The sequence below is a fragment of the Bacillus rossius genome, chromosome 3, assembly GCF_032445375.1.
Source record: "Bacillus rossius redtenbacheri isolate Brsri chromosome 3, Brsri_v3, whole genome shotgun sequence".
Taxonomy (NCBI): domain Eukaryota; kingdom Metazoa; phylum Arthropoda; class Insecta; order Phasmatodea; family Bacillidae; genus Bacillus; species Bacillus rossius.
In genome coordinates this window covers 51,543,004-51,675,002 of record NC_086332.1, presented here as the reverse complement: position 1 = coordinate 51,675,002, position 131,999 = coordinate 51,543,004, and the positions used below count along the sequence as shown (strand labels likewise).

General features: G+C 40.7%; 3 protein-coding genes and 1 long non-coding RNA gene across 16 annotated transcripts; 2 read left to right on the top strand and 2 right to left on the bottom strand.

The window, feature by feature from the left end:
* The first annotated feature begins 11,336 nt into the window (after positions 1 to 11,336).
* LOC134530684 (uncharacterized) lies at positions 11,337 to 17,348 on the top strand. The gene is made up of 2 exons (XR_010074855.1): positions 11,337 to 11,576; positions 15,454 to 17,348. It is a non-coding gene; the product is annotated as an uncharacterized LOC134530684 (long non-coding RNA).
* A 7,943-nt stretch (positions 17,349 to 25,291) lies between these two features.
* On the bottom strand, positions 25,292 to 48,020 carry LOC134530683 (DNA oxidative demethylase ALKBH2-like). 12 transcript variants are annotated; one of them, XM_063365749.1, is made up of 5 exons: positions 47,868 to 48,020; positions 40,855 to 41,080; positions 40,164 to 40,306; positions 32,611 to 32,774; positions 25,292 to 25,575 (listed from the first exon to the last, which is right to left on the bottom strand). In XM_063365749.1, the coding sequence occupies exons 2-5, from the start codon at positions 41,047 to 41,049 to the stop codon at positions 25,433 to 25,435; spliced, it is 645 nt and encodes a 214-aa protein (XP_063221819.1). In that variant the 5' UTR covers positions 41,050 to 41,080; positions 47,868 to 48,020; the 3' UTR covers positions 25,292 to 25,432. The 12 variants fall into 12 exon arrangements, with proteins under 12 accessions (XP_063221819.1, XP_063221810.1, XP_063221814.1 ...); XM_063365740.1 differs by having other exon boundaries at positions 40,164 to 40,274; positions 40,772 to 41,080; positions 47,868 to 47,986; XM_063365744.1 differs by lacking the exon at positions 47,868 to 48,020 and adding an exon at positions 47,438 to 47,725 and having other exon boundaries at positions 40,164 to 40,274; positions 40,772 to 41,080.
* Positions 48,021 to 54,484: 6,464 nt separating this feature from the next.
* On the top strand, positions 54,485 to 67,511 carry LOC134530681 (large ribosomal subunit protein mL40). The gene is made up of 5 exons (XM_063365736.1): positions 54,485 to 54,679; positions 60,187 to 60,267; positions 60,989 to 61,159; positions 64,240 to 64,438; positions 64,878 to 67,511. Exons 1-5 carry the CDS (start codon positions 54,648 to 54,650, stop codon positions 64,989 to 64,991), a joined length of 597 nt encoding a protein of 198 aa, XP_063221806.1. The 5' UTR covers positions 54,485 to 54,647; the 3' UTR covers positions 64,992 to 67,511.
* A 6,782-nt stretch (positions 67,512 to 74,293) lies between these two features.
* LOC134530680 (intraflagellar transport protein 70A) lies at positions 74,294 to 110,492 on the bottom strand. Of its 2 annotated transcripts, XM_063365734.1 has the most exons (13): positions 110,248 to 110,492; positions 109,270 to 109,335; positions 104,407 to 104,616; positions 103,274 to 103,399; positions 99,719 to 99,854; positions 97,602 to 97,766; positions 96,190 to 96,458; positions 94,338 to 94,534; positions 85,517 to 85,727; positions 82,813 to 82,988; positions 81,681 to 81,776; positions 77,382 to 77,494; positions 74,294 to 74,726 (listed from the first exon to the last, which is right to left on the bottom strand). In XM_063365734.1, the coding sequence occupies exons 1-13, from the start codon at positions 110,305 to 110,307 to the stop codon at positions 74,596 to 74,598; spliced, it is 1,956 nt and encodes a 651-aa protein (XP_063221804.1). In that variant the 5' UTR covers positions 110,308 to 110,492; the 3' UTR covers positions 74,294 to 74,595. The 2 variants fall into 2 exon arrangements, with proteins under 2 accessions (XP_063221804.1, XP_063221805.1); XM_063365735.1 differs by lacking the exons at positions 74,294 to 74,726; positions 77,382 to 77,494 and adding an exon at positions 80,293 to 80,441 and having other exon boundaries at positions 110,248 to 110,460.
* Positions 110,493 to 131,999: the final 21,507 nt, after the last annotated feature.

Below are 131,999 nucleotides of genomic sequence, written 5' to 3'. Positions count from 1 at the left end.
AAGGGCATATTCGGCTTTTTGCAGACGACTGCGTGGTTTACATGGATGCGGAGAGAAATGGGTTAGAGGATGATCTGGAAAGGCTGGAAGAGTGGGTGGAAAATAATGGCATGAAAATAAATGTGGGAAAGACGAAAGTGGTTAGGTTTACCAGGAAGAGGAAGATTATCAGGAGGGAATATCGCTGGAGGGGAGACGTGATAAGTGAAGCCGACAGCTATAAATATCTAGGGTTGGTGCTGCAGGGTAACCTGTGGTGGGGGGAGCATGTAGACAAGGTGGTCAAGAAGAACAGACAGGCCCTGGGCATGCTGGGACGAGTGCTCAGGGGGGGAAGCAGCAGCATACGTGACAAGGCCTATAAAACTATGGTCCGCCCCATGCTGGAGTATGCCGCAGCAGTGTGGGACCCATATACGGCAGTATTTGAGAGGGAGCTGGAGGGGGTTCAGAGGAGAGCAGCTAGATGGGTGAAGGGCAAGTGGAAGAGAACGGACAGAGAAGGGAAGGGGGTGTGCAGTACCACAGAGATGATGATAGGAATGAGATGGGAGAGCTTAACGGATAGAAGACAGAAGGAGAGATTGGTCAAGATGTACCAGGTGGTGAGTGGAGTGGGAGGATAGGGAGAGATGGGGGGAAAATTCAAAATGGGAATGCCTAGAAGTAGGAAGGAAAATACTAGGAAGGTTTTCAAAGAGAGGAGGAGAACAGAAAGGGGGGAAAATGCGATGGTCGTGAGGACAGTAGGGGAATGGAATAGGCTGGAGGAGGAGTGTGTGTCGGCTGGGAGTGTGGACCAGTTCAGAAGGAGAGTGCGGGGAAAGTAGGGAGAATGCTTGCCACTGGGCACTTTGTACCCTATTGCAGCTATATATAAAATAAAATAAAATTAATGGTTAATACTTTATAGTTTCACATTATTTGTTTGTGAACATTGGTTCGCACCACCCGCAACAGTTAGCAGCCTTATCGTTGTTACTCGTTTCCTCACGAAATTTCTCACACCAAATGCCATAAACCAAGAGCTAAGATGTGACGCCGTCCCCACTACCCCTGATTACTTAGACGTGATTTTGTTCAGTTCGTGATCTCAGGGAAGGTTCGGCCTTGTGGCTAGAGGTAGGGGTCAACGCAGTAGGGCCCCCCGAGCTGTTGAGGCCACTCGGGACGCCTGAATAATAACACAAAACTTCTTCAGATAGTTGGTGAATTTAATACAGCACAGCCCAATACATGGTGCTGCCCGTTCTGGCCGTAACGGTTTGCCCGACGCGACTAGTCACACGCGCAGCTCACTTCCTCAGTGGCGGCTCACGATTCTTATGCGCGTGAGGGGCAGACTCGTTTACGTGATGCGAAAGTTACAAAAGACACTCTGACATGGCACACGATATTTTGAAGCACAATACACTACACTAATACCTAGTTCTGGATTAAGTTTGGTGGCGCACTGCCGTACGACGGTGTTACATAAGCCCTGACATGACGAATTACACTTAGGCGAAAAACTATTCCACTAATACATTACATTTGATAAACTGGGCTAGCAGCACGTAGGCCCGTGTCTCCGGCGACTCTACGTGGTGTCTAGGTGTGTCCCAGGGACTGAATCGTTATTAAGTCTGATAGCACGTGTCGCCTGCTGGCTGCCCCGTGCGGGCCAAAACTAAATAGCCGGTAGGCTAGGTTGGGCGTGAAGCGCCGACGTAAAACCACATAATCTCCCCACAGTACTTACGTATGACGTGGAACACTCATCTTGAGCACTGATTGAATTAAGTTAAGTACCTCATGGTAAATTTAGGCCGACCGCGGAACTGTACGTAAAAGGTTGAAAAGAAATTACACTATGGAATACTACATGTTGGTGAATGCAAAGGTTGAAGGTTCCGCGTTGCGCGCAGGCTGCCGGCCTGGGTGAGCTCTCGAAGGACACTGCCTGTGTCGCCGCGCGCGACCCCCCTCCCCCGCCAGCCCTCCCGCGGAAACGTGTGAATTTCGCGGGAAACTGAACCGGCCAGGTTCGGGACAAATCGCACAGTGAAACATGGTTTTGCAAAGACTGAATTATTAATTAATAAAAAATAATGTTTAATAAAATCCTGTGGAAAAACATAATTATAACAATTTGTTGTAGTGCGGCGGAAGGATATGCCACACCCGGCCGGATCCTTGCGCCGGTGTAGCACTCGTTGTATGGCGTTCGCCTCGTCGCACGAACTGCACTTTGCTGCGCGCACGGGCGCGTTCGGTGCACACGCTTTTGCGAGACGTTGATGAGGCATAGCGGTCTATGCGACAGAGGAGCATTGGCGGTCGGCGTCAAATGCCCCCCCTTCTCTGAGACCGCTATGTGCATCAACGCCTCGCTTCACACGCTGAGCACTTCACTGACGTTCGCCGCACTGCAGCCCTACACTACGCGGCGGAGTGGATGGTGTGTTGTGATGTAAACATTCTGCCCTGAATACCTCTCCCACTCAATGAATGCTAAGGGATTATGCCCTGACCCGTGTCCTTTCCCCCCCTGGGACTGGGCAGCGACGTGCGCCTCTTCTAGCTCAATATAGTGACACGTGGGTGGGGGGGTCAGCGTGGTCGGGGTGTGGCAGGGTGGTGGAATGGATGACGTGGGCGGGGGGAATGATAGGGGTCCGGCCACGAGTGTTGGCACCCCTGGATCGCCCCTTACAGGCCGCGCCCGGGTGGAGTAGCTCGACGGGGACCTGGACTACTCGTAATCCGCCAGGTAGGCCGGGGGTCGGCGGGCCCTCTGTGGTCGTGTGGTGGGGACTGTGCTGGTAGGGGTCTCCACTGGGCAGAGTGGTGTAGGTTCCCTCGTGTCCGGTTGGGTGGTCGGGCAGCTCGCCTCCACGGCGGGGACAGGTGCGAACTCTACCGGCTCGCTGTCGTCCGCGCAGCACGTCCTGACCGGGGCCCGACGTCTGCGGGTGGGGCGCCTATCCCTACTGTCCGGCTCCTCCCCATCCTCGGGCTCGTCCACGGACACCTGGAACGTCGTGTCCGCCAGGCTGAGGTCCAGCGGCCACAGTGGCTCGTCGTCCTCCTCCTCACAGACCTCCTCCCCCTCCTCGTCAGGAAACCAGACCAACGGATTCCCCACCTCCTCGGGGACGTGCGGAACTGTGGCCAGCGGCACCGGGGACCTGCTCGGGGTGTCCCGGAGGTCGGGTTGGGTGCACTCATGTGCCTGATCATGGCTACCCACGTCTGTGTCGCCCGTGTGCATGTCCCCCCGGGTGGTGGGTTCAGGTGCTGCTCCTTCCCGCGGCGTATCTGTAGCTTCCTGGAGTGTGGGGGATGGTGAAGAGGGGGTCGTTGGGCCAAATCTGACCCCGTGCGCGACTACGCGCAGGTCATCCCGGTGCACTTTAGCGGGCCGCCGCCTTGGCGTCCGGACCGCATAGGATGAGGGGCCCGTCCTCCACAGCACCTCCCGCGGCTCCGACCATCGGGGCGCCAACCCCGCACAAAAGTTACGCGCCCCGGAAGACAAGTGGTGCTGCCTGAAATATACCAGCTGACCTGGCTGGATGGGGGGTGGGGGGTGACTACTCATGGGCGTGTGGGCCGCCAGGAATTGGGCCTGCCGTTGTCTGGCGTGCTCCCTCCCCTCCTCATGATTGGGGCGCGCCACCGTGCCCATGGCGACATCGGCCACCCTGCTTTCCCCGGGCAACGCCAAGTTCTTCCCGTACAGGAGCTCGGCAGGGGAATGACCGGTGACAGCGTTGGTGCGGCGCCGGAGGCAATACAACAGCTTCGGCAGGTGGACGTCCCATTTGGAGTGGTCGTCCCCCAACCTCAGCCGCAGCTGCGCCTTGACCTCCTGGTTCCGCCTCTCAGTGGGGTTGGCCTGGGGATGGTAAATGGGGGTGGTGTGGTGATCAAGACCCCAACGGCGACAGTCAGCTCTCCAGCGCCTCCCGCTGAACTGACAGCCGTTGTCCGTCAACAGCACGCGCGCGAAACCATACCGCGGGAATATCTCGTGGTCCAGCAGGGCGGCTATGGTTCCGGCGCGCACGCTGGACACCGGGAAGGCCTCGACCCACCGGGTGAAAATGTCTGTGATGACGACCAAGTCCCTCCTTCCCCGGGTGGTCCGCGGGTAGGGCCCCATTATGTCCAGGGTCAGGGTGTGAAACGGGTCGCGGGGCCGGCGGGGACGCTGCTGCTCCACCCCGTCAGACCGCCTCGTCTTCCTCTGCTGGCACTGCTGACAGCGCCGCACCAGGTCCCGTACGTCCCGCGTCACCCCCGGCCAATGGAAGGTCTTACGGATGTCTAACTGTGTTTGGTGCGCACCCGGGTGTCCCGCCAGCTCGTGCGTGTGGTGGAAGCCCATGACCTGCTCGCGGGCACCGAGCGGCACATGAAGGCGCCAGGCGTCCATGTCCCCTGGTACCCGGGTCTCCAACACCCCGTCCACGCACCTGTGGTAGGGGTGAGCCTGCTCCCCACATGATCGCACTCGGCCTGTGTGGGGTCGTCTGTCCGCTGAGACTGTTTCACGAATTCCACTAATTCACTCAGGGTCTCCACAGGCAAGACGGCGGGATGATCGGGGGCCCTTGGGATGTGAAATAAAGATGCGGGCGCCTTCCCCGGAGTGACCGGCGGCGCGGCTCCCTCTGGCCTCCTCCCAGTCCTGGTCATCCTGAAACGTGTTGTGTGAGTCGGGATGGCGCGACAACTCGTCGGCGAACTGGTTGTCCCGTCCAGGGACGTGCTCGACCGCGAAGTCGAAGTTCTGGAGCATCAGCGCCCACCTCGTGAACTTCGACTTGCGGCCCTGGGCGTAGTCCAGCCAGCGGAGACACTGGCTGTCCGTCCGCAGCGTGAACCGGCAGCCCTCCAGGTGGTGGCGGTAGCGGCGCATAGCCCAAACTACGGCCATGCACTCCTGCTCGTTCACATGGTACCGCCGTTCGGGCTGGCCGAACATGGCGCTGGCGTACTCCACCACCCGGCGCACGCCTTTGTCCCCCACCTGGTATAGGACGGCCCCCATCCCCTCCTGACTGGCGTCTGTCTGAAGGAACAGGGGAAGGTCAGGCTGCAGACGGGCGAGCTGGTGGCACTCGCGGAACTGCCGTTTCACCGCATCCAGGGCGGCGTCCACTTCGCTGGTCCACTGAAACCGGAGCTTGGGTGACAGCAAGTCCGTCATTGGGGCTGTGATGCTGGCAAAATGTGGAATGAACGAGCGCAGCCAGTTGAGAAGGCCCATCAACTTCTGCAGCTGCTTGCGGGTTCGTGGGGCGTGTTTGGACTCAATAAGGTTCAGATGCTTTGGCAGAGGGCGGCAACCCTCCGCGTCCACCATGTGCCCTAGGTACTCCAGTTCAGCCGCCCCCACGTGGCATTTCTGGGGGGCGCACGTGAGGCCGTGTCTGGCCAGCCGCTCAAGGACCAGGCCGAGGTGCCGGGCGTGGTCCTCCCACGACCGTGACCAGATGATGACTTCATCCAAGTACGCGGCGGCGAACTCGCCCGCGTACCTGTCTAACACACGCACCATCATGGCCTGGAAGGTCGCGGGGGCGTCCATCAGCCCGAACGGCATGGCACAGAACTGGAAACGCCGGCCATCAGGGGCAGTGAACGCGGTCTTCGGGCGGTCCTCTGGACGTACGGGCACCTGCCAGTACCCGGACTTGAGGTCCAGGGACGTGAAGATGCGGGCGTCGCCCAGCCCTGCCAAAGCGTCTGTTATGTTGATGAGCGGTGGTGGGGCGGGTGTGGTTACTGAATTGACTGGTTTGAAATTCACACAAAAACGCATGGAGCCATCTTTCTTGTTCGCCATGACAATCTGGCAGTTGTATGGCGACTCACTGGGTTCGATGACTCCATCGCGTAACATTTCCGTAATCTGGGTCTGGATGACGTGCCTTTCAGTGGGTCCGAACCCGTATGGTTTTACGAACTGGGGTTGGTGAGGTCGGGTGGGGATGGTGTGTTCCGTGGTTGTGGTACGGCGGAGCATATCTGTGGCCGCAAACACCTGTGGCTGTTGAGACAAGACATTGTTTATGAGCTCTACATGGGAAGCGGGCACACCATTCCTCAAGTCCGCGAGCGTGATGGGTTTCCCCTGTTCAGCGGGTGGCCGATAGCCCAGGCTGTAAACTGTGCGCCGCTCGTGGTGGCCAACGTGCAACCTCCCCTCCCTGACCTCCACAGTGGCGTCCTCCTGCTCCAGCCAAGGCAGTCCTAGGATCAGCGTCTCCCGTAATCCCTCTACTACCAGTGCTGTTGTGTGACTAACATGGTCCCTGATAGAAATGGTGATGTTCGCGCGACCGACAACACGCGCTGTCGCCCCCTGCGTCGCTAACTGTACCTCCTCCGCACCTGAGTCAAAGTCCCGTACGCTCGAGCACTGAGCCGACACATACATGTGGCTGGCGGCCGTGTCGACAAGAGCATGCACCGGCTTTCTATCCATCCTGACGGGAATCCGGAGTAAATGCCCTGCCTTAGGTCCCAACTGCCCTAATTGGAACGACTCACCACACTGCTCCCGGGGCGCTGCCGCTGCCGTCAGGCGGTCCGCAGGTGCTGCCGGTGTCGCCGGGGCCACCTGGTGTCCGGTGCTGCTCGCCGACGACCCGGTGCGGGCCGCTGACGAGACGGGTGCGCCGCGCCCGTCCGTCCTGACGGGGCGTGCCGGTGTGTCAGCGGACACCGCAGGTGCTGCCGGTGTTGCCGGGGCCACCTGGTGTCCGGTGCGGCTCGCCAACGACCTGGTTCAGGCCGCTGACGAGTCGGGTGCGCCGCGCCCGTTCGTCCTGACGGGGCGTGCCGGTGTGTCAGCGGACACCGCAGGTGCTGCCGGTGTCGACGGGGACACCTGGTGTCCGGTGCGGCTCGCCGACGACCCGGTGCAGGCCGCTGACGAGTCGGGTGCGCCGCGCCCGTCCGTCCTGACGGGGCGTGCCGGTGTCGCTGGTGCCACCTGGTGTCCGGTGCAGCTCGCCGACGACCCGGTGCAGGCCGCTGACGAGTCGGGTGCGCCGCGACCGTCCGTCCTGACGGGGCGTGCCGGTGTGTCAGCGGACACCGCAGGTTCTGCCGGTGTCGCCGGGGCCACCTGGTGTCCGGTGCGGCTCGCCGACGATCCGGTGCAGGCCGCTGACGAGTCGGGTGCACGGCGCCCGTCCGTCCTGACGGGGCGTGCCGGTGTGTCAGCGGACACCGCAGGTGCTGCCGGTGTCGCCGGGGCCACCTGGTGTCCGGTGCGGCTCGCCGACGACCCGGTGCAGGCCGCTGACGAGTCGGGTGCGCCGCGCCCGTCCATCCTGACGGGGCGTGCCGGTGTGTCAGCGGACACCGCAGGTGCTGCCAGTGTCGCCGGGGCCACCTGGTGTCTGGTGCGGCTCGCCGACGACCTGGTGCAGGCCGCTGACGAGTCGGGTGCGCCGCGCCCGTCCGTCCTGACGGGGCGTGCCGGGGTGTCAGCGGACACCGCAGGTGCTGCCGGTGTCGCCGGGGCCACCTGGTGTCCGGTGCGGCTCGCCGACGACCCGGTGCAGGCCGCTGACGAGTCGGGTGCGCCGCGCCCGTCCGTCCTGACGGGGCGTGCCGGTGTGTCAGCGGACACCGCAGGTGCTGCCGGTGTCGCCGGAGCCACCTGAAGTCCGGTGCGGCTCGCCGACGACCCGGTGCAGGCCGCTGACGAGTCGGGTGCGCCGCGCCCGTCCGTCCTGACGGGGCGTGCCGGTGTGTCAGCGGACACCGCAGGTGCTGCCGGTGTCGCCAGGGCCACCTGGTGTCCGGTGTGGCTCTCCGACGACCCGGTGCGGCTCGCCGACGACCCGGTGCAGGCCGCTGACGAGGCGGGTGCGCGGCGCCCGTCCGTCCTGACGGGGCGCGCCGGGGTGACAGTGGAGGCCGGGCTAGGGTTCCGGGGACAGTGGCCAGCCATGGCACTACCCCCTAGCGGGCGTTTCCCCACGTGGGGCCGCCCGCCCCACGGGCTTGCCAGACAGCTGCCCGCGTGGGACAGACGTCGTGCCAGTGGTACCGCTCCTCACGGCAGTACTTGCAGCGCGGAGCCCCCTGGTTTGGTGCCCCGGTGTTTTCCCTGGGTGCGGCACGTCGGGGCGGCTGCTCCCCCTGTTGCCTCGGCACTGGCTCCACGTACGGTACCAGAGCCCTGGAGTCCCCGGGGGCCGCTAACATCGGTGGTGACGCTCCTGGCCGTTGGGTGGACGGCTCGCGGCTGCGGCGGACAACTTGCACGTCGCGCTCCACCTCGTTCGCCAACCGCACGAACGTCTCCAGTCCCCTGTCGGTGGCGGCCCTAAGGAATGGCCGCAGTTCGGGCAGCATCAGCTGGACGACTACCCCTAGCATGCTGCTGTCGTCCTCTCCTTCCACCAGCCGTCGGTGGAGCCGCGCCTTAGACCTGATGTAGGCCTCCGCGCTTTCTTCCGCCTCCTGAGGCCGGCAGAACAGTGACTGTTGACACCGGGCCCGGGCCCGGGCGTCGTTGAAACGCTCCTCCAGTCCATTGGCGAAGTCGCCCCACTCCATGCCGTATTCTCCGGCTGTGGTCCACCAGTCAAGGGCACACCCCCTCAGCTGATTGCACGCCTTCTCCGTCCACTCATCTGTAGGAACCGCGTATCGTGCCTGCCTGTCTCGGCATATCCGCAGGAACTTTGCGGGGTCCTCGTGCTCCTGCCCTCCGAACTCCGGCAGTTTGAGGGTGCCGCCGGGGCGCGGTGCGACAGGGGCCGCCGGCATCGCTGACGGTCTGTCCAGCGCGAGCTCGCACGCGCGGCACATGAACAGCCCATTCCGGAAGTTGAGGAACTCCCGGGCCTCGGTGCACGAGCGGTGCCTCACGGTGCCGCACTGGTGGCAGAACGCCACCTCATCGGGCCGCCGATGACATCCCCTCGCGCCGCACTTAATTGTCGACGTCGGCCCTGGTTTTCTGTCGTCAAACTCTGTTTTGTGCTTCCTCTCTGTGTCGCAGGTACAGGTGGCGAAAATCCCTGCCGCAGCATGATTTATTGGCAACCCTGGCAGGAGGCATGCGTGGCATACCCCTTCCATGTCTATGCTTATCGCTCCGTCACGGCTCATGTTCGTGCTCATGTTCGGCGCGTAGCAGCTGCGCAGCTGCGCCACCTGATCCGTGTGTGAGGCGCGCGGACTTTCGCTCCCACAGCCATTATCTCGCCTGGCGCGTAACTTGATGCGCGTCTGGCGTGTAACTTGACGCGCGCCTATCGCCAGGTGCCCGCTTCTTTGGCTGTCTGCGCGTCGCGTCCGTTTCCGCGCGATTTCCGACTTCCTACGCGAGCCCTTACTGGTACACTAATTTGAAGTATAAAATTTGAAAAATTTGAGAAAAAATTTGAAAAATTTGAAACAAATTTGGAAATTAATTTTTAGAAAATGAAAGCCACACTAGTCGGGCGCCAATTTGACGCCGTCCCCACTACCCCTGATTACTTAGACGTGATTTTGTTCAGTTCGTGTTCTCAGGGAAGGTTCGGCCTTGTGGCTAGAGGTAGGGGTCAACGCAGTAGGGCCCCCCGAGCTGTTGAGGCCACTCGGGACGCCTGAATAATAACACAAAACTTCTTCAGATAGTTGGTGAATTTAATACAGCACAGCCCAATACATGGTGCTGCCCGTTCTGGCCGTAACGGTTTGCCCGACGCGACTAGTCACACACGCAGCTCACTTCCTCAGTGGCGGCTCACGATTCTTATGCGCGTGAGGGGCAGACTCGTTTACGTGATGCGAAAGTTACAAAAGACACTCTGACATGGCACACAATATTTTGAAGCACAATACACTACACTAATACCTAGCTCTGGATTAAGTTTGGTGGCGCACTGCCGTACGACGGTGTTACATAAGCCCTGACATGACGAATTACACTTAGGCGAACAACTATTCTACTAATACATTACACTTGATAAACTGGGCTAGCGGCACGTAGGCCCGTGTCTCCGGCGACTCTACGTGGTGTCTAGGTGTGTCCCAGGGACTGAATCGTTATTAAGTCTGATAGCACGTGTCGCCTGCTGGCTGCCCCGTGCGGGCCAAAACTAAATAGCCGGTAGGCTAGGTTGGGCGTGAAGCGCCGACGTAAAACCACATAATCTCCCCACAGTACTTACGTATGACGTGGAACACTCATCTTGAGCACTGATTGAATTAAGTTAAGTACCTCATGGTAAATTTAGGCCGACCGCGGAACTGTACGTAAAAGGTTGAAAAGAAATTACACTATGGAATACTACATGTTGGTGAATGCAAAGGTTGAAGGTTCCGCGTTGCGCGCAGGCTGCCGGCCTGGGTGAGCTCTCGAAGGACACTGCCTGTGTCGCCGCGCGCGACCCCCCTCCCCCGCCAGCCCTCCCGCGGAAACGTGTGAATTTCGCGGGAAACTGAACTGGCCAGGTTCGGGACAAATCGCACAGTGAAACATGGATTTGCAAAGACTGAATTATTAATTAATAAAAAATAATGTTTAATAAAATCCTGTGGAAAAACATAATTATAACAATTTGTTGTAGTGCGGCGGAAGGATATGCCACACCCGGCCGGATCCTTGCGCCGGTGTAGCACTCGTTGTATGGCGTTCGCCTCGTCGCACGAACTGCACTTTGCTGCGCGCACGGGCGCGTTCGGTGCACACGCTTTTGCGAGACGTTGATGAGGCATAGCGGTCTATGCGACAGAGGAGCATTGGCGGTCGGCGTCAGATGTTACACATCAAAAATACATTTTATGAAAAGTACAAGACGCAAAATATAGTGAAGTGACTCGCGTCCCCGTCTGGCCTCAGAGTTTGGCCCCCTTTTTATATGGTTGGCCCAGATCAGCCCGAAAGCAATGACTCCTTTTATTACTTTGGAGTGCTTGGAATAGGAAGTGACAACATATCCTTTCACATTAAAAAAAAAAAATCTCCAGTTATTCTTGCTGTCGTTTGCAAAAACGTAATATATCATAGTTACTTACGCCATCCACCTTCCTTAACGTATTAAACATGAACAAATCTACACAATACACCATTAACACATTACATTTGACATTGGCGTTGTTTCCGGCGGTCGCTGTCCTGTAGATCGGCTGTGGTGGACAGTACAAACAGGGCAGAGACTGGAGCATTGTTTAATGGTGAAAGAGCCTTGACGTTAATTTTATTTGTTTATTTTGTTAAATCAATTAGTTGCTGTCAACTTTATATTTTAATTTTAATTATGTGAATATTAGGGAATTTTATTTAAGGTGTAATGTGTTTATTTATGTTGGTCCTATGAAATGAATGATGCATTGTGGGTTGATAGAAGATACTGGTAGAAGACGCTGATCGCGAACCAATCACAACGGTAGAAGAGGTTTTGCATTTGCGGCAAGAAGACGTGAAGTGAACTATTTTCGGAATAGGCGGTGAATTAATTGTTGGTGTTTTCTGAAAATATTTTCGCTATATTTTCTGGCAAGGGGAGGTTTTAATACTCACTCACACGTTTTTTGATAAATTTCTTCAGTGTATTATATTGATTTGTGAGGTAAGTGATAGAAACCAGACATTAGAAATTTGTCTAGTTTTAATTTTTGAAATGGCTTTTTTTTTGGGAAAAGAACTTTTTATAATATAATTCTGATATGTAATGCTTATGTTAAAGAATAAATAAATTTTTGTATGATTTAGCCAAAGGTTTGGCCGCGAGTCAGAGAGTTGCGGCGCAAGCCCGGCAAATTGCCGCAGTATCCCTGTTAAATACTATGCTGCATTTGAATGCCCGCTCGATAGAACCCTATTATTATTATTAGGTTACAACGTATAATACTTAAGTGTAATGTATATTGATGCGTTGTAATTCATTCAATAATATACAACAGCCAGAATTTTGCTAAGATATGGCCGGTAATGTAAATTTAATGGAGCTGTAGTATTTTGTATTTAAATTAGGCCATTTAGGAATTGCAAAATCTTTAGAAATAATTATTACGCTTACCGGATTATTTGCGAGAAATTTCAGAATTTGTAAAGCCCTTGTCTTCCATAACTATCTAGTATTTTCATATTACTTAATTACTATTAATGTATTTGTTAGTCAATTTCGTACATAATGTAAGAAAGCTTGATATTTAAAATTCAGTTACAGCTTTTTACATTATACATTCATGTATAATGTAATAATGTAATCAATCATTGTGTGCTGCTAGTAAGCTCCTGTATTGCAATTTGAGTGTACCTACTTTTATGAAGAAAGCAGTTTTGTCATGCCCTCTGATGGCTCCCATGGTGATATAATGATCAGTTTAGTTCCTGTTTTTTTTTAAAGTTTTGTATCATTTATCAAGTTTATCCCATGATACTGTACATTTTGATCCTGTGTTTTAATTTAGGACGTTGATCCTGCACAAAAACCTGTGATATAACAATAAATTATGATTTTAAGTGGAATAAAAAGGAAAAAATATTTTGTTTTAAACTTATGATAATTATTTATTGTTATATGACAGATTTTTATGTGCAGGATCTTTCAATATACTTAATCTAAACAGCAAGCATCAAGTACCACAGATTCAATATTTACAGGATCATTCCATTACGATCAAGGGATGAACCTTTGATATATATCTAACAATTACCCTCAGGATTAATATTTGCATGATCATGCCATCATGATCAAAGGATAAAATTTAATTCGTGATGCAGAATATTTCAAGGGATAAAATTTAATTCGTGATACAGAATATTTGCCCACACTCACACACACATTTTTTTAAAATTATGTGGAGACGTGTTTTAATTTTGTGTTTAGTGAGATTTCATTAACTTCATTAGTAACTGACCATTTTACATTCACTTGTGCAATAATGTGGGAGCTGTCATGCTCAAGTCCTTGTAAATTTTGAATACTAGTACTTTCCAGCTATACACGTATGGAATTTTTGGGTTAAGGGTTTGTGTAAAAGGTAATTTTCTCAGGTTTTGGCTTTTTCGTAATTAAATTAAAAGTCCGAGAATACTTTTTGGAACACCTAAGATGTTCCTCTATTTACTCTGCAAACAGTGTGTTTTAATTCCTACTGTTTATTGAGAAATTACTGTTTCCAGTTCACATTTGAATTGGATGTTGTAATGCAATCTAATGTAAATAATAACTTATAAAATTACGCGAGTCCCTAAATTGTCTACATTACTACTGAGTCTGCAGGCAACAAAATATTGTTTATTTATATGTGGAATTTATGCTCTTTAAATGCTGTGCATGTTGCAGCCCACATTGCCATCACACTGTACAGATTCAGAAAATTGTACTGAGGACTTCTAATGTTAGTGTGAGTTTAAGGTTTGAAATATTTTATAACTTTTACACAGGATGTGTACAGGACATGTCAAAGTAACTAAACTAAGGTCCGGTAGTTGCACATTAAATATATTTAGTAGTTGGAGACTGCCCACTTAAAAATTTTGGGAATTACATCAAAAACGTTTCATCTTCCTAACAAAAATCTTGCCAGTTCCTCCTAATATGTTATTTATTTTGTATTTTTGAATATTATACATAAAAATTGACCCTCTGATACATGAAAAGGTCAAAATTGGTTCACCAAGTATTTAAGACACTCTTATTGTAAATCATTAATTGTATTTCTTAATGTATGTTTTAATTTTTTGAGTCCACAATTATCAATTATTTCTTTCTATTTTTTCATTTGAAGATTTGGTAAGATTTTCATGGCTCTGATTTTATCTGAAAGTGTTAATATGTACACAGGTAATGCCGAACATTGCATAGTAAATCTTTAAAATGTAACTTTGTGTGTCTTTTGATATTTTGCATAACATTTGGGTGTGTGTGTGAGGGGGGGGGGGGGGAATTAAGTTAGGTAAATCATAAATTATAAAAAAAAATTATTTGTTATGAAAAATGTGTTTTTTGTATTTTTCTTTGTTCTGGTAAATTTGTTAGATGTGAAGGTTGTATTTTTTAATTGGTGAAAATTATGTTGCCTGATCTATTGAGAAGTATAGGCCTATGCCAAATCATTTAAATTGCTGTAAATAGTTCTTTGGCAATTTTAATACTTTTTGCATTTATATTTTCTCAATTCTAATAATTTTTACCCTACAATTTTCTTGTACTTTATAGACCACCTCTATATAAATTTTTGTAGTAATCTCGGAGAAAAAAAAGTTTTTTCTGATAATGCGACAACATTAGTAGCATATAATGTCATCTGTTTTTTAAACTAACTCCTGTCTATCGTCATAAAAAGCAGAAATTAATTATATCTGATCAGCAATTAAATAGTTTTAAGGGGCATTTTTGCAACCTCTAATTGGTGTGCCACAATAGTAATACAAAAGTCAGAATTTAACAAACAACTGCTGCCACAGAATGTCAAGCATATTTTTATATGTGTGATTTATTTAGAGTTTTCAAACTGGGCAGCTGCTAATGATTGATGATCCTGTTTCACTGATAAAAGAAATGTGTTTGTTTGCTGCTTAAAATTTTCAGAGGGAAGGCTTTCCTGGTATGTGTGCTTTATATAGTCAAATATGAATCAGATCTGCTAACAAGATATATGAAGTTTATTTAATATAAATTTCCTTTTAACTATAGACTGGCACCTTAAAAAATAAAGTAATTTTGTATCTTCTTTATTTCTGTAACTCTTGTACAAAGCCACGAAAAAATAACTTTTTAAATTACTATGTTGTTAGAAAAACCAAATTTCCAACAAGAAACAATAAGGAAGTAATGATCATCCAAAGTTTTGTTTTATCCCCCCTCTAAATACAGGATAAAAAAATTTGCAGGAAAAACTTGTAAATTAATTTTATTAAATTTTTTCTTACGTGTCAGTTGCCAGCTTTATTAGTGAATAACTGCAAATATTGGAAGATGCTTGAAGAGAAGTTGAAATAATAGTTTGAAGTTGAAACGAGAAGATGCACTTTCATTAGCTTGTGATACCGTCAGTTGGGGTAACATTGGCCCTTTGAGGGTAACTTTGGCCCAAGACAAAAAACATGTTAAACCATGTTACAACTCTTCAAAATATTTATTAGATGTGATGATACATATGTAAAATATGTATCATCACATATAATAAATATTTTGGAGAGTTGTAACATGGTTTAACATGTTTTTTGTCTTGGGCCAAAGTTACCCTCAAAGGGCCAAAGTTACCCCAACTGACGGTACATGTGCATGAGCTAGGCATAAAATTTATCAGGAAATTTAAGTTTAAATTGGCAACTCCCTAGCTTTTTCTTCTCGTTACTCAATTGTAATTGACTTGCATGCAAGTTACGTTGTTTAATGATTGGCATTCCAGTGTCCATTGCTCTAGTGTCATGTAGTGTCATTTGACAGTTAGTTCAGTTCATAAGGACCTAGATGGGATGCCTACTTGTTCCAGACAGTCCAGGATGTCTGACCGTAAGGCAGTGATCAAGAATGCAGACATGTCTGAAGAAATGCAGCAGGAGGCGGTGGACTGTGCAACCCAGGCCCTTGAGAAGTACAACATAGAGAAAGACATTGCAGCGTTCATCAAGAAGGAGTTTGACAAGAAGTTTAACCCCACATGGCATTGCATTGTAGGGCGCAACTTTGGGAGCTATGTCACCCATGAAACAAGGCATTTTATTTATTTCTACTTGGGCCAGGTAGCCATTTTGCTCTTCAAAAGTGGGTAACTTGTCATGAAAGAGAGAAGCGAACTGCTCACTTATGGCTTTAATCTTTCATTACTGACTGTGCTATGAAAATTTGGTATAATTTATCTCTAAAACATCTGTCTACAATCAGAAAATGGAAGTGTTAATTGTTATATATATAAAATGAGTTTAAATATAGGTCTCCATTATGCCTGTTTGTGTTGGTAGGATTTAAAAATTTTAATAAATCTCACAATGGGACATACTGTCTTGTAGACAATTGTTATTTTTTTCTTCAGAGGACACTTGTTATTTCTGTTGTTTTGTTTGCCCAAAACATCATGGGGCCTGCATTATGAACTTTCTGGCACAAAATTATTTTGTGTTTTCAGATTGGTTACCACTAAAATTTTAATGTGCAACATCTCTGTGGAAGTAATTTTGTTTTACATAGTTTTGGGTAAGATTAAGGCCATATCATTAAATTGTGTAAATGTCCTCGAGTTTTATTGCTTTAAAATTTGTTAGCAGCAACTTGGTGTATGATTCTATGTTTCTGTGCTTTCCTGGAAACCAGGTTAAATGTGTTCTGAACAAAAAATCATAACTCATTTTTATAGTGTAAATTATGTTAATTTATGAGGAGGGGCTTCTTTGAGTTTGGGCAAAAGTGATGGAAATAATGGCAGCTTTATTTTTAGCAAATTAAAGAATGTTATTTTATTGTTGTAATTTTTTGTATAGTGAATCAAAATGGTATGATTTAGTGTGGTGTCTTGTTCTCGGCACTTGTAAGTGCTCATGATAAACCTCAGTATCACTTAAATTAGCACAGGGTGTAGTTATGTAACGCACAGACACAAATTGTAAAATGTAGTGTGTTGGCTACTTCAGTTACAATCCGGGTAACGAGAACATGACATTGAGGCTGTGATTGTAAAGCAGTTACGTATTTTGGAAATTTTGTAATGCAGGCTCTTAAGAAAGAAACTTGGCACAGCTGTCATGTAAAAGCAAACTCCTTCGTGACTGATATTGATGTGGATTGTTCTCTATGTACTCTAGAAGTTCAGTCACATTGCTGGTACGTGCTTACATAATGATAAAGCTATGTGATGCTGTGCAGGAATCCTAGATTGACTGCTGTATGCAACAAATTCATATCTAAAGGAAGTTGTGTTAGTATGCATTTCAGTTTTACCTCTTCATCTTCACTTTCTGCAGCAGATATTGAAGTTGGGTGCACAAAGACTATTTGAGGTTGTCTGCACGTATTGCAGAGAAACATTCCAATTGACATGTAATTTTTGTCTACACTTGCTATCTGTACATCATTTATATTAGTCTACATTTGACAGAGATGTAAGTTAAAATGTATTCTACCGTCTCATTCCTTTTTTGTTTGATTGGTATTTACATTGCCCAAGTGTTGTAATACTTTAATTACATGTCATAAAATCGTAGTGTGAGTCTCATTCTACCCTATACACCTTGTGAATATTTGTAATATTTAATGTGCATCTAATAATGTACTCCTGTTCTGAATACTTTTAATACGAGGGTCTGAGTTACTGGCGGTGTGCCTGTATCTTAAACTCCCCTGCGCAGACCTTTAAAATAAGTAAAAATAAAAAAAAAAACATTCTTAAACGTCTTCAGAGTGCATGACAGTGCATTTTTTGACATTTTATTTTATATTTTCCTTTGGTAAGTTAAATTAATTAATATGTATTTTACATCTGCATTTAAATACTGGCTGGAAAAAAGTTTGGAAAAGTTGGAAATTATTAAAATGGCAAAGGTTTGGGCACCTAAATACTGGTAAGTGCACAATATCATTAAATTTGGCTGATAATTGTTTTTACAAAATGAGCCTTGGTATTGTCCTAAACAAGCAGCTTTACAAGAATGGATAACTGTTCAGTGGGTTTACATACAGGTTTGATAGATTCAGAAATTTGGAATTAACTGTAGATAACTAAAAGCTGAAATTTAGTTACTTGAATTTATCTAGTTAAAATTTTCTTCCTTGGTGTAAATGTATTGCTAAGAGACATATTACCTTCAATATAATCTTGATTTAAATTATTTTTGTAGCTTTTATTATTACATTGATAGAGCTTACATTGGCTGTACTTTAGTAAGGTGGATTCAAGTGATCTGTGCAAATGACGAAAGGCCTGTGCGGATGTCAATTTTTTTTTAGTTCGAATACAAATATTAAATTATTTGTGAATACAAATATTTAATTCAAATTGAATGAGAATTAGATTCCTACTAAAAAAAATAATCATTAACAACTTTTGGAAAATTAGACATATGATACCTAAGTGTAAGGTAGGTTAAGTTGTCAGCTACAGTGATTATATGGAAAATGTTTATTAAAATAGTTGAATTAAGAATTTTTTTTATTGTGCTGCTAACTGACCTATTTCATTTGTTATTAGTATTATTTTCCACAACCTGCTAATATACCTACATTTTGTTACAGAAATTTTTTGCAAACTGTGAAATCCATTATAATCTATTTTATGTAAAATGTGAATCTTTTAGTGATTGAATGAGCTCCTATTTTAATTTTTTAACCCTAGTTATTTGTGTTGTTGCAAGTAAATTTATTTAGTTAGGCAATACGTATTATAAACACAATTTTTTTCTAATTTTGTGTAGAATCCTAGATCATTATTTACATTTATTTATATATTTTTGGAGTCGTGTCATTCTTGTCATTCATATATATATATGAATGACATATATATATATATGAATGACATATATATATATATATATATATATATATATATATATATATAGAGCATGAAAGTTGCTATTGAATGACAAGGTGTTAAGATTATCACAATCAATTTGTGTGTTTGAAATTGAGACTATCCTTTTAATGCCTGATCTCAATGGAGTGTCTGTTTAGTGGTGGTGTGAACCACAGTTGAAGTTTTTTTTTTTTTTTTTTTCCCCACTTCTGCTGTGTGTCGAAAATAATACAAATATTTTGTTTTCAAGTTTGAAATAAATGTGCAGTTTTTTAATTGTTTCCGCTACTGTTAACAAGACTAAAGAAGGGGAAAAAACTGAATACTGTTGCATATTTAAGACTTCACTTATCGTTTGTGATTTAGATTATGAAATCCCATTTAAAATTGAAAAAAGCGCGATCTATATCACACATGACACACTCAGCAGTGAAAGTTGGTATATGACAGTGCTAGGTCAAGTGTTTGTAAGCAAACTAATATTCGAATATTCGCACAGGCCTAATCAGGCATTCCTTGATTTGGCATGTTCTGTAATCTGTCATGGATTGCAATTCTCTCATTCAGATTATTGTGATTAAATTGGGTGATCCGGTTGCCTTAGTTGCCACTGGGCTGTTGTAATGCTCATGTGTTTCCCTTGCTATAGAGCAGCTTGTAGCAACGTAAGAGTATCGAACTTTAATTTTTTTTTCTGTTAAAACTATTGATGTCCGATAACCAAGTAAAATTGCTGATAACAGTGTAGCTGTGATCTCAGGAAATGCACAATTCCAAAAATTGTGTGTACTTACTAAAAAAAAAATTATAAGAAGAATAGCTTTCTTTAGATTCCAAAAAGATTTCAATTTTTCTGAATTTTTATTGCATCAAACTTTCTGTAATAGTTTGCCTTGTTCACCATTAAGAGTATTTTGATGTGACACTTGCAGACAGTAAACTTAAAAACTAAACCATCAGTGTTTTTGTATGGTCAAAACTAAGCTAATGCCAATAAAGTTAAACAATTAGGCTAACACACAGAAAGCTGCTAATTTACTCAACATGAAAATTAAGTTCTTGAGTTTAAAAATGTTTTTGAAAACTATGATTTCATGGCTCACCAAAATGTTAATTCCATTCATTGCACAGCTAATGTGCACAATAACTACGACAAACTTTGTGTCTCTTAAAATTCAGCAGAAACATTGTAAGTCGTAAATTTTATCTCAATGGCATTGTCATTTTATGATACACATTTCAAATGCTGTTTCTATGATATTTAAGAAATCAGTGTTGTGTGTAATGAACAAAAATTATGTGTAATCTTTTTAAAGAAAACATCGCTTAAAGCAGCAGTGCTTGTCTTTAATTGAAGAGAGTGTTTATATAGTTTTCCTATTTATCTGAGTTGGCAGGTATTTATTTATTTTGTTATATCTGATGACTGGTTAATGTGTTCCTACAGCTCTTCTATTCAAGTGATGTTTGTTGATGGTGAAACCAATTTACTGAAGCAGTCCCATCACACCCCGACATAATGGGTAACTGGATTCTGAATATAACCAAATTATAAATATTTCAATGATTTTGAAGTTTACACATGCATGTGGTGAATTTAACTCTTGTCATTAGTTTATTTTGAAACCTGGAATTAGATCGGAAATGTGTATTTTTAATAATGGTCATACTTGTCATTTATCTGAGTATAATTTTTTTTTTTTTTTTAAATTTTGAATAATTTCTTACAAGTAATGATAAAAACAGTTCCCAGTTCTAGCCAAACTGGCACACCCTACCGTGCTCCCATTGACTGTTGTGCCATGTGTGTCTAACAGACCTCTCCCCCTAGTGCACTGTGCTGTACATTGTATGTTATTGAAAATCAATAGGTTTGTAAATATGGTAGTCAATCTAATGCACATGAGCTACTGTTATTTTTCAAATCAACCATTTTGTGTGTAATGTTCCTAAAGAAGCAGTAATCCGCAAGTAATTTATCATATTGAGAATGTGATCAATTGACTAGTTAAAACTATCAGTGCATGTATTTTTAGTTGCAGAATGTCTCACAAGTCAGTCTAATGCTGCAAGGATGGTAAAGACTAATCCTTTCACAGAAAAGGTTTGCATAAAAGAACCAAGATCATTTTCTCTGCAGCATCCAGATCCTCGTGGGCGAAGTACAGTACGTCCACAAAAGTGTGTCCCTTTTATAAATTTTAATAGTATCAACTATAAGCTTTGTTGAGTGTTGGTTCATCACAAATAGTAACTATTTTAGATTAGCACAAATACAAGCACCGCTTTGTTTTCTCGTTTGCTGCACCACCTACGTAAAAGGGTGACTACTGAGCGTAATTAGAGGGTGCATCAGTAAATTAAATTTGCCAAAGGATGGGGCCCCTCCCCATTGGAATCTCTTTGTACGAGAGTGGTTGAATGTCAAAGTCTCTAACCACTGATATGTCAAGACAAATCTTTTTTGCTGGTGTCCATGTATACACCACATGCCATGCAATTTTTTTCCTTTGGGGCTTTATAAAATACATTCCATTGCTACCTATGTGTTAAGTGTTTAAACACAAAATTGAAGGGTCTATTGCTTCCATTACTCTGGACTTGTTAACCAAAGAGTGGGAAGAATTGGACTTGAGGTTGGATGTGTGCTGTATAACTAAAGGTGCACATGTTAAAACTTTTGTAAGATAAACTAGGTAAGTTCCCCTTCAATTTTATGAATGATTTGTTGTAAATAGTCTACATTAAACTGTTATATAATTGAAACTACGACATTCTGTACAATCGTGATACACATTAATTATTATTCTGTAGTTTTCCTTGCCCCCTGTTGACTGACAGCCTTTAAAAGCACTCGTAAAAAATCATTTCAGGCCAATGCTTCACGTGTAAAGCTGGAATATTAAATAGCTCAAAATAGGCCGAAGAAAATTTTGACATTAAATTTCTTTATTCTTCCAAGTACAATTGTTAATTTTACCCTATCGGGCTAGTTTGCTAAGATGAGAGTTCCTAATTATTTTCTTCTTCATAGTACCCAATGTGTAAGGTGGCATGGAAACTCAATGCAATTCCTACAAAACTTGTGGTTAACAGGAATCTACCAAGCATGTGCTCAATTTTAGCAAAGCGGTAGAGAGCAGCAGTGATGCTTCCTACGGAAGGAAGGCAACTGGGACAAGGATGTTGCCAGATGTGCCCACGGGTGCTGGTTAAGGTAAGCAAGAGACAGCAGCTCTTGATTAAAATAACACAAGATAGCTAAAGATTAAGGATGGCACTGTCAGACTGTCACTAGTAAAAAAAATTAGGCATTAATTAACAAGATATTTATTATTAAATGTTTTATTGGTATCAATTTTCACATGAAATTGAAGTAGGTTCTGTTTTCAGATTAGAAGTTAATTTGTTATTTTAGAAAATTAACTTAATTTGAATAATAAGTAATTTAGTTTTTTAAGTTTCCTTGGATCAACCCCTTCTTAGGATATAAGCAGTGGCGTCTCGTCAGGGCAAGCAAGGCAAGCAGTGCTTGCCCAGGCAGTTTCCAGACATTGTATTTTTTAAATAAATATTTTATTCAGAATAGTATTTTACTTTGGCTCGTGCCGTGAGGTGTATGCATTTTTTACACTATCTTCTTGTGCCCCAGTACTGTGCGCTGTGCGCTATAAGAAAAGAACTCGTTGACACACAAAACATGCTGTTTTAGAAGCGTTGGTAGGACCGCTTTCAGCAGGAAGGCTGCCGCAGTAGTTTCCTTTCGGAAGGGGGGGTGGCATGGTACAAAGGTTCAGGGAGGGGATTGGCTGTAAAAACATGTGGTAGAAGCTACAAAGGTAGCGCTTTCTTGCCGAACTGAAGCGAACCTGGCCGAAGCAGACGGTGGAATTCTTCCGCCGACTGCTTCGGCTATGTCCGCTAGAGTTTGACAGGGCAGGTGGCGAGGTCGCGTTTCAGTCGGCGGTCGTCTCTCGAGGCGCGCGCGCATCTCTCTCGCGGGCTGTTGGCTGGCAGTGCGTGGGGGATTTGTGGGCGTACGGGAGGCGGCCTAGCAGTGCCAACTGCTACCGACCGCGTCCCGCGGGTGGCGGATACGGGATCCCAGCTCGAGAGTTGCAATCTCTCTGGGGTGACTGTGAATAACCAATAGCAGTCCGCGGACCAATGGCCAGCCTGTGGAGTCGTTATTACGGCTATTGGGGTGAAAGGTAGCCTGAATGCAGTTCCGTCGGCGAAGGCATCGCAGGGGAGCTCGATGTGCCCTGGATGCGAAGTGTAGATGAACTGCGGGCTGGAACTTGCGGAGCTGTGAACTGCCGCGCGCGCAACGGAACTGAACAGCATCGTAACTCTGAAGGAAGAGATGGCGGCGCCTTTAAGTTGGGGCCCTGTTGGAGCCAGTGGTAGCCTGGGCGGCGGGACCTTCAACCGTCCCGGGATTTTGGAGGACAAGAGGGTCCGACTCGCAAGATACTTAATTCGCCTGAACGACTTACCCCCACCCTGGCTTGAAAGGTTGTTGACTGGAAGATGAAGATGGCGCAATGTCAGGCTGCCTTTCGCCCCGTGTGCCCGCAGTTCGAGCTGGTTTACTGGCTCGTCTGCCCACATCTGGTTTAACTGTGGCTGCCTGGGCAGCTGGGCTGGGCTGGGCTGACGAATGAAGTCGCCTGCCCCTGGGGGCGCATGCGCCCCTGGTTAATAATAACCCAGGAGTTCCCAACCTTTAAATGCGGGTCGCAAGGCCGAAGCACCCAACTCCAGCATGGTTGATTTTTCAGCCCCTCCAACTCTTCTTAACTGGACCCTTCTTCCCTCTTGTCCAGTAGTTACCTGCTTGCTTAATGCATGTTAATTGATCCCCGCATGGTAGTGTGTATAGGCTTCGGCCTGAGACACACTTAGGTCCTCATCTAACCTGGACCCTCCCCTTACACACTTAGAATAATTTAGGCTTGGAAAAAAAATCGTGGCGTTTCAGGAATGATTGACGTGCCAGTTTCTTGGTACACGTACCAGTTATCAGAGTTTCTGATCACATATGAAGATAATTTCTTTTGTGTTGGTACGAAAAATACCAAGATTTAATTTTTACTATTCTAGTACATTTTTATGAGGTTCTTCTCTTTATTTTAAGTACTTACTTTGCCATGTGTTGTCTGTTTATATATTTTGTACCAGATATCGATGATACTACACTCCCACTTAGTATATGAGTAATGTAGAGTAGGTATTTTACTATCAGAATAATGTAAGTCAAACATTATTTTTTTTTAAAATAATTTATTTTTAAAAAAATGTCAATATTTCTACCTGTGGAATAGTCAATGTTCAGTTAAGAAAACTACTTAAATAGCACCATTTTGTACCTTGAAATCCATCATTTTCCAGGGGAGGGCCCCCGGACACCCCCCCCCCCCCCCCCCATCTAGTTTTGATGTAAACGGAGTTGTTGCTTCCCTTCATGTAAAACTTACGCCTCGCCACTGGATATAAGCTGAACATGTTCACGGGACCATTTTGTGTTGAATCTTGTTTTTTTTAATTGCAGGCGATCTAGAAATACATCAATGTAGACACATTCACAACTAAATTGCAAGTTACTTAAGTACGAGTTGTGAGGAGTGTGCACATGCACATCCACAGACATTGAACATTCAGCTGGGACTAGTATACTAGGAGTGATCCAAAAATATAGTGAATAATTTAATTGTGAACTTAATAATCTCACATCAAATTTGAATTAATCTCATTCTAAATAGTCTCCTTGGCTAGCAAAGTGCACTTATCCCAGTGTAGATTCCAGGATTGGATGGGCCTTTAGCTGCTCCATCATGGCCCTTTTCCTTTCAGCACAGTTTTTATTTTTTGGGAAGAGCCAGTTGCGTGGTATTAAATCCAGAGAGTTAAGGCAGATGTTGACAGACAGGAACTTTTTGTTCTGCCAAAAACTCAAGGATCAGAAGCGAGGTGTGTTACAGTGCATTGTTATGAATGAAGAAGCCATTGGCTTGTGTTTCTAGTATCTTTCTCTGAACATAGTTTCCCAAACGTTACGTCCTTGTGATAATTTAATTTTACAGCTATTCCCCTTGCAATGGACTCTGATCACACTGTGCCCTCACTATCGGGAAAAAAGAAAAGAAAAAAAGCATGTCCTTGGCGTGTGACTGATGAGCCTTCCTAGGGTGAGGACAGCCACTAGTTTTTCCCATTAGGAACTCTATAGTTTTGTCTGAGGATCATAGCCATACTCCCAGCTTTCATCTCTAGTTCTAATTTTGGTCTGGATATGCATCAATACAATCCTTTAATTTCAAGCAAACTCCTGTTTGTCACTCATCTCATTTCAAATATATGTTAAGATTGCTTTGCATGGACCCGTACGGGATGTTCAATTTTTTGGTAAGCTCTCGCATAGTTAATCACCTTGAACATTTTTGTCTGTTTTTGACATCCAGACCATGGCTTGTCCTCAACCTATTCCTACTTTTACAACTATCATTATTTCACTTGTAAACAGTCTTTAGAATCAATGTTAATGTATTTTTCGAAATCCATAATGCGTCAGAAATGGTTATCTTGACCTCACTTTCTTTTAACATTTAAATGATTGTAATTTTATTCTTTTAATGTGTATGCAGTACTGCACCTCAATAATAACAATCTACTTCTCAACCAATTACCTGGATTTCCAATTATAAAATTACGTAAATCCCCAACTAAGCCAGCATTGTAAAATTAGTTTACTGTACTTTAAAATTCGAAAACATTTACAGATAGATAACTGAAGGGCTTGAGAAAATAATAAAAAAAAGCAGAAGAGTTGTTTGTTTTAAAATTTTAAATGAGATTTTTACATCATCAATTATACAAAGTTTATTTTTAATATAATTACAAAATATATTTCCTATCTTTGAGATGAGATTACATTTTCAACACAATTATCTTGATTTTCTTACACTTGTTAAGGGTTTTTGATGATACGCCTAAATGTAAGGTTGACTCTAACACCAGGGCAGTTCTTCCGACGAGGCAGTGAATGGTACCAATACTGATTTGTTGGTGGATTCATCATCAGAAGGCTTCCATGTTCTAATGTGATTTTTACTGAAAGAAAAAAAAATATATATATTGAATTACTGGCAGTGGTGTTTCAAGTCACAAATTTTCTGAATAAAGTTCAGACTTTTAGGTACCTATACAAATTATACATAAGTTGCAGAAATATTAAATATCTTGAAAAGTCAACTTGCCTCAACTGAGCATTAAACACAGCATTGTACTGGAAACTATCAGTATGATGATAGTTACTTATTGCTGGTTTTTTATTCTATATTTCTGTTATGTATAGGAATTGAATTAAAAAAAAATTAAAAGCATAAATAACAACCATCCATGCATAATGAGTGCAGACATGCAAACTGGATCATAAAGCATTTACATGAGGTAATCAGCACTCGACCTAATAAAAACTAGATATGTACTGAAGAACCAATGTCTTTTATTCAGTCATTTTAGCATTTAACATTCACAATAAGTTTCTTTATATATAATATGTACATGTATTGTAATGTCAAAACAGTATGGAATAGTAGTCACTTAAGAGTCACACTTGTAATTAGACCCATGTTTTCAGGGCCGCAACCAAGGGGGGGGGGGGGGGGGGGGGGGGGGGCAAGCGAGGCATTCGCCCCGGGCGCAAAGCTGTGGGGGCGCCGAAATCGCTTGCATTGTAATTTTAAAGAAAAAAAGAATAAAATGTTTGACGAATGCTGCGAAGATGAAATTTCCAACTTATCAGAGCACAATCTCTTTAGAAAAGCTTTGTTAGAGATCATTGATGGAATAGTGAATGCCTTAAAATCCCGGTTTCAGGCTCTTCAAGCAATTAATGACAAGTTTTGCTTTTTAAATGATAATAACATCTACAAAATGGAAGTTAAAGATTTGAAGACTGTAGCCAAATGGTTGTCTGAAACATACAAAGATGACATCAATGGAGAAGAAATAGTTCAAGAAATGAAATGTTTTAAACATCATGCCTTGGCAGTTGATGACACTATGAAAACAGCATCTGCAGCAACCCTCTTGAAGCTCATTCACGAACACAGACTTGAAGAAGGATATCCAAACCTGACCACAGCCCTTAAGATATTTCTTACTCTTCCTGTAACAGTTTCTTCAGGCGAAAGAAGTTTCAGCAAATTGAAAATTGTAAAAAATTATTTAAGAAATAGTATGAGGCAAGACAGACTGTCGAATTTGAGCATTATTTCCATAGAACACAAGAGAGCATCCTCTATTTGCTATGATGATGATATCAAAATCTTTGATAAGAAAAGGTCTCGCAAGTTGAATTTGAATCTTTAAAAAACATTTATGATGACAATTTAATGAACGTTCATGCATGGAAGTTATAGTAGCACAGAAACTGTTACATGTAGGTATGTAAAATGCTTAAATAGCACCATTTTTCCGTGAGAGGGCCCCTGGACCCCCCCGCTTTATTGGTGTGGTATGTGGAAAAAAAAAGAGGGGGGGGGGGGGGCGCATGAATACATTCATGCCCCGGGTGCCAGAGACTCTAGTTGCGGCCCTGCATGTTTTACAAAGTACTAACATACGAAAAATGTAGAAATTTTTTTCACATGCTACAGCTTTAGTACAGGTACTGACATTGCCAGTGTAAGGTACTCCTTAAAAAAAAACTAGATTCCTCGGTTTCATTCTCTTAGAAAGACCTGGTTATTCTTACATGGCTCTATAACAACCCACATGCCTTGCACCAGATACGTACTCCCAAATGGTTGAACATTAACGTGAGTAGAACACACATCTTTAATGCTTGCACTACATCCCTACATTTGACCTCCTGCACGATAATGGTTAAAAATGCCCTACGACACTGAATCGGTTTAAGATGAAGTCCATGTGGTTGGACAGAAGTTCGCTTTAAGTGATAGAAGTTCCAGCGCACTAAATAAAATAAGTTACATAATCAACCTTGGAGTTGTTGTATCAGTTAGTCTATGGCGAGTGTGTAAGGAGGAGGTTGTCTTGTACTGAATGTAAACAAGTTGAAATACAAGATTATACAGAAGAATGTACGGCTGTATTAAATAGCAATTAGTTTAGACGAACCCACACAACATGGTGTCAGAAGTGGGATCTCGCGTGTTCGCCGGTAGAAGATTGTGATGGAAAAAAAAACCTGAAGTGTAACTTGCGCCCGAGATGATAAACGTCAACATGGCAGACGGCGGCGAGGAAAAAAAAAGTTGCGAATCATCACTAGTAATTGGGAAACAGCTTAAACCACCGGGGCCTCTGGATTTTACTGACCCTAACGCCTGGTTCAAGTGGAAAGTCCGATTCGATCGTTATCTAAATCTCAGTGGTCAGAACAAATGCAAGGATGAAGAGAAGATCGACTTATTAATGTATGTGTTAGGGGAGAAAGCGGATGAAGTGATAGTCACGTTCGAGAAACCAACGAGTGGGTGGACTTACAAAGAATTAGTGCAGGCCTTTGATAGACACTTCAAGCCTCGAGTAAATATAATTTTTGAAAGATTCAAGTTCAACTCGCGAATTCAACAAAAAGGGGAAACTGCGGAACAGTTCATTACGGCCCTGCATAACCTCGCCGATCACTGTGATTACGGCCCCTTGAAAGACGAGCTTATTCGCGACAGAATAGTGGTCGGGATGCAAGACGTCTCGCTAAGTGAAAAAATGCAGCTCCAGTGTACCCTGACCTTGCAAGATGCCATTAATATGTGCCGCCAGGGAGAGTTGCAAACATCACAGTCACAGCAGTTGCGTGGAAATCAAGAGCAGATAAATTACATACAGAAGAAGGGACCTTCCAGTAAATCAGACACAGGTCAGAATCGTAGGTTCAGTGCCCGTTTTGAGTCAAAAAATCTACGTCGAAGCTTCGATTCCGGGGAACATCAGGGAAGTGGTCAATCATCTATGCAGAACACTGGAAGTTGTGGGAAGTGTGGACGGACGCACAGCAGAAATAACTGTCCTGCCCAGAACATTACATGCTACACGTGTGAACGCCAAGGGCATTTTGCTAGGATGTGCAGGACCAAGAAAAATCTTCATCACATCTGTGAACTCTCGGATCCAGATGGAGAACCAGACTATGTGATAGGAGTTATAAGGGACACTCAACAATCTAACCCATTTAAAGTACACCTACAAGTGGTGGAGCTGGAAAGATCGGTGGAATTTTTGATTGATACGGGAGCCGATGTCACCTGCATGCCAAGCGAGATGATGGACCCAAAAGACTTACAACAAGGAACCAACATTAGTAATGTATGCGGGCCAGATGGGCGTAGTCTGGATGTAGTCGGTTACAGGAATCTCACATTGCAGTATCGAGGGCGTAGGCAATTAGTTAAAGTGTATTTTATTGGAAAATTGCTCCATCCGTTATTGGGTAAACATGCCATTCAAGCATTAGACGTGGTTCAAGTGGTTCACCGAGTGAATGTAGAAGCAGAGTTTCCAAATCTATTCTCTGGTCTAGGTAAATGGGAAAGTGACATGAAAATTCACCTTCAACCAGAAGCTAAACCGTACGCATTGACAAGTCCAAGAATGGTGCCCCTGCCGTTGTTAAAGAAAGTGAAACAGGAACTAGAGAGGATGGTCCGACTGGACGTTATCACACCAGTGGAGGTTCCGACCGAGTACTGCGCTCCTATGGTGGTAACCGCCAAAGGCGATGGAGTAAGGATTTGTGGTGACTTCACTAAACTAAACAGGTACGTCCACCGACCAGTGTTCCCTATTCCAAAGATCCACTATACCTTGGCACAACTGAAAGCAAATTGGATGCTAACTCTGGATTTTACCAGGTGCCCCTGAGTAAGGAAAGTCAACCCTTAACAACATTCATCACACCATTTGGGCGGTTTATGTATAAAAGGCTCCCATTTGGGTTGAACTGTGCACCTGAGTATTTCAGTTCAAAAATAGCACAAGTACTTGAAGGTATCCCTAATGTGGTATATCACGTTGATGATGTACTGGTGTTCGGGGACACGGTTGAAGACCATGACAGAACATTGCGCCAGGTATTGGAAAGGTACAGTGCAACGGGCATTACTATAAACACAGAAAAAAGTGTGTTTGGAGTGAGTAAAGTTACCTTTTTAGGTCATGAAATATCAGCTGAAGGTATTAGGGTGGAGCCCAGTAAAATACAAGCCATTGAAAAATTTGCAGCACCTGAGGGTAAGCAAGCACTGTTGCGGTTTTTGGGAATGGTCAACTTTGTGGGTAGGTTCATCCCAAATCGTTCCGAAGTATTGCAACCACTGACCGATCTGCTGAAGGAGGGTCAGCCATTTGTTTGGGGTAGGGATCAACAGGCAGCGTTCATGAAAGCAAAAGACCTTATTACTCAATCACCTTGCTTATCACACTTTGACGCGGAGAAGGAGCTTATTGTGAGTGCTGACAGCTCATCATTTGGGCTAGGATTTGCACTGTTCCAGCAAAACACAGACGGAACACGAGATACTGTCTGTTATGGCTCGAGAGTTTTATCTAAAGTTGAATGTCGGTATGCTCAAATTGAGAAAGAGGCACTAGCGCTGACGTGGGCATGTGAAAAACTACAAGAATACATACTAGGCCAGCAAAATGTTACCCTAGAGACAGATCATAAACCACTCATACAGATTTTGATGTCCAAAAGTATTGATGAGCTTTCTCCACGACTTCAACGGTTTAGAATAAGACTCATGAAATACAACTATGTGGTTGTGTATACACCAGGGAAGCAGTTAGTAGTAGCGGACTGCCTGTCCAGAAGTCCGTGGCAGGAGGTGAACGTTGAGGACGAGTTGTTGACAGACACGCAGGCACAGATCAATATGATTATTAATCACCTGTCAGTGGCTCAGACTATAATGGACCAGATAAAACAAAACCAACAACAGGACTCAGTGTGCATCAAGTTAAGACAGTATACAAAAGGCCAGTGGCCAAGGAAAAATCAAGTTCCGGTTGAGCTCCAACCATACTATCAGTATCGATGGGATATATCAGTGGGTAAAGGTTTTCTGTTGAAGGGTAGTAGATTAATTATTCCAGAGAAACTGCAAACTTATGTTTTACAGCAACTACACAAAGGTCATCTAGGTATAACACGATGTAGGGCCCGAGCTCAGGAATCAGTCTGGTGGTTGGGGCTAAGCACGCAGTTACAAAATCTCATCCAGACATGCCCAGTTTGTGTGGAAAACCGGGCTAATGGAGTAGAGCCTTTTGTGGCAGAAAAGGTTCCTGACTACCCTTGGCAAAAAGTAGGGGTCGATTTGCTGAAATGTCAAGGGAAGTGGTACCTGGTGGTTGCAGACTATTATTCAAAGTACTTTGAGCTAACCGAGTTGAACAAGTTAACTGAAGCAGTTGTTGTGCAGGAGTGCAAAAACATCTTTTCTCGATTCGGCATCCCAGAGATAGTGAGGACTGACAATGGTCCTCAATTCAAAAGTGCATTTTTGCAGTTTGGTCAGTCATATGGTTTTCAGCACGTCACCAGTAGTCCCCTGTACAGCCAATCTAATGGGTGTGCGGAGGCAGCAGTAAAGACTGCAAAAAGACTTCTGACGAAAGGAGGGGACATTTACGAGGCCTTACTAGCTCATCGCAGCACACCTTTGGCTGGGGGCATGTCGCCCCTGGAAATTATGCTAGGGCGAAAGGTCCGAACATCAGTACCGTCGTTGAACTTACACAATGATACAGTCTTCAAGGGAGTGAAGAACCACTTACAAAAAGAAAAGGAATACCAACGGCAATGGTACAACCGGCGACACAGGACACGGGACCTGGCCCCCTTACAAAATAAGGACAGGGTATGGGTAATAGACAAAAAAAAATATGGAGTGGTGGTGAGCACACCCGCAGAGCTACGAGTTCCCAGAGCATACGTCGTGGAAGCAGAAGGAGGCAGGTACAGACGTAACAGATGTCATCTGGTTCCCGCCCCTCTGAAGTGGCCACGAGACAGACCAGGGTGCCAAAGTAGCGACTACGAAGAAACTGTATCAGGAGGAGATAGTCTAGGAACCAGTGAAGTTGTCAGTGGACCTAATAGTAGGCATGGGCAAATGGGAAAAGAAGTGGCAACAGATAGTGTCCAGGCAGGAGAGCCAGCCGTGAGCCAGGAATCGGGGGGACTGGAGTCTGACGATGAACCGGAATGGTTGGGCTGGGACAATCGATCCCAGCAGAATGTCGGGGTAAATGTACCGAATTCGAGAAAATCTAGTAGAGTAAAGACCACTCCCGGGTGGATGAAAGACTATTACTAAACTGGGGGGAAACCAGAACAGTACAATGGTGAATGCAATAATGTAGCAGGTATTAGACGAACATAGGTTATATTGTGAAAGGAAGAACTGGGGACTCTCAGCTGTGGGGTGTACATAGTAGTGTGAACTTGACTAGTACGTTAGCATGTAGCAGTGATAGGAATGTATAGTAGTAGGTGAAAGGTAACTGGTGTTTCTGTATAAGGGTTACCTAGTCAAGAGTATTAGTAGACTGTGAAACTTAACAAAAAGGGAAAGATGTTGTATCAGTTAGTCTATGGCGAGTGTGTAAGGAGGAGGTTGTCTTGTACTGAATGTAAACAAGTTGAAATACAAGATTATACAGAAGAATGTACGGCTGTATTAAATAGCAATTAGTTTAGACGAACCCACACAACAGGAGGTAGGTCACTGAGCTTCGATCACAAGTGCTCACAGCCAGAAGAGTAGTCCTCTGAAGCCTGCCAAATTCAATTTTGAATGATACTATTCACGCTTGTAACTTTGCAGGGTTTCATTGTTCCTTAAAAAAATTGGGAATTTTTGGCATCCCTGCCACCCATTAAATTTATGCCCTGCAGTTTGTGAACATCTGTATGTAAACACACATTTCTTCTACTGTGCTATGTTATGTTGCATTAACAGTACTATACTAACTTGCACAATATTAAACAAAAACCAAACAAATGTATATAAAAAAATACCCAGGATTATTAGGTGATAAAACTAGGGTATGAGGTCATACTTTTGAAACATTTAAATGTGAGGATAATCTCAGACAAAATATAAATTTTACCTGGTGAAATATTCCTTCTGTCTGGACCTTTCTTCCTAGCATCTTTGTGTCTGAGCACAAACTGACGAGATTGCCCCAAGGACACAGAAGCAATTGGAGCAGAGGGATCCAGTTCACTTTCATCATCTCTGTGTTCCCCCATGTGGTCATCACCATTACGGTATCTGCAAAGGCACTTCTAAATACACCAAACACTCCAAAACCACACTATTCTAACCAGCCAAACTATTGCAGATGGCACACCCGGTCATGATATATTTAACTCATAAAATTGCATGTAAAATAATTCTGATCAGATGTATTGCTCACTACTTATCTTTTCACATACTTGCACAGTACTATTATTTATGAATTGGTTTTGTTATTAACTAATTTTGAAAAAGGTAAGTTAAAAGGTTTCCTCAACCATCTGTATTGTGATTCATATTTTTCTTGGCACAGAATGTTGTAAAATGGATACCAAGAAATATAATTGTGCTGTGAACAACAGAGTTTAGGATCCTATCTTATTTGAATAAAAATGAGTAAGGATAAGAGATACAAATTAATGTAAATATCAATAGTGAAATGATTTATTTTCACATTAACAAACTTTTCCAAACATTTATTGAACATTCCACAGTAATAATTAACTGAGGTTTTTATGAATTTTTGTATTAAGAATGTGCATATTAGCACTGATGAGATATAATTTTACTGAAGTCCTTTAAAGGTTAAACTGTTATAGGTAATTAGATTAACATAGTATTTTCATAGGTACAGTAAAAATAGTACAAATCATCACAGTACATTTAGGGTAAATTCCAAAGAAAGACTACCTATTGCAGGTGTTACCAAACTGCAACTTTCGAAAAATATTTAGTATGTGCAAGTTGTGAGGTATAAATTTAATGGTGGCAGGAAAAGCTGAATCATGCTTGTCAAGCAAAATGTGTCTGGAAATGAAACCCTGCAAAGTTACACGCGTGAACTGTTGTACATCTGCCTTGCTCGTGATGGTTGGCATCACTGATAACAGGTGAATGTCAGTTCCGGTTATGGCGCCTGTATATGTACCACGGTGAACGGACAATAAAGAATATTAAGTGCTAACTATATGTACTTGCTTATCTACAACTTAAAACCTATGATCTCAAGTAAAACATGGCGCAGTCGTGTGGAATTGTGTTCATATTTCAGTTCGTCCATGTTCGTTGGATTTGTGTGCTATAGGTGATATAACCTGTAGGTGTGCGTTTGTTTGTCGACACGTGTTTGTCGGACGTCGGTGGTTAATAGTGAATATTGAACAATGTTGTTGACAGACTGAATCGTATAGTTTTTTTCTGTTTGTGCCATGGCAGGCCTCAATCTTGTAAAGCTCCCTGACTCTGTCGACTTGGAGAGTCCCACGGCCCGAAAAGACTGGGAAGTGTTTGAAGGAGATTTTGAAAATTATTTAATCGCAACGGGCCAGGATGAGGGCCCAGATAAGGTTAAGATCGCCCTACTCAAAAACATGTTAGGCTCCCAAGGACGAGCCCTTTTCGAAACTTTCGACATCCCACCGGAGGACAAGCTTGTGTATTCTAAAGTAAAGGAAGCGTATCGCGTGTTCGTGGCACCAAAAACAAATCCTTTGTATGAACGGTTTGTTTTTAACCAGCGTGTGCAACTTGAGGGTGAGACTTTTGATCATTTCTTGACTGATTGCCGCCGCCTGATTAAAACATGTGGCTATGAGCGCCCAGTTTTGCAGGAAGAGAATATGCTGGTTGACCGCATCGTCCAGGGCATCAGAGATTCGTCCGTTCGGGAGTCTCTGCTGAGGTTAGACAATGCTACTCTTACTAAAGTTGCTGCACACTGCCGTCTGATGGAACAAAGTCAACAACAAGCAAAGGAGATTCAAGCTCGGAGTTCTACTCACGATAGTGTAAGTTGTGACTTTGTGTCCACTAAGGATAGGAAGTCGTCACGCCCAAGACAAAACAGCAAGTTTGGTGATAACGGTGAGTACAACTGCTCAAGGTGCCAGACACAGCACAAGGCCAGACAATGCCCAGCATATGGAAAAAAATGTGCCAAATGTGGCATTATGAATCACTTTGCTGCCTCGTGCAGAGTTCGGAAAGTTCGGGAGGTAAAAGCAAAGCATTCTTCTAGTGAGAGTCTATACTGTGATGCGGTGACAGTCAATTCTGTGTATCCTAGAGGGACTAGAACAACCCACATCAATGAGTGGAGGGAGCATATACTGATTGAGGACAAAGCAGTGAACATAAAATTGGATCCCGGTTCTGAAATAAATATTTTGCCACTCAGTTTGTTCAGGATGGTTGACAAACAGTTCAAGGTCAGGCCAACATCCCTAAAAATTGAGGTTTGGGGTGGGACCATTCTTGCAGCAAAAGGAGTAGTTAATTTGTGTTGTTCTATCAAAGGCCAAGAGTCTTATGTTGAATTTGTTATAGTTGACTCTGACAGCACTCCTTTGTTAGGGCTACAGTCTTGTGTTGACTTCAATCTTGTGAAAAGGGTTCACTCAGCTTGCCACGAGGCAAAGGACAGATTCATTAAAGAACACAATGAAGTATTCACTGGTTTTGGTTATTTCCCCCAAGTATGTAGAATTAACATTCGCGACCATAGCAACCCTGTTTGTAAGCCTCCAAGAAGGGTCCCTAGAGCAATCAGACCTGCGTTAAAACAAGAACTGGACAGACTCGAACAGAAAGGCATTATATGTAAAGTTGACAAGCTCAGTGCTAGCGCTTGGGTGAGCAACCTAGTTGTTGTGGAAAAGTCAAGTGGGAAGTTGAGGTTATGTCTTGATCCGACTGACCTCAATAAGGTGGTGATTCGAGACTACCATGAAATACCGACATTGGAAGAAATGTCCGAGAAGCTCACAGGAAAAAAATTTTATTCAGTGTTTGATCTTAAGGAAGGGTTCCACCAAGTGCAACTAGATGAAGACTCGTCTCACAAGTGCTGCTTCTCGACACCATTTGGGTGCTATCGCTATCTACGCATGCCATACGGCATTGCCAATGCCCCAGAAAATTTCCAGAAGTTTATCGAAGAGAACTTTGCCTCTATTCCTGGAGTGGTGACGTTCTTCGATGACATCCTCTGCACAGGCGAAACAGAAGGTGACCATGATACGTGTGCTCAGCAAGTGGTGGAGCGTGCAGCCAGCCTTGGCATCAAGTTCAACCCAGATAAGCTTCAATATAAGGTTTCCGAAGTAAGGTATGTGGGCCAGATCTTCTCCGCCGCAGGCATGTCACCTGATCCTGAGCGAATCCGAGCTCTGACTAGTCTACAAGCTCCCAGCAATCGCAAAGAACTTCAACGTACTTTGGGGATGTTCAATTTTGTTCGCTGTTATATTCCAGGTATGTCTAGTGTGTGTTCCCCATTGTATGAACTTCTTAAAGCAGATGTAGACTGGTTGTGGCTCCCGTGTCATGAAGAGGCTTTTTGTAAACTCAAGTCGCTCATCACTAGTGCCCCTGTTCTGGCAACTTTTGATCCCACAAACCAACTTGTTATACAGTGTGATGCATCACAGAGTGGGCTTGGTGCTACTTTGTTTCAGGAGGGCCCAAAGGGTCTCCACCCTGTGCACATTGCCTCCAGGTCCCTTACAGCAGCAGAAAAGAGCTACTCCCAGATTGAGAAGGAGCTCTTAGCAGTTTCTTTTGCCTCAGCTAAATTTCACTACTATATTTATGGTAAGCAGGTCCTAGTGCAATCTGATCATAAGCCACTTGTGAATGTTATGGTCAAACCAGTTCATCATATAGGCTCAGCACGCCTTCAGAGGTTACGTCTTAAACTGTTGAAGTATGACCTAAACGTTACTTACCTACCTGGTAAACTCATGTATTTCGCAGACCACCTGTCGCGGTCATATCTTACAGACAAGGTATTCGACGATCCTGCAATGGTTGAGGTAGTACATTCCGTCAGTAAGCACTTGCCTATGTCAAACAAACGCTTGCTTCAGTTCCAGTTGGAAACAACTAAGGACGCGGCTCTCTGTCAAGTGTCCCAATTTTGTCAGTCAGATTGGCCCCCCTACAGTAGAGTTCCTCAAGTATGCAAACCTTATTACAAAATGCGGGATGACTAGTGTGCTGAAAGTGGTTTAGTCTTCCTCGGCGATAAGGTTGTTGTTCCTGAGGCTCTAAGACCATATGTTCTACAGCTGCTTCATGAAGGCCACTGTGGAGAAAGGACTCAAAGTAACCATGAGTATAATACACGACTACACCAATCCCTCACTTAGCACAACTAATGCATTTCTAAAAACGTTCGTGTTATTCAAAATTGTGCATTCTGAAGTGTTAGTTTCCATAAATAGCAAGGCTAATTTACTTAATGTGTTCCAAAATTTGTACGTAATATAGATGCGTAGAATAACTCAATGATAAATATGTCACACAATTTATCTCTATAAGTCTACCACCATAGAATACTGAGAATGACACCGCTTAATGGGAGATAGGTAGTTTTGTACTTATCGTCAGTCTGCTGGTTGGCTTATCCACCTGGGCGTGACCTTCAACTTGCATCGTGTATCTTTCCACGTACTTTCCAAACCATCCTTTACTGACAGTGAAACATAAATGACTGTTCGGATTTTTACATTTTAATTTTTCAAAAATTAAAGTGCTTATTCGCGTATCACTGATTGCTTCACACCAATCCTGTCAGGCCCATGATTTTATTTTTTATTGCACAATTCATTTAACAACTTTTTCCATGTGAATCATCTGTGAATTTCTGTTTCGGTATCTAATGTCCAATATATTCCTGCTAGTACAACCAACAACGTTTGATAGAGCCCTTGTTTCATACGATTGTGTGCACAGTTGACTTGCTTACAACTAATGTGCGACCAGGGTTAAGTGTGGCCTTCATGACATTCTGCACGCCATAATACTTCTAGTTTTGTCTCAAATACTTGAACACGATGCATTATGCTCTCACTTGGAAGCCATGATTCCAATATGGATTCCCACTGCAGTTGCTTGCGCACGTACAGTTATTGGCAGACGTTGCTTTGTGTTTGTGCATGAGAGTTTCCTCTTCCAAAGGCTAGACTGAAGTTCATCATGGCCCTGTCTGTGGCCGGGCAACAACGGCATGGCCTGGCAGCATACGCGCGGACATAAACACATTTGGTCCTTTACACTCCGTAGCCACAACTGAAGTTTGCCGATAGCATAAACAGACCTGCGGAAGCATCTCTTCCCCCCTTTGAATAGCTAACTGTATGCCACGGCACATAAGTTGTTTACCGAATTGAAGCAGACTTCATGGCATCATACCCGACTTTTATTTTTGCCTGTGGCGATTTCGTACTAACTGAAATTTACAGACATGCTTTTCAAGACTGGGGCAGTAGAATTAACATCGCTCTAAATGAATTCACACAATTTGAAGATGTGCTAAGTAAGGGATAGGTGTATTGGTATTTTTACTATTTTATGATCAATTGAAAAATCCTATCTTTCTTCTAAACTCTTATTTGCTGGGCCAGCTTCCATATCGTAACACTAATCCTCTAAATTATTTTTCTCACACCAAAAAAATATTGACCATCTACTTGACACAAATATTGCATCCGTTTGAAGTAACTATTTATACCTCCTTAAGTAGTGTAGTACCTACCATAATCTTTTGTTCAAAAGATTTTTTGATAACACGAACCATTAACTCAAGGAGTTTATGGACAAAAATTCATACCTTTCTTAGTAGGCACGGTATCAAATCCGTTCAAAATTATTTAAAACCTAAATACAGCCTACTCTCATTAATTTGGCATCTTCAGATTGGCACATTCTGTAGTCGGATGCAGATGGAACTACTCATTCTAATTTTTTTTTTGGTGGATGTGGGTGTTTGATGAGAATATGATATTGGAGACTTATTTTAAGGGTCCCGCCTAGTTGGTGAGGCAGGATGATGAGTGCGATGCTCACTTAACCCTGGTCGCACATTAGTTGTAAGCATTGGGAAACTGAAAACTGAGCTGTAACCGTTACATTACATGGCGTAGAAATGAAGATAAAGGTGTAATGCAAGTTCCTCAACTGCTTTCAAGAATCTGTATTGGATGTTTCATGCCTAAAAATTATTCCAAAAACAAGCCATTTTCACTCTTCTAAAATTACAGTTTAAAAATTAAATGGGGAATTAAAACTACTCATCCGCCCCCAGCGTATTCTTAAATGCTTTTCACAAACAGACCCTCTCAGACATATTGAGCAGTTTCAAAATGCATGGTTTTTATCTGAAACTCTGCACACTGTATGTGTGCGGATAGTCGGAGGCCTGAAACAGTAATGGTCATGTGTAATTTTTCTCCCCAAAGAGTAGCTCATTACAACTTGTTTTCAACATCATTAAGCTCTACATTCTTTTTTTTTCTGTATTTCCATTAAAACTATGACAACATTCGATAATACAGCAAAATCTGTTATCCGGCATGACCGTGATTTCGAACATGCCAGATTTTATAGCCTTTGGTCACAATATCAAGCCCTTTCTAAATTACTTTAAATACTCCAAATATTTGTTAGCTGCAGAAACATTTTTCCTAACGTAACTCTTATTAAAAAAGGCAAAAAAAAATTTTAGTGCTTAACTTACGGAAGTAAATTGGTATGTTATTTTCATAGCTGCACAGAGCAAGCAGACCCTCCTGTAGGATCCACATGCCAAATTTCATAGCTCTACGTCTCACCATCTTTGAGCTATGCAAACTACGGACAGACACTCTCAGTATTATTATTACTACCATTCTATCTATATTAATTAAGGATAATGTTTGTCTGTCTGTAGTTCGCATAGCGTGGAAACGGTGAGGCCTTGTGCTGTGAAATTTGGTACATGTTTTCTCCAGCAAGGTTTGTTTGCACCTAGAGATTTTTTTCCAAAATTCACCTTAGTTTTTTAATTAGATATGGTCATTGCATTGTTGATGCTTTCTTCATTCTTTTTGGCAATAGCAATTACATTGTTTATGCTCATTCACTTTCCGATCATAATCCAGTCTTTCTGTAATCATAGTCTTTGCCATCATATTGATGCAGTATTAGTTAAATAAATGTGAGCTCGAAGGCTCTCGAAAACTGTTGAATACAAGATGGCATCTTTGGTTTTTTGTTGCTTCCAGTTTATCTTAAATCTAACAATTTTATTTTATAAATTGATATTCAAAGTTATATTTTGATCCTTTTTTTTTTTTTTTTGTTAAAGGCACTTTGGTGGCGTACCCACGAGGGGGCATGTCTAATGAGACTGTAGCCTGCCATAGTGAGGCACGGGTGCATTAGCTAATAACTATATAAAATAAATAACCTATAAAAAATGGGGAAAAAAGGTCTTTATATAATATAAATAAATGTTTTACTAAAATCTGTATTAGTAAAACAGTATAAATACATAGTCTGCACACGAGATCACTAGCGTAAACTGGTGATCCTTCGGTAAAGTCAAGCAACACATTTCAGTGTGACTGCACCTAGCAAAATTGTTTTTAAAAATTGCACACACACCTGTTGACAAGCACAAAGTTGTAGAACTCGCCCGTGACCTTGTACAGATGGTCTCTCAGCTCTCTCACGACACACGGCCATTCGCCCGCAAATATTGTATTCCCAGAAAACCTGTACATCAAGCCTGCATCTCCAAAAGCCACCTGAACACAAACAGGAGTGCATTTTTGTACTGATAGGACCTTCAAAACAACTGCTTGAGATTTTAACGTTTTAAGGAAATTTATAAATATGTTGGCTTTGCAAAAGATTAGTTCTTGGCGACCGATAAGGAAAATTATTTTAAATAGGACATAAAACAACTTGTTTTATTTGTACCAAATGTCAGACTACTGCCTGCTCTAAACTACTTCCAGCAAACATTTTATGGACTGATATCAATAGCAATAATTTAGCACATATATTAAACCTACCAACTGCATGAACATTCAGAGCACTACTTAAATATTTTAAAATTTTCAACTTATTTGAAAATTAAATAAGTAAAACAAGTGTCTATTATAGCTATTAAAATTTTTTAAATAATAATTACTTTAAAATGTACTTAAGTGATATACCACAGAAATAACAGGATATTGAAATGCAATAAGTGTACAGATTACAACCACCTGAACATATGAATATGGACGGTGCACAGAAGAGAGTGTGAAGGTGTGGTTGAAGAACGGTAGACATGCGAAATGAGGATTACTTGTTGCCGTGGAATAGGGTGCCATCGACCAAACACTCTGACCCTGGCAACCTCCGGGGGCAGGTAAGTCACCACCCGCTCCAGCTGCTGCAACAGATGCGAGGCCGCATCACGTGGCAGAAGCACCGCGTAGTCCAGGTCCAGTCCCTCTTCAGAAAATTTTTGCCATTTCAGAACTTTTTCCTCCATTGTCATCTTTCATGGGTTGGTTACACCATATTTTTTGCTGTGGGAAAGAATATATATATATATAATAACTGTTATGGCTGGTCATACATTAAACCATTTTAGAGCTGGTTATGTGAAGGTATCAACAGATCCTTAAAAAAATTATTACAAAGAACTCTTGAAGTCCAGATTAAGTGGAGAAGAAGCTCTACTATATATAACAACAGTCAATACTATGCAATCAACAACCTACTCATTTAAATAGTAACAGCAACAGATTTTAAACATGATTGGCAAAATTGATTCTGCGTGGGGACTGTGTTGATACTCTACAACAGCCCTCATGAGATATAATAATAAATTTTACACATCTGGTTCACAAAAATTATACATACCTATCACTAACAATTCTCACATAACATGAGTCAGCCTAATAATGAAGCATATCATTTCACCTCAGTAAAAATAATAATAATAATTATTTTTAACAGTTAGAAAATGTATATAACACAACATTTCTGAGATTATGTATTTATAATAATCTAAACTGGAATAATTACATAATCATGATTAGTAAAAATATCAGTGGGGTGTTTTGTTTTCCATAAGTACATTAAGAGACTTGACAAAGTAAATAATTTAAACAATACTATATTATTCTTTTTCCCCCTTAATTATTCAATCATATGAACTGGCATGATGTCTTGAAGATGATCTACTTACAAACAAGATTTTCATTCAACAAAAATATTCTACCAGTGCATCCTTTATAAGTTTTAAAAATATACTTTATTCATGAAAATAGGTTATTTTCCAAAAACACGTACCGTACGACCATTATTATAATACCGAAGAAAAAATTATATAAAATTCATGAGCATAAACTTAAAAAAAAAAAAACACCAATGAGCATTACTGTTATGGTAGGAAATACCTACCTAACGAGAATCCCCTAAAAGGCAGGACAACAGCAATACACGGGAGTCTAAGAGGTTGCACAACTCCTAGGCCCCAGGAAACCCGGGATTCACAGGCAGAGGTGACCCGAGGCTCACAGGCGACCGAGCCCTTAGCAACAACGCAGTGAGCGCTGATTGGCTCTAGATGATGTCACTTCGGGTCTGTGCTGATTGGCTCTTGATGATGTCACTTGGGGCTCGCCGGATATAAATACGGGTTTGTTAGCAAGCAGCAAGCAGAAGGTGCCTGGCTACTAGCCAGAGGCTTCGGCTTACACCACCGCTCCGAAGAAGACTACAAATCATCAAGCTGCCGCCATCGCCCACGACATCCGATACTTCGCTGCACCACGACGGTGTCGACTTAGAAAAATCCGCACCCGGGGCAGAAGGGATCGCTGCTCCGCGACGAGAGACAGTCACTCTGCATCCAGAGGTCCCACCCGGACTCTGCCTGCGGCGGCCGCGCCATCACCTCCAGAGTCCATCACCTCCGTCCGAAGCCGAGGTGGGACTTAGCCGAATTCCTACAAGGCCGTAAGTGGAACTTTAACTTTTTTCACTCTGGATCAGGACTTAGCCACAGACGACATACCACGAAGAAACAGACTTAGCCTCAGACGCCACGACACACAAAAAAACTCGCCACCAATACTCGCCAGGAGCGAGTAGGAACTCGCTCGGCGAGTAATTTTGAGGAAAGCTGCTAATCGAATTTGACGTCCTCAGGGGTGGGCGAATACCCCCTGAAGGTAAAGGGTGAGGGGAGCAAACTTTTGATTAGGGACACTCGCTCAGCGAGTGGCGAAGGAGCGAGTCGGCGCAACGAGAGTGGAGGTCGACATCTACGTCGTCCGCATACGGCGACGAGGGTTTATAGGCAGCGTTGGCGAACTTACCCGGAATTGACTTTGTACATAGAGTAGTTAACTAATAGAGACCGGACTGAGACGCCGGAAAGCCGGAACTAGGAATAAAAGACTATGAGTTGGTCGCACCTCAATAGAGTGTAGTCGAAAACGCCACTAGGGGTCTGATTTAAATGGAGGGCGGACCCAAACTTGCGGCGTAGGTTAATAGTATAAGTCTAAGTCAAGTGTATATTCTGAATTGTGTGTAAGATAAAGTTCTTGTAATTTTGCGTAATGTTATAAGTCTAAGTCCAGTTAATAATTTGAATTGTGTAAATTTAATTTAATTTGGCAACATAGTTTTTGGAAGTATCAGTAAAATAATTCAAAGAATATTTTAATACAAAAGTTACATTGTTTGTTCCCATTGCTACCATAATCTCTAAACGTATCTGTCAGGGTTATTATTCTTTCTGTGTTGGTACTCGTTGCATGGAATTAAAAGTGTGTAATTTGTGTTCACAGACACCGTCAGCCATTTGATGTTAACCGATTTCTGCTGCAAACGGCGACGTATAAATATCAAGTTTGCATGTTTCTCGTGTGTTATGTTATAACGAATAAAAGCGTCTTGTACACAAAACTGTTTTAAGTTTTTTTCGCAAGATGAAAACCCACCCTATCTCCCTTGGCAACTCATTTCGAGTCGCTGCAGGAGATAACATTACAAATAATAAAAAGACACTGTTCAAGAAAACTTTTTACATAGTATTGCAAGAACACATATTTTAAGTATAAATTAGTTCAATGTATTTTTTAATGTATACAAAAAAAAAAAAATTCTATTAACACTTTACAAAAAGTAAATCTACTAATACTACATAGGAAACCTTACACCTTACACCTTTGAGATCACTTCCATGCCGAATCAGTGATTTTTGCGGAGTATTGAATGTCAATATAGTTGTAACGGGAGTCCAATGAAAAGTAAATATATAGTACATTAGTACCTATTTAAAAGTTATCATAAGCTTTTCTATAGAAAGAAAAAATAAAGATGACTGATAATGTTAAAAAAAAATTTGAGCAGAGGAATTTGTGCTTGAAAGGTAAGTAGGAAAAAAGGGGTGATTCTCCCTACCATTGGAGGGACGTAAGGTTTTTGAAGAGAAAGTGCAGGAGGCTGCATACATGGGACAGGAATGCAGGATGGGGGGATAAGAGCAGAGATGAAGGAGCTAGGTAAGGAACTGGAGAGGAAAACAAGGGAGGCAATGGATGCTTACGTGGAAAGGCTAATGGGTGGAGGGGGAAACGGAAAACGGTTGAATGTTTACAGCTATATACAAAGATTTAAGGGAGAGGAGGGAAAAGTGGTGCTCAGGAGAAGAGAGGGGCATGAATGAGGAGGGGACCAGAAGAAGGCAAATTTGTAACAGGATCAGTACCTATCAGTATTGTAAGAGGAGAGGTATGGGAAGGTAAGAAAGAAGCAGAGACTGTGAAAGGAGTTTAGGGGTTTGAAGGGGAGGAAGACAGCTGGGCTTGATGGGATAAAGAACAGCCACCTCAAGTTGCAGATACCTAACAGTGGTATTCAAGCAATCCTTGGAAGAAAGTGGTATTGGAACCGATTTACAATGGCGATAGGAATAAGGCAAATCTGGTTAAGGCCAGTTAGTCTGACTACAGTTGACGCCGCCGTCAGTGCTCCCTCTGAGAGCACAGGCCGTTATGTGTCCTCAACACCTGATCAGTGCCGCGCCTCGAACGCGCCCGTGTGTGCAACGTAGTGCAGTGCCCCGAACGGCGTGACAGTCACAGCCCCCTACGTGTGCAAAGCGCCCGGCCGGGTGTGGCACTGCGCAACTAAATAATTTGTTCATGCATTCGATAAAACAAACAAAAACTAATACTTGTGAAATAACTAATAATTAATATTAATTCAATAATCATTTTGTAAACTGGTATCATTCACAAAACTGGCCGAAATCATCTTCCCGCGCTCCGCAGTTTCCCGCGGAAATTCCCCCCTCCCTGGCCCCGGTGGCCAGGGAGGTTAGTGAGTCGTCATCGGTGACTCGCCAGGGCCGGCAGCCCCGCGCACGGGAAGCACTCACCTTTCGCGCCAATTCATCATTAACTACAATAGGTAATTATAGTCAAACCGTTTCAACAGCTTCCCGGTCGGCCCTAACTGGCCGTATGAAATTTCGTACGGTCTTTAAATATAATGTGTGGCTCGCCACCGAGCCTTTCTTGTGATAAGTAAGTTAAATAGGCGGCCCGCTGTGGCGCCTGCGCCTCACGCTATCAAAACCCCCACGGGGAATTAGTTCATCGCCCATGCGGGGCGGCACTGTGCCAAACGCGAGAATAAGTTTACGGACGATTCATCAACTGGGACGTGTGACGGTCACGGACGTGATATCCCGCCGGATTCCGCCATGCCCGTACCCAGTATAACGTGGCCCTCGCCACCACGCGGAGTAGCCGCCATTGTGTGACCACCTGAGTGGGACACCCGGACCTGGTCCGAACCCGGGACTAGCCCTGGTGACTTTAGTGTATTGTTTCTGTGTTAGTAACTTTGTGTAACCCGCCGTAAGCGTACTTCATATCACGCCCCGCCCAGACTCTCTCGGGCGCAGAACCAGGCTTGCTGCTCACCTGAGCATTCATCTCGCCTCTCGCCGGGTAACTACCCCTCTTAATGTACTAGCCGCCGGGCCACTGAGCGGCCGTAACGAGTACCGCCAAGAGAGGGTGGTGTAGGTGGAGCATAGGTCGACGATGAAGCGGCCAGTCGCGTGAGCGTGTCAAGTGTAACGTGTGTGACGGAATAAACCAGTTAAAAGTACGTGTGTGTTTTTACTAATACGGCGTCCTGGGAGGCCATAACAGCCCGGGGAGCCCTTTGCCGACGCGTCCCTGCCTGCAGCCACGAGGCCAGGAACCCCGCCCTTGAGATCAAAATTAATCAAAACATTTCTAATTCACGTAAATTCAAATCAGGCAGCGGGGATGGCGTCACAGTGTAGGGTAATAAGGAAAGATATAGAGAAGCTGGTGTAAAGGTATGTATTGGGAAAAATGTATGACTTATGAGGGAGAGGGGGGGGGGGGGGTGACAATAGAAAGCATGGTTTCAGGAAAGGCTTTTTGTGTGAAATGTAGATGGCAAGGTTACTGGAAAATTTGGTGGGAGTGGTGTTTGAGAAGGGGGGGGGGGGGGGGAACAAACACACGCAATATTCATCAATTTTGAAATGGCCTTTGACAAAGTACCGCACAAGAGTCTAATGAAGAAGCTAGAGTTATTGATAAAGGTTGAAAGGGTGGTAAATTGGGTAGGAGCCTTCATCAGGAAAGAAGACAGAGGGTGAGAGTGAGAAAAGAAAGATCTGAAGAGGGGAAATGACGTGTAGGAGTGCCACAAGGAAGTGTGTTGGGGCCCATTTTTCATGATAATGATGAACGATATAGGAGATGAAATAGAGGTGAGGATTAATGTTTGCAGATGATTGTGTGGTGTATGAGGTGATGGGATAAGGGTACACCTGCAGGGGGACATATTAGGCTAAAACAACGTACAAAGGATAACGGGATGTTGCTGAATGTTGGAAAGACAAAGATGGCTAGATTCATGAGGAAGAGAAAGGTAACGAGGGAAGTGTACAGCTGGAAGCGGCAGGTGATAAAGGAGGCAGAAGAGTATAAGTACCCAGCGTGTGACCCTGCAAAATAAACTGGGATGAACCAAACAGGTTCAGTGGGTAAAGTAAGGGGAGGAGAGTGCTGGGCTAACATGGCAGGACTCTACATGGAGCAGTGAGGTCAAGGGTAAGGGAAAAAGCATACCCCACATTGGTTGGACCATAGATGAAGTATGCGTCTGTGATCCCTACATATTAACAGAGACAAGGAAGCTGGAAAAGGTGCAGCGTATAGCAGTGTGGTGGGTGAGAGGTATGTGGAGGAAAAGAGGAATGGTAAGAGAGTGAAATGCCTAGTCAATCTGAGATGATTAAGGATTTTGGGTGGGAAGCATTACCGGGGTGGCGGAGGGTGGAAAGGTTAATCAGCTAGTTTTAGGTGATAAAGGTTGAGGGAGACTGTGGACAGATAGGAACTAGGGTGCATAGAGGTGGGTATAGAGGGCGGAAGCTCCTAGGCAACGAAGGCGGACAGAAAGTGGGGGGACAAACCTTCCTAATGAAGGCAGGAAGGTGGTGGAATGGGATGGAGAAAAGAATACTGGAAGGGAGGGATGAAAGAAACCTGAAGGTATGACTAATAGTATGGTGGTGGGAGGGGGAAAGTGAGAAAAGGGGAGGAATCCTTTCTACCAGCTAAAGGTCAAATTGTGAGTGTTTTAATTTCAGCCATAAAAGAAATTTAATCTCTCATGATTTAAAAAAAAACCTCCTAAACGGATGATTCTAATTTTACTTGAGCAGTAACATCCCAGAAATCCTATATCTCTGCATTGGTACACAGACTCTATAAAAAGTAAGAAGACTTCAATTTGTAGAACAGTAAAGAATAAAACTTTAGTTTTAACTAATAACACTTTGAAGAAAAAAACACGAAATATGACATTACCGAGCAACCATACACTACTCGAAACACCATTCAAAACCTATATTTACTCTATGTTAAAACCTAGAGAAGCCTACAAGTACATCAAATTCTATCCCTGTCCGAACACGCCCGAATATTCACCTTCGCCAAACCTCGGGATTGGTTTTATTTTTGCGCAGGAAAATTAATTCAAATATTAAAAGTATTCGGTTACGTTAGCTACATTAAAACACTTTAAAACACTATAGACGGTTAGTTAGGTTAGTATAGCTACATTAAAATAGAGAAATATAAATAAATATATATATATATATATATATATATATATATATATATATATATATATATATACATATATATAAATAAACCCGAGGTTAGCCGAATATTCGATAATGTTCGGGCAGGGACAAAACTTGATTTACATCTTAGGCTTCCCTTAAAACTATATTACCTTATATTCCCACACTTTTTTTTTAATTTGCTGTATGGCTAACAGCTTGCAGCAACGGGCAGTGATCAATGTTTCCTTATTCGAACTACATTATCAAATCAAACATCTCCAATAAAATTTTACGCTCATGCCTTACACAGACCACCTCGCACTGTAAGCCAGTGTACGTCCGCCTCGGAGATTAGGGAAGTCCATTCCTAATGTCAATTTTATTTTTTTATTAATTTTTTGGTGATTTAGAGGCAACAGATTTTGGTATCCTATCCATTGTCGTTCTGTTGCCCGAATTCAGCACATGTGCATAGCTCGCTTTTTCATTGATTTCCCAGTTAGCGGACTTGTATATATAGTCATTTTTTCGATCATTGGGTAATGTACCAAGTGTGTTGCTGTACCAAATGAAACTTTACCAAAGCGAATCTATCCTGAAATGCATTCTGTTGTGGTCGTCCGGGGACTAGTCCCTAATTTTATAACGGTGTTGCCGGCTCCTCAGGGGTTCAATAGAGGGCGTTCGTGCCGCGTGGCCGAGGGATCTAATCTCACCAGAAATAAGAAGTCCAAATAAAGTTTCCGGGTCCTTTATACACATCAATGTATACACTTCACATGGGGCTACCGCAGACCCGCCTGTGGCAATCTCGATTAGGGCGTTGCCCGGTTCCACGCACTTCTGCTTTGTTGAATACGGGACGTCCCGCCCGTGCCGATATAGTCCCTTTCTTACTAGAAGCGACGCTAAACACGGCTGATGTAGCCTAATGAAAATTTGTTGCGGAAACGTCACAAGATCCGTATGTCCCTATTACGGTAATTACGCCACTGACATAGTCTCTAGGATTAAACAAAGAAGCAATAACTTATGTACAATGACTCACGTCCAACCCGATGGCTGACAAACTATACGAAACAGAGACTGGGGAGACACGTATGAAAACTATGCTAGTGATGGCTAGCTTCCAGCTCAATAGTTCGCGACTCATAGGACTTGCATTGAAACTTGACATCGTCCGGCTGAAGGCCACCCCGAAGCCCGACCTGCAACCACCAGTATCCGACCCCGCTAACGGAATGCACCCCTAGCCATGGCCCACCCGAGTCAGGCGAGCCCGTGACGACCAGGTAGAACCAAGGGCCATGCATAATTAATCAAACACCTAGACCCCAATTCATTAAAATTCAGATATAATTTAATAGTAACGACACTTTTTATTAAAACCCCCGTCAAAGGAAAGTGCGACGCAGGAGTGCCAGAGGCACTCACATGTGAATTTATGTTAATACGTTTGTGAGTGTCTCTGTTGCGGCCTTTAGCCTGAATTAATTATAGTGTTGTGTAACGTAAATATTATCTCCCTGTTTTTTATGTGTACCTAGCCACTGGAGCAGTCAACAAGTGCCGAACAGTCTCTGGTGTGACTCTTATTATTTAAACTTAATTTACGTAAATTTGTTAACTATAATTCTTAAAGAATATCTGTCAATTAGATTAATCATTTGCCATTGTCCGGGGTCTCGGGCTCGAGTCCTGGTGCGGTTCCTAGCGGGAGTGGCTGTTGCAAATGTAATGAGTCCGGGTGGGCGCCAGACTAGTTCTGGTGCTAGTCGGTAGTTGGGTCGTGGGGTCGATTGCCCTGCGTGGCCCACTAGGACCGTCGGCGGTGTTGCGTGGGTTCGAGAGGTTCCCTACTCGACGGTGGTTGGGAATAGCAGGTTTAAAGAAGTGTACGCTGAAGTGAGTTAATAAATGACGTGCGTCATTTATTCAGTCGACAGTGGCTCTGGTGTAACGTTGTTGGCTACACGCCACGTCGTACAATAGGTGCCGTTACAAGATACAAATTACACAATTACACGCAACTGAGTCTGAGAGTTACTGAATTACCGTAGCACAAGCTTACAAAAGGAATGTTACACGAGGTTGCGTTATACAAATTTACGAATGTTACGTGGAGAGATGCGTCGCACAAGTTTACAAAAGAAATGTTACACGAGGTTGCGTTGCACAAGTTTACAAAAGAAAATGTTACACGAGGGTGCGTTGCACAAGGTTACAAAGAAATGTTACAAAGTCACTAATTATTCCGTATTATCGTGTCCCTAGGCGTTTCTGAGCCTGGCTGCTCAACGAGGGATGAGGGTGATTGGAGGCGGCCAATCCCGTAAATCTGCGTATTGAGGCGGTGCTCGCGTCCACGGCAGTGGAGCGCGGACCGCAGCTAAATTCGCTCAAGAGTTCCCTTACGGGGAGTGTCAGCGCCGGAGCGACTGAGATTAACAAAAGTTCTGTCCTCGGGAGTCGGCCCGTACCGGATAATGCACCTACCCCGCGGACCAAGTGTGGTGCAGGGGGGGGTGTGATATTTATGCGGCCGGATTAGGTCCTGGACCGAAAAAGCTGGACCGGGTACACACGGAGAGATTATTAAAAAGGTTTTGAAGAATGACTATAGTTACCAGAAGTGAACTCGGTGTGGACAAAGGATGATGTCTCTCCGTGGGACGTGCATCCGCCCCGGTCCACGAGTCGCGCTGTACTGGCGTCATGTCATGGCGTCCGGCCGAGGCTCGGTGGCCCTCGCGCCAGGGTTGACCTCATTACGTTAATTTCTGATCTGATAAGTTAATAAGAGAATTTAATGATGTTAAATTCTTATATAAATTATAAAGGCTGAATTAAGGTCATTTGTCCCTTCTAGGAATTGAAAGTTATTATATTTAAGAATTATTGTGTTTGAATTTTTACGTCACACCAGCGACTGTTCATTTCTTGTCAGATTGTTCTGGTGTGGTTAATGACGCAACACAAGGTTTGAATAATTATGTCATAAGGTCTGATTGATTGATTCAGGCAGAAGGCCGCCAGGGGAACACTCATACGCGTATTTATGTAGTTACACAAGTGAGTGCCCGGGCACTCCTACGTCGCACTTTCGTTGACCAACTTCAATTAAATACGTAATATTGTTTAATAATTAGTGTTTGTTTTTTAACGTGGCTGGTTTTAATGACGGTCTGTTTATTTTGGGGGGGGGGGGGCCGGATTCTACCTTGATTGCTGGTGGCTCGCCTGACTCGGGTGGGCCATGGCTAGGGGCGCGTTCCGTTAGCGGGGTGAATACTGACGGTTGCAGGTCGGGCTTTAGGGTGGCCTTCGGTCGGACGACGTCACATTAATAATTAATGTGTGAATTTAGAGCTGCTCTCAGCTTCTTGCTATTAAAATAATTTTCGAATAACGGAACTTTAGCAATTTTGACGTGAGAGAACGCTGAGACCTTCCCTCACGCCAAGGCCAGATGCGAGTACCGAGCGACTCGCGACTGGGGCAGACGTTCGTTCCACGGTGAGTCATCACCCTTTGTCTCCACTGAACATTATTGCTGGTAACTATAGTTATTTAAACCAAATCTTTTTCGTTGCATAAACTACCTGTGCATCCCTGGTTCCTTTTACGGAGAAGGGCCTAACCCAGCCGCTTAATTATAAACTCCCCGCACGAGACATTACGCGGGGAAGTTCACCATACGGCACGGGCCGACTCCCGCTACAAGTGAATTTTTGTTAAACGTCGAGTGCATAGGCACCGACGACAACTACGCATAGAACTTGCATCTAATTTAACTGCGGACTGCGGTACACACAGGTGAACGCGGGCGCCACCCCACTAACAATTTTCGGGATTGGCCATCTCCAATCAACCTTCCCCCTTAACCTCGACTGGCATGAGGGTTTAAATCAGTGACAGTGCGTCAGAGCACTCAGTGTTAATTCAATGTAATTTCGTAGGGCAATTCAATGTACATCGTGTAAGTGTAAACTGTAATTGTAACTGTTCGACCAATTAAACGTCCACTCCGCACACTCCATGCGCGACGTGTCACCGACAGTACAAAGTTCGAATTCGTGTCTATTATTGTTTTGAGTCTCCCTATCCCAGCTAGGAATCAGTATGTTATGCTGCACAGGGCCTGTGACGTGTTAACAGCCAGGAATCCCTCCAAATGCAAACATCGCCGACGGTCCTAGTGGGCCACACAGGGCAACGCACCCACAGAACCCAAATTTGGTTAGACGCAGAGCTAGCCTGGCGCCCTCCCGGACACATTTTCACTAAGAGCCAGTTTTCCTGCTAGGACACACGCCCGGTCTCGAACACGAGAACCTGGACAACGGCAAACTTGAACGATAAATGTTTGTTACTAAAACGCGACTCAAACTATGTTTAACTCCTGCACGGCACTGCTCACGACTACCAGTGACGTCGCGCATGGTTTAGTCCTCTCTCAGCTAGATCTCTCTCTCCACCAGCACGTAGCGACACTTCTCCAGAGACCGCTGCCTCTCGTGCCAGGTTGACGACTGACTCTCCCACCCCGCCCGACATGCCCGAGCGCCCGCATCTCCCCCCTCCTCCGCGAGCCCGTGGAACACTCGGATTGGCCACAGGCGGAAATCACGGCCTTGGCACCCGGTGAACAATACAATTATAAAAATTAAGTAAAAATTTAAATGAAAATTATTTACAATTAATTACAAAAAATATATACAACAAAATAAAAGTCAGAATCCCTGAAAGAATATTATACACGCCGCACTGCACCATACTTATGTGGCACCATTAAGCAAGAGATGGCGCTGACGAGGCATAACGGCTTGAAGGAGCCGGGGAGACACTTGTGTCGAAGTTACTGTTACTTTCATATTCTTAACGACTAATAGTCACAACTTTAAAAGTACTTGAGAACATTGAAATTATGCTATTTATTTTACGCGATAGTAATGCTATGTTTTTGTCTTTTAGCATAAAAACTGAACCGATAGTTGCCAAAGTCCCCTAGAGTTCATTGAAATCAGTTTCTACATTTCTAGCCTTGTGCAGGGCACATTTTATTAAAAAGGTACCATTTTAGTTAGCTAACAGGAATTGAGTTAGGACTCATCCTGGAATAGGGCTTATGATTTAGGTTACTGTTTTATCCCATCGACGTCGACCCAAGTGTCTGCCCAGCTCTCACAGCCTGTTATGCCATGCCAACGTCTTCTCCTGCCCTGTGTCGTGTGTCCGCCAAATAGTGCAGTATAGCTGGGCATGGTGCGGTTGGGGTGGGTCGTTGGGGGGGGGGGGGGGGGGGCGAGGGAGATTCGCGCGCCAGGAGAATCAAAGGTAAAAGACAAACTTCCTTGAAAGAATGGACACTGTATTTACAGCAGGACAAGTATTGTAAATATTTTATTAACATTATTTTATTGTAATTATTTTATTGTAATTATTGAATTTTATCGCTTGAAGTTTTTATGTTTTGTTTTTATCATTGTTCACTGGGCGACTACGTTACACTAGGGTGACCAAATCATAAACTTGAAAAAACGGGACACATCCAAGGAGGGTTTGGGGGCGATACCCTCCAGCTAAAGGGGGGTCCGAGGGGCCTCCATCGAGACGTAATCATTGAAACATGCTCTTTTTTTGCTAATTTGAGACCTATAATTATTTTTCAATTTACCTATGAATATGTAATTTAATTTAAATTGTGATGCGTATAATAAATAAAAACAATAATTTTGAAGTGAATACTTATTTATTATAAGTATGTCTGACATACTTAAAAATATAATTAAACAAGGTACATAACTAAAATGGGTGAGTTCAACTGGCGTGAAGAGGGGAAGACGGCCCGAGGAGAGGCGCGACAAAAGTGTATCATCAACCCAACGTAAATACGGGACATTTAGGCGTCCCGGGAGACTTTTTTGGGACCCCGTGTACGATTGTTTAAAAAACTGGACAATCCCGTTTTTACGGGACGTTTGGTCACCCTACGTTACACTCGTCTGCGACATGTCAGGGTCAGCACGGGACGCGGGGAGGGGGATGGAATGAGCCGCCGCGCGTAGCGCCGGAGCGCGGAGGGGAGTTAGTCGTTGCCAGGCGGGCACGAGAAACGGTCGCGTCACGAGAGGAGTCGTGCCTCGAGACGGTCGCTGAGCCTTGAGCCAACCAGCAGTAAGTGGACGTCGGCGTCGCGACGCAGGCATAGCGGCAGCTTAGAGTCAGTATCCGAATCTCAACTTGTTCATATTTATGCGGCGAGTATTAGGAGCATCTGCATTGTACATAGTATCTTTCGGGGCATTTAGGTCTGTATATAATAACATGTAGCTTAGTGTGTCGGTGTTGCGCCATATTTCCGGGTGTCTCCGAACTATCGGACATAGTACGGTGCAGATTCGCCTGAACGTAATGCCGAGTATCCGGTCAGGAGAATAATGCTCGTGTCGCCGTGCGCGAAACTAGACTGTCGGAGGCGGGGCTGGGACAGCCCCATGTACAGGGTCCTGTATTAATAAATCGGGTGTTCGTCACAGACTGGTGGTGAATAATTATACTTCTTAGCTTGACCCTCCTTGGCCACATTGGCCGAACCCCACTCTACCTAGTACAACTGAGCAACCGGGCGTCGAACAACTAGGGAGGGTTAGCGGGACGACGACACCATGAAGGTATTGTTTAACAGCTACCATACCAGAATGTCTTGGAAAAACGGCCCTAGTACGTTTTGTACTCTATGAGTTCAAATATGATTCTCGTTCGCTTGAGGGAGCTAGTACTCTTTATTGTTATTGTTTAGAGCGACCTGTTTCACTTTTATTTATATTTTCTACTTTCTATGGAAATTTTGTAATTATATTTCCGAAGTAATACCATAGACTTAGCTTTCTTTTAATGTTGAATGATGTATGTTTGAAAAATAACTGATAGTTTTAATTAAAAATAAGATGAACTTTCGACTTATTTCATCTGTAACAAGGTAGGTAATTGTTGAGAAAACAGGAATTTAGGTTAGGTTATATATTTTTGGTGAAGTTTTGAATGCAATGACTTTAGTTTTCAGTACATTGCTTCATAAAATATTTATGAACGAAAATGTAAAAATATAAACATGTGGAAATTCGCACATGAAGGCTTGTTAGAAAACGTACACCTATCAATATATATCCTTGTGGCAAGGAGTATTACCCCATAATTTATTTTCTCATGTCGTAGATAGTCCGTAAATATATCTCCCACCCCTCACAGTTAATATCTCCCCCAAGCTTATTCCACTCTTGCCCTGTCATCACAAGGAATGAGTGCTTTCCTCTTTCTGTTCATCTACATTCCCTTTTAGATCTTCAATGCATGATCTCTCTTTGTACACCTCTCTCTACATTCTTGCTTAGAGTTTTCCTCAGTCCCTCTCCCTTCTTTTCCCATTTCACTGATGGCTGATGGCTTATAGTTTCTCCCCATTCCCCTTACCTTATTCTCACAAACTCATAATGTATCTCACTACCCTGCATTGTACCTTATCCAGCTCTTTTACCGCCCTTACCAGGTTCAGGTCCCAAATGGCTGCTGCATAAGCCATCATTGGCCTCACCAATATGGAACACACCTTTTCTTTCACTTTCTTCTGGTTCCCTTTTAAGTTCCTGCCAATCAGACCCAGCCCCTCTCTTTCCCTTCTATACGACCTGCTGTACCTGCTTTCCACATCCAATGTTGCTCTGTAGGGTTACGTCCACTCAGTTTAGTCCTCTGCCTCCTGTATCTCCTGCTTCTTCCAAAAATGTACCTTTCGGTAAATATGTAGAGTAGCGGTATATGCGAAAAAAAAATTGCTAAAAATCCGAAAATACTTTTATTCTATGCTCTTTCACTTCCTCTTTTCAAATCAATTGGCGGAGGTAAGAAATTCCAAATACTTTAGGCGATATTGAATTTTTTAATTTAGCAATACAACACCTGTACAACCATCCGAACAACGCCATTTTTGTTATTTTGCAGTGTGTTCGTGAAACGTGAATGCGTAATAAATAAAATGGTCGATTAGGTCAGGTCAGTTACATTATTAATACTTTCAAACTAAGCGGACATAAAAAATAATGTGAATTAATTTTAATGGCTGTTTAGTTTTAAAATATTTATAATGTAACTAACCTGACCAAACAAACCGGGACAAAGGATAAACAGTAGGAACTAAAATGGTTGATTTGGTCAGGTCAGTTACATTATGAATACTTTCAAACTAAGCGTACATTAAAAATAATATGATTTAATTTCAATGGTTCTTTAGTTTTAAAGTATTTATAATGTAACTGACTTGACCTAACAAACCCGGACAAATGATGAACATTAACAACTCACGTAAAAAATTTTTGTTGCTTATTACTTGCGCAACAATATCCAAAAAAAAAAAAAAAATTTAAAATTAGAAACGTTAAAAGCCCACCTAAGTTGGAGGCAGGTACATTTCCTTTGCCATTAGAAGGAAATGATGTAGTCGTTCTCCTACGTCGCGATACCTCCGACGGAACATTAATAAATAAATAAATAATCACGTATTGGTTCATTTGAATACTGGCCAATCACGGAACTGTCACGTGACACAATTGTCCAATAAGAAACATAATAGATACACGTAAACAAGAAACAATGGTAATCGCAGCATGAATACGCAGGTATTGTGATGAAAATTAAAAAATTCGATATATCCTAAAGTATTTGGAATTTCTAATCTCCGCCGGTTGATTTGAAAAGAGGAAGTGAAAGAGCATAGAATAGAAGTATTTTCGGATTTTTAGCATTTTTTTTCGCTTATACCACGACTCTACATATTTACCTACCTTTTTTAAGACTTTTTTTTCTCCTCCTAAACTTAACCACCCTTGTCTTATTTATGTTTACCTTCATTCAAATTTTCCCTCAACGAGTCTTATAAGTTTACCAGATATCCTGCAGGTGTGCCCCTTCTCCCATGTTTTCATACAGCACGCATGAATATTCTTAAACTACTTCTCATTCCCCTTCCAATTTCATTCATCGTGATAGTGAATAGAAGTGGCCCCGTAGAACTCCTGATGTTACGTCCCTCTCTGTCGACCTTTCCTTTCTCACCCTCACCCGCTGTTTCCTATCTCTAAGGAAGTCTCCTGTCCAGTTGACCACCTTTCCGTCAGTTATCAACCTATCCACCTTCACCCACTTGTGCAAAACCCTGTTAAAAGCCTTTTGAAAATCAATAAAGATCTACCTATTCACCACCATCCACCACCTCCACCAAGTCTTCCAGTAGTCCATCCATCTGCGTCTCGCAGGAGAAACTCCTCTTAAACTATGCTGCCTTTCGTTTATCCAACCAAACTCTTCTATCTTTTCCACCATGTACCTGACTATCCTCCATCGCCTTTGATACACTGTCAGACTGACTGGTTTATAGCTTGCTGGGTGTACCTTGTCCCCTCCTCCCTTGAAAATGGCTACCATTGCTGCATCCTTCCATTTCCTTGGCAGCTGTCCCTCCTCCAGCAACTGCACAAATAGCAACTATAGATAGATACCTACTGACCACCTTGCCTTCTACCACCAGGCCCAGCCACCGTACACCAATTAAGCCTAATCACCTCCCTATCACTTCCTCTTTATTTATAGCCCACCCCCTTCCTTTGGTTTCTCTCCTTTAGCCGCATATCATACTTCACCAGCCACAAAAACAGATAGAACACAGTTTTGGATTGAACCTCGTGGTGGCTGTGACATTGTTTTGCTAATTTCCAGCTGAAACACAATATTGAGAGGCTTGCCAAAGCAATTAGAGTAGGCAGTTTAATAATTTATGCCGGTCAGTACCAAAATGGTGGTGAAGCAAGTGGTTTCAGATCACATTATAAGTTGAGATTTCGGGACTTATTTTATATAATGTATCACAGTGTGTGTTGTTGTTACAATCCAGTGTTAAAAAAAATTGTATTTGTGTACTAAATATAACCACACATTTATTGATTAGTTACATCATCAAGATTGCTGCGCTTATATCAACACCACCCCCTACTTTCTTATGGAACTAACACAGGAAAGTGGAGGTTTTACGCAGGGAATTAAAATATTTTGTTATTACCTAGTTATATTAATTTTACAAAAAATTCACAATATTTGTACCTATGTTGGTAACAATTCCCAGTTATTTGTATCTGTGTTTTGAACGATAAGATAACACATCAGTGGTTGGGATTCTAATGTATTTTATGATAACCATTTTATCTGGCATCATATTTTACATCTACCTCAGTTTATCTTTTGATATTGAAATTAATTTATTTTTATATTTTAATGTATACTTAATATACTAATGTACTTTAGGGCACTGAAATAAATTACTGTAATAAGCTTGAAATCCAACCATTGTAGTGTAAATAGACTATATTTGAACACAAAGAAAAAAAAAATTTTTGTATCATTAATTATACTACAGACGTTACCATTGTAGGTATTCAGCAATACATAGTTCATTGTTTACTAATGTATTTTTTTTTGTGTTTATGTACATAAATTTTCCTGCACGTAACCATTATTTTTGCTGCTTGTCTAGTAAGAATTAGATACCATGTACATTATACATTCCACCATGTAATAAAATTTTCATTGGTTCATTTTTTGTGATTCCTGTTTTATTTTCCACTGTTTTCTTCAACAGTTACATTCCCTTCAATTTTTTTTTCCCTCTACAATACTTAAATTATTAAAATATCATTTAATACCAGAAGCATATGCAGAATTTAATTTGTGTTTTTTTTTGGAGGGGGGGGGGGGGAAGAGATGGTAAACCACTTTGCCTGCTTATGCTTTCAAATTCTTTCTTGTAGTTGGTGGGAATGATCAATTATTTTTATAGATTTATAGTATTTGGGGAGGGGGGAGGGAGATATATCCCCTCTATCCGCTTTCCTCACCCTCTGTATAAACCCCAGTTAAAAACATAATTTTATTACATGTGGATTTAGTAGCATTTATTTACTCTCATTTATGCGATTATGTATTTATTTTCACTTATATTTTTTTGTATTATTTGTATGGAGAAAATTGGTGCAGTGGTAAGATCCTAGACTCACATTCCATAGGACAAGTGTTGGGGTTCCGGTCCAGCCGTTCTAAACTTAGTTTTCCGTAATTTCCGTGAAGTCACTCCTGGGAAATTCTGGGATGGCTCCTTCTCTGGGCCTGGGTTCTTGAGGTTACTTACCTCTCATGACCTCACTGCCAATGAGATGTTTGCCCAATAATAATAAATAAAAAAAATTTTCTTCTGTTTATTTATTTATGCTAATTATGAACTTATTATTTTTTTACTCGTCATCACTTTTTGGTGGATGCAACTTGGACACTGCTTTCATATAACAAAAAAACATACTACCATTAACACGTTTTCTCCACACACATTTGTTTAAATGACTAAGAAATCCAACTATCCTTTTTTCCCCCTCGCCCTACATGATGTTTGATGCACGACCAATACCCCTCTATTGTGTTAGTGCAACAGCCCATTTTATGCCAAATATTTATATTCAATTTTGTTATGAACAGTGAAATAACAAAAAATTCTTCCTCAAGAACCCTGTACCTACCGTTCCACATATCAGAATTACATGAGACTACATAATAATGTATTTATGGCTCTTTTACCTATGATCCTTACATCAATCCCCTGCATCCTGTTTCCTGTTCCAAAGTTTCAATCTCGCTCTCATTTTCTACTTCACTTTCACAGAAAATAAGTCTCATTGCCATTCAATATCACCCCATTTACCAGTATTTCCCTTTCCCTTTCATTCATTCACTACATACGTCACTATAAAAACTATATCAGCCTACAGCTATCTTGTTACTATGACTCTTGCATTCATACTGGTAGCAAGTGCCGCCAGACCCTCATATAAATAATGAGAACAGTTTCTTACAACAAGCTGTCTCTGGTTCACTTTTCATAAGACTTCCAAATATTTCATTTCTTGCCCACATTTCTTACAAATATACCTCTTCGTCACCAGTCAAGATTTCTCATACAAAATCTATCAGCTTTTCAATTTTATTACAGAGCTATACCAAAAATGGCAAATCCAGCCAAACTTCAGCCACTGTTTTTACCACTGCCTCATTACTGCTTACACTCAAGGGTACTTGAAAGACTTTCATGGTGACTACTGCTTAGATCCTTGACCCCACTAGTGCCTGACAGCGACATTGTAAACTTGCCTTATAAGAAATCAGCAAGAAGGGATTTCTTATCTGGTTAATTACGTTCTTTTGTTCTTCCCTCCATATCCTGCCATATTTGAGTGACTCAACCAGTACAGAAAGATACACATTAGCAAAAAATCTTTACTTACAGAACTCAATAATAATGCATAATGAATATATGTATACAAGCCTACAGTAATATTCAGTTCCATATTTAGTATCAATTATACTATGCATGTGATGAAACATTTTCTGTTCTAGATTACATGTCAGCTCATTATTACCGAGGAATTTTATGACAAATTCAAGTCCATTGTTCTTCAAAACTACAGAGTGTATGTTGTAAGTATAAAGTGGTATAGAATTTTTTAACAGTTTCATAATAAGTTAGGTATTTGGTTGGTTTTCGTGCCTGCAGATACTTTTCTTTCACCCTCTCTCATGATAATGTTCCGATGTAGGTAGTGAATCATTGTTAGCATTAGGTACTAGGACTATAAAAATAAAATTATTGATTGGACTTTCAAGGTTTACAGATCATGCTTTATTTTTTTCTAAAATTACAAAAAAAGAATAGTAGCTGAAGTTGTGTTGTTAATAGATACTTACCTATAATTTATTCCATCTGAGTAACATTTTTGAAAACTTGAACAATTGGTTAGTTTTATGCACTATCGTAACCCTTTTTTTTTTCAACTAATAGGTTCTTTGATTTCATTTTATGGTTGAATGTTTAATTTTTAATGAATAATGTGAAATAAAATTTTTCAAAACTATCGACATGATTATGTATGATGTCATACGGGAGATGTATGAAACACCAAAAGAGGTAAAGTTTATTAATTGTTATGGGGAAAAAAAGCATTATTTTTAGAAAGTATAAAAAGAGAATAATGTAAGGTTTTGGGTTGGAAGATATTGAGTGATTGATTACCTGCAAGGATTCACTTAATATTCATAAAATTAAATGGCTGAATGGAAAGTTCAATACAAATTATTTATGATGTAAATTTTGCTTCCTTGATTTTTTTTATTACTTTAATATGAATTGTTTTTTTCGTAGTGCTGAACCACTCAAGAAGAAGAAAAGACTTGATCCAGCAATAATAAAGCACAGAGAGGAGCGAAAGCGTAAGAAGTTAGAAAAGCAGATACGACGGCTCGAGAGAAACGCAAGGCAGTTGAAGCCTATCGATGAATTGGAAGTGCCTCTGAAACTCATAGACCAGAAGGAGTAAGTAAGCATAATGATAGCCTAAATATGCAAGTTAACCAAGTTTATTTACCTTTTTTTTACCTTACCTTAATAATTGACTGAAAATGTAAAGTGTTAGAAAATTTAGATCCTTAAATTAAAGTACAATACATTATGTAAGGTGTGTCAAGTACAAATATTTATTGCTTATTGCTTCAGATTAAAGCTCTTTCTTTAATTTTGATTCTCATTTCCAAGAGTTTAACATTCTTATTTAAAAACAAATTTATTTTAAAGAATGTACCTATTAACAGAATCTAAAGTTTACTGTGAATTTTTGGTTATTGGCTGTCCCTGTTAATAATAACAAGCATCCTGACAAAATAAATGTTTACACTGTCTTTTTTAATCACATATAAATTCAATGTTTGTTTAAAAAATTCATAAATTAGTATGATTTTGCCATGTCACCCAACCAAACAAACCAGTGGAAAACTTTCAATTTTGAAATGTTTTCACGACAAGACCAAAAATATAATCTCTTCTCATGTATATTTGTTGTGCCTACTCAAAAGTCTTGTACTGTTGGTAGGCATTAAAGAAATTAAATAAATATATAAAATATTAACTAGCCCTAAGATTATTTTCATAGCATGTGCACATTAATCTCCAGCCACAGTGTATTTACGCACTACACCTGTTTGTATGTTTTTCTTTTTGAAATAATTGCTAGTGCAGAAACAGAAACGTGGTGTTTGTGTTATTATAAATCAGATCAGCCCGGTTAAAAGATGGCCTGATGAACATTCACTGAAACACTTCAAAAATAACTTTTAAAAATGTTTGTAGATATTTTAATTTCATTGTTTGTTTAAATTTAAAATGTGTCCACATTCTAGTAAGTCAAGGAAAATCCCTAAAGATGATAATTTGAAGAGGAAAAAAATCATGCTTCAGTCTGCATTCACCCAGACTGAAAGTATTTTTTTTTTCAGATGGAGGCTGGATTTATTTATTTTTCGTTCAAAAAATAGCAAAATAAATAAATAATTTAAAAAAAAATTAGGGAAATTTGTTATTTTGGTTATGGAAAGTCAGGGACATTTGATTACATATTTAATGGACATTCTGATTTAGGTACTATGTTATTATTAGTAAGGAAAAGGTTTGGTAAAACTTTCTTGTAGATTTATTTTTAGTTCTCCCAGAAGAAAAAAAAATCATTGTCAGTCATTACATGATACAAGGTACAATCAGTTCCACACAATTTCCAAAACAATACCTGGAAAATTGAATGTTGGTTAGCATTTTCAAATTCTTTGAAACCTTTACAGGGAAAACATTAGAAAGTGAAATAGGTACAAGCAAATTCTTTCATGTCAGTTTTTGGGAATGAATAGAACAATTTCGCATCTTTTGCACTGTGTAATTATTACAGTTGTGAATAGCACATATGCCGGTTGGGCAGTGTATCTGATCCATTATCAGTTTATCCCAAATGATTTCAATACTGATTAACATCACAGTACACGGTGCTAGAGCACACATTTGAAAACAGGCGAAATTTTCACACATTATTTTTCATTTTGCAATCATTGATGGTTTATCTAGACTCATTGGAACAATAACAATAGTTCTTTATATACATTTACAATATATACTCTAATTGTTTTAATATTAATCAAGATTCTTAATCATAACAAATCTCCTTCAATCCTGTGTACGTAAAACCCTCACTAGGATCACTGAACGCAGTGTTTCCACGATTTCCAGAGTGTCTGTTATTGAGTTCTATAGTATTTGATATTGTCAAGGAGCATGGAGTTTTGTTGTTTGGAGTATAATAATCAACTTTATTAGCACTCTTTCTATTGAGTACTCTGTTTTTCACAAGCATCATTAGAATCTAAGAATCGAATTGAACCATCCCAAATTATTTGTATATTAGTATCTCCACTAGACTAAACCAACAGTAGTTTTTCTTTTACACTTGTAATTAAGATTATATTAAAAAGTTTTGCATTCTTTCCAAGTATTTAATATTTGAGTTTCTTTTTCATCTTTCTAGGGATGCATAGGACTATAATTCAGCTCACTTGTAATTTTTATATATTAGTATGGATAAGTTGTGTTCCCCCCCCCCCCTCCCTCAAGTCGAGTTTACACTATGGGTAGTAATTTAAGTGGTCCAGTTAAGTTTACGTTCCTTAATGTAAAACAGTATTAAGTTTAGCAAGCAGTATAGAAAGAACATGTTTTATAAAAAAATCGAGTTCTTTATTAAATAAAATATAAATGTGAGAGAGTATGTGAATTCAAAGTATAAAACCCCTTTCTCTATAACTTGTGAAATTTTAACAGTTTTGTGTGAAGTGAATGAATTGTGTAATACAAAGTATTAATGTCAGGTGGCAAAAAAAGGCTAGGTTTTCTTTCATTTGTTAGGCTTGGCCAGGTATCATGAAATGGATTTCAGTTATACTTTTGTGTGCAGACATTTTTACTTAGGTAAATTTAACAGTTCCAATAGACAAGTTGCTGAATGTTTCTTTGCAACCATTTTATTTTTTCACTGTTCATTCATGAAAATCATTGCAAAATGGAAACATTTTACATGTGTTATGGACAATCAAAATTATTTTTGCTATTATAATTTTTTTGTGTGTAAGAAGTACTTTTCCAAGTTCAAGATAAAATGATGACTGTCGATTAATAATTTGAAACTGTAAATAGACTGACAGAGATAAAAATGAGCACACTACCTGCAATTTTCAATATTGGTGCTACCTTTTACAAAACTTATTTTGGGTATGGCACGCTTTCATGCAGTTAGTAAAAATGCCCCAGTGTAGTTATAAAGAGCTTTCAGCATGTTTGTACTGAGTAGATATATTTGTTTGCAATTGTTGTAATTTTTTTTTTCAATAATTGCAGTTTCATGTACAGTAAGTAATTAAGGTTAAGTCTGTCATATTGACTCTTGATGTTATTGTCTACGTGTGCATTGTTAATATGTATTAGTTCTCAATTATTTTAATGATTTTACTTGTGTTATCGAGTGCAGCAGAAGATGAATTTGGGCGTTATCCAGGCTGACGTGGCGTGTGCTTGGTGTGCAGGCAACGCACCAGAGTGCTCCCCCCGCTGTCGGACTCGGAGCTGGAGGAGAGGGTGCTGCTGGAGAAGGAGTGGTGTCGGTACAAGCTGTCGCAGCGCTTGAAGGACCTGCAGATAATAGACAGGCTCCTGTTCAGTCAACAGAAGGCTTTGAGTGAGCTGCGCAGGGAATCTGAAGAGCTGTATCAGGCAGCAATCCAGGTAATGTGATGGCACCCTGTTCAAAGTCTTTCTGTCAACTACTAAATATCTTTTGTACTTGGATATAGGCAAGTGCAGATAAGAAGCGAATTAGAAAAAGAAAGGGGGGGGGGGGGGGGGGGAAATTGGTAAATGTTATTAATAAAGGTGAAAGAGAATAAAAATACAGAAAATAATTCTTAGAGGAAGTTAAAGAGCATTGAATATAAGTATTTTCGGAATTTAAAATTTTTTTTTAACAAATATCGCCCGACTATCTCCGCCGGGTTTTAATGAAAAGAGAAAGTGAAAGAGCATATAAGAAAAGTATTTTCGGATTGTTAACGTTTTTTTTTCTCGCAAATACCGCTACTCTACATTTTTACCCAAGAGTTCAAAATGTTGATTTCAAAATTAATTAGCTAATTTTTTTGATACACTATTTTCTCTCTTCTTTCAGATCGACCCAAGTTTGATTCCATTCAAGGCGAAGGGTCCAGTGAGAACTCCTCCTATCAAAGGATATGACAGCCCAGATGGAGAATATGTTGATGTGTCAAAGAAATGGGAATAATATTTCTTGATCAGTTACACCAAATAATATTTAGTTTGACTTTTTTATCCCCCCCACCCCCACCCCTCCTGCACTAGTGGATTTCTATTATGTTATGTGTTTATTTCAAAGGACATACGAGTATAAACCCTTCAAAATTCGTTGCTAGGAAATCCTGGAGAGTACTTTGCTGTTGCTTCATCATTCCCAGCAGTAAGTAGTACATTCCAAGATGCAGTTGTTACCAAATGAGTCTTTGGAGTACTACTAGCATTTATGTATTCTAATTTTAATATTTGTAGCATAGAAAATAACCATATTGTAAGCTTAGAATGAAAACCTTATATTGCAGAAATCACAAACTGCACAGATTTTCCTGGTTTTTTTCACTCAACATCGTTAGCATGTTTTCCTTTTTACCACTCCAGAGCATAACACATACATTATTATTGTTCTTTTGGCTGACAAGTAGTTGAGATACAAAATTTTCTACCTAATTATTTGAATATATGAGATAAGAAGTATACATTCTAAGCCGATGATATAAACGAGTGATTACAGAACACCAACACATGGAGGATAGAAGTGTGAATAGAAGGGTTAATAAGAGGCTCAAGTTAGTAAATTCATCCTCAAAAAGCTCTTATCATGCATAGTAAAAAGCATGTAACTGCCAGGTATCCAAAAGTGACAGCTTTAAGATTGTTAAACTTTCATGAAATTCATGAAATTCTCATCTTATTCCCCCCCCCCCCCCCTTTTTTTTTTATCAATACATGTTATGTCTTGAATAATGAATATATTGAGTTGGATTGGTTTAAATATCAGTTAATTGACTCAAAATGTGCCATAAAAAAAAAGTTTGTACTTTTCAATCTTGTCATTCAGTTTGTGTATAGCCCGTCCCACTCTTAGATTGCAGTACACGGCTTATGGCGCGCGCTGTTGCCAAATCTCTAACACATTACGAATTTCAGGAGATGCGTGTCTTTGTAATTTGGATCGAACAAGAAGCATTTTAAGAAATCATATCGTAATTTATAATATTTTATACTATTACACATATAAATTTGTAATAATGCCACTTTTATGTAAATTTCAAATAAAAACTACCTATTGTAGACGAAATTTTCTTATAGTTTTCTTTTCTGTTCTAAAAATCCCATATATATATATATATCACATTTTCATGGGCCCGATAAATGCCGTATTTTTGGACAAGTCATGTCCAAAATGATAAATAAAATACGGTAATGGAAATTCTCGGTCGAGTAAGTAATGGGAAAAATCCGAACAATTGGTTCGAAATGGGGAAGATTATTTGAAAAACAGAAAAATCGCAACAACTCCCATAATATGAATAATATTGAATCCATTTTAACGTATGATAACTCGGATTACCTAATGCCGAAAAATGTTTTCTAAATACATTTTTGATACGACCAGCCATAACTGCATGGGTTCGAAAAAAATTTTCACCGGACAAAAAAACGTAACTGCCTTAGTAGACACCTTATCAAATCTGTTTAAATTGTTTGTAATAATATCATAATTATTTTCCAAAACTTTGTCTAAAACAATGTTTGATAAGATGCTTGGTGAGAAGGATAGAAAAATAATTCAAAATTTTGTACCATGATCGCTATTAAATTCCTTCGTATTTATTTCATACATTTTAAATATTATGTTCAAGAATCGATTATAATATTTTTTGTTGACTAAGGAAGCCATGTATTTGAAATTGCTTGTAGGACAGAACCCCACTTATCTAAACACACGACCCTGTTTCCTCTTACGACGGCAGCACGCGCTATTGTACTGATAAGACACATCTTTAACAGCTATTTCCACGGAAACTGTAGAAGCAATTGAGATGGAGCTGCTTTTAAAAACTAATTCAATTCATTGTGAACATTTTTCTCGCTTTCGTCCCCCATCTATCTTTAATAGAAAAATTTTTTTCCGCGGGTCAACTTTTTTATGTGTCAGTTTGTGAGAAAATGCATTTCAATATATTAAAAAAATTATTTAAGTGAAACCTGTACAGTTTTTGTCTTAACAGTTGTTCGGTGGCGTCCTAAGGCATTAATTTACTAATAAAAAAAATCTGAATGAAATACACAGGTAGGTTTTCTTTTTTTGATGTGAAACATATCGGAATACTTCAAAACAGTTTGCAGCGAATAAGTTATGTTTTTTAATTTTTTCGGACACTTAAAATGTTGTTAAGTATTCAAAATAAGCATTGCCTGATGCGTATTTTGATTCTATACAATATGAAAAAAAGCTTGATCCAAAAATTAAAATATTAAATATCGTTTGATATTTGGCAACAACGCACGAAGAAACAAGGACAGTGCTAACGGCAATCAGCGTGTGTTAGAGAGAGAGAGAGAGAGAGAATGCGCCCATTTACTTCCATACTGCAATCTAAGAGTGGGATGCTCTATAGTACGTCACAGCTTTTGTGTTTGAGCTACCTATTTTGTGTTTTACTACTTAAGACAAGAGTACCAAAATAAAGTAGTGTTTTGAAATGCAGGGACTGTCTGGTGATTATAGTTTGTGACTAGTGGGCTTAGAAAGATGACATTAAATCACATGGTGTAGGGTAACTAATTGTCGCCTACTGATTGCCTCGGGGTTAATGAGAGAGATTTGTGTAACGGTTTGTGTGAGATGATAGTGTTACTGACGAGGAAAATATTTCCGGGCACCAGTTAACCTAGTGATAGTGATGATGATGCACCTGTCTGAATTCATGGTAGACCTGATACTTAGGGTGGTATTTATATTCACGTCTTGAGCAATTCCTTTGTCAAGAAATTCTTATATGCATTCTTATTTAAACATTTGTGTGTCATAGAGGTTGCTTGAGATGATCTCAAGTGATCTCAAACAAGACAATCTTGATGAAGACCATCTTATGATAGTCCCATATTTCTTATTTATGAGAGGGCATTCTCCTGTCTCATAGTCGTTGCTTGAGAACACCATCGTAGAAGCATGTTTCATAGTCGCTGAGACCATGCCTAAGAACACGAATAAGATCGTCTTTGCCAAGACCACTGCAGGCATGTCTCAAGCAATTGCTTGTTCTGATCGCAATGTAGAAAATGGCGGATTCTCGTGAACTTCGTATTTTTAAAGTTAAATAAATCGTGTATGAAGTGCTGAAGCAATTTTATATGTATTTTAAATGAGTTTAGTGTTTGTTTGTGACCAGTGGTTACATTTTCAAGTGCTAAACAGACACTTTTATTTACATATTGTAGGGGTGGTCGGGTACCCGAAATTTCGGGTCACGTTTCGGGTACTACAAATACCCGACGTACCGGTCGGGTATCGTTTTTGCCCGAAAAATCGGGCAAAATTTGTGTTTAAGATCAATTGTTCAGAAATTGGTAACGAAATTGTTAAAAACTGCAAAATAAATAGCTTCATGCGTTTACTTAAATATATTTTGAACTTTATATAAGTTTTAAATAACCGTGAATTATTTACTAACCTTAAAACATTATACATCGTAAATTAAAAAAAAGCCTCTAAATAAATTGTAACTTACCTAAAAGGTTACGCTAAGTTAAATACCGTACATTTTGTTAAAACTCTACGGCGTTACAATAGATTGGCTAAAAAACTAAGTTCGCAATCGTAAAATGAGATATAAATTATTGGTAATTGTTTTATTTGAATGGCCATGTTGGTTGTGATTGTAGACACCATGGCACCAAAGACAACACAGTACAAAAGATATGCGCGTGCCCGAGCGATTGTGACTTTTTTTTTCGTTGGACGAAGACGGTGACTTTAAGTTGACAGTTCAAATCAAAAGTGCAATATTGCTTTTTGTCCGTATAATGTTTAAGGATGACATAAAATTAAAAACAACAGTTTTTTTGAACCAGTTGGCGCATTTGAAAAAAACGTTTTACCGTTTTCACCTATTATCTAACCCAAGTGTTTACTATTACACACGGTAAAATGACTGGCCGTGTGGCTGAGCCGCTGGCCATGAAGTAAAACCAACAAACAATGATAACTGCTGGAACAATGGAAGTACTGTTTGTATACATTTGAAACGAGATATTCTTCAAGCGTATCATTGCATTGGCCATATTTTCGGAAAAAGTAAACTGGTTGAAATTATTAAGTGTTTGGCCAAAACTGATTAATATTTGATATTGTCTTGGCAGTTCTCAGGAATTTAAGTGCACTTGTTAATGGCTCCATTAATACAAAAACTTAAGTAATAATTAATAAGTTTTCCTACCTCATCATGAGTATAAATAATTGTGAGGGCCAAGCAAGCAGCTCAACCCACACCAGTGAAGGCATACAAGACCACATACTTTCTAATAGTGACTCTCAACTAATCTTGAAAACACAAATTTGGAAGTTTTTTACCCGTGTGGATAAAGACAATGCTAAATGCACACACTGTGACGGCGTTATTAAAACACTTTACGGCAACACAACAAGCATGCAAAGGCACTTGAAAAAACATCCTAATCTTGAAAAACAGTTCATGGAGTTGCAAACTATGAAGAAAGAAGCAAGTGTGAAAAAAACGATGAAAGACAAAGAAGGTAATCAGCCACACAAGAAGCAGATGACAATGAAACAGTTTACTGGAACACAAAAATGGCCATCCACACATTCGAAAGCTGAGAAACTTACCAACAAAATTGGGAAATGGATAGCTCAGCATTCCCATCCTTTTTCTGTTGTTGAAGAGGAAGGATTCATTGCACTGATTGAAGAGGCACAACCCCAGTATACAGTGCCTTCAAGACAAACGTTTTCACGTAGAGTGATCCCAGCAATGTACATGTCTATGAAAGAAGACATTCTGTCAAAAATCCTTTCTGAAAAAGATAATTTTATGTCCCTCTCCCTAACTAGTGACATGTGGTCTTCAAGGAGCAACATATCTTTTTTGTCACTGACATGTCATTATATGACTGGTAAATTTGAAATGAGATGTTACTGCCTGGGCTGCAAACATTTTGTTGGCAGCCATACAGGAGATGCAATATGCCAGTGTGTGCAGTCAATTTTGGAGGACTATCAGCTCTCACAGTTAGAAATATGTACCTGTTTACTGTATCACCGACAATGCTGCGAACATGTCTTCAGCAATGAGGAAGGCTGAGCAGTTGACTGGAATGAGATGTTTTGCACACACACTGCAGTTGACAATATCAGATGCCAAGAAGGCGACTACTGGAGCTCCTCAAGTGTTAGCTAAAGCTAGGCAGATTGTGGGCCACTACAAGTCGAGCGACGTAGCTTCGGAAAATTTAAGAAAGCAACAAACAGAATGTGGAATGAGTTCAACACTGGAAATTATACAGGATGTAGAGACACGCTGGAACAGCGAGTATGCAATGCTTCACAGACTGCTGCAACTCAAGCTGCCTTTATCAATTGAGCTTGTGAAGTCAAACTGTGAAAACTTACTTCCTAATGACTGGGAATTGATTGCTGGTTATGTTGAAGTGTTAAAACCTCTTGATGAAGCAACCAGGGATGTTAGTACTGACCACCTACCAACTGCATCAATGGTTATTCCCATTTTGTATGGTCTTACTTCGTTTTTAGAGGATTATGTGAATGGTTTGTATGCACAGAAATCCGCTAAAACATTTGCTAAGAATCTTTATGCTGCAATAAAAAGCAGATTTCCCATGTTTGAAAACATGGAACCTCATTGCTATTGCACAGTTATGGACCCAAGATTCAAGGACTGTGTTTTGACACAAGCAAGAAAGGAAATTGTAAAAAAAAATCTCAAAGAAGAATTGGGACCATCAGAGAACACTGTAAAAGGTAAGCTGATAACATCTTATTATAATACTAATAGAATAACTTCACATGTAAATGTAGCACTGAACAATTTTGGTCTACACAGCCCTTTCAAGGATTATGCATGTCCTTTAAAAATGTTTTGGTTCTTTTAGACATATAGAAAGTTTAGTATTTAATATTTATATTCAATTTTTATTTTTTCAGATACACCTAGTACTTCTGATGGACAATCAAGTTTTCAAAGTAGCAGTATTTGGAGTAGGGTGCAGAAAGCTTCATCAGAAACACGTCTGTCTGGTGGTTATGTTTTAAATGCTTCTCCATGTGAACAACTGGACAGTTACTTGGCAGAACCTTTACTGCAGCAAGATGAAAATCCCTGCAAATGGTGGGCTGACAATATAGTGCGCTTTCCTGCTCTGAGAAACTTAGTCTTGAAATATCTGCCAATTCCAGCCAGTCAAGTTGCCAGTGAAAGAGTATTTTCTACAGCAGGAAATGTGTGTACTTCTCGAAGAGAGAGACTGCTGGACGAACATGTTGAGGAACTAGTTATGCTTAGTCAAAATTTAACCAAGGGAATGCAGTAACTGGCATAACCTTGCATTTTGTTGTTAGAAATTAAATTAATAAATAATTGATAGATGTTATTGTAGCTAATTTTTAAATAAATACTAAACAGTCAGTGTAAAAACTCTTTTGTAAAGAAAGCAGGCTACATTATGCGCAAAATTGATTTAATTTGATGCCCGACCCGAAACTGCCCGAACCCGAAGGTATAGGCTGGTTACCCGCCCGAGCCCGCCCGAAACTATATGTCTCTGCCCGACCACCCCTAACATATTGATCACATAACGAGTACAATGGATGTGGAAAACGATGCGTTTAATGATGGTTGATGGTACATATCACAATCAGAAAATTTAATTCTAGATTCATGACACCCAGAAAACATTAAAAATAATTTAAGTAAAAGTGGCATTACAGTGGTGATTTAAATAATTTCCCACAATTTTCGTCAGTGGTTTGGTAGTGTAATGGTTAGGGAGTAGGGTTTCAAGTCCATAAATAGAGGAAAAAATAAGAATGTGGTTCAAATCCTGACACTGACGGTACTTTTTTTAATAGTTACAGTTAATGAAAAATGCAAAAAAAAAAAGCTTTAAGAGAAATTTTATTAGATTAATTTTTTTAAATCTAATTTTTATAATATATTTAAATATATAGCTCAGTTTATTGGTTTGGTTACTTCATACGCAGTAGGCTTTGAGACATACTATAGTCTATATATTTTACTTATAATTTATAATACGATTAAATTATAGAATCACAAGTAACTTGAACAAGAAAAATTAACCTATTATATGAGGAATTAATGTCTTATATTATTGATGAACAAACGCGATTAAATTATAGAATCACAAGTAACTTGAACAAGAAAAATTAACCTATTAAGTATATGAGGAATTGTCTTATATTGTTATATTATTGATGAACAAACACTTTATAAAGGGTTTTACAAAATTTTAAGTTCCTTACTATGTAGCCTTATCAGATTCGTTCAAACTTATTGTTATAATTCTAAACATACTTTTTCTTACTTAAATTAAAAATTTCCTTTAACTGTGTAGTTAAATCTGATATTTTTATTAAGCTAACATTTACTGTACCTTATCCTGAAGCTGAAGCAGAGTGACATTTTCTATCTAAAAATTCACTACCGGAAATATTTTTTTGATAATTCTGTAAAGACAAGTAGCTTTTAAACAAGTAGTAATTCAGTATTAACAGTTCTGAAGATGCTAACTTAATTTTATTGCATTATTTTGTTAAAAGGGTATTATTAAATCGTTAGATACATAATTTCTTAATGTTAAACTTGCACAGGAAAGACAAAAGTCTATAAAGTTCTTAATTTCATTAATCTCAAGTGACACAAGTTCAGATGTACTAGAAGGTGTGCATATTCTGGTCACAAAACATCAATTTTTCCATGTGTGATTCAAGAGTAGATATTAAAACAATAAACGAATTCCTCACATCAATGTACAAACGAACTTCGACTGTAGTGATATATACTCACTAAATCTTGTACTATAAATAGCCTCAAATTCTGGGGTTTCAGTGCTTGGTGTGAATAGTACCAGAATATTTAACGAAAACAGTTCAATCGGCAAAGTTAGTGTATGCTCGTGTCTTTTCGGCTGTCTCAAGTAAGTGCTTCGTCAAGCCGTAAGTACGGCAAACAAGCTCTTGCTTGAGCATGCAGTCTTCATGAAGTTCGTCTTGGTCGCGGACTATGAAACATGGAGATTGAAATCGCTGCCTTGAGAAACAAGACCTTCTTCGTAAAGACTGTCTCAAGACATTGCTCAAGATGAGACTATAAACACCAGCCTTAGAGACACAATTTTATGGTTTTATTTTAGGCCAAATTCTTTTTTTTTTTAATGAATTGTTATATTAATAAATTATATTATTCATACATTTAGCATATCACTCAGCAAAAGTGTCATTTGAACTGATAAATGATGCACTTAAAATTTAATAATATTTAATACTACTACTATGAATAATAATAAAAGACTGAAAATGATTGAAAAATTTACCAACTTCATAATGTAATATGAGTTACTAACAACAGTTGCAAGATCAAAAAAGTAAATTTTTTCCAATCTATATTCAGCCCATTAATCTTGGTACCTACAACTTTCATCAACTATATTAAAAGATTATATTTTTTTTATGTAAGTAAAGTTTTGATTAAAAATGCTAATTTATATCATTATTTTGGTGCTTTATGGTGTATTAACTTGTATTTTAGTTTTCCTGCAATGATACTGATAAGATGTATGTTGATACATGCGCGGTCAAGCTACAATTTTAATACACTCAGATGGATAACATATCTGTACATAATAGCTTTGCACTTATTGTGTAATCTTATCTACTGGTCTGCCAGTGATAAGGCCTATGCAGTACCATTACGTTTTGACAAAACTGCTTTTATGATAGCATACAATACAGAATAAATGTTAATTACTACAGTAATGTTACACAAATGATGGTAAATGGTTACTAAAAGCCAGCTGTGGAATAAAGGTTAACACTGAAATACTATACCTCACTGTGACAGAGGGAGTTTCTCTTGTCAAGTCATTTTGCAAAGCACTCACATGCTACCTCTCGTTAACACTGAATGAATGGGGTTGAGAGAGCATTTCATCACTGCTGAGTGGCAGTGAGAATGTTGACACAATGGTCCATGTTATTTATTCTACTCCGATACGTGCTCGGGTAAATGTCAATGCTGGCAGATGTCGGGTTTTAAATTTTTAGTATCTACTTTGTGAAGATTTGTTGCTTATATATTAGTATGTTTATATTTTAACTGACCAATACTATGCAACAAATCTTTTCTTGTAAGATTACTTAAAAATTTTAAGCCTCTGGTTCAAAGCAATATTTGTTAGGTGAGAGGAATACTTAGATTTTAGAAATCAAAAAATAAATTTATGGTGAATGTGCATTAATTTAATTTTAAACACAATTATCCTTACAATCAATAGTAGCAATAATGACTAGTAGCAATAAATTACATGTATGTATTAAGTGACTTTAAAGAAAATTATTTTGATGTAAAAATATTTATATTAAATTTTGTATTCTTAAAAAAATTTCAGATGTGAAATGGACTGTGTTTACTACTCTATTGGTTCATAACAACTGGTGATTAACAATGAAGTGTTGCATAAATATGTGTTTTTCTTGCTGGTGAATTGTTTGGTTGAGCACTTACTTTTTTTATGTGATATCACTTCATTTGTAAGCGTAACAAGAGTGATTTTAACATTCGCGCTTCATATGTCACTGTATTTTTACCTTCTTGCAAATTCAGATCTTGTAATGAATGCTCAATGACAGTTTTCACATCCTTTCCATAAACTGAAACAAATGTGCAACAAAATGAATAAAAAAAATATGGCATGTCAGCTGGAGGTCTGGAATATTGATGTAAAAATATACTATTTTTTTTTACCCAATTTATCTTTCACAGAATTGAAGGATTATTGATATTAAAAACAATGCTACAGAAACTATTGCTGTTAGTTACAATGTAAATTTTTCTTTACTGTATATCACAAAGTAAAGTTTTTTTTATAACGAATTTCTGTGTTCTTTGAATGATTCTAGCAATGGTGAATATTGATTTAATAATGTTTCATTAACTAACACCATTGCTGGTCAGCTAGGGCATAGCTCAATGAAACTATTTGAAATCAAGTTAGTGAATTTCCACTATCGAGCTCCAATGATACATATCCAATTCAATGCAGAAACAGTACAATATAATTACTAGGACTATACTGATACTGGTATCAGATATCAGCTGATATTCAGCTCTTGGCCTATACCAACTTTAAATTTTTTGAAAATATTTGATATTTTTGTTTGTAATAGTTTTAGAAATATCTTATTTTTATTAAATTATTTTAAGTACATCTTTAAGGGTGAATCATAAAAACTAATGACAGACACTGTTTAATTACAAGTAAAAATGAATAAATATGTTTACTAGTGATGTACTGATGTAATCATTGCAGTATTGGTATCGACCGATATTCCCTATTTTCTGGATGTCTGATGTAAGTTTCCAACTGATCTTCAAAGAAATGATACACATGAAAGAAGTACAATAATTGCATTCATTCGGGTACCACCCATATTTTTTATTTACCTGTTTATAGTTCTGTAGGCCTTTTTACACCATTTTTCTGTATTTTATTCTTCAATGTTGTGTTTATTTAGCCAAGGAAATAATATGTGTTGTGCTATACACAAATTTTATGGTGTAAAATACTTTTTTTTTTTTTTTTGGTCATTAATTTTATTAAGGTACTTACTGTCTTATTGCTTAAGCCGAAATTACAATAGCCTGTTGCATGCGTACGTTTCCAACTGTCATCCATTAGTCTGTCAACCGCCAAGCGATTTACAACACTTTGTTCATTCAAAATAAATTTTATCTTATACATGCTGCCAACTATTGAGAAAACTTAAATTGTGGAGAAAATTTCTCTTGTATAATTAGATTATTTTGACAATCATGTAAACTATGCACTATAAGTATAACTCTTAAAACTCAATATTTTTCACTCTGGTATTTATTTCAACATTTTCAGAGTTACCATGCATAATTAATTACACTTTTGTGAATACATAATTATAAAATAATTATATAAGCATAGAAGCAATTAAAAAAACTTAAAATACTTCTTATATAACAAAACTTACACACAAAACCCTTGCAGACATTTGGAGGTAATAATTTCATCTCCGTACGTCAAAAGTATGAAATTACCAAGCTATTGACGGCTGGAGGCGATGGACCATTGTAATTCCGGCTTTACAATCATTGAATTTCTGGAGACTTTCATTGTGATTACTTACAAAAAGAATTGAATCTGCTTAGTATAGGTTATGGTATCTGTTAACGAAATATGTATCAGTTTTTAAGCCTATCACTAGTGTATACCTAATAAATAAGTGATCCACAATGTTCAATAAACTTGCTTTGATTTTAGATTTAGAATTTTTTTTTTAATATTTATCAAAAAATTATGATTCAACTACTTATATTTATAAAAAATGGCCAGTAATTATAAATGTTGATTGTAGTATCAGGTATCAGAACAGCCCTAGCAATTACAAAAAAAAATTTAAAGAAAAAATTTATTATAATCTTAAGTGTATAGAAGACATGTCTGAAAAAGCAGGAAGAAGTTGTCATTTTCTCTTCATTTATTACTCTTGAGTACTTTATAATGAAAAAAAATTTTTGGTGTCATGTCTTGCTGATTATATTCATATAACTACCGTAACACTGTCCTCTATTTTTTTTTTTTTAGTGTTGTTAATAAAGTAATTAAATATGCAGTTTCCATACTGTAGTTTTCATAAAAAGCACATTTTGAATGGTTGATGATAAAATATTACCATGCTGAAAAGCATATGCACAATGTACACACACATTCACACACAAACCCACACTATTTAAACACTAATCCATGTAGTGCAGTAAAACAACTATTGAACAAACCTGAAGCAAATTAAATTTTGTAACTTGTTTTGTAAACAAGCAAAGCGAAACAGTCTACAATGTCAGATTTTCCACGATTTTTAACACAACAGTGCATTTGTTACAGCAATTATTGGTTTGTGCATGAAAATAATATATTTTTTAAAACTACTATTGGAAGGGAGCTTGGGATTGCAAAATCATAACTATGAAATGGGAATGATAAACATCCTGCAGGCCCTCCCAGGGAATCCTACAGATTTTCGCCCATGATTCCATTCATATTATTAAAAAACCGAACTTCAAAATGTCATGGATTTATGTCATTCAACAGCACGTAATATGCTGTCTTTTATATATTATAGTAAAAATTAATTGTTGCTGTCTATGGAGCTTTTCTTAAAAATCTGGATTGACAAACACCCCCCCCCCCCTGAAAAAAATTCCTGGGTACGCTTATGACATACAATAATAATTACAGGATAGTATTTAGTTGAGAAAATGTAAATAAAACTTCTTACCTTCACACTGTTCCAGAAACTGTATACACTCTTGAAACACAGAGTCTTTTGCTACAATCATGTGTTTTGCTATATTCTCTATCAAAGACAAGAAACATCTTTTGGCATAGAACCTGAGGGGGAAAAAATCACAGTATTCTTCAGGGAATCAAAAATTTTGCATAAAGAATGGAAAAAACACTTTGAACAAGAACACTACATACTGGTGGGTTCTACTACAAGTACATTTTAATTTGACTGGGAAAAAAGTGTTGATTTGAATAGCGTGAAGACTTGTTCATATCGCCCTGGGGATATAATCACGATCGACCAAGGCAAACAGCAAGGCAAGATATTGCGGTGGTTTACCATTGCCACTCTGACTGGACGAGAAGGGACAACACAATACCTGATCCTACTCTTGAACCAGGATGGAAATTTTCCTTAATAATGATTTCAGTCTGAAAGCAAAGCGAAAATATTGTTGTAACAACCCAGATTACAGCCTTCCTCATGCAATCTATTAATAATAATTTGTTATAAATTTTTTGTCATATTTCGGGTTGGATGTAAAGTTTTTCCTTTTAAAAGTTATTGTAAACGTAGTTCTCCGGGTTTATTGTTTTTATTTTTTAAAATTCATAAATTTATATTTCGAGTATTTTTTGCTGGCTTCTTTGTGTGGGAAGGCATGCTGACGTGATTTTCCTTCATTTTTTCCACGACCGAGGATTTGTTTCACACGCTAGGCGTGTGAGTCACGGTCACGGGAGTGCGAGAAAGATACAAAATCGCTGCGTCGTGGGAACAGAAGTAAGCATTTCGTGGATGCTTATGTTGCTATGCGCCATGATTGGCTGAAAATTACGTCAGCGAGCCCAGGACACTGCCCGCACAAGGGAGAGGAAAGCTGTAAGATCAGTAATTGTCCGAGCACCGGGCCGAGCGGTCGTTGTTCGGGCGGCGGGCCGAGCAGGCCGTGGCCGGGCGATGGCTTCGGGTTTTATCTTCTTTTTAATGTACATTTAATTTTTATTTGTTCTGTTGTGCTAAATATTTTGTGATTTTTAAATGAATAATTAAATCCAGGTAATACATTGTATGTATATATTTCTTTTTAAAAAAAAAAAACTTAAAGCTTTGTACACATCCATTAATCATCGGCTGTGCTGTTTACCGCCTGACTGCTTCAACTAATGCTTTGTCCACACGTCGTAAAAACCACGGGAGACCGAAGCTGCGAGACCCAAGGGTGTCCAGTACGCAGAACTTTAAGATCGTCGCATCGCGGTAACTACATAGTAATTCGAGATCATCGCATCGTGGGACTACGTGGGACAGAGCAACAAACAGCAAGTCAACTAAGGTTGTAATTTTGAAACTTATTTTTTTTTTAATTATCAGTGAAGTGTAAAACCAACTAAATTTAAACACAGAATTTATGAACCAGGATTTTCCAGGTCCCCAAGAAATATCTGGTAACATGGAACATCCTGCAGGACCTATTCAAAGTGAGGTTATGGGGGGGTCAGAACAGATTATGCAAATGTTAATTGCCATACAACAACAAATTGCACAGGGGCAGCACAAAATGGAGTGCATGTCACAGGAAATCCGACGGGACTTGGTAAATATGAGAACTGAAATTAAACATGAGCAGGCTAATGTAAATAATCAAATTTCCTCATGTGCATCAAGTGTTGAGAGCTGTGAATCACAAGTGGAAATGGCACAAGCTAATTTAGAAACTTTTGGAAGGGAAGTAACAATGTTAAAAGAAAATGTTGAATTTATTGGGCATGATGTACATGAACACACAAACATTGGGAGTAAATTTGAAAAGTTTCGAGATGAAGTGAACAGGGAATGATTGGATAATGTGGAGAAATTTTTTTGTAAAATAAGAGGTGCACATGGAGGGATCAAGAGTTTATGTAAACAAATGACAGAAGTAGAGACTGAGATGAAAGCGTTCTCGGATAAACTTAATGATGAGGTGGCTGAGGATGTAATCAAGGAATTTAGTTCTGCAGATTGCACAGAAGAAAAGGAAATTATGTGACAAAAGGGCATTTTTTTCAAAACCTAAACATTAATGTACCAAAATGTGGGTTGTGTGTACCGAATAGTTTACAAACTAAAATTTGCGCACTGATCCATGTGGAATCTGGATAGCCTGGAGTGAGAAAAACAATTAAACATGTTCAGGGGTTTTGTAGGTTGAAAGATGTAAACAGTTGTTTGTTATGGGCACAGACAGAAGTAATGAATGAGAAATGTACAGGGGTGATGGAGCCTCTGGAAATAGTGTGTGTAGACTTGTTTGGTCCACTGCCTAGATGGAGGGGTGGAGTCAAATATAGTTTTCTTGTGTTCGAAGTTTTTTAAATTTGTTGCATTTTGCCATTTTATAATGTTTGTCATAAATTTTTTTGTACTTTGAATTATGTATATTTTGATAATGTTTTATATTTTCTAGTTTTTGTATTTTTTTTTTTTTAAAGATTTGTTACAGTATAATATAGAAATGGATATGTAAGATTTATGATAGCAAATTTTTAAAATGAATAATATAATTTTTTACAAGGTTTTTTAACGAGAAGGAAAGCTGTACACATAAATTTTAAAGATAAATTACCATTTTTTTTTGTTTTCTCGGACATATTTACCAGTAAAGATACAAAGACTGGAGAGGTGCAATGCAAGACAGTCAATGTGATTTCAATCCTTGATTGTGCAATTTGTAATATATTAAATATTTTAAAATTTAGGCAAGAGCATCAAAAATATTACATTAAGTCTTGCTTTTTGTCTCGCTCTTTCTCATAGAAAAAATTCTGATAACATTATCTTTTCATCTGGAAGTATGATTATAGGTACAGTTTTGTTTAAAATATAGTGTCTGGGCATAATCATGTAAATTAAAAAACCATTACTTTTATAGTTTAATGGGTGTTTGGAACTAATTAGTATCTCTTTCTTACATGATAATTTTTAAAGATGCATCTGTTTCATATCATTAAATGTTTTTTATATCTCAGACTATTAAATGTTCATTTACGTACAGCTCAGGCCAGGAATCTAAACCAAAAATACAACAATATTAAGCATTAAAAATTATTCCCAAACTAAAATGCAAGTAATCATTACTAATTATTATACAAGTGGTAATAATTATTGAACCTTAGCATGGCTTCTTAATGCTTTTTAGATAATCTTAAGTAAAAATCTGATGACAAAACTTTGTGACCAAACACAAAATGCAAGAGAGCTATGTTCATAGATTTACAGTTATAGCAATTCACTAATAGCAATGATGGATAGTACATAACCAACATGGCATGTGAGAAGAGTCTCAAGGGGCCCGCCTACCCGGGCACACACACGGCGTGCAGAGCTTCAGGAAAAACAACGCGATTTCAAAACTAGTCAAAATATCCTGGTGGAGTCTGCTTACGAAAAGCATTTAAGAGTTCGCCGAGAACCGAAAAGTACTTTTGATTTCGGATTAAAGTTTTAAACTGTATTTTTAGAAGAGTTAAAATGGCTAAAACCCATGTTTTCAGAGTAATTTTTAGGCATGAAACAACCCACACAGATACTTGAAAGCACTTAAGGGACTTGCATTACCCCTTTATCTTTATTTCTCCGCAATATAATGTTACAGTCACCGCTCAAATTTCACTGTTATCCTGTGACGACGAGAAGACTGCGCGCCAGTTCAGAGCCTCGCGCTTAGAGGCGACACCGCGCTAGAAATACCAGCGAGCGTCGCGCTTATCATCCCGCCTCACTAACACACATACACCCCTGACGAGGCGGGCCCCTTAAGAAGCCATGCATAAAAATTTGAAATATTGATAATTAATTACATTATTCTGGTATATTTCTATTAACCATCCTTTACTACATATAGTTAATTAGTAATTACCCTTGGAACACAAACAACTTTATATTAAATTAGTTATCATTACAACTCCAATTTAAAAAAAAACTTTCTATTAATGAGAGTTTTGAAATAACAGAGTTTTTATTAATGAGGTTTCACTGTACTAATAATTATTATGTGGGACTTTAAGAATTCCTGTTAGCAAAGCAAAACGTATGTTTGTAAAAAGAATGTTTCTTATATGACTATTTGTTACTGCTGACTAGTAGTGTATTTACATATCTTTACTGTTACAGTTAACAGTTATAAATACTAGCTAAAAGTATACATACATTTGTAACAGTCTACCATAAATTGTTAAACAAAATTTCACACAAACTAAGAATTTTAATTTTTTTAATGTTAGATGTACGTAATGTACATTAACTTACCATGTGTCAGTCCCTAGCTTCTTACTGTGAGGCTCAAGGCTTTTTATCACTCTGGATATCCCAAATTCATAGTTGCCTTTAGCACAGTACAAGGTGCTGTAAAATACATGAACAAATTATCTTTGAACGTGTGGTCAAACTTTCTTACAGAAAGTTGTAAAGTTTTTTGACATTAAATAATTTAAATTATAAACCACACACTATTTCTTGTACATGCCAACAATATGGTTCACCTACCTAAATTGCTAAGTATCTGTAAAAAAATTTACTAATACTATAATAACCATTTATTTAGGTAATTAAAAAATTTAACACACAAAGCTTTTAAAATGTTTATGTACACTAACATTCATAATGATAAAGCACACAACAAAATGGCCTAAATACCTCAACCCTGTTTTCCAATTGAGACAGAATTAATATGTTTACACTGGTACATTACTATGTCTTGTTTATACAAAATAAAACGTTCCAAGTTAATGGAATGGCTGGTTTATAATTCAGCATGATTACTGGTACCATATATTTAATTCTTCAATTTTTTTTTTTCATTATGAGAATAATGAAGTGATACTCATGGAATGATTAAAAAAAAATGGAACATTTTGTAAATGCAGTCCATTATACAGTACCAGCGCTCTTGTCTTCATTTGTTATGGCCAAAAGTGGCAAAGTTGTGTAACTGTTGATAGGTATTTTATAAATCATAAAATGTTAGGTTGCTTCTCGAAGTCTAATAGTTGTTCTTTGCACAACGGGAACCCAGACACATGCGATTGAAAGTGACAGTTCTAGATGCACCAGCAAGTGTCGCACTTATTTCTGGGAACTTTTCGGAGTCAATACTATAGTTGCAGTTGCCTGTGTGATATAATTATGTATTTCCTCCTGACAGTTATCAACTGGTGCCTGTTAATAAATATGAAATATTAAACTGTAACTAGGCATAAAAACTAGGAAAGATATAATTTGGTTAAAAACACAACCCTCTCAAAATTGAAATTCTTGCAAAAAATTTAAAAAATCCAAGATATGTGGGTCTTAATCAAACTCAAACATCTGTAAACATGCAATATTCCACTGTCCGAGTCAGTGAGAAACTCAGAAGAATTCAGCAGTCCAAGTAACTCACCCAATCACCAAGTTCACAATACAGAGGTGAAATATTTTCTTATTAGGTTCATCATTTGTCAATCGTTCTTCTTCGTGCTCTATCTTCCTCATCAATTCTTCAGCTTCTTCATTGTGCGAAGTCATTATAAAGGACACACACAAGTTGGCCAGTACAATGGCACTCACATCCAAAATCTGCAAGGAATTCCTACATTACAAATAGCTCCACTCATTATTTTCCATGATGATCGATTGATTGACATGAAAGATGGTTGGAATTCCCAGCCAACATCATGGGAAGATGGCAGTAGGGTGGTTGGGGCGTACAAGGCCAGATGATAATATGGTGGATCACTGTTGCCTTTTGCTATCTACTATTATAGCTTTTTTTTTTAATATATATTATACTCTAATCCTATATCAACGATCATGAGTATCAGGCATCGTGCAAGCTACGAAGTGCAATGCTTTAGTAGCAGTATTCTTAGAACATTCTAAGGATGATATGAAAATGACACTACAACAGAGGTTTCAACACAGAACCAGAGTACCCTTTGGGGTGTAAGAAGAGAGAGAAAAGTGAGCTCCAAGGTTTGTATGCACATTTTCATCTACTGCTTGCCATTTAAAACAAATTTATTTTCATCTTACTGAAGACTAATTTCCAAAAAATATATAAAATATAATGCACCTGAATTTGGAAACAATCAAAGGATATTTTTTAGTAACCAGTACACAAAAATGCTTTTGAACTCCATTTTAGTGGTCACCAACAACATAGTCAATGATTATTTAATCATTATTTTTAGTATTTACATAAGTTCTACAAATAAATGCCTATTTTTCAGTTGTAGAAATCAACAGGATTAATAGAATATTTTGTATACAATCGCTGCAGATTCAAAACCTTTTACGTCAAATTGGTAGGTTTTCAGGAAGTTGCCAAAACTGTATTTAAAAAATAACCTTTGCAAGGGATTTATTAATTTTGTTTTAGTCGGTACTCACGTGACAAATAGTTATTCATGTGCATGTTTACCGCACCTGGTGCAGGAAAGTTTTGCAGATTTCTTTACCTTGAGATTGAAAAAATAAAAAAATAAACCCAAATTGACATACAAGGTTTTTCCCCTCAAGGATATGGTTCTATCGTTCTATGTCTTACATTACCAACGTTAAAGGCATGTAGACACAACAAAATCTAAGAAATGCTTCTGATAAGGAGCCATCAAAGTATTTACCGGGAAACCAAGGAAAACTGAATCGCCACAGGTAAATGGTTCTCTTGGCTTGAGCTATTAATTGTCTAATTTTCAATGTGTTAATATCGGTGCCTTCAATGTAGACTAATGATTTTATGATACCTAATTAATATGTTAATAAAATTTGTTATGTAAATGGGTGTGTTTATAGCAGTGGTTCTCAAAGTGGGCACCCTAGTAGATTTCTGGGTGTGCCTTGTGGTATTTCAGAAAAAATTTGGGTCCACATATAAAAATAAATGTAGTTACTCTATTATACCATTTTATTATGGATGTACAGATCTTTTTGTTAAAACATTATTTAGTATTATTTTGCTTGAACAATGATTTATTTCAGTACAGCAATGTAATCACTCTTTACAATTTGTAAACAAGCCTTGAGTTGACCATCAATATGAATATCTGTCATATTTTACTTAGTTATTTCTCAATAATTTGTATACCTATGTGCACCCACAATTATTTGTAGGATTTTAAATGTGCCCTGACTGCAAAAGGTTTGAGAACCATTGGTGTATAGTGATGACTGAGGGGCAGAACAGCGTTTGTTAAGTAAATAGATATTTAACTCTAAAATTTTAGTTCGATTAATAGCAAGTAGAAAACTAACTCAACCCAATAAAGTAACATAGAGTGCATATCAATTTTGTTGGATGTTACCAACTGTATTAATTGCATGAGCATAAAAGAATGGCAAATAACGTACGTTGCATGAGTGCATTTATTTCTTTCAGTCCAATTTCATGGATTTTTGTGCTTGCAAATTCTTTGGTGATAAATGAAATGTAAGTAGGGTAGGTAAATGAGGTCACAGTGTAGGTCGACAGACATGAATAAGTCAGTATGGCAGAGACAGAGAATGAGATACGTTGAGAACATCTAGGTAGGCTACTGTATATTAGGGTAAAAAAAACATAAAATTGGATATTAATACACAAAACTTTGCACAGCTTTCAGTAGCTATTCAGCACACCATGGATAAGGTTGAAGAAAAAATATAATGTAGGTAACTGCTCCCTGAAGATGGCGACTGTAATGTCAACCGAAACGTCGGTGATATCTTTGCCTTCGATACGACTATAAACCAGAAGCCAAGCAACACCAAGCATAATGTGAATTTGTTTTCTTTTTGTTATATAGTAAAATTAAAAATGATTTTGTGTCAGTTATACATAAAATTTATAAATTTCACTGAAACTGTTCATCATTTCCAATTTACAGTAATGTGAAAGTACTAGGTAATCTATAAAATTTATACCTCTGTCTAACAAATTCAGTTCAATAGGTATAGAAAAATTTGATTATTACAAAATTTACAAATCATTTTAATTTTTTTGACACGATATATTTTAACTGTATGAACATTATCAATTTCAAATTACTGGTTGCTTATGTAATTGAAAATAAAAATGACAGCTATTTAAGACAGCTGCAATCTACAAGTAATGTTAAAGTACTCACATTATTAGAATGTTTCTTGACGATGGGTTCGTAGAAGCCAGTGGCTTCCTTGAACTTGTTTTCTTGCATGAACAAAACATGGGCCACATTCAGTTTCCACGTGTCGTTGTCATTGCTGAAGTCCACCGACTTGCGGAATATCTTCTCCACCTGAGCATAGTTCTCCATGTCCCAGTACACTTTTGCCTGCGCCATCAGCACAGGAATGTACCTGCCAGCACCCGTGAACTTTTCACTCAGCTAGCCATAACCACGTGTTATGTAACAATAAATGAGATAACGCATGACAAAAAGTTACATGAGTGATCACATGAATTTTGTGAAACGCCAAGTCAAACAAATTTCCACGTCCTGTAATAAATGATAGTAGGTAAGATTATCAGTGCAAAAAATTGAACTCAAACTAAAAATATGGCTCAAACAGATATGTGCACTCTTTCCGTCCCCTTTCTATGTTTATTGCAATTTTGAATGGATTAATGAGAGCAATGGCAAGAAGGGCTGACAAAAGGAGATTGCAGACAATTTGGATTATGATGCAAGGAAAAATCAAATGTACAGGTTCTGTTAGCTGCAAAGAACGCATTATGAGAAATATGTTATGTACTAAAACAAGTGTTAGCATAGATGTTATTTAATCATTTTTATTTCCTGCATTTTATTAATTATAACTTTATAAACAGCATTTTGCTTTGAAATGTAATCCATACCTACGAAACCGAGAACTTTATGACTATTGTTTTTTTAATGTAAATGCAATGCACAGACCCCTCTCAGGACTATTGGTAATGATATTTGTAAACTGAAATAGTTTTATATTATGAAATGTAACACTTAAATAAAGCTTTTATTTTAAATCTGTGTTATTTTACACTATCTCATCTTTGTTGACAGTTTCTATTGTTATATTGATTTGGGAAACCGTTTGATCTCACGGCTTTCCAGCCAATCAGGAAGTAGCATTTTTCTAGTTTAAGAACATTTTTAATTATTAATAAAGAATGTTTTAGCATCCAATACGGAGTAGTGCTATAATATTATTTGGTATTGAATCCACTGAATTTTATGTGCAAAAAAAGATTTTGACTATTAGCAACAATAGCGAAGTGTTTTAGTAGAGTTGTTAAGTGATTTGATATATAAAACATTGTGATTATCAGAGATACTGTAAATTTAGCTGCAATTTCCGCGAGTACATTGTTCTGCACATTTTGCCTCACTTATCCACATACGTTGCACTAATTAAATAAAAAATAATGTGTGTGTATGAGTTTCTTGCGATCATAAAACACTGTTAAAATGTGACTATCAGCAATAAGACTTATCTAACACATATATTTTATGAGTGAAACAAACAATTTTGAAACTTGAAAATTTGTATCTGTAATTTTTTGTTATAATATACACTCTGTGGTCCAACTGAAATTTTCTTGTTACTACCACTGAGCCTCAGCTAGCCGAAGTGAACCCAGTTACTTAAAAATATTAGTACACTATTACTAGTGTGTTATTTTCGAAGGCTTATAAACTGACCTAAATTGAATGAACGATTGCTATTTTTAATGTGTCCGACCTATACCGGCATTTTATATACAAAAGTAGTCGTTTGGCTATATATACAAAAGTAGTCGTTTGGCTATAAAAAAAGTATTGTTTTAGGTATTGTGAATTAAGGTATACTGTAAATTTATTACATTGAAAGTAACTTCCATAACGTGTTTAAAAGAGATCTTTAGTCATACACTTTTACAGGAAATTATGTGTATCTTCATTATTCCAAACTATGTTTTCAACAAAGAACTAAACATAAAAAAATTTCATGATATTGTTTTTGTTTTGTTTTTCTTATTTTAACATACAGTATGTTTCTTTCCCCCTCACAAAACTACAGTACTTTGACCTATTACAACACACAGTTTTGGTGATCAGTGTGATACTGTTAATATTCTTGTTTAATAATTGCTCTCAAGTCTAGTCAAGTTATGTGAGAGTAATATTAGCAGTCACATATAAAATATATTGTGTTACGGTACAGTAATTATGAGTAAATAATTACACAATGAAAAAAAAAATGGGCAAATGACTGGGTGAAGCAAATAGAGCACTAGTAATACTAGTGAATGGCTGCAAAAAATAGTGGGGGAAGTCACAACTGAAAGGCAAAAACAGTTTAAGGGGATTGGTGCACCAGCATGGTATTAAAAAAAACAATATATTTGTTAATGATTCAGCTACTAGAGAAGATTTGAACCATTCTGGTGTAAAATTATTTTTTTAATTTTTTTATTTTAATTAAGTTATTGCTGATTTTCGGGATTTTTTAAAATTCAAGCTTTATTAATAAACTATAAAGAATTCAGTGGTAAAACTTTCGCAGATAAATTTTCAGACACGGGAGATATGACTGTGACCATTATTTTATCTGTAATTATTATTAATTTAACGTATTTACAATTTGAATTTTAATAAATGAGCTGCTACGAAATTGCGTGATATTCATTTGCGAATTTAATAACATTCGCGTTTTCATTTGTAATTCAAACGCCAATATATCTGTCGGCTGAATGATTGACTTTATTTTAGTCTTTAGCTTATTGCAGTCGGACCTAAAGTAAAAACGTAGCTGTAGAAGTTTGAGCAGCGTGCAAGCTCGGATACGAGAAATTATGGAGCGCGCTGGACAGTAGTGACACCTTGCGACAGTTTCCCGAACTGTTTGCAGCCAGTGTTTTCTCTCGTTCCCACCCTGCCTCAGCTGTCTGCTGTTTACGAAGGGGAGACGGGATTTCGCGCGAAACTGATATGAAGGTCAACGTACTCATTTTCAGTAGATAAGAGAACGTGTTTGGTCTAGCTCGGCGTATAATTGAATGGTTATTCTCTGTTATTATTTAACACAGTGATTTAGCTAGATGTTTTTTGTTGTAAGCGTGAGATTTATTCAGGAATAAAATGCCGAAGAAACCTCCACCAAGCATAGTACACAAAAGAACAAAACTATCGAAAGCCATTAGAGCGCTTAGAAAAAAGAATAAAGAAAGATAAGAGATTATTTTATTATAGCTTTTTTACCATACATTTATTTTTCAGAGTTGCGTATGTACAACGCGATGGACGCGATGCGACAACATAAAGATGTGTAAAATTGTAAACATGCTTTTTTTTTCTAGCAATGCGTGAACCATTCATAAACTATACTCAACATGTATCCGTATGATTACGTTTGAATTTTTTTTATGACAGGCATCAATGTTAACAAGTTTATTAAGCCACAATATACTTTTTTTCAGAAAAATAAGTGTAGCAGAAAACACTCAACATAGTCTCACACAAAATCAGTTTACATGAATGCAGTTTTAAGAAGTAAGCTACGTAAATAATAGTTAAACATTATTTAATATATGCTGGTAACGTTTCCAAAGTACCAGCTTCGCCTTCATTCACGAACAATATTCGTGGCCTTATTTATTTATTTTGCTGGCGTTTCGTTGGTGACTGTTAGGACTGCAAAATTAGTAAACATTTTTCACCCTATCCTGAGTTAAATCTAAGTGTGCGCGGTTAGATGAGGACCAGATGTGTATCATGCTTACGCCTTTACACTCTATTCAGGGGTGCCCACAAGGGGGGGGTAACGACGCAGACTGCGTCATTAAAATTTCAGGGGGGGGGGGGGGTGGTTAAAAGACGAGAAAAATGTATATATTATTTACATAATTATAGCTTCTAATGTGAAAATACGATTCTGGTGCTTTGATAAATGAAAGGGATCTTGTAAATCAAATTGGCAACCCCGCACTTTCCTCAACAAAAGCAGTTTGGCATCTGTCGGTTCAGGATGGAAATATTACCTGATATTACCAAAATTATTATTAGAAAATCAGTTTTAATTAAAGCAAAATGTGATAAAATATAATACTAAAAAAGTATAATATTATAAAATAATTGAGTAAATCATTTAGAACATGGCATAAAAAAATTCGGGGGGGGGGGGGGGGGGCATAATTAGTTTAGGGGGGGTGAGTCATAGTGTTTGGGGGGGGGGGGGGGCACCTCTGCTCTACTCATGCGGGTATTAACCATGCGTGTAAGGGCGTGTTGCCAATGACCTGTACGATAGTCAATCCTCTACGGACTCGAAAAATGTCACCTGCTCATTGGCTACCTGACTTGTGACAACTGTTTGTTATAATGCCTGTGATTCATCGTTGATTTTGTTGAGGAGTTTTCCGTGATTCAGAGCCTCCCATTTAACTGTGGCCGAATTGAAGAAGCAGTACAAATGTTACATGCTTGAATTCATAGCGAATGGAAACCACAAATATTTACTGATGTAGTGGTTGGTAAAAAAAAATATTATTCGTATCGCGTCCATCGCTTCGCGCCATGGTGGCTCCTATATTATATGGATTTACAAAATATAACGATTCATTTACGACACTTAAGATAAGGTGTGTAGGATTTTAAGAATTCACTTGAATTAATATTTAAGAACATATTTCAGGATAACTTGTGAAGACGCTCGTACAGACGGCACCGGTTGTGATGACTCATTGTTAGGGACACCTGTATTTCGAGAATACATTTCGTGTCAAGGTATTTCACAAAATACTGTAGCTTTTCTCTTGTGGTTATTGGCTGAGAGCGGTGAGAGGTGTCGTCCCGCTCTTGACGGGGCCAATGAGAATGTGGTCACCGTACTGCTGCACCCTCACAATTTGCCTTTCCTCTTATAAAAAGCTACAGTATTTTGTGAAATACCTTGACACGAAATGTATTCGCGAAATACAGGTGTCCCTACTCATTGTTACCAGAGCAGGGGCCATCTCGTGTACACGAAGTGGCATGCGAAACCTCAACACAACTCGAAAATCAGTGAGTGTTACATTGAAATGTGTCCGCTACAAATGTTCAGCAATTATAATTTTTAAATCGAGTAGAAATATTCCTGCAATTAGCATTAGGTATATTTTAATAGACATTGAAAGCGAATCATTAAGTAGCTTCAAAATCCAAATACCGGAATACAGATAGTCTGTAACAATACAGAACTCACCGACTAGATATGGTCCAGATTGTTAATACTAACACATTTGAAAAAAAACTGACTAGTTAATGAATATGTTGAAATTTTGTAAACCTGTTACTTAAGATGATTGGTGATGTAATAATGTCTCTTGGAAACTACATAAGATTTTAACTGCTTTTATTTCTCCATAAATTCGCAAATCACCATGGCGGCCAATTTACGATCACGATTTAGTTCTTAAATTTTAAATTAGTTTATTTGTTGAGAGCCTGGTACAATGTATCTGACCACTAAAGCGATCCGAGCCGCGTAGTGTATACTACTGCGAGGTTGCAGAAGTAGGCTCGGGTCGGGACGAATTTCGCTGTGAAGAAACAAAGGTTTTTAATACATAGAAAATTATCCCAAAGCAGAAATTTGTACAGTAGTAGAATGAACATTTCTTAGTAACACGTCAAAAGTGTAAGTACTGCCGCAAACCTTGTGTGTCACACCGAAAACGAGTAGTTAAGTCCAAAATTAAATTTTTTTGCAACGATCCACAATAATGGATATTGCAAATGCAGTTTATGGAGTAGACCTCAGTATGGAACCCAAAATAATCTAGAAACATTGCCCTATCTGAGGATAGTGATAAAAAGCACAAAGTTTAACATGTTTCTATAAAATAGACCTTTTAAATCATTAAAGTTAACGAATTCACTTTCATTCAATTTTAAGGAAATATAAATACATCTTACATAAACTTAAAGAGCCCAACGTGGAAATCGCTTAAAGTAATCGTTCTTGCATATTTATTCATCTTTAAATTGGTATATTTTTAAGTGTCTCATACAATTAGTCTGACCACTAAAGCGATCCGAGCCGCGTAGTGTATACTACTGCGAGGTTGTCGAAGTAGGTTCGGGTCGAGACGAATTTCGCTGTTAAGAAACAAAAATTTTTAATACATGGAAAATTATCCCAAAGGAAAATTTTTGTACAGTAGTAGAATGAACATTTCTTTGTAACACGTCAAAAGTTTACCGATGAAACCTTGTGATCACACCAATAAATGAGTAGTTGAGTCCTTAATGATAATTTCTACAATGATCCACAAAAATGTTTCGTAAATTTAATAACTTTAATACTTTTTTAAGTCGGTTCTCATTATGGCACCAAAGTAATATAAAATAATGCCCTACATGGTAACTGTGATAAACACCTCAAAGTTAAAACGTCCTATTATTAAATTGGTAATTTTAATCATAAAAGGTAAGAAAAAAAATATATTTTTTAATAGAAATTTGACTACATGTTACATAAATATGTTGAGCGTAACGTCAAAATCACTTCATAAATATTGTCTGTGTTTTTTTTTTTTTTTTAAGGTTTAAATGTGTATATTTTGAGTGTCTGGTACAATAGTCTGATCACTGATGTATTTCAAGCTGCGTAGTGTGTGGTGCAGCAGTGTTAAAGTCGCTGGTGCTGGGACGTTCTTTGCTCCAGAAAACTAAGGTTTTTAATGTATGGTAATTCCAGACTGAATTTTACTCTGAAAGAATAAAAGTTTCCTAACTGCAAGTGATTTTTGCTGCAAACGTAGATAAAAATCTTCCAGGATGCAATTTGCTTAGGTAAAAATGTTAGTATGATCGACTCTTTAATTTATAAATTATAAATAACAACAATAGAACTTCCCGGAAAGTTGTGATAAACTGACGATATTGCGCGAGTAGCAGACCCGTACGTGACTACAGAGAAAGGCTATTTTCCTTGACCGTTAGGATTTCTGGGACGAACACCCTCTCACAGCTGGGGTCATAAAATACGGTCAAACTCTTGCAAAAACATCCACCACCGCTCTTTGCCACTAGCAATTCAACGAAGTAAGCTAGGCGCAGCACTCCAATGAATTAACTTAGAAAAAAAATTACTAAATATGTAATTCTATCAATACATTTTACAACACAACTTATGTATTATTTATTTTCTGGAAAAAAATAATATTATCATCCGAATTATGTTATAAAAGTGACAAAACTCAAGCACATTAACGGTGTATCGTTTTCTTCAATTGTTATATAGTAAAATAATTTCATACAATTAAATATATATATATATTATAATATAGGCTACATTAAAATTTTGCACAGTTCTGATCTAAAATAATATAATGTATTAGAAATAAAAAATAATTATATTTTTTGGTATTAAAATAATTTTTAATAATAAAATTTTTGTAACAAAATACGAACACACATATACAAAACCAGAGGTCCTCTAGAATTTTGATTTACAAGTTCCAAGCAGAAATTGTTTATTGTTAATTTTATTGTATCAAAAATCATTCATATATAAAAAAAATAATATGTATATCTCAATAGATGTAACATGAATACACCCTATCATATGCATTAAATATATTTTAAGTAATCCCTAATTAATACCAAGTTTATTGAGTGTCGCAGTACGCAGCATGTTTCAAAGCCCGCCGGCCGTGAAAGATCAGTACGGCCGCAGTACACTGCAACGCTCGGGCAGCTTTAATGAGGCAACTAATTATGCTAGACTCTTTATAAATATGCTATATTAAAGCTAAAAGTATAATTAAAAACATTTATTTAGACATTTTTTCGCATTGGGCTCTTCAAATCGGTGTAAATCGTATTTTTATCTGGGTGGCAAAGATAAAAAAAAAAAATATGTCGTGAGTTAATCGCTTTATATCATATATATTAAAAATTTAAATTTTTTCTAACATTAATGGGTGTATTAAAGTTTCTAGATTATTTTGGTAAGTTTACGGACAGTCTAAATTAAAAACTGTATAAATGGGTAGCATTTTAATGGACTGATGCAAGTTGCTGTCACCTAGGACTTAAATGCAAATTTTCGGTGATAACGCACAAGGTCTACAGCGGTAAACTTTCGGTATGTTATTAAGCATAGTCAACTCTACCACAGTACAAAAATTCAGCTTTGGACAAATTTTTCACAGGTTGTCTTGGTTTCCTGGAGTAACATGAAAGTCTACGCGGGGAAGGGCGGCTACCTGATCCGAGAATGAAGGATAGGGCGAGATGGGAAGCGAAGATAAGAGCTGGTTGGGTGTCCGTGTTGGAGAGAGAGAGAGAGAGAAAGAGAGAAAGGCGATATTGTGGAAGACCTTCGAAAGATTCCCGCTAGATGGCAGGCCTCAGAGCTGCAACATTCGACAACCTCCCCTTACAGAAGCTCTCTCGCCACTAACTTGCCAAATCTCACCCGCTAGCTTATATACGTGCTGGCTGGCCATACAGTAGTAATAAACGAGCATTTATGAAACACTTAAGCTCATTTCCAACAAATTCTGACGAATGACTGTTTTTTGTCCTGCACCAATCCCCTTAAACTGGAGACTACGAAGCAGTATTTCAGTATTTAGAATACATATTTGTACTATGTAACTATACTAACCCACATCTATGAGAGATAAAATTTATATGTTTGATAAAATGGGTCAAAATAAGAAACAAGAAAATTGTACAAGTATATCAGATATATTAAAGGAAAAGTTATAATTACATAGCTGGTATAATAGTTGGCCATGTGAAGACAATGAAAAAGAAGGAACTAGATATAGAAATAGAAGGCACATCTTACAGGAGATAAAATGATACAGATGGTTTAAAGGAATGTGAAGAAGTATGAGAGGGACTGGAAGATTAGAATAAAATGAAACGGAAAAAGCTTTGAGAAGATACAATACATCCGGGGAAGCTTGTGTATCAGAACAACTGTCCAAGATGATCGTGATAATGCTATTACCTTTCCAATGCATCTTCGTACTCGCCAATTGCTCTCTTCAATGAGTCTTCATCATGATTTTCTTTTGCTTCTTGGACTTGCTTTGTTAGTTTTCTAAGTGTGTCCGTGTGCCTGGAAGCAATTTCATCAAACTTGCGATATGCTTCTTCTGGCGAAGTCTGCTGGGTTATTAGAGCATCCAGAAAACTATACAAGTACTGAAATGAAAACAAAATTTTTATTATATTCATTATAACAATAAATAAGTTTTTCACCTAAAGTGGTGGCACCATTTTCTGAACAGGCACTTCTGACGTGAACCCAGTAAGTAGCTGTCATGTTCATTCCTGAATGAAACCTGTGGCTGAAGTAGAATGAGATACAGCAAGTGAATTCAATACCCAAATCTATCAACTGCATAATTCCAGGCTTAAATTTACGGAGGTTCAAACCTAGACTGTTGTAGAACTGATGGAAGCCCGCAGACAGTGACATTTTGTGCTGCCCACATAAAGAATCTTTCATCAAAGACATATTGTCATGTGAAACTGTTGTGTATTAGCCATCTTTGTTTGCATAAGAAGGCTTTGTCAGAAGACACTGTTAAGAAGCTATATTCTCACATAAATACTGAAATTTATTAATTATATTTGTGTAATCTATGTTTGTATTTTTTTCATGGTAATTCTTTTTAACTTGAAAGCTTTGTAAAATTATATTTTTCAAAAGTCACATAGACAATTAATATTCATTACTACCTACATGGCAGTCACTATTCTCCCATATCTGGGATCCCAGTTTGATCCTTGGTGTTCTCAGGTATTGGAAAATTTTGAGCACTGATCCTTGTGAGAGTAATTTAGTGAATGTAACTTAAGGGTGCAGGTTTCCTAGTCAGCACACTCTTGATTCCATCTGCTAGTGATGGTTATTGGATTGGAAAACAAAGAGATTTGAATTTTCCCCTGCCCTTCCCCCTCATCAAAAAATAAATAAATGCAAAAATACTACAAAAGAGTTTTGACCATACATAAACAGTGGTGAACCATTCGTGCAAGCTATAAAATTACCTATTAAAATGTTAGTAATTATTTTCACAACATTTAGAATGTACAGAATTTTATACTCTCTCTAGAAAAGGCTGAACTAAAATTTCAATAAATAAGCAATACTAGTTTTGAAGGAATTTCTTCTCTGCATTAATATGAAAACAGTTCTGTGAAACTTACTCCATTATATGTGTAATGTTGATGTAAAAACTACTTAACTGCAAGTTCACATCCCATTTTTTGTCTAGAAACAATATAGTAGGTACTATTATTAATTCCAAAGCATGTTAGTATGTATAACTGAGAGACTTTTATGATTCACACAAAAACTGAAAAACAACCACTTGGGGAAAAAAGTATATAATTGACAATGGCAGAGCAATTCATCTTCAAATTTTAATTTAAAGTATATTTGATTGCAATATTGTAAGAAATTTTCAAGCAATATGGTCATCTATTTTTCTATAAATTAAAATTGGTCATAAAATATAAAGTATAAGTACACAAATCTCTTAGGCTAAACATAAATACCTCATGTTTGCTATTTAAAGTTGAAGTGGTCAGAAATTCTCTTGTTTATGATATTACAGTATGCAATTATAATCAGCCAAAACCATGACACACAAAAAATTAATGAACCAGTTCTATGCATAAAATATTCGCTGAAAATTGAAACCATTAGATTTTTTTTCAAACAAACAGGATAGTGATAATTTGGTGATGTCATAACGTTACGTCTTCTCTTCGACCAACTTTATTGGAAGCTATTTGACCACAAACGTTGACATGACAGAAAGAATGGAAGTATTAATTAGGGTACTCACTGGAGTGAGGTACTTGTACGTGAGGTGAGCATTCTCCGCCAGAACGTCGGCAGCGAAGTCGTAGTACTCGTACTTGCAGTAGAGGAGAAGCAGGTTGCCGAACGTCTCCGGCGGGAATGGGTTCTGCTGCAGGAGGAACTGCAGCTTCTCGAACCCTTCCATCGGCCTGGCCTCCATGTTCATGAGAGCCTGATTGTGGAGGGTCACGGCGTCCAGCTCCTCGTCCGAGCGCGGAGGCATGTCCGTGAGGGCGTCCCGTGCTGCCTCGTCTAGCACACACATTCTCCTGGGGTGGTGGTGATCCGGGTTCCACTCCCGGACGTGAAGGACACTGCCGTGAGCCAGTGGGTTTCCCCTCATCCGTGCATTCGGTCAATGATCCATCCTCACCTCATTGTCTCTAATGATCCTGGTTTCGTTGAGACATTCAGACCTATTAATCCATTCAACATTTAATTCGTTACAACTTCATCACTTTAATTTACTGTTTTGTAGCTGTATACAGCTAAAGCCTGTGGTTACACAGAAGAATAAACGAGTTACAGCTAACATCCACGAGGTCGTTACAAACGTACGAGGAGTGTGAGGCAGAACAGCAATGGTATCCACTGGTGGGGGGAAACTGGCAATCCCCGAAAAACCCACCACCAGCTCACAGCAGCACCCACCACATCTCTCACTTGCAAACAATCCAGGTGAGATCCCACCGATAGTCTAACCCAAATTAACTACCTTGGTCGCAGAAAATTGATCCAACCACTTAATCTCTGTCATCTGTCATACACAGAATGTATAAACAAAATTAAATAATACAATCAATGTAAATATTGTAATTTTTTAGCATAGGAATAGTAACTTCATAGCTGAATGCCTTCTACAACCAACTAAAATCTATGAAAATTATTTATCTTAATGCCTACTATGTATTGGGTAACATTATCAGTAAACAGAGTCATTAAAATTGTGCAATTATATTGAAAACAAATTCATAAATATTTTAATTTGTGAAGTATGAACAATACATTGCCCGACGCCCTACCATCTCACCTGGTCCGCCTTTCAGGCCGGATATCCCTCAGGCCGGGAAGCCAATCCTACTGAGTGCCATTTGCTTATCATCCTGACTGTGCTGAGAGAACCACTAGTAAAATTACATTTCAGTTCCTGCATGCAATTACCAGTTTGAAGCACTGTGAAAATTCTCGCATATAAAATAAAACTTTCCAAATGAATATGAGATCTAATGATTATAAATTATGAATTCTTATACAGAAAAATTATTTAAAACTAACTATAAAATCAATCTGAGTTGACTGTTTTACAGAATCAAAATAATAATAATAATAATAATTCATGCTCCAAATACCCTGAAAGCAAATGATGATAATGAAGACATATATATAAACACTCACCATTCTTCCGCTGGTATTCAATGGCTGCTCTAAGATTGAAGGCCTCAATCAGGGCAGTTTCATGCAGGGTGAGTGTGTTGCCAACACTACGAACTTCAATACCCTCAGTGGTGGCACCAACACTTAACTCTGGATGTTCACAAATACCTCTTTCAATAATCTCCGCTGTAATAAACAGTCATGACAAATTTCATCACAAAAAAAGTTAATTTAACACTCTACATATACATAATGAACTACATATTAAGGGTTAAGAAAACATATTAAAATTCAGTGGTGGATTTCCCTGAAGGGTAAAATATGCACTGATATACTGGACATAATATGACTTCTGAAGTAAAAAACAGGTATATATTATACTAGGTCAGAAGTCAATTCTGGGTCCGCCCCTGTTAAAATTTATGCGCATATATATGTGTATGTGTGTTGTGTATATATGCATACATGAATATGCATGAATACACCAAATGAACCAACATAATAACATTAAACTCTGTATTTTATTTTCAGAACACCACAGAAAGGCTATTATAAAACATATTTTACAAAAGTTACCAAAAATTATATTTTTATTATGCTTCTTTGATTTATTTTAACAGTTTGATAAGGGAGCATATGAAATATGTCCTTACATTGAAGATACACCCACACATATACACATATATAAATGTACGCACACATCCATTGCTTATCCAGAATTCAAACTTATTACCCCATTGACAGTCATTGTCATCAGCCATTAAAACTACTTGCCTTAACGACTATAGAAATCCCCTTTTCTGTATTTTTCCTGTAGTAATGAGTGATTTATCTCACTCCACAGTGCTTGGATTTTTAATAAGTTGTCAGTGAGTTTTGTTTTGATGTGCCTAGCAGACATGTATAGACAATAAGGGTGGTGTGTAATGTCATTCCCTAACTACCTAATGATGTGGCTGCATATTAGTTCACAATCAGAAATAAATAGTGAGTCACTAGAAATTAAAAGTACCGAGTGAATTTTTGTAGAGTAGGCTACGCACGTGATACTATGGCATAGGTTTTTAAGGGCGTAATCCCGGGGCTGACATTAGCAGTTAGTTTCCCTCTCTGCCTCGTTACACTGGGCTGTGTTCAGTTGCTGCTGGTGCCTGAGTGTCTCCTTCCTCGTCAATCTGACGGGTAGTTGGCACCCGACGCAACCCACTTGTATTTCCTCCATCACAGACGCTGAGTCTCTGAGGAACCGAACCCAGGAACTCGAAAAGTTGATTGGCTGAATGTTACATTACACTATTACAGGTTCATTTGAAATAATTTTAATTAACATCAAAACAACTCTGATGAAAACTTAAACAGAAAATAATATTAACATTGTGCCTAAACAATGTATGTACTTGTACTGTGTGTGATTTTTTAGTATGGGTATTACACATACTGACATCTTATAAATAGAAGTTATTTCTCACTAAAATTAGTATTTCCCTCACAGTGCCACTCACATTACATCACTGCACTTATAACTAGGTTAAGAAGATGTAGAGCCAACAGTCCCATGTTTCCTGAATGTACACAACACAAAAGTTAGTCTTTCGGTCCCCTATGTCTGATGACACAGGGCTGTCGAGAGAACTTAAGGGGTCAGGAGCAAATAATTATGTTGGACCCCTTCCCTTTTAAGTATTTAATGTGCAACTTTTTAATATTCACAATTTTAAAAAAAATCTAAAAATACGTAAACGTTACCGTAGCCATAACTGTAAATGAGATCTGTGTACATCACAAAAACTGGTTAAGTTTACTGTGAGTCCTAATAACCATCTGGAAACTCAACCAGAACCTTCTTGGAGCCAAGGCCCCAGGAACCCCCCCTTTTTTTTTTGCCCCTCTCACTCAACAACTCTGCAGATGAGTGAGGACTAATTAAATCATTATTTGGACAGTCTTGGCACCATTTAGTGCAATGTATCAAAGTTCACTGTGCACTTCAACACACAAAAGGACATAAAATGAACTGATAACTGTAAGATCTTGAAATAATATTACAATGATGAGGAAAAACAGCACAGTATTCCAATGATGTTCAAAAATACTTAAATATTTGTGACATAAAAACTTGAGATGCCAAAACAACTTACAAATGTGCTTTGAAGCAGGGTCATACACTTTGAGTTTGTAATAGCAGAGTGCAACATTGTACGAAAGGTGCGGGCTGTAGCCCACTACTTGAAGTGCCACTGTGAACTTCTGTAATGCATCTTCGTAACGTCCTTCCTGCAAAGTATCCATCACATAGTTTAAGTATTGGGTAAACTTACAAAATTTATTTAATTTTATTGTTATTTTTATTGCATTTCACCACTGACTTTATTTTAATTTTATGTATTTTATTTGTTTTGGTATTTGAATTTACCCAGTTCAATCTAAAAATTTTAAGGATTCAATAATGTTTATTATTACAGTAGAGTCTCACTAAACCAGATCCCGCTAGTCCGGACATCCGGTTAATCCGGACGGATCTAAAAAAAAATTATGAAAAAGAATGTTGTGACAAAGGAAAATAAGAAAATACATTTCTAAGAAAGGGTTCTCTTGCCCTCAGTTGCCGTGAGTCTTACTGCTAGTTTTCCGCTCATCGTCTGTTTTCCAAGAAGTGACTCGCTCTATACCTGCGAGTTGTTTTGTTTTGTTCCCTTCAGTCGATGGTTACTTGTGCTGGTGATAGGTGCTGGTGACAGTTATTTTTATTCAGTGCGAGTGAGTGCAAGTGTTGTATTGTGTGCACTTATTAAGAGCAACGTAATGGCTACTAAACGTAAGAATGTGACTGTAACAATGGAGCAAAAACACCAAAACTTATTTCGTATTGATGCGGGTGAATCATTAACTAGAATCACGCAAATTTAGGAGTGGGAAAACAAACTGTTTCTGATTGGAAAAAAAATCAGTAAGAAATTGAAGATTTTTGTGCCAAAATGGTGAGCAAGGACAGTCTGGGTAACAGAAACACGTTAAAAAACCAAAAAATGAAACTTTAGACGCGGCTTTGTACATTTGGTTTTGCCAACAACATGAAAAAGGTGTTCCGCTGTCGGGCGTAACATTACCAGCGTTCGTGCTCAAACTCAACGAAAAATTAAAAGGTGACCCTGCTTTTACTGCCAGTGTGGGATGGTTATCTTGTTGGAAAGATCGACATGGTGTTCGTGAACTTAGTGTAAATGGTGAAATTTTGTCAGGTGACAATAAATAATGCAAGTGAAGACTTTAAAGTAAAATTTGAAAAGTTTGTTAAAGATGAAAACTTAGAGCTTTGCCAAGTGTTTAACGTTGACGAAACGAGATTAAATTACAAAATGCCTCCAAAAAAAACATTAGCATTAAAATTGGATTCTGTAACCAAAGGTCATAAGGTAAAAAAAAGAAAGAGTAACTTTGCTTCATTGTAGTAATGCTTCTGGCAAAAATTCCACTTTTGGTTATAGGCAAATCGGCTAAGCCTAGGGCCCTTAAAAATCTTAATAGAAATGCTCTTCCAGCCCGGAAAAATTTTTAAAGCTTGGTTTTTTGAAACATTTGTTCCTAAAACAAAAAAAAGGTTTTTGAGAGACAAAAACCGCCCAGAAAAAGCTGTGTTGTTAATTGATAATGCACCATGCCACCCGAGTGAAGAAGAATTGTGAGATGGTGAAATTTTTGTAAAATTTCTGCCACAAAACGTGCATGCTTTGATACAACCTATGGATTTAGGTGTGATTGAAGCAATAAAACGGCGATATAGGAAAAAAATTTATCATGTCTCTTTTAGAGCAACAAGAAGCAGACCCGTCAACTAACTTAATGGATCATATTAAAAAAGTGACAATGAAGACTGTCATTTACTTGGCTGCAAAAGTATGGGAAGAAATTAAGCCGTCAACTCTTTAAAAAAGCTGGAAAAATTTGTGGCCAAGTATTTCACAGGAAAAACACAGACAAGACGAAACTCAACCAACTTCAACTAACTTTGATGTTGAACATATTTTTCAACAGTTGGAGGGTTGTGCCAACATAGAGGAGAATGACATATCAGAATGGATTAACAGTGACAGCGGTATTGGTCATCAAATGTTAAGTGAAAATGAAATTGTGGAGACGTGCATTGCAAACACGGCAACTGAAATAGTTCGAAAGATGACGGAGGTACAGAGGAACCAGCTGGTCCAACTCATGGCGAAGCGACTACAATGCTGGAGGGGATGCTGAGTTACTTTGAGAAGCAAAGCGACACATCGTCTGCTGAGCTACTGACCTTGAGACGCCTACGAGATCGCACGTCAAAACGACTGCAATCTTCATTAAAACAAAAGACTATTACAGACTTTTTCAAGTAAATTGTAATTTTTTTTAACCTTTAATTGTTTTATACTTTTTAGTTAAATGTAGGTATGTACAATACATATTATTGTTTTATATATAAGTTACATACATATGTACATAGTTTCTTAAGTAGGTACTTTATAATAAAACACAGTACAGTAAGTCCTCTATTTACGTCGTACCGATTTACGTCGTTTCGGATTAACGTCGCTAATGTTTGAGTACTCATGTTTCAATTTAAGTTGTCGCCGATTCACAACAACGTCGTTTACAATGACCGTAAATCTTTATTTTAACCAAAACACCGTATATAATTTGTTTATAATTCTTTGTTTCTTTCGGTAGTTAATTTATGCTATGTAGCGTAAGCTACACGTTCACCGCCTTATCTTATCATACATCATGAGGGACGCTTCCTGCTCTCCGCGCGGTGATGCAATACTACCAGCCCGCCCGCTCGGCCACCCACGTATCTCGCACGCAGAAGTGTTATCTACTTTCCGCAACGACACAGCATTTTCTCCTACCCCTTCCGGCCAACCTTGGGCCGTGGCCGGCCGGTGGCATGAAACATGGCTCATTTTGCGTCGTTTCTATTTACGTCGCGGTTTTCAGGAACGTAACCCAGACGTAAACCGAGGACTTACTGTATTGATTTTTAAGCATTAAGTTTTTTTCTTTAGCCCATGAAACTAGTTTTTGATACATTTTCAAATTGATTACAGTTAATCCGGACTTTCGGTGATCCGGACAAGTCCGGATTAGCGAGACTCTACTGTATTACTGGATTGCCATCACTCTCAATTCCCAGCAACTGTTTTAATATTTTCGGCTTCAGTTAATTATAATCTTCAAGTATTTTTCCTTTGTGTTGCTAGCATTAGTCATTATTCACATAGAAGGTTCAAGAAATACACTTGACACCCTAATCCTCAGTACTGCCAATAATTAAGTTTTGTCGTGGAGCTAATTGGAGCTAATAAATTATTTTCCTAACAAAAAAAAAAACCTATTAAATATTCAGCTGTATTCAAATAAAATATGTGTTTGGGTTTTACAATACCTTTGGAATTAGACCTTAAACAGGCTTTCACATTTTGAGTCACATGCAATGTGATCCATGATCCATGAAATGTAGCTATGGAAAATAGAGGTGGGCAGGCTATAAATAGATCTCCACCATTGGCAATGTACATGAAAATAGGTCTTGGAGCCATTAGGGATACACGTATCTCAAATTGCCGCCACAATAAGAGGCTATTGAACTTAATTGAAGCCATTTAGGTGGAGAATACCATAAATACTGGGTATAGACATATATTCAAAGAGTTAACCTTGTAGAGTAAGCAGCCATGATTTATTTCAGTATCTGGGTCATCTTGCGGGCAGCTATCTACAAGACTTTTCGCTCCAGGTAGATCTTCCTCTCCATACTTGATAGCAGCCTGCAGTTTCGTAATCTGCAACCAGTCAACACACCAGTGCAATAAATGTGAATATTTAAACTCATCCAACACGGTGGTCTTGGCTTAGAGTTTGCCTAAAACCAAAAACAAGACTACATAGTTAAAGGCAGTGAAATTCTGGGATCATTTTAACTTATTAATGCGACCTCCACAGAGCTGTTGGCTGAAAAGACAACTTAAGTGTGAGGGGTTCTAGATTTGAATCCCATGTAAGCCACATGCGAATGGTATTTTCAATTTTTTTTGTAAGTTTAATTTGTAAGCCGCCTCCAACTAGCTTCACAGCATAAAAATGAGGGTGTAAAATAAGCCCAATAAAAGAGAAAATAAAAATCAATTGTCTATTAGACAGTCAAGGAAATGACAATAAATAGTTTGTAGCTTCTAACCTTGTGTTTACTGCCATCCTGGCACAGGTTAGTGATGTGGAATGAAGTTAGCTTTCCTTAATACTTGATGTATATTTAAATTGGGGCTTCTGTAGCCATTTTCTTTTCTTTGTCCGTCCTCAGGCGGAAAAGCACCATCCACCTATGACTCTGCCAGGCAACTAAATTATTTAAATAACTCTCCTCTGAACCAGGCAGCAAAAGTAGTGGGCGCATTGTCGTAACTTCAAATTAAAGCTCACAACTCAAATATTGGTACAGTTGGACAAAATGTGTGAATCAGGAAAAACACTCAAGGCATATATTTATATTAACAATTTACTGAAAAGTAAATATAGTAATACAGATTTTACATGTATGCAGGAGAGTATGCAGAATTTCATTTCAAAGGGACAGGAGGGGAATAGAACCCTTTTATATTGTTAGCTTTCATTTTTTTTTTTGTTCCTTTTGTAGATGGAATGATAGATTTTTTAGAATTTGTTAGGATATGATTATACATGTATTAAAAATAATATACACTAAGTATGCCCAAAAAAATTAATGATAATATAAATGCAAACATAAGCGTAAAACTATAATTAGCAACAAAGCACATAGGCTAATACTAACTTGTCCTCGGAATTGTGGGTCGTCTATCTGAGAAATGACTTTCATGGCCTCTTCGTAGAGGCAGGCCTGGTGCAGTGCCTGGGCATAGTGCAGCTTGTACTCTGTCTCGTTCGGCAGCAGGTACATCAGCTGCTCGTAGCAGTTGGCCGAGTTCACAAAGTCTTGAGCGTAGAAGTAGCAGTAGGCCAAGAGAGACAGCCCTGCTCGGGACTGGATCGTAAAACACACACAACTCACTTGTGCTTTCCATGGAGATACGTAGTGTGCATTACTTGAATTGTGTGGAGTGATCAACAAGTGAATGCAGTAGGTCTATGGTAAATACTGCATGAATAATATATTTTATAAATGTCAAACAACTTAATTTACTTTACAAAACTACTTTAATTATATACAATTAAATTAATAATAAACCATTAGAAAATTTAATTAATTTGATCTATAGTGTAACAACTTTTGAACCAGTACACTTTTTTTTAGTTATTAATATATATATATATTGATGTCGACCCAAGTGTCTCCTCGGCTCCTTCAGGCCGTTATGCCTCGTCAACGTCCTCCCTTGTTTCCCCGGTGTCTCCTTAGTGTTGTGCGTCGGCCAGGGACGCACCCGCGTGCGCCCTAGCACGCCAGTGAGCCAGTGTTAATGTGTAAAGGTTTCTGTGTTGTATATATTTCTTTCCTAATGACCGTGACTTTTTAAGGGTGTAAATAATGTAACTGTAATGTATTAACTATTGTGTAATAATCTTGTAATTCTTGTAAACGTGTCGCAGTGTCTGTATGTAAGCGCGGCCTGGCGCTCATCCGCGTCGCGAGGGGTGGCGCTCTCCCACGCCGGCCGATTTCCCCTCCCCTCCCCCGCAGCCCGCGCACGACGGCCCGCGGACGGGCGGGGGAGAGCAGTTGAACTCAGGACTCGAGCAGCGGCGGACGTGCGCTCCGCTCCGCGCTGATCGCGAGACGGGTCTCTCAAGCTCACGGTACGGCGACACCGCCACAGTACGAGCATTTCGCAGCGGCCGTGCTGCCTACGTTGTGCCGCCCACGCGATTGGGTGTCCGAGTTACGAGTTGCGAGTTACGTCACGAGTCGGTCATTATAGGACGCGTAGGCATAGTTACGCATCGCTGAACTTTCGCCGACATTACGAGTCAGTACGTAAGAACCGCGCACGCATCACGTGTCTTTGTGAGGGACTTAGTTACTCACTGTCGAACCATCGCCGACGTTACGAGTCAGTACGTAGGGACCGCACACGCGTCTCGTGCCTTTACGAAACAGTTGATTACCAGGAACTTTGTTACGTGGGAGAACCGCCAGTACGCGTTGGGACGAGTGGGCCGTACGAGACGGTCACCGGGAGTCCGGGTCTTCGTGGGAGGGGCGCGCACCCCGCGACGGATCCGCCAGGCCGCGGCAAGCTCTCTGGACGCAATAAAAGAGCTCGTGAACCGATTAACATCGAGTGGTCCTTTCGATCTACCTGTCATTCTACCTCACCATCCCTCCAGGTCCCGCATTTCCAGGTCCCGGCCACGTCGGCCTGGACCCACACCTCTCCGACGAGAGCAGTACGGGCATAACGGACATTTCTAGCAAACAGGGAAATACGGACCAGAAGCCGAGGGACGTCAATATATATATATCAGCTGGGGCCTCAAACAGAATACATACTATACATACATATTCAGAGCAAAAATATCAATATATGAACTAGATAATACTTAACACTTTCATGCAGTAGTGGTGGGGCCAGCCATAAAAGAGATAAGGTTGGGTTATGTTCCACTGTCTTGAGCTATAGAATTAACTAGGTAAGTTAAAAAAATTTGAACTATGTGCCTATTATAAAAAAAAAAATTCAATATTTCTCCAGCCAGTTTTACATAGCCTTAACAAACACAGAATCTCTTTTAATAAATAAAGTTTTATAAATAATAATTTTAAATAACTAAAAAATTAAAACAAAACATTGTGCCAAATTTAATAAAATGATGTGTGTAGATTTCATGGACAATAAGTTTTTGCAGCATTATCATTAGGCTGATTAAATTTACAGTAATTATCGGACGTTGCTGCTTTTTAGAACGGGAAAAAATAATAATGGGAAAACATGGGTTTCACACACTACACATGTCCTTATATTTAATCCCAAAGGATGGTTTTGTAACACATACTAGTTTGTGAAAAAATTAAAATTTTATATCTTACATTACAATACCCGTGCTGTTACACTGCCACCGCCATTCATTATTTACCCACGATAAATAGGAATATAGTTTTCCATATACTAGAGACATTCCTGAATTAACCCTACCAGGAAGATTTCTTAATTCCTACCGTACTAATTTGTGAAAAAATAACAGTTTACAGCTTACATTACAATATACCTATTTATTCACGCAATTGCCAACATTCATTGTTTATGTTTACCCGTGTGAGGTTTTTTTTTTTTTTTTTAAATTGTTTTTTAGAACTTAAGTAGATGTAGGTGGTGTTGTAATAATGAATTTTGTTTAAATAATTATTATATTCCAGTTGTGAATACATAATTTTTAATGCTTGTATTTTTAATGCTAGTATTTCATGTTTGCTGTTTTATTAGAATAAGTATGTAATTGTATTACGAAATGTTTGTTTTGTTACATTTCATTTAAGTATGTACTTTTTTGAGTGACGTAATAGTCTAATAATGGGAGCCTAAAATTTTAAGTGAATTATTAATGTCTTTAATTTTCTGTGAGGAATATGTGCTGTGCACTGAAGTAGCTGAAACATTGAATTTTGCAGTATTTCCAAGGAATTCTTTGAATACAGCCGTCGTGTATATTCTGTCTTTGATATAAATGGTGTTTCATGTATCCCAGTTTATCCCTGGATCTTGATGCATGATCCTGATGGCTTGATCCTGTGGTACATGTGACATCGTCCGGGTCTGCGGCCCCTTTTAAGTCCGATATGCCACCGCCCAAACACCACCCACCCTCCATTCAAACCTCCCGCATACCCTTGCGTACGTGTGCGTGCGTGCGTGTTCGCCCGGCAAGAGGGCGCTGTCGAGTCAGTGCGCCGCACCCCTAAAACATAAGTAAATATAATTATGTTATTTGTTTTTATATTCCCTAGGTGCAACGTGACGGCAGATCGGCCGAGAGGGTTTTATGTACTTTTATTTTAAAATAATGTATTAAAATATCATAGCGTTTCCGGACATTCCCGAGGAAACCCGAAGCCAGACAATAATTAAATGTTCATTTTATTAAATTATAATATGTATTATTCTTTTCAAGTATTCGTAAATTGTCACATAATTTTTAATTCATTCTTGTCATGTTAATTTAGTTTCCCGTGGCACGAATTCGCAAATATCTTTAACGGAAATTGTTTCGGCGGGAGGACGCCATGTTAGTCGAGCGAGCCATGATCTCAGCCCAGTCCGCCGCCATCAACGACCGAGAGTAGACGCTTCAGCACTCCGGGGACCTCACCGTTTGTTTCACCGCCAAGTAATTCTGTTTCAATTTAATTCCGTATAAATCGTTTTCTTTTCGTCCTCGGAGCTCCTCTCGGTCGGGGGACTGTAAAACTAATTGTCTTACGACCAGCAACGGTCTTTTCTCTTTTGTAATACGTAATGTAAGATGTGGCCACGTGGGGGACTTCACACCTAAACCGATCCGTGCCGCGGGCGTTTTCAACAGTTTCAATTGTGTAAGTGTATTCGCCGAATAAATCAGGTGTGTAAATCAAATGTATTTGCTTATTTTAATCTGTTTAACCACGTGGAGTGTGACGGCGTGTGGGACGCCTGAGAGCCCACTGAGTAAATAATAGCGTGCTCGACGCTAAGAGCGGGCAGGGATTCGTGCTAGGTGTATTCAGGGGGAGATTAAAATCACGCCTCACATGGGCGACGTCACGACCCTGAGAAAGAGTCTCACATCGGTCCGTGCACGTGGCACGGTGGCGCCCATAAAACCCGAGCACGCATTTCAATTCAATCAGTAAATATCAGAGACTACGGCCCACGTATTAAGCGGTGCCGCCACGAGTGGTACTGTAACAAGTGTCGCCGCAACGAGTGGCCCTGCAACACATAATACTTGCTATTTTAGTTCAGTATGTCAAAAGATTCTGATGGCATGATCCTGTTGACTTGATCCTGTGGTACATGATGCTTGCTGCTTTCATTCAGTACAGTGGAAGAACCTGCACATAAAATAAATTGAGAAATAAGAAAGTTATGATTGTAGGTTGAAAAAAAAATTTTTTATTCGACTTAAGATTATAATTCATTATTATATTACAATATTTTCTTTATGTACAGGATCTTCTGACGCACTGAATTAAAACATCAGGCATCATGTACCACAGGATCAAGCCAAAAGGATCAACCCGTCAGGATCCAGGGATAAACTTCAATATATGAAACTGAAGAATTAGCATATTTTTAATTCTCCATAGTTGGCTCAAGTTGTGCTAAACAAAGAGATACGATCGTGAGTAAACAATGAATGGCGGCTCAGTGTCAAAACCCAGATATTGTAATGTAAGCTTTAAACCGCAATTTGTCACGAACCAGTATGAATTAAGAAACCATTCCTTCAGAATAATTTAGAGATGTGTGTAGTGTGTGAAAACTATGTTTTTTGATTCTTTCTTTCTATTCTAAAAAGCTGCAACATCCGATAATGACCAAATTTAAAGTAAATATTTTAGAAAAACTTTTGTAACTTACGGTAGCTTATTTTGCCAAATACCCATAAAAAATTATCTACACTTACATTCCTATAAATGTTTGAAAGAATTTTTTTTTTTTAACCGACTTCTAATAAAGTTACATAAATTACTATTACTTACAGCCGAGTTGGTCTGCAAAACACTAGTCAAAACTTGGATGGCTTCCTGATACCTTTGCTCCTTTATCTGCAAAAAGAAAATCTGAAATCAGAATTTTGTTTCTACAGAAAAAAAAACTAAATGCCTACCTAATGACTCAAAAAGGCAAAAAAATAAATACGAGTGAGTTAATTGTTTACTAAAATAATTTAATTAACTGAAATCATGTGAACGGTTGGTTAGATCAGGATAGCTTCATCTTAAATTGGTAATTCTTAAACAACCGTTAAAAATATTTAACAGTATTTTTAATGTGGCTATAGTAACCCAACCAACCATCTACAATATTTTTATAGTATTTTTAATGTAGCTAACCGAACATAATTGACCATTCTCACGATTTTAAATTTTTTGTTACTACATGGATCAAAATACTACTTTCAATGCAAATGTCAGAAAACCAAGATTCCATAATGCAATTAGTAATTTACAAAAACAAACAGAAAATATAAACCTTAAAATTTCAATAATAATTGTAGTACAATCATCATATTAACTACTTTGATTATCAAAACAATAACTGTGTTTACTCAATTTCTCCAAAACAAACACACAGAAAAGAAAAAATAATGTATGCGGCAGCATCAATTTACAAGCATTGTAATGTAAGCTATAATCAGAGATTTCTTAGAAACCAGTCAGACATCAGTAACGCTGTTTTTAGGGTAAATACAGGGACGTCTATAGTGTTAAAAAGAATATTTCACTTTACTGCAAAGCCGCGTTGCAAGAATGATAATTAAGTTTTATTTATTGACAATAACCAGGTAGTTTTGTTCAAGGTTCTTCAAAATGTAACAGGGCCTACAGGTTATAACCACTCTTGTCTGCTCACATAATCGACGTATGTGAAATGTGTGACACAAACAGTACAGTTTCCTTTAGTATAATTTTAATTTTCTTTGGATTGATTTAAGAAGCACACATTGAAGAACTTACCATTGTATAAATAATTTTTGTATACTCCCCATCTTTTATCTGCACGTTTTGTGGAAACATTCCTGTTTAAAAAAATGCACAGAAAAAAATATGCTTTTTATTTTCCACAAAACATCATAGACTTACAAACTTTTTTCTTTTATGAACTACTATACAACTGTAGTATTTATTTAAATTTTATGAGTTACTATGGCAACGAACCATGATTCAGCAGTGATTCCATCATATATAATGTAGTAGACTTCAAACAAAATCATAATTAATAATTTAATATCCCTACAACTGTTTTTTTTTTCTTTTCGTCAAAAGCATCAGCTAATATCTTCATTATTGATTTCTCAGACGTGGTATTTAAAAGAAGCCATTATGGTTTAATATTATTTTTACCAAATTATTAAAAACAATAAAATAAAAATTGTTTTATTCATGGTTTTATGTAATTGAACATAGCACATATCTCTATGGAATGCATATTTACTGGCATTCTGCTGGGTTGTGATGTTATGGTGAGTGATACGGAAAAGAGTGCGACTAGCCTAAGTTTGTGAGACCTGTGGACTATTTCACAGGCAGAGTGGAGACTCTTCTCTGGGTAATGATGTTGCAATGTGGCAGGCAAGAATAAATGGGATCGAAACAGAGATACTCCGATGTAACAGCCACTGAAGATGCTGATTTACTGAAAAATTGCCTATTTACTGAATTATTACAACACTAATTCTAGTATGAATTTCAATTACTGGAACTGTGATCGCATATAGAACTTATCGATGTTAGGGCCGTTCCCGTGGTCCGGAGTCGCTGCAACGGCAGAGAAGGTTCGTGCCACGGGGCAAGGGAACTAGCCTAACTCGGGTGAAATAAAAGATTTTATGACATTAAGTTGTGTTTACTACACACTTCACACACTGCACATGGGCTGTCACGGCCCCCATCTGTGACAGTCCATCAGGGCGAAGCCCGGCTCCACGCACTTTGAGCGCGACACGATACTAGCAGTGACCTGACTTGACAGTAACACGACAGTGACGCGACTGACTGGTGTGAATGACGGTGATGTGAATGGCAGTGACGTGAATGATGATGACACGAAAGACTGTGACGTGACTGCCGACACGAATGACTGTGAACGTGACTGACCATGACGTGACTGACAAAAACAAGAATGACTGTGATGTGACTGGCGACACGAATGACGGTGATGTGACCAAAGAAGACACGAATGACGGAGACGTGACAACGGTGACGCGACTGACTGTGTCCATTTTGCTCTTACTAACAACTCCTCGACCACACTCTCTCATCCCACTCAGGCGACTAACTCGACCCACGCTCGACGACATCTCAGCGGCCTCCCCCCTTGCCATGTGCACATGACTCCCCACCTTCCCTTCGTGTGCGAAAGCGTGGAGCCCAACATGGCCACAGGCGGGGAGACGCGACTCAGTCGCCCGGGAAACACATCTACAGATACACAACAACACAAATAAATATTTACAAACTCACATAATTACATATACAAAACCCTTATGAAAAGACACATCACTGTTATGGTGGCGCCTCTACAGGGTCTTCCCCTCTCGGCCAAGGCCGTTTGTTACACTTTCGTGCATGGGCGCATTCGGTGCATATGCAAGCCTGAAGCAGCAACGGGCAATAATGGCCTCAGCGAGCCGGAGGAGCACTTTGGACGACGTCAAACCTATCATAGTTACGTTCATGTAGCAGTTATTAGTGGTTGAAATGGAAAGTAATGATTTGAGGGCTCTTTGGCTTTAGATCAAATGTTGGTTGCACAGGTGCTTATGACACTCTGCTTTGAATAGTTAATTACACAGCAATTAGGTAATTATGTGTACAATGTTTGACTGGTTGGACATTACACTACAAATACCTACATTAAAATGCGACTACTGTTTCATAACGCCTTTTGGATGGTCACAGTAGAGCCTTTGGAGACCCGGCGGTGCTGACCCACCCTGGCAAAAATTCCGAACCTTCGGCCGTTGCTTGCAGAGAGGGCTTATCCACCATAACATATACCTCTTACCAACCTCTCCAACAGTACATGATGCATACAAACCAGTTGGAAATTTAATTAAAGGCAGAAGAGTACAGAAATACTCTTGGCGGAGTGATACATAATTATAGGTCGATAGTCGCGCGGGTGGCTATCCACACATCAGCAGCGTAGGCCGTTCGACTTTCTCTGCGACACACCACATGCAGGGGTGCACATGTACTAGCTGAGTTGCCGATAAGGTATAATGGCATGCGCGACCAGAGGGAGCGCCGACGGTCAGCATCACCACATTCCATTCGTAAACACACGGGGTTGAAGGAACAGCCTAGTTTTATTCAAATTTTCACACTGCCCAATTTAAGTGTTTTTTTGTTTGTGTGCGAGCAGCTTGCGCGGTAGTGGGAAGAGTTGGTATGTTTGCACACCAGTCAGCGGTCTCCCTTCAAGACTGTCGGTCATGTTGCATAATCATTCCGCAGCTACATCTACTGAGTGGTTCATTGTGACTGTAAGTGACTTTGACTTAACTCCAATATGATCATTGTTTAAAGACTTAGAGTTCTACTTATTTGTAATTCATTTCATTAAGCCACTTTATCTCTGTAGCATATTTCAGATGTGTCTCTAACCGGTTTTGTTAGAGATAATATCCATGGGCCATCCAGAGGCAGCTTGTGAATAGTGGTTTCATTAATAAAGTTGTGTTAAATCTCTATTTGAGTTAATATTTAGTAAACTTCATCCCCGAGGCCAACATCCAGGGTTAAGCCCGTAGTGCTTTATGGTTACAATACAATACACAGATGGAACCCATTTTTAGCCTTTCTTTTTAACTGTAAACCAGTGCATAGTCAGATATTAATTACATTGGCTGACGCTCAACAAGTAATCTTTTTATCTTCAAAAACTAGTTTACCACTAGGTGTAACCACAACAAATTTACAAATAGTAATCAATTCTGATACAAATTAAACATATATATTGACGCCAGCCGCCGGTGCTCCCTCTGGGTCGCACAGGACGTTACGACCCAACAACACTTACTTGTAAGTGCAACGAATACGCCTGCGTGTGACGTTCGCCGTGTGAGTTAAAGTGCGCCGCGACGAACAGCAAGTCGACTAAAGAGCATCCTAAGTAATGACTTTTGTATTCGCAATCCAGCCGTGTCACGGCGATCTATAGTAACTTTCGTGTTTTAGCATATATTATCAAGTTAGGCTTTTCTAGGTTCATAGTTTATTTAACATTATTATATTTCATTTGTGTTATGTGTTCACAATCCAGCCGCATCACTGCAGTCATCAGTAACAGTCATGCCTCGCAGTATATTTTCACGTACATCTAAACATATTTGCAATCCATCACGAACTTTGACGTATTAATGTAGTTACATTCCAGTTTAAGAACTGTTAATCGTGTATTTTTACCGTTTCATATTCAATTTCAGTCATAATATACATTTAGATGCAACTTTTCAGTGTTGCAGTGGTTCGCCGCGGCTTTAATTTTGTCAGTGCCAGCCACATGATAGAACTTCTACACGTGTTTGCCGCCTAACCTGTTCACGCGCAGCATCGGTGTGTTAAACCGACCATGTAGAGACAGTCTGACAACAGACTCGGCCAGGGTTGGACCAACAAGTGTATCAAACCTTAATAAAGTTCAGTGTTTTCTCAGTCATTTCCCTTTTATTTCGAGGCGTCCTGGGTGGCCTAAACAGCCCGGGTAGTTTAAAATAACGATACACTCCTGCCTGCAGCCACGAGGCCGAACCCCCCCTTTTCCGCCCTGATATAATTTTCAATTCAATATTTATTTTAAACATAATCAGGCAGCAGGAGTGGCATCAATATATATACTTGCCATTCTGTAAACATGAATTTAGACTGTACCTGAGTTTGGTGCAAAATAAACGAATTCAAAGAAATTAGTCAAATTTATAACCATAGCCATTTCTACCGTTATTAACTTATTTTACAATAGTTTGACGCCAACCGTCGGTGCTCCTATGGTCCGCACAGACTGCCATGGCACATCACCGCCTCGCCAGAGTGTGTGGGACCCGAACGCAGCCCAATGCAATGTAGGGCATGCAAGTGCAGTGCTGCGGATGCCAACCACCGATATATCGATTACCACCTGTGCGACGATCGATTAGAGCACTTACCGCTAGTTTATGCTTAGTACTACTGTTAGTAATTAAAATAAACGTGAAGTAGAAAATAATAATATTCCAGTAATCATGTAATAAATAATGACACTGTCTGTCTTAATGCGACTAGGCTAACAGCATGGCCTGCACATGGTATGTATCCATGGGAACCGAGCTGGGGAAGCACGCCGAGTCCATAGACTCGGCAGTTTGTCATCACCCTGGAAGCAGAGCAGCCGTGTAGCGCTCCGCGGGGCCCATCGAATTTTGTTTCGCTGTATTAATTACAGCAATAACATAAATTCTAAATCATACTCTATCTGACCCCGCAGACGGTCTGTACAGCCAGCCTGAATTCACTGGATGCTTAACTTAAACATTGTCGTCGCCTGGTCGACTAGCCCCTGAAATGATATTATTTTACCGGCTACTCAGTGTTCGGTAGAGGGGGATTCGGGCCGCGTGGCCAAGGGACTTAGTCACCAGAATAACAATTGACACACTCGAAGACAGTTTCAAGATTCTTTATACACTGTAAATCGAACCCTTTACAGGGGGCTGCCGCATTTCCGCCTGTGACTGTTTCTGTAGGGCGAAGCCCGTTTCCACGCACTTATACTGTACTGGGAAAATACGTGACGTCCCGCTCGTGACGAGCATTACCCACGCCGCTAAGACTTGAACTCGCTATGACTCGCGCAATAAGCTGACTGTCTGACCGGACAACACAGTGTCCGGGAGGGCCCGTAAATCACTGTACACGCAATGGCGAATATCCAGTCCACGAAAGTACTCCCTGACTCGCAAACCTCCAGAGAAACACGCACGTGAGAAGAATGACAAAATGCAAACCGCGACTGAATGACGAGGTGACACACTCGCCTGAATGACAATACGACTGTAAGAAGTAAAATTCCTTCTCCCCGGCAAGGCCTGAACTACAGCAAGACACCGCGCCCGTTCCACTCTCACCGTCTTGGAGCGATCTCGCAGACACGTCCGCTGTCTCCCGCGCCCAGTTGCCGACTGCCTCCTACCCCGCCTCATGCGTCCGCACGCCCGCGTCCCTCCCCTCTCCGCGAGCACGCGGAACGCGCTCATTGGTCACAGGCAGAAGCCACGGCCTTGGCGCCTTGTGAACAAGTAAAAACTTATACATAACACTTCAAATAATAAAATTAACTATTTACAATAAAGTATGTTAAAGAATATTTACAATAATTAGTCACATCCGGTCCTTATGTATTTACATTAAATTTCCCCTGGCACACGAATCACTCTTCCCTCCCCTGCCCTAGCCGCACAGCACAATCGTCGCACACGCAACACAGGGCAGGAGAAGGCGTTGGCGTGGCATAATGGGCTGTGAGATCTGGGTCGACATTTATGTCGACGTCAACATGAGTGCCCTCGTGAGGGACTTTTGGCATTCTACGTAATTTTGTATATTTTTTCTGGGCGCGTGCTTCGACCGAGTCTTCAATGATAAGTATTCCGTCGCCGAGACGTTAACAGCTTCACCCGCGTAGGGCCGCCATTAAGACAAAATGGAATAATAAACTCCTTTTAGTTAATACAGCCCGAGAACTTTCGAGGTCCGCAATTAGTCCCGCCCATGTGGCGTTAGTTAAGTTTAAGACCGCATGCTAAGTAGGTAAGTTTAATGCGTAATATTATCCCCTGAGCCAGATGGCTAGTATGTTTTCATAGTGCATGTATTAGGGCTTTTGTATTTGTTGTTAGCGTGACCATTGGGTGTAACTTGTATGTGCTTCGCAATTATTTTATCGGTTAAGATTAGGGGTGATGCATAATGTGTATGTACACTCTCATTTCTATTAAACACTGAGCATCGAGCGCACCTGTCCAAATAGTTTGTGCACATAAGCCACAGAGCTCATAAAGCTAGTAAAGTTAGTAACCTTAGTATCATAAGTCACTCCGTGACTTCACGTCAATGTGACCAGTCAAATGTGGTATCGAGCTCCAGCTCCGAAGTGACCAGCAGGACATGCACTGAGAAGTGCACTGAGAAGTGCATGTAAGAGTGCCTATGCTCAATAAAAACACTTTTACCAGAATTCCGAGTGCCAGATTTGTAACACACCCGATCATCATTTAGCATAGCATCCCTGGTGGCTACAACAAACGGGGATATATCTGTTAGACCAACACCTGCTGCCTGCCGGCCAAATGCCGATGTCACACCCTGACTAAAGAGTCTCTAATGTCCTGTGCATTAGCACAAAGGCATAATTGTTAGTTTGTGCCTACAGCAACTAATTCCACCTCAAACATCTCCATGACAGGTGTATATTTTTGCCTAAATCCACAGTATCGGAATCGGGACCCATGGTATGAAACTAGTGAGTTTCTGAGCAGAATAAAAGTGTTAATTGGATGGGGTTTATGGTCGTGGAATGTAGGAAAAATGGGGGGAATGAGAAAAACAAATGAGTTTTGAGTACAGTCATTGTAAGGAGGGAAAATGTAACTGTGCATCAGTTCATAGTCGACAGTACAAAAAAGATCTCGAAGGAGTAAGATTCCATCAGTGTGGCTGAAAGAATCTTTTGTGGGCTCGTTGCACACAGGCCTAACACCGGCATTATTGCCCTTTGTATGCCATTCACTCAGTAAACACACACTCGAGAGTTTGGCATTGAGTTTATCACAATACAATCCTATGTGTACCACAACACTGTCTTACGAAGTTCTAATCCTAACAAAAGTTATGTACAAAATATTTATCACATCATCTACACAAGCTAACAATTATGAAGCAGAATAACTTGGTGCCCAGCCTGAATGAACAATAGTTTGAGTAACGTTTGATGTAGCTCGTGATAACTCACTTCAACAATTATCTGAGTTCTTGTGAGAAATGCCTTAAATGCCTGAGCTCTGGGAAAAGTGGCCGTGGAGCGCCACTCCATACATCTGCCCATCATGCTGGCCGCAAAGCTATTGCTGAAAGCAGGCCACCTGACCGCTCTTATCATACACGTTCTGGTGCAACGCAAAACAAAGCTGCCGTCGTCCGGGGTCTCGGGCTCGAGTCCTGGTGTGGCTCCTAGTGGGAAAAGGCAGCTCTTGATATGTATTGTCCAGGTGGGCGCCAGACTAGCTCGGTTCTAGTCGTGAATTTGGGGTCGTGGGTGTATGTGCCCCTGCGTGGCCCACTAGGGCCGGCGGCGGTGTTGCGTGAGATGGTATTTAAATAAGAAAAGTGGAGTTGAGGTGGCGGTGTCGTACCTTTTATTCAGAGGAGCGAGTCGTACACAATACAACACTCTACAGAGGTCCCCGGGGGGGGGGGGGGGGTTTACTCATTATTCCGTGGCGCCGTATTGTTTGTGTTCCGCGTTACGTGGGCCTCGGATGCTGTTACGTCTCATACGTCTCACTGGTTACACGGGTAACGTAATTTCGTAACACAAAGGCGGGACACAAAATACACTGAATTAAGGGGGCGCGCACAAGTTACGTGGCACTCGTTACTCGGGTAACGTAAGTTAGTAATACAAAATACGGGACACAAAAATACACTGAAATAAGGGGGTGCGCACAAGTTACGTGACACTCGTTACTCGGGTAATGTAAGTTAGTAATACAAAATACAGGACACAAAAATACACTGAATTAAGGGGGCGCGCACAAGTTACGTGGCACTCGTTACTCGGGTAACGTAAGTTAGTAATACAAAAACGGGACACAAAAATACACTGAATTAAGGGGCGGACGGTTGGAGATGGCCAATCCCGTATGCGAATGTCTCTGCGCGGGTGTTGTGCCCACTGTGGTGAAACACGCACCGCAATTAAGTTTGTTCAAGTTCCCTTGCGGGTTTGTGGTCAGCGCCGTGCGCGTGACCTTAAGTGAAGTTCTGTAAGTTGCGGGAGACGGCCCGTGCCGTATACTGAAGATCAGCCCCGCTGACCAAGTGTGGTGCGGGGTGTCTTTAAATTGATGCGGCCGGATTAGGTCCTGGACCGAAAAGAGGGACCGGGTACTCACGGAGAGGTTAAGTAAAAAAAAAGGTTCTGTTAATTAGTGACTATATTTACCGGACGTTACTTTCAATGAAGACAAAGGATGTTGCCTCTCCGTGGGACGTAGGTCCGCCCCGGTCCGTGAGCTGCGTTGAACTGCCGAACTGGCATGGCGTCCGAGGGAGGCTCGGCCTCTCTCGCGCCAGGCTTGACCTCATTACGCTAGACTCCAAACGGGTGTGTCTGGAAGAGACTTTATTGTCGCTAAAATCCTAATTTAATGTTCCAGGACGAATGGGTACGGTTCTTCTCTTGTCTACTCAGGTTTTCGCTGTTTTGCCTTTAATTGCTGTTCGGCTCGCCTGACTCGGGTGGGCCATGGCCAGGGGTGTGTTCCGTTAGCGGGAGCGTATACTGGCGGGTGCAGGTCGGGCTCTAGGGTGGTCGTCGGCCAGACGACGTCAAAGCATATTCGCTGGGCAACACATACATTTATATAAATATTTAGGTAGTGTTAAATAATATATCACACTAAATAATACATATATTCAATATAATAATTAACAAAAAACCAAAAATAAATTGTCATTTAAATTGTTTGCTGCATTGACCATGACGTCGTCCGGCCGACGACCACCCCAGAGCCCGACCTGCACCCGCCAGTATACGCTTCCGCTAACGGAACACACCCCTGGCCATGGCCCACCCGAGTCAGGCGAGCCGAACAGCGAGTAACGGCAAAACTGCGAAAACCTGAGTAGAAAAGAGAAGAACCGTACCCATTCCTCCTGGAACATTAAATTAGGATTTTAGCGACAATAAAGTCTCTTCCAGACACACCCGTTTGGAGTCTAGCGTAATGAGGTCAAGCCTGGCGCGAGAGAGGCCGAGCCTCCCTCGGACGCCATGCCAGTTCGGCAGTTCAACGCAGCTCACGGACCGGGGCGGACCTACGTCCCACGGAGAGGCAACATCCTTTGTCTTCATCGAAAGTAACGTCCGGTAAATATAGTCACTAATTAACAGTACCCCTTTTTTTACTTAACCTCTCCGTGAGTACCCGGTCCCTCTTTTCGGTCCAGGACCTAATCCGACCGCATCAATTTAAAGACACCCCGCACCACACTTGGTCAGCGGGGCTGATCTTCAGTATACGGCACGGGCCGTCTCCCACAACTTACAGAACTTTACTTAAGGTCACGCGCACGGCGCTGACCACAAACCCGCAAGGGAACTTGGACAAACTTAATTGCGGTGCGTGTTTCACCTCAGTGGGCACAACACCCGCGCAGAGACATTCGCATACGGGATTGGCCGTCTCCAACCGTCCGCCCCCTTAATTCAGTGTATTTTTGTGTCCCGTATTTTGTATTACTAACTTACGTTACCCGAGTAACGAGTGCCACGTAACTTGTGCGCGCCCCCTTAATTCAGTGTATTTTGTGTCCCGCTTTTGTGTTACGAAATTACGTTACCCGTGTAACTAGTGAGACGTATGAGACGTAACAGCGTCCGAGGCCCACGTAACGCGGAACACAAACAATACGGCGCCACGGAATAACGAGTAAACCCCCCCCCCCCCCGGGGACCTCTGTAGAGTGTTGTATTGTGTACGACTCGATCCTATGAATAAAAGGTACGACACCGCCACCTCAACTCCACGTCTCTTATTTAAACGCCATCTCACGCAACACCGCCGCCGGCCCTAGTGGGCCACGCAGGGGCACATACACCCACGACCCCAAATTCACGACTAGAACCGAGCTAGTCTGGCGTCTACCCGGACAATACATATCAAGAGCCGCCTTTTCCCACTAGGAGCCACACCGGGACTCGAGCCGAGACCCCGGACGACGGCACCCATAGTACACTAGGTTGCACTTACATTAAGCAGCAATGTTTCATTATGGTTTCAGAGGACATTTGCAAATTCTAGTACAAGCCAAATGTTTCATCTTCTAAAGACCATTGAATAATTCAACCAATCAACCATACATTTAACTGATCTCGGATCTAATTCCCCACCCTCCCCAAACACTACCTCCACTCACACATCGATTAGAGCCCCCTTGTCACGCCCCTCATGAAATGCTAGGTGGAGTGAAATAAAGCCAGGTATATCAGGCCAAATCTGTTGTAGATCTGCAAACTGAACATCCAAGAACAGGAAGCCTTCATTTCACAGACGAGAGAGCCACACCCGAAGTTTGCATGATTTCACAGCATCTTTTGCCGTCCGCCGTGGTCTCGTGTTCGAGGTCGGGCGCAGGTCTTCGCGGGGTGGCTGGCTTTCTTAGAGATTTCTGTTCCGGGAGGGCGCCAGGCTAGCTCGGTGTCTAACCGTGTGATGGTCGTGGGTTCGTTGCCCCAGCGTGGTCCGCTAGAACCAGCGGCAGTGATGGAATTTGTTTCCTGATTAGGTTGGTTTGTTTAGGTTAATTTACATACACTGTTCTGGTTGTTCTACGGGTCGCACGTCGCGAACGGGAGGTGCGGGGTGGACGTTTTATTGTTCACGATTTACACTGGTTCATTACATTGGGCGCGAGGTCTACTCGGCGGTACATGACTGCCAATGAGGCATCGGAACATGTAGAAGTTTTGATTACACTATCATTACAATTACACTTGACAAAACGGCACTCTGTGGTGCTTTTACGTACACGATTACACTGCACACGTTATCTGAGAGGGACACCTGCATGCCTCTACGTGTGTTTACTTATTAAGTCCTCACGCCAGTCGCAGTTCAGGGAGAGTGTTCGATTAGCATCGGCTAATCTCGTAATCGGTAACTTGCCACGCGCGGGCCCACCTGTGTGGACCGCGGCTGGCTACTAAATTAAAACACGTTTAAGCTTGGATGTAGCCTGTGCCTGTGCACTGGGCGATTAACTTAAGTTCTAGGGTGGCGGGAGACGGCCCGTACCGTATACTGCACGGCCCCATGTAATGCTTTGTGTGGGGCGTGTTAAATTGACGCGGCTGGGTTAGGCCCTACACCGGAAAAGGACCGGTCGCACACGGGGAGTATTTAAAAAAATGGTTTTGGTCGTGACTATAATTACCAGATGGACGTTCGGTGAAACAAAGAGATGCTGGCTCCCCGTGGGACGTGCGTCCGTCCCGGTCCACGAGTCGCGCTTTACTGGCGTCTGGCCCTGGCGCGAGGGGAGGGGTGAGCTCCCTGTCGCGCCAGAGTTTCTAAAGTTCCGTTATTCGTAAAAAATTACATTAAAAATAAAAAGCAAGTGGCTCTAAATTCATACAATAAAACTTAATGATTAACTTAATATCTATATATGTTTTAGAATTGACATTTAATAAGTTTGTCTAAAATAAGTTTGAATATTAGAGTCAAGCTGGAGACTGTCTGTTTCTTGATAACTACTCCAGTGGCGGATGATAATGCTAATTTGGGGCGGTTTGCGTTACGTCACACGTTTCACTACTGAATTTAGGCTGAAGGCTGCAAGGGTTGCACTCACAGCTGTTTTAGTAGAAAATTATACGTGAGTGACCCGGGCACTCCTACGTCGCACTCTATTAATTAGGGGCTTTTGTTTGTTTTTGATTACTTTATTATTGTGTGGGGAATTTTGTAGGCACGGGGAATGCGTTGCATGCGTAATTAAAATAGTTCGCTATTCTCTACCTTGGGCTGCGGTCCGCTCACTTGACTCAGGTGGGCCATGGCTAGGGGTGCTTTCCGATAGCGTAGCCGAGTACTGGCGGGTGCAGGTTGGGCTTTGGGGTGGCCTTCGGCCGTACAATGTCAAACGCCCCCCCCCCCCCTCGAGAAGCCCGACCTTGCACCGCGAGTGGCTCCGCCACGTGAGGGCGCCCCTAGCTTCGGCAGCAGCACCGCTTCAGCGGTGTCCGTGATGGCCGCAGCTGGTAGGCTCTGCGTCCTGGGCCCAGGTCGTCCCACGTCGAACACCCGGGTGCTGGCCTGTTGACGTCGTCCCTCGGCGCCTGGAACGGCGCGGATGGGTACAGCCTCCTCTCCCATTCCGGTATGCCGGGCGGGTTTGGAGTAGAGGCCTCCTCGTCCCCGTCGTCCAGTTCCATCACCATGAGGGTGGTGTCGGCTTGGTCGTTGTGCGGTTGTGCCCTAAGCACCTCCTCGGGCTCGTTCTCGGGGGGTGACAGTTGTTCCGAGTGTGGCTGCGGTGTCTCGCAGCGTGCGGTGGTGCGGTGGTAGCTAGGATGCCGGCCGGCAGGGGCGACGGCGACCAAGAACAGGTGGCTCTCAGCAGGCGGGAAGCAAGCGCAGGCGGCGCTTGGCACAGCCCAGCTCAGCCTTGCCGACATGCGGGCGTTTCACGGCCCGTCGTGCCAGACGGATGACAGGTGTCATCGGCCGAGTGACGGTCACGTGCAGTGGTGGGGCGGTCGGGTGTCCAGGTGCCGTGGCGTCGTCCTGCATTGCGTCGGGCAGATGCAGGGAGCTCAGGCGACCCGGTAGCCGCGGTGATGTCACGGTGTGGTGGCGCGGTGGCTTTGGGGGCCAGGGTGCGCGTCGCCTCGGCGGCTGCTGTGGCGGGCTGGCCGAGGGGTGGCGTCGTGGCGCCTCTGGGGCACAGAGTGCGCGTCGCCTCGGCGGCTGTTGTGGCAGGCTGGCCGAGAGGTGGCGTCGTGGTGCCTGTATGGGCCGGAGTGCGCGTCGCCTCGGCAGCTGCTGTGGCAGGCTGGCCGAGGGGTGGCGTCGTGATTCCTGGAGCATTTTTGATTTCGCTTCAGGCGGTGATGAAGACGGCGTCGGCGTTGTGCGCGTCTGTATCGTTTTGGTGGGCTCAATCCACTGTTCCTCGAAGCCAGGCGGGCACCGCGGGGCGAATCCAGGCGGCAGGGCCTCGCACAGGCATCTCGGCGTCGTGGCCTTGGGCGTATCGTTGTCCAGCGTCCCTTTTGAGACCGCGTACTCATATGGCAGTGAGGACGGCAGCATGACGTTGAAGCTAGGCGGTGGCGACGGTGTGGCGCAACGTGTCAGTGTCGAGTCTGGTGACGTACCGGATGAGGCGTGTGTCGGAGACGACGCGGGTTACGTCGGAATGGTCCTTCACGGCACGGTGACGGTGGTCAGGTGCGGTGGCGAGGCCATCCTGGCGTCATGAGGTGTCTCCGACACGCGGGTTCGGGACGTCGTGGCAGACTGCGGTGGGACGGTCGGCGTCGTGCATCGTTTGGTCGGCTTCGGCGGGTCAAGCGTCATCACAGTCATGTTGAGTGGTGTCAGGTCTGCGAGGGTTGTTGAGGCTGGTGGCTTTGGGCCCGGATGCGGAGGGAGCGTTATTGGCGGCGAGAGTGTGACGAGCATCGGCGTCGGGACGGGAGGCGTCCTTGGTGAGGCGTAGTGCGTCGGCGTGAGTGGCGTCAGGTCGATGAAGCGTGGTCTCGCTGGTGACAGTGTGTCTGGACTTGGGTCGGGAGGCGTTAGGTCTACGAGGGATGCCGAGGTTGGTCGCTCCGGGACAGGAGGCGACGGGAGCGAGATTGCTGGCGGCAGGATGACGGTCGTCAGCATCGGGATGGTTGTACATGACGGGACGGATGTCGTCGGGGCGTGCGTTCGTGATACTGGCGCCCGTGGTACGTCATGCGTCGGCGTGAGTGGTGTCTCGATGTCGTGAATCGTCGGGGCGTATCCTAAGGGAGGAATCGTTAGCGTGGCTGCCGAATACTGCACCTGGGTGGCTGGTTTTGTGGTACATCGCGCGCACGTGAATGTGAAGGACTCGCGCTGCAAAGTCCCTTTACGCTCGTTGGTACATTCACGATGCCACAGGCCAGCACACTCGTCGCAGTGGTAGCCCATGCTACTTCCTCCGGGACACAACAGGTTTCCACATATCGTCACCCCATATAGACGGTACTCTTGGCAATAGCCGCACTCGCACCCCGCGGCGGTCCTGCCTTATACGTACCCACTCGGGCAGGGGTGGTAACACCCGATGCATTCGTTGGCATACATTTCTTATCGTGCGTGTTGGTTCGTGTTTTTCACTCGTGGCTCTCTGCGCGCGGGTCAGTCTGCGCGTGGGTTCGCGCTCGCCGGCTGGGCAGGTGCCCGGACAGGTGCACAAAACGGAGGCGGAGAACAGCCACGGCGCAGGCGGGGGTGCGGATGGGCGTGCGAGGCGATGGCCGAGAGCGCCCGGACAGCTGCACAAAGCGGACGGGTGGAGGATTGAAGGAGGGGGAAGCTGTTCGGATAGCCGCGCGAAGCGGAGTTGCTATGGGGTGGAGAAGTGGGGAGGTGGGGGGAAGGGTGTTCGGCCCGTCATGCGAAAGAGAAAGCGGGATGGTGCGGAAGTGAAGAGGGGTTGGGGGTGGGCGCAGGGCTGTGACGTCGCTCGCCTGCGTCGTGCGTTCTGCTGGAATGTCGTGCGCTGGGGGAGGGGGAGAGGGATCCTTTGTCCGCTGCTCCTGGCGTGTCAACCTGTCTAACTCTCGCGCGTCCAAAATGGCAGTTTTCTTGCAGTTCGTTCAGATTTCACGTATTTTGTTCAAAATTTAGCCACACGCAGGGGCGCCATTTGCAGTCTGCCGCGGTCTCATGTTCGAGGTCGGGCGCAGGTCCTAGCGGGGTGGCTGGCTTTCTTAGAGATTTCTGTTCCGGGAGGGCGCCAGGCTAGCTCGGTGTCTAACCGTGTGATGGTCGTGGGTTCGTTGCCCCAGCGTGGTCCGCTAGAACCGTTGGCGGTGATGGAATTTGTTTCCTGATTAGATTGGGTTGTTTAGGTTAATTTACATACACTGTTCTGGTTGTTCTACGGGTCGCACATCGCGAACGGGAGGTGCGGGGTGGACGTTTTATTGTTCACGATTTACACTGGTTCATTACATTGGGCGCGAGGTCTACTCGGCGGTACATGACTGCCAATGAGGCATCGGAACATGTAGAAGTTTTGATTACACTATCATTACAATTACACTTGACAAAACGGCACTCTGTGGTGCTTTTACGTACACGATTACACTGCACACGTTATCTGAGAGGGACACCTGCGTGCCTCTACGTGTGTTTACTTATTAAGTCCTCACGCCAGTCGCAGTTCAGGGAGAGCGTTCGATTAGCATCGGCTAATCTCGTAATCGGTAACTTGCGACGCGCGGGCCCACCTGTGTGGACCGCGGCTGGCTACTAAATTAAAACACGTTTAAGCTTGGATGTAGCCTGTGCCTGTGCACTGGGCGATTAACTTAAGTTCTAGGGTGGCGGGAGACGGCCCGTACCGTATACTGCACGGCCCCACGTAATGCTTTGTGTGGGGCGTGTTAAATTGACGCGGCTGGGTTAGGCCCTACACCGGAAAAGGACCGGGCGCACACGGGTAGTATTTAAAAAAAGGTTTTGGTTGTGACTATAATTACCAGATGGACGTTCGGTGAAACAAAGAGATGCTGGCTCCCCGTGGGACGTGCGTCCGTCCCGGTCCACGAGTCGCGCTTTACTGGCGTCTGGCCCTGGCGCGAGGGGAGGGGTGAGCTCCCTGTCGCGCCAGAGTTTCTAAAGTTCCGTTATTCGTAAAAAATTACACTAAAAATAAAAAGCAAGTGGCTCTAAATTCATACAATAAAACTTAATGATTAACTTAATATCTATATATGTTTTAGAATTGACATTTAATAACTTTGAATATTAGAGTCAAGCTGGAGACTGTCTGTTTCTTGATAACTACTCCAGTGGCGGATGATAATGCTAATTTGGGGCGGTTTGCATTACGTCACATGTTTCACTACTGAATTTAGGCTGAAGGCCGCAAGGGTTGCACTCACAGCTGTTTTAGTAGAAAACTACACGTGAGTGACCCGGGCACTCCTACATCGCACTCTATTAATTAGGGGCTTTTGTTTGTTTTTGATTACTTTATTATTGTGTGGGGAATTTTGTAGGCACGGGGAGTGCGTTGCATGCGTAATTAAAATGGTTCGCTATTCTCTACCTTGGGCTGCGGTCCGCTCACTTGACTCAGGAGGGCCATGGCTAGGGGTGCTTTCCGCTAGCGGAGCCGAGTACTGGCGGGTGCAGGTCGGGCTTTGGGGTGGCCTTCGGCCGTACGATGTCACTTTAATGTAGCTATCCTAACCAATCAACAGTCCACAATGTTTTAAAGTATTTATAATGTAGCTAACCTTACCTAATTGACCATTAGTATCCTTTTACCAACACCGCTTTATTTATTTACAATGAACAAAAAAAAACCGAAGATGCACGATCGGGCGTTTGGCTCTCTGGTCTGTGAAAAGAAGGCTTCCCATCCAAGGACACATTGGTACTTAACTTCTCCTGCTAAGGTCAAACAGTATTGACACCTCAGGATCAGTTCATGGCTGTACATTAATAGAACTGCCACCAATGTCGCCAGACTCATTCTTCACTCCTTAAAGTGAGTACCACCGGCGAAGGTGTGTTCTAAGAAATCATCGGTAGTTGCCATGTGCGGCCTGGCCTTACTAATGCGTGGATCACCTTCCCTGCTAATCCTGGACATTTCCCCTGAGGGCCATGATTGTCCCAGATCAGAGAGCACTTTTAGATATGATGGGATGTATCCGACATCTAGGAAGATATCCGTTATTGGATATAATTCGGTTCAGCACCTTGGGTAACAGAGTGGTGTGCACTTATTATTCTCCTCCCCTTTATTTGGCTGAGGGCATGTCAACCCACATGTTGAATTTGGCATCTGTCTGTGATGCATTAAGGGGTCGCCTGGGTTATTCCCAGCTTGGGGTGTCAAGCTCATCATCAGAGAGAGTCACCCTGGGTTCGGTGTTGGGGTTTCTTGCTCCTCGAGAGTGAGAGGAAGCCTGTGGAGGTGCGGAGAAATCATTCTAGACAATCAAGGCTAAGCCATGTGTCACTTCTATCATCTCTTCTGCTGCTCCTCCGAACAGTGTTCTGTCGATTATACAGAATGTCCCATAAGTCAGGGTACATAGGAGAAACATGATATTTGTTTGTTTGTTGCAGACTGACCAATAGAAGATGGGTTTGAGCAAAGAGGAACGTATTCAGATCATCTTCTTGAGCGGGGGAAGAAGTTTTAGGGACGTAGCTGCAGAATTCAACAGACTGAACCCCGAACGACCACCGATAAAATTCTCGTGCGTGCAGAAATTAGTGACAAAATTTAAGGAAACAGGTTCCATACAAGATAAACCTCGCAGTGGTGCCCCACGACGATCGACTGACGAAACAACATCAATAGCAAATCTTAGCAACTTCGTAAGAAGTCCCAAGAAATCTCTGCGGCTAATGGCCACCGAAACGAATGTTTCCAAAAGCAGCATCCACAGAATTTTACAAGCGCATAAATGGCACCCGTACAAACTTCAACTTCTGCAGAAGTTAAGCGAAGATGATCCAGATCGTCGAATTGAATTCTGTGTGTGGGCCGTGGATAAATGTGCTGTGGATCCCGTCTTCCCAAGCACAATTCTGTTCAGTGAGGAGGCGAATTTTTACGTCTCTGGTGAAGTTAATCGGCAAAACATGCGTTACTGGTCTGACAAAAACCCTCATTGGATGGACCCAGCAAAATAACAGGGCACTGAACGCATCATGGTATGGTGCGGGCTACGGAAGGATTGGATCATTGGCCCTTTCTTCTTCCAGACGACCGTGACAGGTGTCGCATACCTGGACATGCTTCGTGATGAAGCATTACCAAGTGTCCTGAACGAAGAGGGGGAATTTCCGACATGGTTCCAACAGAACGGGCCTCCTGCCCATTACAGCTTGGCAGTTAGGCACTGGCTTGATGAGCAATTTCCTGAACATTGGCTGGGACTTCGCGGAGCAGTGGAATGGCCAGCACGAAGCCCAGACCTTACGCCTTTAGACTTTTTTCTGTGGGGCCACCTGAAATCCTTGGTTTACGCAGAGAAGATTCGATCTTGTGCACATCTGCGCGAGCGGATAATTGCAGCCTGTTCACAGATCACGCCAGATACCATTGTGTTATCCACGACTGGGTGAAAAGACTGCACCTTTGCATTGTACAGAATGGTCAACATTTCGAACACATTTTGTCAATTTTGTATTTTCCCTATGTACCCTGACTTATGGGACAACCTGTATATCGAAGTAGCAACAGGCGATGTCTCAGGTTCAAATCCCATGTTGGTGTAGCATTGTTGTTCTCAGATCCGCCCTGACCCTCTGGTACTCAGTTTGTTGGCAGCTTGACTTTACTCTAGTGGTGTATCCCTTCTCCTGTTTTTTTTCCTGCATCTGGTTAGTGTGTATATCGAGGCCATTGCCATTTGTGTGATGTTGATCATGTGTAGTAAAAAATAATTAGAACTTATTCAATAACGTATTATCTAAACTGTACATATCCAACAATCTATGAATTAGTAAATATGAGCTACAAACCAGACTTATTTGCTTTCAAGTTAATTTCTTTCAGACATTCTGTTATTACTAGATTAACTCTTCGATCCACTATGCAGGTAGCAGAGGAGTGTCTGCATACTATTTAATTTATTTAATTTATGCTTTTTTCCCTCAGACACGCCTTCCACTTTAATGGCTTGGCTGAAATTTGTATAAATGTCTTAACCTCGAGGGAAGCAGCGTGACTCATCGTCCTCAATCCACAACGAAACTGGGCCTTCGTCTCTTGTTTATGGCGTACTATAAAGTTGGCTCTGGATGGTAAGAGGGCTTACCTACCACTTTTCACATTCTGTGCACCAACTGGGACCAGTTATCCATGAGAAAGACCCTCGGGGTACTTGAACCTCAGAAACACCTGTGTCTCAAGCATGTTGGACTCTGCGAAAGCCTTCACCCAATGGATAATCACATTGGTGATCACCACCAAATAAACGTTTTCACCTTCCTTAATATTCTTGAATATGGCACTGTGATATCTAGATCACCATGTGAAAGGACTCTGTTATACGTCTGGGATTCTGCTGCTCGTCGCCATCTAAGCAGCATACCTTGCAAATTCACACAAAAATACAGATGCTGTGTGCCCGTGGTGGCCCTAAACATTGCGGGGGCCTGGGCCATTTACTTTGGGCATAACAAAACATTGCTACTTGACTTTTCATAACTTTATGTAAACCTGAAGGTGCCGTTGGCCGGGGTCTCGGGTTTGAGTCCCGCGGCGAGTCTAAGGGGCTGGTGGTGCTTTATGGTTTTTTTTCCGGGAGGGCGCCAGGTTAGCTCGTACGTCTAACGAATGGGGTGGGTCGATTGGCCTCAGCATACTTCCCTAGACTCGGTGGCTGTATCTTAAGGGTGGTATTAACTGCTAGTAGACAATGGTGACACTCCCTGTGCCTAACTACAGATGTAATACACGCACTGGAACTGAAAACTTGTGGTACACGTATTTATTAACGGACATATTTGGGTACATGATATTGCACGATACTACTCTTGGTTTATAATTTGGACATAATTGATACACGATATTACACGACACTCCTCTTGATTAATTATGATTCTCTCCCCCTAAGGCAGTCCGTTAGAGGGGGGAGTTCTTTGGTTGTCCTGGAGTCGGCCAGGCCCGTAAAGTGACTGACCTTAAGGTGGCCCTGTGGCCCGTGGCCTTAAGGCAGGAATTACGACAGCCGGGTTAAGCCCTGCACCGTAAAAGCCGACCTGGGGTCGCGTGAGGAATAGACGTTACAAAAGATTTGGTTCATGACTATATTTACCAGAGTGAAGAATCTGTGAGTTACTAAATTGAATCCCCATGGAACGAACACATGAACACATCACATCCACCCCGGGCCGCGAGCTGATCTGGACTGCTGGAGGGGGCTGTCGCGCGAGGGGGAAACAGTTCTGCCGCATGCCAAACTACGAGTGAAGAAAAGAAATTACATTTATTCAGTTTTTAATTGAAAACATACTTGTTAATTGTACATGACCCTTGTTTGAATATTAATGCTGACATTAGAGTATTATGAAATATTGATTAAAGCTTTAGTTTAAGAAATTGAACAAATATTATTTAAAAAGATGAGTCAACTTAAAGACTACTGACTAGTTGGTAAAAACCACTGGTTATTTTTATGTTTGTGGGTTTGTTCTGAATATTGGTTCAGCATCTTGTTTCTTTCTTAAATTAAGGCTCTAGGCTGCGATGAGAATTAAGGGCGTTCATTAAACACTGTGCCCAGAGCGGGCCAACACTCGTGCTCTACGACGCACATTTCTTATCACGTGTTAATTTAAGGAAATGGCTTGATGAGCTTACTCCGTGAATTATTATCTGTTGTTTGCATCAGGTGCAGTTCCGTGACAAAATTTATACACTGGGAGTACTTGCGTATCCACTCCGCGTTTGACAAAAACTGTCGAGGCCGGGCTTAATGGCCTCCGGTCGGTACGACATCAAAGGAAAAAAGTGTCCACACTCCGCTAGTCTTCTCAGAGTAGGGCATACCCAAAAGGCAGACTTTTAAAATATGAGCTCATAAGCATTTTCCAATCCCTGAAGGGAAAAATACTTATTAAATGTAAAGTTAAAACATTGTTATGTTAACAAAGTGAGCCACATTTTCCTCAAAGGAAAATTGGTGTTTACCCTACATGGAATCTTTGGAATCAAAGCTGGAATACCCCGGCAGAAGACAGGTAGTTTGACCACTTGTCATAGGCCAAAAGTGTTTCCAGTGGTAAAAAATTAAAATGCAAGAAGCTGTAATCAGAGAAAATTTGAAACTAATCATCACAAAACTATTATCTAAAACAAATTTTTTTTATTAAATGATGTCTTCCTTTTGTTTTTGTCTGCTGGCCCCGCTTCTAATAAAGAAAATACACTGCAATTAAATAAATTGTTCATACAAGACTACATTCAACGGTGCATTTTCTGCCTGCTGAAAGAAGCTCTTCTTTTTCAGTTAGTTTCCTGATTTTATTGAGAATACATCATGGAGGCATTAGTCTCCATGCTATACATATTTTTTCCCTTAATATCCTCTAAAATAGGAGTACAAACAAGGTCATCAAAAGGAAGAAGGGGGGAAACGGGGGAGAGAGAATTCTCCCTCTCCAATCTTAAAAAATCTATCATTCCCTCCAACAAAAGGAAAAGAATTTTAATGCAGGCAAGTGGTTCTATTCTCCTTTCCCCCCCTTGGAATTCTAAGCACACTCTTGAGTACAAAGTCAATCATTCGTGTAATGGTATTCAGAGGGGAAAAAAATAATCATTCTGAAAGCCCTTGTCACAAGCAAAGGAGATTGTATTAAAAAAAAAGCATACTAATAATAACATAATCAATTGCAAAAAGCCATACTTATGTAGCTAGGTCAGTAGTATAACCAATAAATAAGTAGGTTAACTTTGAGAGTGATTGTTACAGCGATGGGGATTACAATTTTTTTAAATACTTATAAAATAATAAAATTTAGGTGTAATTGATAAATGCTGATAATGCGAACATATATTGGGGTTACTTGTAAATATACAGTCCAAATAGACATGCTGACTGACAGCTACATAAAAAGATTTGTTTACAAAGTTATAATTTAATGTTTATGAAAATCTATAAATTTATATCAGTGTCTGGTAAAGCAGCAGTAAACAAATTTCCTATG

Bases quoted from the DNA above. Each gene is read 5' to 3' on its own strand.
- LOC134530680 (XM_063365734.1), bottom strand. From the start codon at position 110,307: ATGTTTCCACAAAACGTGCAGATAAAAGATGGGGAGTATACAAAAATT. The intron at 96,459-97,601 runs GTGAGTGTTTAT...TGTGTGTGCTAG, and splicing joins TGAATACCAGCGGAAGAATG to ACGAGGCAGCACGGGACGCC. The intron at 85,728-94,337 runs GTAATAGCATTA...GGGTGCTGGCAG, and splicing joins TACGAAGATGCATTGGAAAG to GTACATTCCTGTGCTGATGG.
- LOC134530681 (XM_063365736.1), top strand. From the start codon at position 54,648: ATGAACTTTCGACTTATTTCATCTGTAACAAG. The intron at 54,680-60,186 runs GTAGGTAATTGT...TTTCTGTTCTAG, and splicing joins CTTATTTCATCTGTAACAAG to ATTACATGTCAGCTCATTAT. The intron at 64,439-64,877 runs GTAATGTGATGG...CTCTTCTTTCAG, and splicing joins TGTATCAGGCAGCAATCCAG to ATCGACCCAAGTTTGATTCC.
- LOC134530683 (XM_063365740.1), bottom strand. From the start codon at position 41,049: ATGACAATGGAGGAAAAAGTTCTGAAATGGCAAAAATTTTCTGAAGAG. The intron at 40,275-40,771 runs GTGGTTGTAATC...CTTGATGTACAG, and splicing joins GTCCATATTCATATGTTCAG to GTTTTCTGGGAATACAATAT. The intron at 25,576-32,610 runs GTAAAATTTATA...TTTTTCTTTCAG, and splicing joins CAGAAGGAATATTTCACCAG to TAAAAATCACATTAGAACAT.